Consider the following 144,179-nt stretch of genomic DNA (forward strand, 5'->3'; position numbering starts at 1 on the left):
AGGAGCCTGGTGGGCTGCAGTCTATGGGGTCGCTAGGAGTCGGACACGATTGAGCGACTTCACTTTCACTTTTCACTTTCATGCATTGGAGAAGGAAATGGCAACCCACTCCATTGTTCTTGCCTGGAGAATCCCAGGGACTTGGCAGCCTGGTGGGCTGCCGTCTATGGGGTTGCAGAGTCAGACACGACTGAAGCAACTTAGCAGCAGCAGCAGCAGCAGCTGGAATTGTCTACTCCCTCAGAGATAGTTTCAGAAAAACCATCAAATTAAATCAGCTCTACTGTGGTGATGGCCTTTTACACTTTCTTCTTCACAATAGAGTCATCTGTGTTTATTTCATCTCCCCAACCATTAGGTGGAACCACATGAACTGCTGTTTCTGGAGGTCAGGATGTCAAATATCAAGTTTCACGTGGTTTCACCTGGACTAGGGGCCAAACTGGTCCCATCCTGGCCTTTGTGAAATATTTTATTGGGATACAGCCCCACGCTCTGCATTCATTCACGTGCTGTCTCTGATGGTTCTCAGGTTGCAGTGGCAGAGTTGTGGAATTGTCACACAGGGCTTCTGGTCTGTAAAGGCAAACTTTTTACTATCTAGCCTTTTGCAGAAAAATTGCTGACCTCAGTGAGTGTGTGCTCAGTCACTTCAGTCGTGTCTGACTCTTTGTGACTCTGGGACTGTAGCCCGCCAGTCTCCTCTGTCCATAGGATTCTCCAGGCAAGCATACTGGAGTGAGTTGCCATGCCCTCCTCCAGGGGATCTTCCCAATCCAGGGATCAAACCCATGTCTCTTATGTCTCCTGCATTGGCAGGCAGGTTCTTTACTACTAGCACCAACCTGGGAAGCCCTCAGTATATCAGTGGTAACTCCTATAGAAGAGAACTCTTGACTCATTTTTGTAGTCTCTCAGCTCCCCACCCCCAGCACCACAACCTGTAAATAGTGGGTGATTAATAAATATTGGATATGGAAAATCGCCATGAGCCTTCTTCCTGGAGAAGGACTACACCTGGTCTTTAATCTGTTTTTCCAGACCTTTGGCTTCTGTGCTGTGAGTCACTCTCAGAACTTTGGCAAGCAAGCTCTTGCTGCCGCCAGCAAAGGAAGCTTCCTCTTTTTGAGGGAAAAAAAAAAAATTCTTCCAAAAGCCTCTGAGGGCTTTTGGACATCAATCAACTAGCTCTGAGAGTCGGGTGGACGAGGATATACAAATGAAGCAAACATATGGATTATATTTCCATCAAAATACACATAGGCTCTGAAATTAAGTGGGAAAGGGTTTTGCGGGGTTATTCCATTGCTTGGCCGTCTCTGAAACTGTTTAAGGAAAGTTTGATATGTTTGATAAACCTCGAACGCAGCGTGGAATTAACCTTTCTCTCCCCAGACTGTGTAGAGGGGGCTTGTTGAGGTCCACTGAATCGAACTACTCATTTGAAAGGCTGCTTGAGTCCAACATTGCAAATGATTGGCAGCTGCATATGCCCATTTGGGGTATTTTTTTCAGTCCCCCTTGGAGGGGGAGAATGGAGGCAAAAGTTTAATTTGCTAGGGTGGTATTTTCATTTCCTGTTTAATGTATGCCTGGTGTGGTGGTGGGGGGGGGGAAAACAACCTAACTGAAAAAAATGATTACACACCAACCACGTTCATTGTCAAGAAAATGAGAAGGGACAGATGGACACAAAGAAGAAAGTAAGAACTGGTATGGTGTCATTTTACTGTCAAGAGATGGCCACATGGTCCTATGCTCAGATATTTGAGCAGAGGTCAAAGTTGGAAGGGATATTTTGGAAGAAGAATGATGTTTCTTAACAATGCAAGATATATTTGGAGGTTTAAAAGACAGGAGCGTTCTGGGGGAGGGAGTGGAGAACTAGGAGGGTGGGATCCATATATGGATCCTGTTTTCAGTCTTTCAAATCGGCTTCTGCCCTTTAAGGGCTCTGGCCCTTCGTCCCAAACTTCTGTGCTGTGCGACTATGGGTGATCCTGGAATTTGACTCTGAGCACCAGGAAATCATGAATAGCTTTAACTTTCTTGTAGACCTATTAGACTTTCAAAATACTAGGTTTTTGGCAGCATAAATGAAGGAACAGGGTTGGTTCCTGAATAGGATCATTTGTTGTCCTGACCTGCAGAAGTCTCACTTGCTCCAGTAAACACAGGACGTGGGAGGTGGCAAAGGCTGACTCGACCCTGAGTTGTGTTGTTCATTCCTCGCTGTGTCTGTGTTATTCTTTAGTGCACCTGGTAGGCCCTGCTGAATAGTTACCCCCACTTGGTTTGCAGCTTCCTTTCCTTTGCTGCTTTCCTGTGTGGAGGGAAGCAACCTGGATAATTCTTTTCCCTGCTTCCCTTGCAGCTAGGGAAGTCCACTACAGTTCTAGCCTGTGAGAAAATGCTGGGCAGGACGGGCTGGGAAATCCTTCTCTTTCTTGTACAGAAATGAGTACTGCTATCCATTTTTCCTGTGGCCAGTTTACTTTTGACTTGAGCATGGATGAGATGTCTGGAGCTGAAGCAGCCATTGTTTGTCCATGACAGAAACGCCAAGAGAATAGCTGTGGTTGGTCCTGAGCTCATTAAAACCTGGATCAGCAACTACCAACCTCTAGGCCTTCTGGTATATGAGAAAATTATCCTCCTCTGTTTAAGTCAGTGTGGATCTGGTTTTCTGTTATTTGTAGCCAATGGTATTTTAGCAGATGCACCATATAACCTGCTCAGTTTGGCATTGAGACCTATTCACATCATAGTGACAGTATATAAGCATTGTTGTTGCTCAGTCACCCAGTCATGTCTGACTCTTTGTAACCCCATGGACTGCAGTATGCCAGGCCTCCCTGTCCCTCACCATCTCCCAAAGTTTGCCCAAGTTCATGTCCGTTGCATTGGTAATGCCATCCAGCCATCTCATCCTTTGATGCTCTCTTCTGCCCTTGGTCTTTCCCAGCATCAGGGACTTTTCCGAAGAGTCGGCTATTCACATCAGGTGACCAAAACACTGGAGCTTCAGCTTCAACATCAGTCCTTCCAATGAGTATTCATGCTTGATTTCTCTTAAGATTGACTGATTTGATCTCCTTGCTGTTCAAGGGATTCTCAGGAGTCTTCTCCTGTACCACATCTCAAAGGTATTAATGCTTTGGTGTTCTGACTTCTTTACGGTTCAGCTCTCACAACCGTACGTGACCAGTGGGAAGACCACAGCCTTGACTATATGGACCTTTGTCGGCAGAAGTAACGTCTCTGCTTTTCAGCACACTGTCTAGGTTTGTCATAGCTTTCCTGCCAAGAAGCAATCATCTTCTGATTTCATGGCTGTAGTCACCATCCGCAGTGATTTTAGAGCCCAAGAAGAGAAAATCCATCACTACTTCCACCTTTTCCTCTTCTATATGCCATGCAGTAATGGGGCCAGATGCCATGATCTTAATTCTTTTGCTTTTTAGTTTTAAGCCTGGTTCTTTCACATTCTTCTTTTACCCTCATCAAGAGGCTCTTTTGTTCCTCTCCACTTTCTGCCATTAGAGTGGTATCATCTGCATATCTGAGGCTGTTGATGTTTCTCCCGCATATCTTAATTCCAGCTTGTAACTCATCCAGCCCAGCATTTCTCAAGATGTGCTCAGTGCATAGGTTAAATAAACAGGGTGACAGCAGACAGCCCTGTCATACTCCTTTCTCAATCCTGAACCAATCAATTGCTCCATACAGGGTTCTAACTGTTGTTTCTTGACCCGCATACAGATTTCTCAGGAGGCAGGTAGGATGGTCTAGTATTCTCATCTCTTTAAGAGCTTTCCACAGTTTGTTATGATCCATAAGCATAGTTCTAGCAAATGCCAACTTTACAGGATGCTTTGAATTTGTTGGCTGTGTCTGAATCTCGGCAGGAAATTGATGATATACTCAAGCAGGGTAATTGAGAAGAGTTTATTAAAAGGATGATTCACAAAGGTGTCCAGAAGGTTTGGGGCTTCCCCGGTGGCTCAGTGGTAAAGAATCCACCTGTAGGGCAGTAGCTATAGGAGATGCAGGTTTGATCCCTGGGTCAGGAAGATCCCCTGGAGGAGGAAATGGCAACCCACTCCAATATTCTTTCCTGGAGAATCCTATAGACAGAGGAGCCTGGCAGGCTACAGTCCATAGGGTTGCCAAGAGTTGGACATGACTTAAGTGACTGAGCGTGCCAGAGGACTTAGAGAAACCATAAGAGGTTGGTCATGCCTCAGGACTACTAGCCTGGAGTTCTTACACCCTTAGGCTAAAAGGGGAAGGGAATAAGTGATGACCTGAAGCTGGGAGAGAGGGGCCAGATGAAAGAATCTTCTGACAGGGGTGTGACCTGGGGCAGAGGATGCTGCTAACTTGGGGAGACCCAGAATGGGTCTGTCTCTCCTTCCATCCTTCAGAGTCCTACCAGTGTTAAAAGGAGGCTAGAGGGCAAAGGAGACTGTGGATACATTCTGTATGGAGCCGCCTCTCAGGGCATGGAGCCAGGTGGACTAACATGGCTGGTAGATCTGGAGGTCTCCAGCCCACTGATCCACCAATTAAAGGTCCTAGGCGTTCCAGAGAACTGTGTTCCCCCAGTGGAGAGCTACAGCTCAGGGATCCAAAAGCTCCATTAAAGTTTGAGGGCTCTTTTATCAGTGTCTTTTCTCTAAGAAATGGTCTCTGGGTTTCTAGCCAGTGGCCCACAACTGTTCTTCCAGCTGTGACTGGCCCTCCCGGGCTTGGGAGGCCCTTTGTAGAAGCTGCTCATCTCTGGAGACCCCTGGGCTGGCTCAGGGCATTGGGAGTTGCACGAGGTGCTCTGGAATCAGACTGGTTTTTAAAATTTAAACTCTATTTAAACTCTGAGTCCCCGGGCTCAGAGCAACCTAGTTAAAAGCAAACCCTTAGACAACCAGAAAGGAAGGCATTTGGGCTGCCATCAAATGTCCCACCCCCCCTTCAGGATCTGATTTCATCCACACGACACAATATACCCAGACCTGACCCAGGTGGGAATGGAGGCACAAGAGGGCAAGAGACTTGCCCCAAGGCTCAGGGCTGGCAAGCGGCAGAGTGACTGGGGCTCCCCTGGCTGGCCCTGCCCCTCCCACACTGCTCTTCTCTTTCTCACAGGGATACAGGGTCTGGGGCAGCTACCTACTGGGCAGCCACTGCTCTGAATTTTCACCTCACCAGGTATTTGTTGTAGCCTCCCTTTCCCGAGGAGGCACAGGGATGTTGAAAGACTTGCTCAAGGCCATGGAACTAAGTGGCATCTCCAGAAGGGAGACCCAGGTCTCCTGATGCAAAGCCTTTCTTCTTAACCAGTTAGGCCTAGTTCAGCTGCTTCAGGGCACTGCAGATCCACAGCCTCTCAATGCGGGTGCCTCCTCTGGGCTTTCTCTGGCTTGAACTACAGTTTACTTGGCACCCAGAGAATTCAGCAAAGTCATAGAAATCACAGTAGAGAATAGTCATGAGTACTCTGAGTCAGGCAGAAGAAGGTGAATTCTTAAACCCTGTGGACCTCAGTTTTCTCACATGTAAAATGGTCCTATAACTTTCATAGGTTGGATTCCCCCCAGAAGCTGACCTTGGGACAAGGATTCTAGCACAAGCTGTTTCTTGGGAAGGTGATCCAAGGAAACACTAGGAAGGATCTGGGGAGTGGGTGAGACAGGAAAGGAAGGCAGCCCACACCAGGTATGATATCAAGCAAATGACCATCCTGGGTGACCAGAGTTTCATCCTATTAGGATTAAGCCCAACTGGGAGCCAGTGAAGACCACACAGACTTCTCTCATTCAAAGAGCAGAGGAGCTGGGGTATTGATCCGCCAACTCATTCCTTATTGGCCAAGGTTGCTCTGGGGGGTGGGATTATTTATTCTCTGGCACTCCCAGCCTGCTGATGAGTGGGCAGAGGCAGCTGGAGTAGGAGGAAGCCTTCAGCAAAGTGACACAGGGGTTGCAGATGATACCAACCAGAGCATCCTGTACCTAAGGGTGGAGATGGGGGCTCTGGTCTCTGATGCTGATGGCCTTGAATCATGAGGAGGCCATTAAAAAAAAAAAAAGCCTGTCACTTAGTAAGTGCTCATTTAATGGTGCCCATCATTATTCCTATCATCTTTATTGCCATGACCATTACTGTGACTGCTACCTACAGAGAGCAGATGGGGCAGCCCTGGAGAGCTTATTTGTCTCCCTCTGAGGATTTTTGCCATCAAAATGTTCTGCTTCAGCCAAGCATTTTATTTCTCCCAGGGACCATCCACTGGGAGAAAGCTCTGAGCTCCTGGCCCGGGCTTGAGAATTCGAGCCAGGTGTGTTTCCCAAGCACAGGAAAGAATTTGCCTTGTGGGAGGAAATTGGACCTGGCTAGGTTCACAGGGCTGGGCTCTGTTTTCTCCAACTCTTCAGAGAAAAGCAAAAAGTACCAGCCCTCTGCCTTCTGGAGCCAGGAGAGCCTGCTTCCCCTCCAGCTGGCAGCCGGTGCCATGCGTGCAGCCAGGACTGCGTGCAGCTGTCTCCTCCATGGGCCCCCTGCCCTCTTGGTTCCCTGAAGGCTCAGGGACAGAGAAGGGCCCTCTTTGAAGCTGTAAGAGGGTGGAGTTGCTTCCTCCAATTGCCCTCCTTCCTTCCTTTGTATTTTCTGTTGCTTCCTCTTCCGCCTCCACCCCCCTCCCACCACCCTGTCCCCAGCCCCCATTCTATATCCTTGTCACCCTTTCTCTCCTGGGCTCCTAGGGGAGGGGTGGTGTTTTGGTCAGGATTATTCCCACATATTCCCCTTAGAAGCCCTGGCTGGATGTGGAGTGTGTTGAGGGAGGCTTTTCGCTCCTTCTCCCTTCTGGGTCTGTTCCCTCCTGTGTTGCTTTGATCTCCAACTGATGCCGACAAGTGGACCGGCCCACCCACTGATCCCATTCAGTCTGGTTGAAAAGCAGTGTTTTCGTGTTCTTGCGGCTGGGCTGCTGTCCTTGCTGCCCGCAGCAGGAAGGGATGCTGGCTGGCATGGGAGCCTCCTGAGTCCTGCAAATTGAATGAGCTGGCAGTGCCGGCTGACTTGCTATTAGGGAGCTGACGGTTGATGTGTGGCTTTGCTGCTTACTGAGGGTTGGAGGCAGGGCAGGGTGTCAGATGGGGCAGCCGCAGGTGACGTAGGACAGGTCCTCAAGAAAATGCAGCAGTCTCTCTCACGAGGGATCTCTAAGGGCCATTGTCGAGAAGCAAAGTACCTGCTACTCTGGAGGAAACACAAATGAGAAACAGACCGGCAGAACACTTGGGGTCGACTTTTAAACACGTTACTACCTGGCAGTGGGGTCTGGGATGAAACACCCAGTCCCGTGCCAGCATTTTCTGACAAAATTGATACCCTTCTTTGTTTGGGAGCCCATGGGATCAGCCCTTACTGCCTGAAAAGAACCCCCCAGACACAGTGGCTCATAACACTCAGTGGTTTGGTTCAGCCAGGCAATTTTTCAGTTTTGCCTGGACACACTCATGTACCTTTTATTAGCTGCTGGGCCGTCTGGGGGCTGTCTGTTCTAGACTGGCCCAGCTGAGACAGTTGGTTTTCTCTCCACTGGTTTGCCATCCTCTGCTGGCTGGCTCTGGTGATGCCTGGAGTCGAAGAGAGAAAGGCAAAGTGCACATGGCCTCCTGATGCTGTGACCCACTCCAGTGACATTGTCGCTCTAGCTCTATTCATTCAGAGCCTGTCACAGGCTACCCAGATTCAAGGGGTGGAGAAACAAACTCCACCTCTCCGTGGGTGAGCCTGTAGAGTCATGTTGTAAAGAGGTGTGACTACAGGGAGGGAAATCATCTGCATCATTTTTGCCAACAATCTGCAGGACCCATGAAATAACAAATTCACAGTTGCTTTGGAGACCAGGAAGTCCGTCATAATGCAAAGAAAGAGGCAAAGGGATGAAACTCAGTTTAATCCTGCCCTGCAGCGGGATGTGTTATTGATATTTGTCTACACCATCTAGTCATTTTCTAGGCTCACGTGATGATGTTCGGCTTTCCTCATAGCTCAGTTGGTAAAGAATCTGCCTGCAATGCAGGAGACCCTGGTTCGATTCCTGGGTTGGGAAGATCCACTGGAGAAGGGATAGGCCACCCACTCCAGTATTCTTGGGTTTTCCTGGTGGCTCAGCTGGTAAAGAATCCACCTGCAATGCGGGAGACCTGGGTTCGATCTCTGGGTTAGAAAGATCCCCTGGAGAAAGGAAGGGCTACCCACTCCAGTATTCTGGCCTGGAGAATTCCTTGAACTATAGTCCATGGGGTCACAAAGAGTCGGACACAACTGAGTAACTTTCACTTTCATGACGGTGTTCTGGCTGAGCAGGAACCAGAATTTGAATGACCAGGCGAACAGACTTAGATGAGAACTCTTTTCCTGGGTGTCTGCTCACAGTCTCTGAGAGATATAGGCCTCCGGTCTCATCCATCTTTGAGTTTGAATGTCCGGTACAGATGGGACTGGAAGATTTAGATAGCTCGGATGGTGGTACAGTTTCAAGGACCTTTATCATAGGGAATGGAGTCTAGTATGGGACCCCAAATGTCTCACAGAGCGTAGCTTCAAAGGGAGGAGGCGATAAGGTTCCTTTATAATGAATACCAGCACCTATCCTAGCTTGTGGTGGCATGTGTGTTTTCTGGAATAAGGGAGCCTTAGCTGTCACCCAAAGAGGAGCTATTGCTTAACTCTAAGGATTTGGAGACATAAACCACCTTGCTGTGAGACCCTTCCAAGTGACTAGCACCAAAGGCATTCCATTCATCTTGCTCATATGGTGGTGGGAATTGCTGGCCACCAGGAGCTGGTGTCAGTAGAGATTTGGGGCTGTGAGGATGGTGGATTTTCAGCCTCACCAGCACCAGCAGTGAGAAACCCAGTTTCACTGCAAAGGGGACAAAATCCCGAGGCTGCAAAATCCAGAATTGCCAGCACCATGGTCCCTGAGTCTCTCTCAGGGACACATACAAACAGTCTTGGAGCCCGAACTGGCCTCCAGAATGTCAGCCACTTGTCATTCCCACCAGCAGTCTACTAGACTGCCTATTTCTCTTCTGCTTTTGCAGCCCTGAACATGCTCAATTAAAACAAACAAACAAAAATACCCTGCCTGGTTTTAAGTGGATCCTCTTGATGCATACATGCTTAGAAGCTGAAGTGTCCAGAAGCCATTCAGACTGGGAAACAGTTTGGAAGACGAATGATGGCAGCCCCATTGTGGGACACTGCCAAACCACTGCCATCCTGCTCAGGAGGGTCCTCCAGTCTGCACACGCTTTCCTGCTCTGCAGGCAAGTCCTTCTGCCTTCCTGTCCAATTACCTGGCCCGACTATGAGGTCCTGTTCCCTCACCAAGGCCCGTCCAACCCCCGATCGGCTGATGACTCCGTGCAGAGCCTTCACCAGCAGGAGACTGCCTTGGCAGCCCTGCGCCCGCCCGTGGCCAGCCCAGAGGGGTGGCACCTCCCCGCCCTCACCGGCTGCCGGGGTTTGCTTTGTTTTTGTTTCTGTCGGCTCTGTTTCAGTGGAGCCTACAGATGTGGTCAGACCAGAGAGGAGTAGGGGGCGGGGGCCGCCAGCTAAGGGGGAGAATAAAAGAGCCAATCATTTCTGATATAATCTGATCTGACTAGAAGGTTCAGAAGGGGGGCCAGTGAGACAAGCCAGACTCAGGCCGGGCCCCTTCTGGCCTGTCTTCAGGGTCTGTGTCTCCATCCCACCCAGAGAGTGGGATGCCCCGCGGCCCTGGGAGCCCTGGAGAGTCTCAGCTAAGGAGCCCCACGCAGCCCTGCACGGCTCAGTCACAGCAGCCGCAATTCCCAGGCCAGGGCAGGAGGGCCTGGCTCATTTGCCTGCTCTTCTTTGGGGCACTGGGGCCTGACTCAGCCCTGATGAGGGGAGACAGATAAGAGAGGGAGGAAGCCGGTTTGACAGAGAGCTGACTTCCCCTTGCCCAGACTTTTCACCTGTCGGGTAAAAAGGATCCCAATTAAGCACCTCAGCAAAGCGGACCCTGCAGCCCCACAGCCCGTCCTGTCTCCTGCCTGCCAGGGCGGTGGAGGCCGCAGCAGGAGCCTGGGGGAGTGGCAGGGGCATGGTTGGGGGAGTCAGTCCCCAGGAGAGGCTGCCCTTCTCTGGGGTTTCCTGGCCTGTGGTCGGACCACTCAGAAAGCAGAGAGCCTTGGGACCCTTCTAGAACATGCAGGTGGCTCCTGATCTCTGGCTCCAGCAGGCTTTGGAGGAGAGACTGTGAAAGAGTCCAGAGGTCCCCTCCCTCCCTCAGCGGCCGGCCTCCCCTTTCCTGCTCCTGCTGGCAGGCACCCACTCCTTCTGGGCTTCCCGTGGCTTTTCGGCAGGGAGGCACACAGGGCCCTGCCCCCGGCTGCATCTGCCAAATGCAAATAGTTGCTAAAGTTATTTAGTGTCCTCATGTCTCCTTTCTGTCACTGGTGTTCCCTAGGCAACCGCTGCTGGCATGCAGTCAGCTTCTAGGGGCTCTGTGCTCAGGAACATGAAATGGCTCGTGCTCGCTCATGCTCGCTTCTCATTTGGGGGCGTCTCCAAGTGGAGTCGGCATTAAGTGTCCCCATCTCTTATTTGACAAGAGGGCACTGAGAGAAATCGGGTCTATTGGCCCCCAGAAGTTGAGGCAGTGGAGACTCCAGCTCCTTGGCTGAATCTCCTTGGGTGGGCATGAGAAGGGCTATGGAGACTGACCGCTTCATTTCTCCGGGGTCCTCCCACCAAAACCTCCCTGTAAGTGTGGCTGCGGCAACAGAGAAAGACAGGATGCTCTCTTTTCTTCCTAAAGACTCTTTTCTTTGTTTTAATGCTTTATATATACATATAAGCATAGACTTCTGGCAAAACCTTAGGAAGCATGCTGCTGCTGCTGCTGCTAAGTTGCTTCAGTCGTGTCTGACTTTGTGCGACCCCACCATAGACGGCAGCCCACCAGGCTCCCCCGTCCCTGGGATTCTCCAGGCAAGAACACTGGAGTGGGTTGCCATTTCCTTCTCCAACGCATGAAAGTGAAAAGTGAAAGTGAAGTCCCTCAGTCGTGTCCGACTCTTAGTGACCCCATGGACTTCAGCCCACCAGGCTCCTCTGTCCGTGGGATTTTCCAGGCAAGAGTACTGGAGTGGGGTGCCATCACCTTCTCCATTAGGAAGCATAGATATGTATAAAAAAAAAAGCGGGAAAATTCTACCCCAATGACCCATCATCTCATCCTGCAGAGATAGTGACTGTTAACATTTTAGATAGACATAGAACTGTATAAAGGTTTTAAAACAAAAGCAAGATACAAAAACTGTACCTTGAAATTGTGTGAGAAAGGCACTATGGTACCAACCTCCTTCCTTGTCAGTCACATGTGCCCATCTTGTGTCAGGCACCTGCTGCTGTGTACCAACTAACCCCCAAGCTCTGTGGTTTTACACAGTGGTGCTCAAACTTTTTAGGTCCCAGGGCATTTTTAAATATTTGAAATCACTAAAGACCTCACAGAGCTTTTGTTTATGTCAGCTCTATCGATCAGTGTTTCCTATATTGGAAATTAAAACCAAGAACATTTTGAAAGCAAGCATACATAAGCATATATTGTGGTGCACAGACGCTCAGTCATGTCCACTCCAACTTTTTGCAACCCCATGGACTGTAGCCCACCAGGCTCCTCTGTCCATGGAATTTTCTAGGCAAGAATACTGGAGTGCGTTTCCATTTCCACCTCCAGGGGATCTTCCCAACCCAGGGATCGAACCCATGTTTCTTATGTCTCCTGCACTGGCAGGCAGACTCTTTACCACTAATACCACCTAGGAAGCCCCCAAGCATACATCCTACTCGCTATCAAAGTGATGATGTCATCACATGTCACGGGTCCTCTGGAAAAGTCCTCTGTACACTCATGAGAGGATGACATTGAAAGGGCAAAGAAGGTCTTTCTGGTATCAGAAAAAGAGTTCTGACCTTGTAGACTCTCTCATAGGATCTCAGAGTCACTCTTGAGGTACCCCTGCCCTGGACCTCACTTTAAGGAATGCTGGATTTAAAAATCAGTACTTACTGTTGCTTACAAGTCTGCAGGTCAACTGGATGGATCTTCAGGGCTTAAGTGGGCTTGCCCGATCTGTCTGCCATCAGCTGGGGCTGGCAGGGATGGGGGGTGGCCCTCTTGATCTTGGTCAGACTCTCTTGTGTTTGAGGGTCACCTGCTTTGAGGCTGGTTTGGGATGGCTTTAGCTGAGACAACTGGGCTCTCTGTCATGCAGTTGCTCATGCTCCAACAGGCTAGCCTGGGCATGTGCATACAGAGGGGGCAGGATCCTGAGAGCCAGAGATGCAGAGAGAGCGTCAAGCAGGAAGATGTGGCTACCAACCCCAGGGGAGGATTCCCACTGTATGGAGGATAGCAAAGATCATAACAACATCAAGTGCCAGAAGTCGGAGCCCACAGATGTGGTCCGCGGTGTGCTTTAGAGGTTAGGAGTTGCCAAGGAGGACTCCATACACAAGGTGCTGGTTGGAGCAATGCTTTACTCACAGATGGGCAAAGAAATGCAGCAAGCTCAGCATCTCCAGTGTCTCACGGCCATGAGTCCCTCCTGCTAGCCACAGCAGGGGGATGGGATGGGCTGCATGCACCTCTCTAGTGCTATAGGCAAAGACCCCTGATCCCTTCCCACCAGATATACTGGGTGCCTGGCCAGGTGCCAAATGCAGCACATGGTTTGGTAGTTCCCATTATGGCTGCTTGCCCAACAGCGAGGGAGGGGTAGAGAGGGAGAGAGGGAAGGAGGGAGGGAGAGAGGAGAGCTCAAGTTCTCATAAGACCTAAGCTCAGTGCAGAACAGATGCACGGTCACTTTGTACTCTGTCGACCGAAGTGAGTTGCATTGGTGGCCAGGAGGGTCCAGAAGAGACCCCTTCCCTTGGTGAGAGTTGCTGCAGAGTCACGTTGCCAAGGGCACGAACAGAGGAGCACAACTGTGGCTATTTTTGCCATCTCTCTACGCATACTTCCTTTCTGTTTAATGGCTGCATCATTTTCCATTGAGCAGACAATACTTATAATTTACTCCAGCCCCAACTGCTGGACGTTGAGGTTCATTTTCATTTTCTCCTAATATAAATGAGGCCGGAACAAGCATCCCTCTGTATTTGTCTGACTCTTTCCTTAGGACAAATTCCTAGAAAGGAAATTGCTGCAATAAAAGTTCTGAGCATTGTTAAATTTCTCATGCCTACCGCCAAATTTCTCTCTAGAGAGTTCCCACTGGTTTATGCTCCCACCAGCAAGGAAGATGGCGTCTGCCTATTGAGAGACTATTTCTGCTGGGGTGTCTGTGTAGGGGAGATGACTTGTTAAGCACGGTTCTCTGTACTTCATGTAGACAAGGTCTGAGGTTGTCAGCAACTGTCTTGGCTGAGTAGAGAGCTACTCGCAGCCTTTCTCCACAGAAGTGACCATGACTTGAAGATGATGCTGTGAGGGGCATGATACTCTGTTCAGTGACTGCTGATTCTGATTTTACCTAAGGGCGCTGCTTTCCTGTCTAGCTTATCACTGGCCTTGATTACTTACTCATTAGAGAATCAAGATGCGCTTCTTCCCAAGAGAAAAGGAACGAGTTCTTTTAGGCTGTCAAGAGCAGTGTCACGGGCTGTCTCTCAGGAATGGAGTCCTGAGCTCTCAGGGGAAACAAGCCAATCCTGGTTGCCAGTGGCTGAGGCTCTGAATATGGATCAGGTGACTCCTCCCCAGCGAGCCTCACCTCCTTTCTGCATTGTGCTCCCCCATGTCCTCCTTGTGTTCCTGGGTCAGTAATCAAGTTGCTGAGTCCACAGGCCCTGTATGCGTTTTTGTTTTATTTCTTACTAATTCCACAGGTGCCTCCTTGACTCTATGTTTCTGCCAAGCTGTGTTTCCTACGGTTTCCAGAAGAATCTGTAATGAATGACCCCAGCTTCTGGGTTTCTGCTTCTATTGTTCCCTCTGTCAGAATTTCTGTTCCCATCTCTGTCCATCCCATTTTTCATCCAGCCAATTCATAAGTATTCTTCCAAATTCAGCCTAAGAGAATTTGAATGGTCCGCCTTTGCATCTGGGTTGATGTTCCAGGCCTTGAACTGATGCCTCTAGTGAAGTAGCTCAGGCTGAGCTGGGGGAGCCCTGACTCTCACTGTTTCCTAGCTGTGTGAAATTTGGCAAGTTAACTGACCTCTCTGAGCTTCAGTTTTTCTCTTCTCTAAAATGAGGTTTCCTGTTTGGCTTGTATATGATTCTTGGTTGCTTTGAAGATCAAATGAATTCATAGAAGTCATCGTCATTTAAATTGCTACAAATGCAATGTACTATTGTTATTAAAAAAAAAACAACAAGTCCTACTTTGGGTTTCTCTAAAAAAGCAGAGGGCTTCCCAGGTGGCACTGGTGGTAAAGAATCCACCTGCCAATGCATGAGACCTAAGACACCTGGATTCAATCCCTGGGTTGAGAAGGTCCCCTGGAGGAGAGCACAGCAACCCACTTCAGTATCTTTGCCCGGGAAATCTCGTGGACAGAAGAGCCTGGTGGGCTATAGTCTGCAGGGTCACAAAGAGTTGGACAGGACTAAATCAACTGAGCTAAGAGCTTGTGTGCAGGTAGTGTATTTTGATGATGTGGTTCTTGGGAAAGGGTGTGGGTGGGGGGCTGTAGACTTCAGCAGGGAAGGCTGGTAGGCCAGAATGCCTGGAAGAGGCCCCTGCTGTGGGCACGTGATCTCCGGGGAGCAGATGAGAGCGCCTCAGTGTGGTCCACTCATGACAGAAGGGAGTATCTGTTACCACGTTGGCTAAGGTTGCTCCTGGGGGCAGCACTTAAACGTGCCTGGGGCCCCATGGCAGAGTTGCAGTGGAGGCTTCCAGTAAACAGCAGCCCCCCCGTGCACTGAAGTGAGGCACCCTTGCTTCAGGTGTTCAAGGTCCAAGTGTCTGACAGGACAGAAAGGTGGATGAAAAGAATCGGAGACACCAAGTAAAAAATGTCTCACCCAGCCCCAAAGGCTGTCTCTGTCATCTGTGAATCCCCACTTGTGAGCGTGGTGCCTGGCACAGAGCACACAGTAAACCAATGAGAAATGAGAAAATGTTCCTGCTGAACTTGTTCACGGCCATCAGCTTCTGATCAGAGTGGCCAGAGGCTCTTATCCATGGTGCTTTTATACCTCTCTGGAGCCTGGAGGGAGAAGATTCTCTGATCATTGAGCGAGGCTGGTGGAGCTAATGACAATAAAGGGCTGGGTTAGATGAGCCTTTTCCAAATTCATCCTCCAGGGACCTTGTGGGGAAAATTGCAGGGATGGATGGGGTGGCTTGTGCATATCAGGAAATAGTCTCACTACCTAATTCCTGAGAATCATCTGAAACAACAGCCATCAGCATTTGCAAAGCACAGACATTTGCCAGAGTGAATTCCCCCAAATTGGAGCTCCTCCTCACCTCTTCATCCAGGGCAGTTCCACTTTCACCTCTTTGCTATTTTGAGTTTGTCTCAGTTGGGATTTGGAGAAGGCAATGGCAACCGACTCCAGTACTCTCGCCTGGAAAATCCCATGGATGGAGGAGCCTGGAAGGTTGCAGTCCATGGGGTTGTGAAGAGTCGGACACGACTGAGCGACTTCACTTTGACTTTTCACTTTCATACACTGGAGAAGGAAATGGCAACCCACTCCAGTGTTCTTGCCTGGAGAATCCCAGGGATGGCGGAGCCTGGTGGGCTGCCATCTATGGGGTCGCACAGAGTTGGACACAACTGAAGCGACTTAGCAGCAGCAGCAGTTGGGATTTGGGTGCAAGCAACAGAAACCAACTTCTCTTAACTAAAGAGCAAAGAAATTTATTGGAGGCATATGCAAACCCTAGATCTGTGGGCAAAGTCATTTGGGAAATAGAATTGAGCAAAGTAAAATAGGGCTATGTATTGCAGAACTTTTCAAAATCTTTAGTGTGCCAATGCAATTCTCAGAGGGGATATACAGTTTGTAAAGCTTTCTGAACGTATTTCTTGGATTCCAAAATGTGCTGATTGTAAGATGGATCAGCAGTTTAATAACAGATTTCTAGGATTCAAAACCAAAAAGGCAAACTATCACATCGGGCATACAAATGGATTTGAAGAAGCAACCTGCTTTCAGAACCCTGTTTATTTGTTTGAAGGCAACACATAAGTTCTCACTGTACCAGGTACCACTTTAAGAGGTTTTATGTAAGTTAATCCTACCTTTTGAGGTTGGTATAGGGCTCAGAAGGGCTTGAGGATGTGCTGCTCTTACTGCTAGGGGTGGGATTGGCTGAGGGCCCCTGTCACTGAACTCTGAATCCATCTCTGTATTGGGCAGAGACCTCACTTTGTACGAGCTGTTGCCTCCAGTGACCCAGCGCATCAGGGGTATAGAGACAGGCCCTTTCCTGGGTGATGCGTGATTCCTCACAGTTGATGGGGACTTAGGAACTCCTTAAAACTTTGCCAAAACGTTCTTAGAATGGCCCTGCAATCTGAGGTCTTTTCTTTCTTTCCTCTCTCTCTTTTTTTTTTTTTGCAGGAATTCAGTCTGCTTGGAGGTTTCACAGCATTTCTAGCCTCCTACAGCCTCTTCCCACACTCTCACAGCTGTTTCCCTCATACACATCTCATCTTGGCATCTGCTTCTTGCAGAACCTCACTGAACACAGTTGGATCATTTGCTTCATTCTCCGTTTGTGGCTGGGAAAGCTGAGGCTCAGAGTGGTTAAGTTACTTGACTGAGGTCACACAGCTAGAAGGAGGAAGAACTGATCATCAAACCCAGCTTGTCAATTTTCAGAGTGCATGCTTGTAACCACTTCATCACACAACTTCTCATTTCATTCTTTTAAAAATCTTTATTCATTTATTTGGCTGTGCCAGGTCTTAGTTGCAGCATATGGGATCTTTAGTTCTAGTATATGAACTCTTAGTTGAAGCATGTAGAATCTAGTTCCCTGACCAGGGATTGAACCTTGCCCCCCTGCACTGGGAGTGCAGGGTCTTAGCTACCAGACCACCAGGAAAGTCCCCCTCACTTCATTATAATATGTGAAAAATAAGAAAGCGCATCAGAAGTATCTAGAAAGTGAGATATTGGATAACAAGTTTTTTTTTTTTTTTGTACAGCATCTTGTAGGACAAGGATTCAAGGAGCTGTGCCCTGGGAAAGGCTGGCACACTGCTTTGCAACACGCATCTGTTGGTAGGGACCAGTTCTCATCAACAGACAGGAAGGATGCAGGTGAGGAGGAGCCCTCCACGACTGTCCTGTGCGCCTGTCGACTGTGGCCTTAGAGAAGTGTAGGAAAGACCCTGTCACGCACTTGATCTTTGCGTGGGTCCTTAGCTTAATTTTGCCATCTACATGTCTTTTAGATTCTAGAGAGCCTGCCACTGTGCTGTGGTAGGAAGGCTGCTGCCTCGGGGGCCAGATGGCCTGAGTTTCCAGCCATCACCAAGCAGTGCCAGGGTCCTGGCAAATCAATGAGTTTCTCTCCCATTGCTTCCCTCATTTGTACAAAAGTGATGGGATGAGATGGAGGCTTTTCAAACAGTGCCCTTTCAGGCCTCAGAGGCCCTTTGGAGAAAACACAGAAGCCACTGTGAGCAAGCGCAGGAGGGAGGCGCCCTTGCCCAGCCTCCTCCATTTCAACAGCGAGTCTCCACTTTTATCCACTTTAAATATTGGGATGCGGTGAGGATCTGTAGGCATTAAGTATCAGAAAGCTGAGTCTCCTAGCCAAAGAGAAAGAAAAATGCATTAAGAGGATCTTAGAGCCAGGGATAGTTATTCAAAGACTCAGTAAGAGGCTGGAGGACCAGGCTTGGGATTGGGATGATAACTGAGAGAGTTTGAGAAGGCTTTCCACCATGATGAAGACTGCCTTCCCATCAATATGCCTGCCCTAGGTTTCTTGTTCAAGACTGACTCCAGAAAGAAGATGTCCAGTTGACTAGGCCAGCTTCTAAGACAGAAAGGAAAGACCTTGTCTCTCAGAATTCCAAACTGGGCAGGGGTCACTTAAGAGTCTTTCCAGCCAAGATGTCACAAATCGGCACAAAGTATTTCTCAAGAGGTAAAGAAAGTTCTTTAAGGAGCAGGACTGAATACCAAATACCCTCTGTATGCGTGAGGTTTTGCTTGCAGAAGAGTTCCACCATTAATCCATGTGAAAGGCACTGGCTAAGAGCCGTTCCTGCATGACACTCTGAGCTGTTCATCCCACCCAGCCGTCTGGGTTTCAGTTGGGAGAGGAGGGAGCAGAAACTCTCTTGTTTTTGGCCACAGAACTGCCACACATGCCCCTGAAAACCTCACCACTCCTGCCAGCTGGTGGGGAGAGGGCAGGAGAGCAACTGTCTGGGCTCAGGTTTCCCCAAGAAAGAAGAGCTAGAGACTGAAGGCTTGCATGCAGGTAGTTTAATTTGGGGATTGACCCCAAATCAGTCAGGGTCAGGGGATGAGGGAATGTAGGGGTACGTTACTGAGGCAGTCATCATTGCGGACCATCGACTGGCAAGGGTCCTCTGAGGAGTCATGTAGAACAGCACCCAGAAGTGTCGAGCTGCAGTACAGAAGAGGGAAGTGCTGCCAGCCTGACTTTGGTGCCTTTCATTCGAGGGTCAAATTGCCTCTGGTGCGTGGGCAGGTTTGTGCTTCCCAGTCTGGTGAACAGCCGAATGGCTGGGCGGGTTCCCACACAACGTGGCAGCTGGGACTCCCCAGGGGTGGAAAGTGGAGAAGAGGGGCTGCTGCTGAGGTCAGATGTGGTCAGGTCCACCTGGGCCCAGGTGATTGCTGTAGCATCAGCTGGAGGCACAGGTGGCCGGGAAGGATGTGGGGCAAATGCGGGGCAGGGCACAGGAGGTGTCCCATACCAAACTCCTTGGCACTTGCCTGAGCGGCATCTCCCTGAGGCCGATGTGCACACAAAGTACCTGATGTCAGGGTAGCCTGGGGCTCACCCAGCGGGGTCTGCACGCTGGCAGGTGGGGGCTCTGGCCCATGAGGAAGGTGCCACCTTTGGCTGCACAGCAGAGTGCTTCTCGCTGTTCAGTGGCAGATGTGTCCCTGGGGACCTCACACTGCTTTCCCAGCACCTTTACATTCTTCAAAAGGCAGCACGTTTGCAGAATGTACTCAGAGGATGAAATTTGCATCCTGCTCCCCGTTCAAGCAAACTCTGCCCCATGGGGGAAGGTCAACAGTCTCTGCCCCAGCGGGGAAGATCAGTGCTCTCCAGCAGGGGCCTGCCGTCCTCAGGGACAGTGTTGGGGGTAGGCGCCGGCCGGGCTGGGTTCCTGGTTTTGGCTCCAGCTGCTGAGAGCAGGGGAGGAGGTTGAGCTTGGCACCTGGTTTGGAGCCCCCAAACTGTCCAAAGCTCGCAGGAGAGGAGGGTCCCGGGAGCTTTGTTGCTTGAACTCAGTGGTGTTTAGAGACTCCAAATGGTTCACTGGAGGCCTGAGTTATTTTTATAGGTTTTTATTTTTAAAGTCCACTGGCCTCTGGCTCTCCTCCGAGTGGAGACAAGAAGGAGGTCAGCCTCTCTTCTGGCACAACCACTCCAGCTGAAGTCTGGCATTTTTACCCTCGATGGGAGAGATTGCTATCAGTACAATTCTGCTTTCAGTGATATTCATTAATAATCATTCCACTTACCAATATTTATCAGGTCCAACAACAGGCACTGTGCTAAGAGCTTAATGTCCCTTCTTTCATGTCACCCTATTTAACTCTGCATCCTTCAGATCTTCATTGTCCCTTCCGTGGGGACATCTGTTTCGACTCTCCTGTGCTCCCCACCCCTCCATCATAGGCTCTCATCACACCACACACTTTCCCTTTGAGGCCTTATCTCCATTGACATTTTGCTTTTACTTGTGTCATGCGTGTATGCTTGCTAAGTCATTTTAGTCCTGTCTAACTCTTTGTGACCCCATGGACTGTGGCCTGCCAGGCTCCTCTGTCCACGGGATTCTCCAGGCAAGAATACTGGAGTGGGTTGCCATGCCCTCCTCCAGGGGATCTTCCTGACACAGGAGTCAAACCTGCATCTCCTGCGGCTCCTACGTTGCAGGTAGATTCCTCACCACTGAACCACCAGGGAAGCCTTTTATTTGTGTAACTTTTCTGTAAATGTCTGTTTCCTATGCTGGAAAGAGACCTCGATGCAACCTGCTGCTCACTTCCATCCCCCCACTCTGAGCACAGTGCTCAGTCCATAGTGGACACTCAATAGGAGTGAATGAAGAACGATTGAGTAGCCTTACCAGAGCCCTGCAACATGGATTTTACCCTGAGGCTCAGAGAGGCTCAACGCTGGCTCAGGGTCACACAGCTAGTGAAGGGAGAGGCAGGATTCAAATGTGGGGCCGTCTGGCTTCAAGAACGGACCTTCAGCATCACGCCCTGCTGCCTTCGTGTCCAGGTGCATTTTTTCTCTTCCCCTGCCGTATCCCTCCTGTGAAGGGCAGACGGGTCCTGTCCCTCTCTTCGGCCCTCTTGTTTCACCTTCTGGCCCCTCTCCCCTAGGGGCCTGGCACTCAGCCCTGTGCCCCTCCAGCTGTGAGTCCTGCCCTCTGCAAATGCCTTCCATAACGCTCGGCGGGCTCTTGGCTGCCAGCATGGGTGCCCATCTGCTGAGATGGCGTGGTGCCCGCTCACAAGATGGCATGCTATTTTTACCCCACTTAGGTGCCAAGCCAGCCAGATGTTTTTCAGCAGCACAGGGAAGCTGAGCATTGCTGGGGTATGGAAGGAGGCTTCCAGATGTCAGCTCCTTGGGGGGCTCTGGGACCTGGCAGAGGAAAGGCTGTGCCTTGGGAGTGGACACTCCCAGGAAGTTTCCCATTCCTGGTACTGTCTGCAGCCCCGGCAGCACGTGACACCCTGGCTGCTGGCTACGGGCACGTGCCGGGGCTCAGATAGGTCTGCCCCAGGGAGGAAGTGCCCTGGGTCAGCATTCCCAGGCCTTATCTCAGGCTGGGGCCCAGCTTAGTGATGGCTGGAGTGCTTCCCTTCCACAGCTAACTGGCTGCCTGGAAAATTCCAGGTTTGGCTGGCTGCTTTGAGGGACTGGCCAGATCAGGCCAAGTCCAGACAGTTGTGAGCATCAGCTTTCCCTCGGCACAGATGGATCCAGTGGTCTGGCGATGTTAAGCCCTGCTCTCTCCTTCCTGTGAGGGGTTGGCCCTCAGTTGTGGTATAGCCCCCACACAACAGCCAATTAGAGACAGGGTGTGTGGGTCTGACCCCGCTAACTCGGCTCCCTGTTCTCCGAGCTTCTCCAGTCCTCACCTGTGACACCTTGAGCAGGTCCCAAACTCCCTGAGCCTCAGTGACCTCACCCGGGAAACCTCCAAGACCCCTCCCCTAGCTCTGGGGGCCAGTGGTGCCAACTGTCTGTAGTGACCTCTTCCCAGGACCAGCCATTCTCAGAGCTGCAGCCAAAGAGCAAACTGTAATTCCTCAGAGAGGCACGCAAGTCTCACACTCAGACACGAAGCCCATTTTCTCGCCCTTGGGGACTATTTCCGAACCTTTAGACCACCTATGAGAGGTTGCCCCCCGTTCATGTTTCTGGACAAAAGACCTCATGCTCCATGAAGGGCTGGGGTTCACCTGCAAGGAGATGCAATGTTTGCAATGGTGGCAACCGAGCTGAGAAAACCAGACCTCGGGAGGGGTCCTTGCACCTGATTGACTCGCCTGGCAGCCCTGAGCCTGAGACATGTCTGCCCTGTTGGGCCCCAGGTGGGGGCTGCTCACACTTGAATGTGCATTTCAGGCACCTGCAGATCTTCTTAAAAGGCAGATTCTGATGGTAAGTCTGGAGTGGGCCTCCAGAGTCTGTGAGGTAGGCAGAGGAATGGCCCCTCAAAGACGTCCACGTCCAAATCCCTGGAATCGGTGGATATTCAAGTGACCTGGCAGAGGTGAATCAGGGTGGTGGATGGAATTAAGGCTGCTCATCAGCTGACCTAGAGATAGGAGAATACTCTAGATCAGCAGTCCCCAACCTTTTTGGCCCCAGGGACTGGTTTCATGGAAGACAATTTTTCCATGGACCAGGGCGGGGGAGGAGGTACTTTTGGGATGATTCAAGGGCATTCAATTTATTTTGCACTTTATTTCTATTATTATTACATCAACTCCACCTCAGATCATCAGGCATTAGATTCCAGGGATCAGGGACCCCCTGTTCTGGAATATGTGAGTGGGCCCAATGACATGACATTCCTGTGTGTAAGCTCAGTCGCTTCAGTTGTGTCCAGCTCTTTAAGACCCTGTGGACTATAGCCCTCCAGGCTCCTCTGTCCATGGAATTCTCCAGGCAAGAGTACTGGAGTGGGTTGCCATTTCCTTCTCCAGAGGATCTTCTCAACCTAGGGATTGAATCTATGTCTCTGGTATTGCAGGCAGATTCTTTACCAGCTGAGCTGCCAGAGAAGCAATGATATCACAAGGGCCTTTAAATGTGAAGGGGCCGGGTAGAAGCAGAGGTGAGAGTGGGGAAACGTCAGAAGGAACCAATGTGCTGTTTCTGGCCTTGGAAACATTATGTGGGAAGCCATGGCCCAAGGACTGTGGGCAGCCCTGGAAGGTGGAGAATAAAAGCCTGGAGGCTCCAGAAGCAATACCGCCTCACCAGCAGCTTGGTTTTCACCCATGAGATCTTCAGACTCCTGACCTCCAGAACAGTAAGGCAATATCTTTGTCTTGCTTTGGGCTACTTAGTTCATGGTAATTTGTTACAGTAGCAAGAGGACTTGGATGTAGGAGAGAGCTGTTTGCTGGCTTCCATGGAAGCTTCTCATAACCTTGTTTGGTTTCTTTCCCGTGTTCCTCCCTAGACAGAGATTATTTGAGGTCCCTTGGGTGTCTCTTGACCTCTTGATGTGTTCCAAGTCAGGGGGTTTCCTGGTTTGTGGACTACAGCTCCCCCCAAGAGAGAGCTGGGGGCATTACTGTAAGGCCCCGATACCCTTGTGGGTGCTGTCTGGCACCCAAATACGTGAGGCCACATGCAAATTACATTTCTCAGATGTTATGCAGCTGCCATAAATAGGCCAGTATTGGAGGGAGGTTATTTGGAAAAGAGGCTTGGCCCTCTTGTTCAAATCTGAACTCTCTCGGGATCCATGTGTCTCTATATGATCTGGCCCCTCCCTCCTCCTCCAATCCTACCTTGCTCATTTCTCCGCATCACATGGTAAGTAATGGTAAGCTCCACATGGTAAGCTCCAGTCTTTGTTGCCTCAGTATCTCCCTGCTCATGTCAAAAGTTACCTTCTTGGGGGGCCCCTCCCTCATGCCCTGAGCATGCCCACCTGTTACCCTTTCTTATGGCTCCAGCGTGTTTTTCTTTTAGTGTTGTTAACAGTTTGTAGCTACATATTTATTAGAAGCATTGATTTATTTATTACCTATCTTTCCGTCTGCATTGAGTTCAGCATGGGCAGGGCCAGGGGAGTTTGGGTTCGCCTGTATCCTGTGCTCTCACACATGGTGTGCTTAATACACGTTTGACTAATAGATGCATGGATGTACCTGTAGCCCCCCATGACAATTGCACAGTGTGTCCACTTTCCTCAGTGCTCCGAGGCTCAAACTCAGGGTTACCCCCGTCTCCTGGAACACTGGTCCCCGAGCCCCACCTGTGAAACTGGAGCCCCATGACCAACTACCCTGGTCCCTGTTTTCCTTCATGTCTCCTTTTCCCTTTTCCATTTCTCCTCCCCATCCCCACGGTTCATCTCTGCCTCAAGGAGAATGAGCTTTGCTACTCTCCTCTGTGTGACTGGTTGTCTCCTAATGGAAAAAAAAAAAAAAAGCTGTAGGCTTGGTGCCTGGCATCCTTTCTTCCATTTTAATCTCAAGTCAGTAGGGCTTTTGTATGGCATGAAGCTGAATACTAGTATTTACTTTTGTTTTATCCCAGAGCTTGCCTGGCTTGTGTGAGTCCTGGCAGCTGCTAGAAATATTCTGCTTCTGGTCTTGCATCTCATCCTGGCGGGGGAGGCCTGGGCTGAGAACACAGGAGCTGACTTCCATTGTAACAGGCAGGAACCGCAAGGATCAGCCCCATGTGGACAGAGTGTTACGAGTGGGAGACGTGCCTCAAGCTACCAGGGAGCAGAGGTCCCTGGAGAAGTCTGGGGCAGAGATGGCCCTGTCCTTTGGGGCTGATGTGAGCACAGTGGGGTCTGGAGGTGGGAGATGGGCAAGATCCAGCCTCCGGGAACCAGGTTGACTGCTGGCTTGGGTTTGCTCTTTATACCCTGTTATCCACATTTCACACCATGAGTGGGAATAGCTGAACATCTCAAATCCTTATAGATGAAGAAACTGAAACTCAGGGAGGTTAAGTAACTCATTCAAGGTCATACATTCAGACCATGAATCCCAGTCTGACTGACTGTGGATCTTTCGTACTCCTATTGCCTGTGCTTCCTCCTGTGCACTTGAAGATGTCCTACTATGCTCTCCAGGTGTTTGTTCATGTCAGTTCCTTCAGAGGGATGCTTTGTCTGGCTTGGGGCTCCTGGAGGAGGCACCCTATATAGATGTGCGTGCAGAGGGCTGAATAGTGGACATTTGAGCACTGCCTTCTCAGTGTCCATTCCTCCTGCTTCCAGTAATAATGCCTGGTTTGGGAAGGAACGAGGGGCGGGAATGGGCTTCCCTGGTGGCTCAGAAGGTAAAGAATCTGCCTGCAATGCAGAAGACCTAGGTTTCATTCCTGGGTCAGGCAGATCGCCTGGAGAAGGGAATGACTATCCACTCCAGTATTCTTGCCTGAAGAATTTCATGGACAGAGGAGCCTGTTGGGTAGTCTGTTGGGTCACAAAGAATTGGACATGACTGAGTGACTAACACACACTCGGGGGCAGGGATAAGCCACTTATTACTAATTCTCAGTCCTTATTGTTTATAGATCCTAAACATAGCTCCAAGCATGGAATATTGGGCCCAAGCCTAAGCCGGTCCATGCATCCCATGCTTCTGATCACAGGTCAAGGTGGTCACATGTCCTAAGCAGATTTAATCACAATAGAACTAAAAATTTTTGAGAGGGTATCAGAAAAGTTTTGGGCTCTATCTAGCTGGATTTGGACCTTGTGGAGTTGAGGTTGGTACCATGGTAACCATATTGTCACCACGAGGGGAGAGTCTGGAGTGTAAGGCTAAAGTGGAGGATGGCTAGAAATTGAGTCTCCAAATCATGGTTTGATCATTGATCCAGCTGTACCTGAAGCTAATCCTACCTATATGAACCAGTAAATTCCCTTTTTGTTTGTTTAAGCCTGAGTCATTTTTTCCTGTCACTTGTAAGGTGACAGCCCTAGCCGATGTAACTAAGGTAGGGGGTGGCCACACAGTGCCAGCTGGGAAAAGAAGTGCAAAGAGAAACATGTCGTGAGCCTGAAAGTGTGGGAGCGAGAACGTCTCTGTATCTCAGTAAGTTCATGATATGTATCCAACTGGAAAAAGACTATACTGTGTTAGAGCTTGCCTATCCTGCCACACAGGAGGCTGAACAAGTTGAAACTTCTTGCTCAGAACAGTAGTGTCCTGGAGTATTAATAGGTGTTTCGCTAGGGAAGGGATTGTGTGGTCCAACAGTTTTGAGAAACATGGGAGCAAACAGAGAGATAAAGGATTCACTACCAGACCTCTTGAAGCCTTTAAAATGCTAACATGCATTGTCAGCTCCAAGGAGAAGAGAGAGAATGTGTGTGTGTTTCCAGAACTTATTTCTCTTGAAGCATCTCATGGGACTAATGTTGCGAAGAATGTTTTGGAAAACATTGGCTTAGAGAACAATTACTGCGCAGGCTTCAGGGAGGTCACTTTCCAGAATGAAAAAGTTCTGCAAAGGCCTGAGTGCTTATCTAGATGTGCTTAGGGCTGGGACCTAGCCCTGAGCACATGGGAAAGGGAGGTTATTTTTGATTCAAGGGCCCCAGAAAGACTTCGTAGTTTTACAACCAGCAACAGGATTGAAATTCTTATGAGTAAGGGCAAAGTTTGAGCTTGGAGGAAATCTTCAAGAAATTCCTCTTGAACTGTAAATGCAGAATTGCTTGGAGGCCATCTCTAGTTTACATTCATTCATTTATTCATTCAGCACTTATTTATTGAATACCTAGCATGTGCCAGGTACTGTTCAAGGTGCTTGGGATCCATCAGGCAGACAGAAATTCCTGCCTCTGTGGAGCTTAAATTCTAGCAGATGGAGGCAGACAATCAAGTAAATACATTCGTGGATTGTATGTTATGGGGTTAAAGAGGAACAGCAAGGAGCTAGTGTAGCTGGATGGGGTGAGCCAGGGAGAGAGGGTTGATGCTGGGGGAGGTGACTGTGGGGCCAGGTCATGTAGAGCCCTGGAGGACTTTAGCTTTTACCTTGACTGGAATGAGCAGCCTTTCATTTGTAAAGGAGGGTTCCGGCTGCTTTGTTACAACTTGAATGCGAGGGCCCAGGGTGAAAGCTGGGTGACCGTGGTGAGGCTTTGCATTTCGCAGGGGAGAGATGCTGGGTGGAATAGTCTAGCACTGTAAACAGGCGGAGGTGGGGAGCGGTCACTGGATATTGGCTGCGTTTTGGAGATGAAGCCAGCAGACAGACCGTCCTGAAAGATAGGAGGTGGGAAAGAGAAAGAGAGTTGAATCAAGGCTAACTTTTGGTCCATGGAAATGGAAGGATGAAGTTGTCATTAATGGAGATGGCTAGGTTTGCACTGTGTCTAGAAAAAAAATGAAGCCAGTGTTTAAAAATTGGGAGATTAAAAAAAAAAATCCGTATCTCCAATCTCTCTTGAAAAATGAAAAGATCTGGCAAAATGAGGCCCACTTTCTACCTGGCTTCCCTTGGGTTGGCGTTTGCTGGCTGACCCTCGATTAGGAGGATCTAGTTTTGTCATTTAGATCACCCACCTGGCCCCTTAGGGGTTTCAGTGGGAGAATCTAGGGATGGGTAATCAGTGGCACGGTGGCTCTTAAACTTGAGTGCATGTAAGAACCACCCACAGGGCTTGTTAAGATAGTTCTCTGGACTCACCTGCAGAACCTTGGATATGGGAGATCTGGAGTGGGGCCTGAGAACCTGCAATTCTTCTAACATCCCAGGTGATGCTGACGCCCCTGACCCATGGACCACTCTTTGAGAGGCATTGAAGGAGCACGTTTTCCCCATAGCATCCTTTCTCATATGCTGTGAATGAGGTTCTCAGATGTTCTGGGAATGGCCTGTAAGATATGTTTTCATGGGATTGGGAGGGTGGTGGCAGCTCTATTGGGGACAGTCTAATTAGCCAGGAGGTCTTTTGAGATTTGGGACCACTTCAGAGCTTGTCAGGGGTGCCAGAGGTGCATTTGACTTGCTTCTTTGTTTTTGGCAAAAGCTGGCTTTTCTGGGTGAGGTCAACAGCAATTGAGACGGAATGTTTAAGACCCAGAGGAAGATCAGAATCCAAGAGAAAGATGAATTCCCTGCAGCCTGCCCAAACTGCTTGCACAAGCCTTCTCCTTATTTATTTCAATTAAGCTCCAAGTTCATCATGTAGCCCCAGTGCCCACTCTTCTGCAGGGACAAGAGACATCACATTTCCATCTGCTCCTCCAGCTTTGAGAGCTCAAGAGAGAGGCCAGGGGCCACTTCGGCACTGGCCTCCCAGTTTCCCCCAAGCACATGAGGCTGGAGAAGATTCTGGAGTCCCTTGAAGCTCTTCCAGATAAAGGGTGGGAATCTGGCCTGCATTTGAGGGGCAGGAGTGTGAGAGCAGGACAAGCAACTTTTGCTTTTTCTCCTGACAAAGAAAATCTCTCTGTACATCTGGTTTGCGTTTTTCTCTCGGCTTCTGCCAGAAACAATCGTGCAAACAGAACACAGCCCGAGACCGAAAGAGTCTGTCCATTCCTCTGGAATTCTCCATCTGTCTGGTTGGGCCTCATATTAAGATTTGAGGAATTCCTTAATGTGAAGTCATCAAGCTTTAAAAATACTGCAGGCAGTCTTTGGTTTCCCAGTGGTTTCTCACCTTCAAATGTTGGCCTCAGACTCTCTGTTGCCCTAGAATGGCCTCCTCACCCATGCCTATCATGATCCAATATTGATCACACTCTTTTTTTGTTGTTGGGCTATACTATGTCTTGGTTAGAGTGAGCAGAATGAGTAGTTGCTACCATCTTGGTTTGGTTTTTTAAAATACTTAAAAAATTTTTTTTTTTAATTTATTGCTGCATCTAGTCTTAGTTTTGGGCTTCCCTGGTGGCTCAGATGGTAAAGAATCCACCTGCAATGCAGGAGACCTAGACTCAATCCCTGGGTTGGGAAGATCCCCTGGAGGAGGGCATGGCAACTTACTCCAGTGTTCTTGCCTGGAGCATTCCCACGGACAGAGGAGCCTGTTGGGCTATAGTCCACGGGATCATAAAGACTGGACACGACTGAGCATCTAAGCACATGCACAGTCTTAGCCACAGCATGTAGGCTCAGCAGTTGCAGTGTAGGCTTAGCTGCCCCCTTGTGTCTGGGATCTTAGTTCCCTGACTAGTGACCTAACCCATGTCCCGTGCATTACAAGGTAGATTCTTAACTACTGAACCACCAGGCAAGTCCCCAGTTGCCACCATCTTGAAATTGAGAATCTGTATGAAAGAAGAGTGATGAGTAGTGGAGAATATGAAGCAGTGCTTCTCTAATATTTGTAAAGGACCCGTCATTTTCTGTTTATCATCAATCATTGATCAATACATGGCCCTCCTGTGTGTACATGATTTGTGTGTACTTCCTACCATAAAAGTTGGGTCATACTTGAACCCATCCAAAGCCTGTTCAATGAGTTGAATCTACTGATCACTTACTTGCTTGTCACAGCCATGTCAATCTGCAATAGCAGTTTCTAAACACTTACATTCTATAGGTTGATATGGACACAAAACAATCTGTTCATGGCCCAGCACTGGTCTCTATTAAGGACAAGAGAGGGTATTAGGAGAGAGAATAACAGGGGCCTTATCCAGACTGGACTAGCAGTGGAAGTGAGACCTGAAAGATGAGTAGAGACACCTGAGGGGGGAAGTGGAGGGACAAATGTTTCTGGAAAGGAACAGCATGTGTCAGAGCCCAGAGGACGGAAAAAGTTATAGTTTGTCATGGAAAGGAAAGAGTCGTGTGTGTGTGTGGATGGTGTTGAGAACCGGGTGTTGTTCAGAAATGGAATGCAGAGTGACAGAAGGAGCAAAGCTGAGGGAATGATCTTTTCCCATGTTCATTTTAAGAAGGTCCTTCTGGTTGTAACTAGAGCATTTTTCACAGGTCAGGGTTTCAGGGTGAAGGCTGGCATGAGTGGAAGAGGGAAGAAGCTTTAGGAGCTACTAAGATTTGGCTGTGCATTCCTTTGCTGGGGTACTGTATCACAGACTGGATGACATAAAGCAATAGAAATCTACCTTATTGTTCTGGAGGCTAGAAATCCAAAATCAAGGTGTCCACAAGGTTGGTTCCTTCTGAGAGCTGTGAGGGAGCCTTTTCCATGCCTCTTGCCTATCTCCTGGGGATTTTCTGGCTGGTGACCTTTATTTACTTAGTTTTGGCAAAAAGTAAATAAATTTTTGCTGGGTCTTCATTGCTGCTCATGGGCTTTCTCTAGTTGTGGTGAGCAGGAGCTACTCTTCATTGCTGTGTGTGGGCTTCTCATTCCGGGGATTTCTGATATAGAGCACAGGCTCTAGGGCACGTGGGCTTCAGTAGTTGCGGCTCCCAGGCTCTAGAGCACAGGCTCAGTAGTTGTGGCCCAGGGGCTTAGTTGCTCCATGGCATATGGGATCTTCCCAGACCATGGATCAAACCCCTGACTCCTGCATTGGCAGGCAGATTCTTAACCGCTGAGCCACCAGAAAAGCCCTGGCTGGTGATCGCTGATGGCCCCTGGCTTTTGCTGCATCACTCTGATCCCTGCCTTCATCTTCACACAGTGTTCCTTGGAGCGTCTGTCTCTGTGTCCAGATACCCGCTTCCCCACCTAGTAACCACATCCTATCTTCATCATCTACAAAGACCCTGTTTCCAAAGAAGGTCTAAGTCACAGACCTTGGAGTTTTGGACTTCAACATTTTGCTGAGATACAGTTTAACCAAGAACAAAATAAGAGAGTGGCTGTTTATACCAGGGAGTTGGTAGAAGCCAGGGGGCAAGTAGAATGGATTTAGGAGATATTTTACAGTTAAACTCATCAGGCCTGGGTTATTGATGAAGTGTGTGGAGTGAGGGAGAGGAAAAAGATCAGAGCTATGCTTCTCAATTTTTCATGGGAGATCACATGCAGCTCTTAGACATAGATTCTCATTCAGGAGGTCCAGGCAGGGCTGGAGATTCTGCACATCTTATGAGTTCCAAGGTGATGCCAGCGCAGCTGGTCCATGCATATGCCCTGAGGGGTGAATACTTACAGCTTCATTCTCTAGCACCACAGTCACTAACCCCTGTGACCATTGGGGGCTTCAGTGAGCACTGAGATGTGCTGGAAGTATAAAGATTTGGTATGAAAGAAAGATGGCAAACATCAATTAGTATATTTTTATTATTGTTGAACTAATATTTTGAGTTATATAGGGCTCAAATAAGATAGAAGATTAAAATGCTTTCAGTTTGTTCCTTTTTACCCTTTTCTGTGTGGCTGCTAAAAAAATTAAGTTTAAAAAATTTAGAGACATGGCTCACATCACTGGCATCCCTTGGAGATACTGCAGGTTTGATTCCAGTCCACTGCAATACAGCGAGTATCGCAACATGGAAAGTCTCATAAATGTTTTGGTTTTCTGGTGCACATAATAGTTATATTTACACTACACCGTAGTTTATTAAGTGTACAAAACTGCTGCTGCTGCTGCTAAGTCGTTTCAGTCGTGTCTGACTCTGCACGACCCCACAGACGGCAGCTCACCTCCGTCCATGGGATTCTCCAGGCAAGAGAACTGGAGTGGGGTGCCACTGCCTTCTCCGAGTGTACAAAAGCGTTATGTCTAAAATGGTGATGTACATGCCTTAGTGTAAAAATATTTCATTGCTAAAAAATGCTAAACATCCTCTGACAATGCAGGGTTGCCCAAACTTTCAGTTTGTTAAAAAGAAAATGACAAAACACCCCAAACCTATCTGTGAAGCACAATAGAGGAAAGCACAAGAAAACAGGGTGTGTCTGTGTATTCCATGATATGTGTCTGTTGGCCAGCACTGGCTTAGAGGGCTTGTCCTTGAAGTCATATTTCCTCCTTCCCAAAGCCTCCTGACTGTTCCAACTGAGGGAGGTGTTTCTTACAGGCACTTCTTTAGAAACTATTTACATGTCACTTAGCATCTGTGGCTCAGCCCTGTAGTCACTTGGGTCTGTGTAAGTTCTTCACTTGGGTTCTCAAGCTCCTCAAGGGTTAGGGCTCAGCTCTGAGTCTCCTACACGACCTGTCACTCCCTTACTAAGATGATGACTGTTGACCGGGCACATGCTGGTGAGGCAGGTGTCTCTGGGGGCTGCACGGGTGCTCTCCGGGGATCTGACTGAATGCTGCAAGTAGAGGCCAGGGTGGAGCTAGGCTCCTGGACCCCAGTTTACGGGGTTTGGCAGAACCTTCAAGAGCCACTCACAGGCTGAAAGAACACCGTTCCCAGGACAGACAAAGACCAGGAACTGTGGCCTCTGAGGGAGGGATTTCCAGGTGCCTCCATCCTTTTTACTTAGCCTTAAGGCAAGTGCTGAGCCACCTTCTCCGAGGGGCTGGGGACGTTGCATGAAAAGGCCAGGGCCCCATGGGCAGGGTCCTCTCTTCCCTCCTTCTCCCTTCTCTGAGGCCAGAGAGTGCTGGGAGCGGAGCGCAGCCCTTGGGAAGAGGCCCAGCCATCTCTCTCTCCGTCCTCAATCCTAACTCTTCCCTGCCTCCCACCTGGCAGCTTGACTGGGTGTGTGGTCCAGGTCAGCCTTAGCGAGCACATGGGGAAGCAGCCCTGGGTTTGTGCTAGCTCTCTCCCCGCCTCCCCCTTCTCCCCTCCCCTACCCCTCCTGCCTTTCTCTTCCCTCTTCTCTCTCCTTTATCCCCCCTTCTCTCTCCTCCTGCTTGCCCTGGCTGCCATCTCTGCTTAGGGGGTTACATTAGCTGCTGATCTCCCCTCTCCCTCAGCCTGGGCTGACATCTGAAACACAGGTTTGCCTTTGGGGAGCCTCGTAGGTGGGGTTTCCCCCAAAGCAGATTCTGGGATGGAGCTCAGGGTGTCAGAAGTTGATTAGGGAGCAGGTCCTGTGAGAGGAAGGGGGAGGAAGCAGGACCTGGCAGAGGGAGGAGCAAGAGGTGATGCCAGCCTGACAGGCCTTGGGTTCAGCCCAGCTGGTGGGGAGCTTTGGAGCAGCGCTACTTGTCAGCGTGGCTGAAATGGCCAGAGCTGGGAGGGCCAGCTGTGCCGCCCACAAGCCTGCAAGCCCCTTCACAGAGGGCTGGGCTCTGTGTCCAGCATTTGGGTGTGAATGATTACTGGGGAGGTGATCCCAGGGGGCATGCTGAGAGAGTGGAGAAATGAGACAGAAGGGAGGAAATTGGATCAATATGGGGGAGTCCCTGAGCAGACTACTGCAGGGGACACCTGGGCTCCGTCCCCCTGGGACCTCTGGGGTCCTGTGCACGGCACACCATGGAGGGGCAAGGGAGGTTCACATCCACTCATGCCCACCCCCAGCTGGATACTACTCCCTGTGCCGGAGAAGGCCTGAGGCAGAGGCGGGGCACCTCCAGGTGGGGCCCTGGAGACAGGTAGCAGTTAGGAGCTCCCCACGTGGTACAGGCCAGTGTGTCAGCCTTCTCTGCTTTGAGGAGCCCTTGACTGCCTCAGCCAGCACTGCCCTCTTGCCGTGGGTCCTTGAGAATAACTGTCCCCTCCTCAGAGCCTCTGGGACAAGAGCCTGGGAGAGCCTGGGGGCCAGGCGAGGAGTCTTGCTTGGCCTGGAACCCCGGCTCTTGGTACCTGGCACGTAGTCAATCAGTGTTTGTGGCTGTTTCTGAAGAAGGGGCAAAGAGTTAGGGTGAAAGGGTTATATTGTAGGGAGGGACCAGGACCAATCCTTCAAGTCCCGCTGGTTACTTGAACTTCCTCCAGCTTCTTTGGTTAAGCTCCTAGTGCATCCAAGCCCACAGTCAAGGCAACACGACTCTGTCTCACTCTGTCCTGATGAAATAGTCTCAGTTTATCCTTGCTTACCTTGGATGTTGGCCATGCTTGTCACTCACTTAATCCAATCACCTTATGACATCGGTATTGTTAGCATCAGCATCCCCTTTCTAAAGATGGGGAAAGTCAGGCCCAGAGAGGATGATGCCGCTGCTGCAGGCCGGTCAGCTAGCAAGTGGCAGGGGTGGGATCTGAAGCCAGGGATCCAACCCCCAAACCCCAGGCTATATTTGGAGAAGAAGCAGTTCAGGCCTGGGGTGGGGGAGATGGAGGGTAGAGGCCGAAGAGTGTGTGTGTAGACACATCTTTGTTACTCCCTTCAAGAGGCTTAGGTTGCCACAGTGTAGTCCATCTTTCCCAGCCAACTTTGTCTCATCACGGATCAGAAGCCAAGGCCGGTGAGGGCCATGCCTGTCACTGGTCAGGACCAGTCCATTGTGAGTCAAAGGACTTAGGGTTGGTGAGATGGACACTGTCAGGAGCCTGGCAGAGTCACCAATGCCTCTGGCTTTTCAGCACCTTCCCTGAGAAGGTATGTAGCTTCTTCGCCCCTGGGGATGAGGTGAGGGTTCCCATGCTCTGTCCCAGGTCCTCCTTGGCTCCTGCCCCTCAGCCTGCCATCACCCCCATGGAGGACCAAACTCTTCCTAACTGTTCACAGCCGCAGCCTGAAAGTTGAGGCGGTGGTTTGTCAGGGCCCCTCTTCCTGCAGCTTCCAGTGGTGGAACCAGCCTCATTAGAAGAAGAGGAACTAAGCTAACATGAAATAAAGCCCTCTCTGTAAACGTTTCCTGTTCATGGGACCATTGGCATACTCACCTCCTATGGGTTCTGCCAGGTCCCCAGAGGCCCAGGGTTCTCAGCCAGATCCCAGGGAGGGGCCGAGATGGATCAAGGAAGAGGTCTTCCCCTCTGCTGCTGTCTACCCTTAGTGAGCAGCTGTGATTTGGGGAACCGAGAGACCATTGGGAGAGTCAAGGAGACGTGGTGACTGCCCCAGGCCGCGCTGCCCTACACAGGATGGGGGGAGAAGTCTCCAGGGATTGAAGGGCCACCAGGGGTCAGAGCTAGATGGGGAATGGGACACCCTCCCGAGTTTCGCTGGTCTTTGAGCACAGCTGCCAGATCTGGCCAGGGCTCAAGACCCTGCTCTGGGCAGATGGACAGGGACCCAGGAGAATGGTAGAGGACAACAAAGCAAATGTGTTGATTCTAAACATAATTAAGTGTTTCTGGTAATCCATTTTTAGAAGGTGTTAGGGGCACATTTTCTCTTTGATTACCTGACACTGACCACTGAGAAGGTCACTGAATTTGATAGGCACACCTATTCCAGGGACTCAGGAGGATAGGGTCTAAGTATTATAATTTGTCAACCATAAGATGCTGTCATCTATAAGATGTGCCAAAAGTTTTGTTGTACTGGGAAAGAAAAACACTGCAAATAAATGCTTTTCAAAGAGAATTTTATTTCATACTGATTGAAGAGATCTTTTGAACTTAAGAAATATGGTGTTTATTGAGCATTTACTATGGCCAGAACTTTCCCACCCATAGCTCATTAAATCCTCACAATAGTACAGTGAAGTATTAGTAGTGGTAGGAGTGGGAGTAGTAGAAGAAGTAACGGTAGTAATTAAAATAGCAGCTGTCAAACTTTCAAACTTCTGTAGTAACGATGAAACTGTCTTAAGTACTTCCTGTGTTGCCAACTCTGCTCTTGACCTTCACCTACATTATTTTGTTGAACCTTCACAAGGACCCCATGAGAGGATGCTCGGCTTTCTGAATAAGCCCAGAAGAACAAACCAACACGAGTGCACTCTAGTTTCTTGTGGCAGCTCCAATGTCACAGCCCTTGACAGAAGTAGAAACTGAGGCACTAGGAGGCTAAGGCACTTGCTCAGCGCTCCATGGTGGAACCCGGATTTAAACCCTGAAATGTGAGTGCTTGTAGAGTCCTGCTCATAGTCACTCTGCGGACTGCTCCTCATGTCACCATGTGCCAGCATGGGGACACCTGCTCGTGTGAACGACAATGACCCATGTGGGCTACATGGCATGGCCCCTCTCAGCTACTCCACCCTACCTACTACAGCAAAGGAACAGGCGAGGCTGTGTCCAATAAGACTTCATTTATGAAAGCATGTGGCAGCAGGTAGGGTTGCCAGATGAAGCATTTTATTTCCTAAACCTGGCAACCTTAGGTGACTGTGGGCCATAGTTCCCCACTTCTCATCTGTGAGTGCCTCAGAGCAGCTCTTGACAAGCATGCCCTCGATTCCCAGAAAACATCAGAAAGGAGGGTATTGTGATTCACATTTGACAGGTATGGAAACTGAGGCTCAGAGGATTGAGTAACTTGTCCAAATTAAGTACACTTTTGGGTTTGAAATCTTGGTCTATTTGACTCTTTAGCCTCCATGTACCCAAAAGACTTGAGGCTCTGGAACAAAAAGGCAACACTCCTGGCATCTTGATGAAATTTAGGCCAAAAGGAAAGATCTTCCTGCTTCCCTCCCACTCTTCCATCTCCCGTCTCTGAGGCTAGTCTGCTCTTTGGTTTGTACCTGATCTCACCGGGATTACTGGGGGAAGAGAAAAAGACGATGAACGTGGCAGAGAGGTTTGTTGGGGCGCTGTCTTTCCTGGTGACGACTCAGTGCTTGTCCTGGTTGTGGCTTCTTTTTTTAGAGCAGATGACAGTAACTGCTTATTCCTCATCTAAGCTGACTTCTCTTGGCCTCATCCAAGAAATGCGGCAGATGAATGGCTTTGGAGCCCAGGAACTCTGCCACTGAGTCTCAGTCCAGTTTCCAAATTGTGGGCAGAGTAGATCATTTGGCAGTGGGCAACATCTGGAGACCTTTTGGCTTGTCACAACTCAGGAGGGAATTTGTTACTGGCATCTGGTGGGTACAGAGCGGGGATGCTGCTCAACACTCTATAATGCATGGAATGTCCCGCACAACAAAGAACTGGCTAACCAAGGCTATCAGTAGAGCTAACCTTGAGAAGTGTTGATCTGCGGTAAAGTGACCCATGATTTGGTCTGCTTTGGACCCACTTACTGCTTTCCTTTAGTTCCAGCCCCCTTGTTATCATATCCCTTTCCCACTTTTTTTTTTTTTGCAGGTGGGAAGCAGGAGGTTGATCAGTGAAGGTTCTTCAGGGTGAAGGGCTCTAGTTGTCTCCCTCTTCTTACTTGTTTTCTGCAAAGTGTACCTTCCCCTCCCCGCTGTAAATCTCACCTGTATTTGCCAGACCTGCTGTGCTACTCAGGATCTAAGCTGAAAGACAGAAGCCCCCTCAATTATTTGCAGTGAAGGGCACTGAATGCAGGGAACTGGAGGAGCTGAGAAGACAAAGGGGGTGAGCCCCCTCCCCAGGAGGAGGTGGGGTTACAGGTGCAAAGGTCATCCAGAAAGTGGGCACTTGGGGGGTCTGTCCAATGGGAACTAGAGCATGCAGGAGATGTTGCTGTTGACTTGGACACAGTGCAGAGGGAGAGATACTCCCAGTACCTCCAGCTGGGCAAAATAGCTGAGCAAGAAGTCAGATGACTCAGGGACTTGAGAAGTGCAGCTACAAATGTTAGCGCCTTTGATACATGCAGCAGAGCTGGGGAAGGGTGGGAAACAACTCTGAAAGCAGTCCCTGGAATGGTCTGTCTCTTCTTTTGCTGGAAGGAAGATGTAGAGGTATTCTGGTTGTGCATAGGGATTTTGGGCTGCCGTCAGATTTTCCTGAGAGAGGGGCTTGAATTAACAACTAAAGCTAATTAAGAGTTCCTACAGGCATCTCAAGGGGGGCCCAATACATGAATCTTTTGCATATTTGGTTCAATCCTGGAAGTTGTTATAGATGTTTGAGTCAGCTCCCAGTGGATGAGTTGATTCTCACTGTAGCAAGATCACTTGCATCAGAATCCCCTAGGGACTGTTAGTAACGCCAGCTCCACAGACTGACCCAGAGATCCAGAATCAGAATTTCCAAAGGAAGAAGGGGAGAAGACCAGGAGTGAGCATTTTCAATTAAGTTCCCCACAGTTGAACTACTGCTGAAAGGACCTAGTCATGTTAGTACTGGTTTAGGGGACGTTTCCCCTTCTAATTTCCCACTCTGTTGATAAGCTATGAATATAATAACTCAAACATTGTTATTATCTACTTTGTAATTGTCCCTGGAGTACTGGAGGGTTTCCTATGAGCATATTATATAGATAAACTGGATTCCTAAAGAGAATAATTGATCAGCTGTTGTTTTTCTCTTTCTGTGAATCAACTGTACACTCTCTGTGTGTGTACATGTGAGAGAGACAGACAGACAGAGAGAGAGTAGGGGAGTGGGGGATCACATCATCAAGGGAAGGTTGATTTGTGATCAAAGAACATCAGGTATTCCTGACCCTGAGATCCTTGTCTTCCATGGGCCAATTTCTTCTCTGAGCTCACTCTCATAATGATAAAAACCAGTTCATTTTCCTAAAACCCATTTTGTGTTCAACACTTTGGACAGGTCATTTCAGTTTCTCACAGCATCCCTGTCATGTGGGGATCAACTTTTCTTATTACAACAGATGAGGAAACAAAGACACAAAGAGGTAAAATCATTTGCCTGAAATTTCTGAGCCAGTGGAAACAGGATATGCAATATACTTTCAAAGAAGTCTCAGAATACATCCCCTTGTCATTCTTCCAGGAAGATTATGAGTCAAATTAATATTTAAATACTCAACTGGGTTTGACTTCTGGTATAACTGCATAGGAGCCTCTGCTGACCCATCCCCAGTGAAACTTGTCAAAACTATAAAAGAAAAAAAATTGTGTCTCTGGAAATGACCCTAAGGACTCAGAGGAAATGAAGAAATATTTATTGAAGAAAATCTAATATTTAGTAAGAGCTTGAATTTGGTGAGAGTCTCTGATGTCTGAATCATGACCTGCTCTCTCTCAACTCAGTGAAACAGAAATCCCATTCCGGACTGATGAAGCCAAGAACACAGAGCTTCCCCTTGTCAGCATCTTGAAGCCTGCCTGCCAGTACCTGTTGCTGGGAAAACTTTTGGGCAAGTGAAGCTGAGAGGTGGTGTAAGCTGAGAGAGCAGGGAGTCCCCAGAGAAAGAGAATTAGATGTGAATTTCTTGACAGAAGAGAAGCCACTTCTAGCCTAAGCCATTTTGTGACCTAAGCGTGGCCACGGTGCTTGCCCTTGAACACATCTCAGTAATTAAGGATCTTAAGGGAGCAAAAGAATGCGGAAACAGGCAAGAGAAGGAAAAATAGCAATACGTTAAAGAAAAGATGTTATATCACTTGTAGAGACTCCCTGTTCTGTCATTGAAACAGAACCATTGAAGTAAACATTAGCCCGAAGTGCTAAATGACCAGATCAACTGGAACCTAAGAGATGATGATGTTGACCTTTTCTGACCATTATGTCTTTAGTCAACTAAAGCTTGAACTCTGTGGCACCCCTCCAGACCCTGTCATCAATACTCATGTACCCCCCAGGTGACCCTGTGGTAAAGAAGCCATGTTCTCATGCAGGAGACATAGGAGATGCAGGTTTGATTCCTGGGTCAGGAAGATCCCCTGGAGTAGGAAGTGGTAACCCACTGTAGTATTCTTGCCTGGAGAATCCCATGGACAGAGGAGCCTGGGAGGTTACAGACTCTTTACAGGTCACAGAGTCAGACATGACTGAAGCAACTTAGCACTTAGCTTAAAGGGCAGGTTTGGTGTTCAGGGAAACATTGCTTTGGGAATGATCCCTGGTAATTCCTTACTTGCTGCAAGTAGTAATTAATCCTTTTCTTGATCTTTGGCTTGGTTGTGTCTTTTGATTTGATACTCACCAAGAGGCAAACCAAGTGCTTTAGGTAATAGTGGGAGCTCAGTTTTTCTGCCCAGACAGCTATCATAGCATGGAGGTTCTCAATGGATGCAGCACGACTGAGGCTACTGGGGCCCTAGCCCTTAATCTGGCTTGTGAGATAATGGGCTCCATACTGACAGAGAAGATAGGGTGACTTGGAGTTGCTGGCCCTCCCTCCACAGAATTCTAGCTCAAAGAGATAGTCAGTGCCCAAGCACCAGAGCCTTAGCTAAAGAGACTTTGCCTGGTGGGGGGCGAGTTGCGGGGTGGTGGGCCTGAAAGCAAGACATAGAATAGAGAGCTCCAAACATCTTTCCAAAGGAACTGACTTCATTTGCAGCATAGTGTGGAAAAGTTCAAGTCAAAGAGCCCTCTCAAAAATAGTGAGAGGTGTGGTGAAAGATAAATTGATAGACTGATAGATTCATTACAGGTACAAGCTAAACTATACGAAACTACAATAATTTTCTGGCAAGAAATGGAATGAGCTGGCAGTTTTTTTCTGAAAAAAATCTCAAGCAATGACCCTGGCAGTTATCCTTTCAAAGGAAATGGAATGTGATTGAATCAATCCATGAAGTAACTTATGCCCCAGGGGCATTGTTGAAAATAATAGAGTGATCAGTTAGCAGTACTAATTGGTAAGCACCGCTAGGATGTGGCAGTGACACACAGCTGGCAGTGGTCAGGGAAAGAGAGACCTAAAAAGAATCTGCTAAAACTCCTCGCATCCCAGGGTGAAGGTGGGCAGCCCCCAAGCTGTGATCCCCGAGATTCTCCGAGGAGAAACGTTAGAGATTTTACAGTACAGGGTGAAATAGACTTAACTAGGATAATCCAGCCAGTCACTAAACAAGTAAACAAGCAACTAATAGTAACAAACCCTAGAGATGAGTGCTCGTAGCCAGAGTTGTTGCAATCAGTTCAGTTCAGTTCAGATCAGTCACTCAGTCATGTCCGACTCTTTTCGACCCCATGAATCGCAGCATGCCAGGCCTCCCTGTCCATCACCAACTCCTGGAGTTCACCCAGACTCACGTCCATCGAGTCAGTGATGCCATCCAGCCATCTCATCCTCTGTCGTCCCCTTCTCCTCCTGCCCCCAAACCCTCCCAACATCAGAGTCTTTTCCAGTGAGTCAGCTCTTCACATGAGGTGGCCAAAGTACTGGAGTTTCAGCTTCAGCATCATTCCCTCCAAAGAAATCCCACGGCTGATCTCCTTCAGAATGGACTGGCTGGATCTCCTTGCAGTCCAAGGGACTCTCAGGAGTCTTCTCCAACACTACAGTTCAAAAGCATCAATTCTCTGGTGCTCAGCCTTCTTCACAGTCCAACTCTCACATCCATACATGACCACAGGAAAAACCATAGCCTTGACTAGCCGGACCTTTGTTGGCAAAGTAATGTCTCTGCTTTTGAATATGCTATCTAGGTTGGACATAACTTTCCTTCCAAGGAGTAAGCGTCTTTTAATTTCATGGCTGCAGTCACCATTTGCAGTGATTTTGGAGCCCCCCAAAATAAAGTCTGACACTGTTTCCACTGTTTCCCCATCTATTTCCCATGAAGTGATGGGACTGGATGCCATGATTTTCGTTTTCTGAATGTTGAGCTTTAAGCCAACTTTTTCACTCTCCTCTTTCACTTTCATCAAGAGGCTCTTTAGTTCTTCTTTGCTGTCTGCGATAAGGGTGGTGTCATCTGCATATCTGAGGTTATTGATATTTCTCCTGGCAATCTTGATTCAAGCTTGTGTTTCTTCCAGTCCAGCGTTTCTCATGATGTACTCTGCATATAAGTTAAATAAGCAGGGTGACAATATACAAACTTGACTTAGTCCTTTTCCTATTTGGAACCAGTCTGTTGTTCCATGTCCAGTTCTAACTGTTGCTTCCTGACCTGCATACAGATTTCTCAAGAGGCAGGTCAGATGGTCTGGTATTCCCATCTCTTTCAGAATTGTCCACAGTTTATTGTGATCCACACAGTCAAAAGCTTTGGCATAGTCAATAAAGTAGAAATAGATGTTTTTTCTGAAACTTTCTTGCTTTTTCCATGATCCAGTGGATGCTGGCAATTTTATCTCTGGTTCCTCTGCCTTTTCTAAAACCAGCTTGAACATCAGCAAGTTCACAGTTCATGTATTGCTGAAGCCTGGTTTGGAGAATTTTGAGCATTACTTTACTAGCATGTGAGATGAGTGCAATTGTGCAGTAGTTTGTTGCAATAGATAATCTAAAATGTCCAGTTTCCAACTAAAAATTATAAGAAAGTGTGGCTCATATACTGGGGGAGAAATGGTAAAAACACTGCCTGTGAGAGTGACTGGATATTAGATTTAAAAAACTTTAAAGTAGCTATTAAAATTTGTTCAAAGAGCTAAAGGAAATCATGATGAAAGAAGTAATGAAAGATATGATGAAATATCACATCAAATAGACTGTCAATAAGGAGACAGAAATTATAAAGAAGAACTTTTATGGAAATTTTGAATCTGAGACATACAATAACTGAAATAAAAATTTTACTAGTAAGGACCATCTGTATATTTGAACTGACAGAAGAATTAGTGAATTCGAAGATAGATTAATAGAGATTATGCAAACCAAAGAATAGAAGGGGGAGAAAAGGGGATGAGAAAAATGACCAGAGTCTCCAGAAGTGTGAGGCACTATCAAATGCACAAACATGAGTAATGCGAGTATCAAAAGGAGGGAAGTGAAAGGAATAAACAAAATTTCTTTTCAAAGAAATAATTACTGAAATTTCCCAAATGTGAAGAAAACTTTATACATTCAAGAAACTCAAACTCTTAGGAGGATAAATTCAAAAGAATCCATAGATATATCATAATCAAAATGCTTAAAGCCAAAAATAAGGATAAACTCTTGAAAGTAGCAAGAGAAAAATGATATTACTTATAAGGAAACCCCAACAAGATTAATAGCTTAAGTTTTCATCAGAAGCAATGGCAACTACAGGCAGTGGGATAACATATTCAAAGTGTTCAAAGAAAAGACAGTCAGTCAAGAATTCTTTATCCAGCATAGCTGTTTTTCAAAAATAAAGGCAAAATATGAAGACATTTCCAGATAAACAAAATTTGAGAAATTAATTGCTAGTAGACTCACTTTACAAATATTAAAGGAAGTTCTTCAGATGGAAGCAGGTAACTCAGGATAGTAATTTGAATGCACACAAACAAAACAAAACAAACTACTAGTAAAGTTCATTTTAAGAAATGACCAGTTCAGTTCAGTTGCTCAGTCTTGCCTGACTCTTAGGGACTCCACCGACTGCAGCACTCCAGGCCTCCCTGTCCATCACCAACTCCCGGAGTTCACCCAAACTCATGTCCATTGAGTCAGTGATGCCATCCAACCATCTCATCCTCTGTTGTCCCCTTGTCCTCCCACCTTCAATCTTTCCCAGCACCAGGGTCTTTTCCAATGAATCCAATGAATTCTTCACATCAGGTGGCCAAAGTACTGGAGTTTCAGCTTCAGCATCAGTCCTTCCAATGAATATTCAGAACTGATTTCCTTTAGGATGGACTGGTTGGATCTCCTTGCAGTCCAAGGGACTCTCAAGAGTTTCTTCTCCAACACCACAGTTCAAAAGCATCAATTCTTTAGCACTCAGCTTTCTTTATGGTTCAACTCTCACATCCATACATGACTACTGGTAAAACCATAGCTTTGACTAGATGGACCTTTGTTGGCGAAGTAATGTTTCTGCTTTTTAATATGCTGGCTAGGTTGGTCATAACTTTAATACGCTGTCTAGGTTGGTCATTTTACGGAGAAGGCAATGGCACCCCACTCCAGTACTCTTGGCTGGAAAATCCCATGGATGGAGGAGCCTGGTAGGCTGCAGTCCATGGGGTCGCTAAGAGTTGGACACGACTGAGCAACTTCACTTTCACCTTTCACTTTCATGCATTGGAGATGGAAATGGCAACCCACTCCAGTATTCTTGCCTGGAGAATCCCAGGGATGGGGGAGCCTGGTGGGCTGCCGTCTATGGGGTCACACAGAGTTGGACACGACTGAAGCGACTTAGCAGCAGCAGCAGCAGGTTGATCATTTATAAGAAATAATACATAAATGCAAATTTTGTCTCCTTTCTAGTCTTAATTTAAAAAGACATTGTAAAAGACAAAGTGTGTATTATATATTGTTGGGCTTATAGAATGTAGAAATGTGATATATTTGCCAATAATAGCTCAAAAGAGACAGGTTTAGAGCAAAGCTGTATTGGACTAAGGAAATGATTCCAGATGGTGACCCAAATCCAGAGGAACTGAAAGGAACCAGAAATGATTAAAAAAAAAAAAGGAGGCTAATGTAACAAAACTATAAATATTTGTTTATTCTCCATTCTTTTCTTAGCTTCTTTAAAAGACTTCAAAGATATAAAATTATAAAAGTTATAGATTTATAAAAATTGTAACATTAATTAGAACAATGCATTATTACACATTTCTAACACATATTGACTTAATATATACAAAATAACCCAAAAAAGAGAAAGGAGAATGGAGCCACATGGGAATAACCTTTCTGTATCTCACTGGAATTAAGGTAATAGCAATCTGAAGCTGATTTTGAGAAATTAAGGTGTATGTAGCAAACTCCAGAGCAAACACAAAGAAAGTATTCCAAAAATTGAAAAAACTCATTAAAGAAAATGAAAATTCTTTCTATATATATTAAGAGATTGATTGGCAAGAACTGACTTATGTGATTGTGATGGCACGGACTAGGACTGTGGTGGGTTCACATTCCATAGGGCAGGAGGGTTTGACTGGGAACTGTTGGGCAGAATTTGGCACTGTAGTCACAGGTAGAATTTCTTCTTCCTTGGGGAAAATCTCAATTCTGCTCTTAGGTCTTTCAACTGATCAGGTGAAGCCCACCAGGTCATAGAGGACAATTTCTTTTATATAAGGTCAATTGATTGTAGATGTTAATCACTTCTACAAAATACCTTCACAGAAATTAGTGTTTAGTTGAATAAGCAGGGACAATTGCCTAGCCACACTGACACATAAGACTGACCATCGTGCATCCGATAAACTCTACGTGCCTAAACATTTGCTTTAGAGTCAGCTTTTGGAGGAAGCCAAAGTAATATACTCTACGTCACTTTCTTTTTCAACTCAGCAGTGGCACAAACATCACCTTCCCGAGGAAGTAAAGCTCATTTTGAATACAAGCAAGTGACAGCCCATGGTCTCAAAACCCTGTGGCTCCTTGAGTTTTTCTCGTCCAGGATGTTATACGTTGGGAGATTGTGTCAGCTCTCTCTTGGATGGTGTTCACTCATGCAAGGCCAAGTTTGACACATTATTTTGGCTGCCACAGCCCCCTGTATCCATAAGCCAGTGTTTTCTGTCATCACCTTTGCTAAGCGTCCCAGGATTCACATAAATACCACATCCCCTGAGTAGTATTTACAGCTGTCTGAAGAGGGTATTCATAGGAAGGTTTCTGATTTAAAAATTTTCCCCCATTTCCCCTGAGCCCAGCATTGAATATTTTCACTACAAAGCCTGACTCAGGACAGAGAAATAGCAGATAAATATTGCCATATGTTTTTAAAACCATGTAGGATTTTTTTTTGGAGTGAACTGATACTACTCTCAAAAGCTTTATAGGAGGGTCTCTTATCATTTGTAGTTATTAAAAACAGAAGGAAGCAGTTGGGTTGGAGGAGCCCCCATCTCTTTCTTTCAAGTCTTTTATAATTTGTACCGGAAAACTGCAGCTGGAGCCTAAAATCTTTGAGGAGAACGTACAGGGTGGGGGCTAAGAGCCAGCAAAATATTTGTTGTCTCTATTTATAATAACAAGAGCTAAGAATTATTATCAGCTTCTCCATGCTAAGTGCTTTGCATGCTCAATCTCATTTGATTTTCAAAACAACCCTATGAGATAGGTGCTGTTTTAATCCCCAGTTTCAAGATGAGAAAACTGAGGCCCAGACAAGCCATATTAAGTTGTGAACGGTCTCATAGGTGTAAGTGGCAAAGCTGGCCTTAAACCCTGTCCCTGTCTGATGACAGAGTGTATGTATGTAACCACTGTGCCTCTTGTTGCTTCTGATAAAATGCTAATGAAATCTGTGAAACAGATGTGGACCGTTGTTCGTAACTCCCTACAGTTCACAGAGATGTTCTCGTTGGGATGTTTGTGTCTCAGCGCTGGCATTAAAAGTCATCATTGCCTGTGGTAAGGCTCGCGTGGAAGAGAGGAAGATTTAAAGGGAATGGTAAAAATGAGAATCTATATTCCCATGAGAAAAAAGAGTCTATTTCTCTATCACTTGCAACATGTCATCAGAGGGAAATAACCTTTGTGACACGGAAACAATGCCACTGAAGACGTGGACTCGTCTTCCTCCATTCAGTTAAATGATTAATTTTCTTCGTATTAACTTAAAATGAGCCCATTTAAAAAAGTACTTTTTTTTCCTTGAAAGCGTTGCTCATTATGCTATCATTTTAAGTAATTAAATCAGAATAAATGGCTCTGTGAAGCTATTTTAACGTAACATCTAATTATATCTGACCTAGACTGTGAACTATAATCATTAAGTACATGAACTGTGTAATGTTCTGCACGTTCTTTAATAATTTATATGGCAGAATTCAGCTGCATCGGAGTCTTAAGTAGGAACAACATCTTCCACGACACCTGTTATCTGCCCGGATTGCCGAGGTGGCCTGTCTGTCAGATGCTGCTCCAGCTCTTCATCCTTCTCTCTCTGAGGATGCTCAACTCCAGTGCATGGAAACTGTCCCTGTATTTTGGATGCACATTAATTATTTTGACAGGGAGCTCAGAACAAATCAGTGAAATTGGTAGCATTTATATACTTTTGGCAATAGAAATGTTTTCTGGACCCAACTAAAGATTGGGGACACCTTCCCGGATGAACTAATTCTGTCATCCAGGAGGTGTCTGGACCGCCAGAGTCACGCTCTGGCTGTTACTGGAACGGCTGCTCCGTGTTTGCATTTGCATTCGCAATTTTAAGTCTTTCACTTGGCCATGGGAATGTGTTCTTGGCAGCGGCTCAAGAGAAGACCTCTCCAAAACCAGGAGGGATGTTTCAACCAAATTTGGGAAGACACGTCAGTGTGATAGTTTTTGTTTTTGAATTTGTAAGCAAGGACTTTTTTCCTTTTAATCCATTGCTGTTACTAAAATTAGTTTCCATTTGGGGCCATTTTCTTTTTCTCTTCCTCCTTTTGCATTTATCATTCTTATTGGGATACTGTCATCATTTCCCCACCCCCTCATACCCACTCCCCTCCTTTTAAAATAGTCAAGCCTGCCATGCTTTGGGAAATGAAGATGTTTGTTTCCATTGCCCCTTTCAGGGAAGAGAGTGAGAAACTAAAGATTCTGATCTCTGAGACAGAAGTACAAATTCATTATCCCTTCTCTGCAAGTCTGTAAATTCTGAAAACTGAAAGTGTTTTCATTGCTCATGTGGCATTGAAACCTGCCCTGACCTCTGGTCATTTGGCTAAACCTGACCTTTACCTACTAGCACTGTTGGTTAATCCACACGATTGATCACCCTTCTATGAATTTTCACAGATCCCACTGCAGAAGTATTGCTGTGTTTAATGATCATCTACTTCCCTAGACCCACTATGAATATCACAAAGTACACTGGATATGCCCCTTTATTGATTCCCTAAACAGTTCTGGGACCTAGGGTTTTAGAGAAGGAAACGTGAAACTTGGGATAAAGATGATATTCATAACTATCATTTGTTGAAACTCACAGTGTCCCAGGCATTTTTCATGTGTTGTCAGTTTTAATCTTCATGGTCATTCATTGTATAGATTGTTCTCATTTAACAGATAAGAACATCAAAGTTCAGAGAAGTGATTTGCCCAAGGACACAGAGATAGCATATTTACTAATCTTTATAAATATTCTTTTGAACAGATATTATTTTAGCATTTAGTTTTCCTGGCCAGATACCCAGAAAGTAGTGACTATTCAGAATGTCTAGCAAAAAGGAGACTGACTCATCCAAATGATGTGTGTGATTTGTGCTTTATCTTGTGTCCCATCTTGGGTGCTACAATTGTCTCATTCTGTGTTCATGGCTAATGGCTGAGGAATGCTTATTACATGTCAACATGTAGTTTTTGTTCATTTTACCATCACAACAATCCTGTAAGATGGTACTGTTATCTCCCCTCCCCCACCCCACTTTACAGATGGGAACACTGAGGCTTAGGGAGGTGACTTACATTGCTTTGAGGTCACACTGTTGTCAAATCCAAATTCCTGTGCCCGTCATACAGTGAGGCGACACAAACTGAAATGTCAGAGTTTGGAGCAGAGAAAGGCTTATTTCAAGGGCCATCTGTATGGGCAGCTCATGCTCAAAAGACTTGAACTCACCCATGATTTTAGGGAACAGTTTTTGAAGGCAAATTTTGGAGCAAGGGCTATCAGATGTGTAAGTTTCCTGACTGGTTGGTGGTGAGCTAAGAGGGTGGTGGTCTAGGAATCTCAGTCATCAACCTTCTGGTTCCAGCCAGTCTGAGGTCTAATGCTCCCGTGTTCAGTCTGAAGTTACCCTCCTCCACCTGGGTGGGGGCCTTGGTTCCTGTAGAAGAACTCAGAGATCTGGACCAGGTTGTTACTCACCCCTTGAAGACGAAGTACAACTCTGCTTTGTTACGGCATTGTTGTCTCTTGACAGCTTTTCCTTTGTTTCTGTTTTCCCTCTCTTTTCCAATAAGTAACTGCTTGAATCTGCCCTTTGGAACTTGGGCGGAAGGCCTACAAATAAGAAACGGGGGCTATAGAAACACTTTTGTACCTGGGAGGGCCCCGCAAAGCCCTGCATGACCAGGCTGATAGCAGAGCCTGTACTGTCTCATAAGCTGAGCAGCCATCACCTCGTCAACTCACTCTAAAGTTTAGAAGTGTTAAAATTCACTGAGACACAAGAGAAGAATTCAATCACAGCCAGTGTAACTCACAGCAAAAGAAAACTTTTCAACTGCAGGCCTCTAAATCTGAAAGCCTCTTAACCCAGTTTATGGAGCCAGTGTCCTAAGAGAGGCCTCATGCGTTTCTGGGTTGGCTACCAAAGGCCAGCCATGGCGTATCTGTCTATGTCGTCAGCTCAAGGTTCATGGTGGGTGAAATAAACCCATGACATAACATTTCTGGCCTTTTTGGGTTTTTTTTGACTCAATATCTCAAGTCAGTTTCTGGTCCCTATATTAAATCAAATTAAATATTTACTTGAGTTACTGGCACATATTGGGTTGGCCTAAAAGCTCATTTGGGTTTTCCTGTAAGATGTCATAGAAAAAACCCAAATGAACTTTTTGGCCAACATGATACCATGTATCCTTTTTTAAGGATTGAGCACAGACCAGTGACCAAATCAAAGTGTCTACTTTTAAGAGGTTTATGTTCTAGTGGCAAGGAGGATAGTCATTGAGAAAATAAAAATATGGTGTGTCAGTGACTGCTAATGAGTACAGGCTTCTTTCTGGGGTGATAAAAATGACCTGGAATTAGATGGTGGTGATGGTTGGACAACCCTGTGAATGTGTCAAAACCTTCTGAACTGCATACTTTAAATGGGTGAAGTTTATCGTATGTGATTTGTATCTTAGTGAAAATTAAGGAAATAAGAAAAAAATGAAGCAAGGTAGAGAGCCAGAAAATGACAAGAAGTGCCAGCTTAGACAAGATGGTCAGGGAAGGCACATAAGGGGCTGCTGGTGTTCTCCCACCTGCTCTCTGTCCCCGTGATTTACCACTGGGTGGATTTTGGTTCTGCCAGCAGCTGTCCCACCTCCAGTACCCACATCACTCTGATCCTAAGCCCAAGTTCTTTCTTGCCTGTCGTGGAATTTGCCCTGGGTGAATATGTACTATCAGGACAACCAAGCAATACAGCTGGGGCAGGGTGTTATGGGCTGAATTTTGTCTCCTCTCAAATTCATGTGTTGAAGTCCTAAATTCCAGTTCTTTAGAATGTGCTTATATTTGGAGTTTGGGCTTTTTGAGAGGTAATTAAGTTAAAAGGAGCCAATCCAATTGGTGATGTTATGTTGTTGTTTAGTCGCTAAGTCATGTCTGACTCTCTGCAACCCTGTGGACTGTAGTCCGCCAGTCTCCTCTGTCCATGGGATTTCCCAGGCAAAATACTGGAGTGGGTTGCCATTTCCTTCTCCAAGAGACCTTCCTGACCCAGGTATTGAACCTGGGTCTCCTGCATTGCAGGCAGATTCTTTACCATCTGAGCCACCAGGGAAGAAGATGAAATTTGTATATACAGAGAGACACTTAGGGTTGTGCACATCCAAAAGAAAGGCTGTGTGAGGACACAGGGAGAAGGTAGCCGTGTGTAAGCCAGAGAGAGGCCTCAGGAGAAACCACACCTCTGACACCTTGATCTTGGACTTTCAAGTCTGCACAGTTGTGAGAAAATGAATTTCTATTGTTAAAGTCACTCAGTCTGTGTAGGCATTGAAAATTCCATATATTTTAAGTGTGCAATGTGTGTTGCACACTTCAGAAAATAAACACACCTGTGTGCCCAACACTGCAAGGGAGAAACAGCACCCACCAGTGTCTGAGGAGGAGGAGTCCCTCTGCTCCCAGACTGACAGCGCCTGAGAGTTACCACTACCCCAGACCACGACAGCAGAGATTAGTTTTGCTTGTATTTGTACTTTACGTAAATGGAATCACAGAGTATCTACTCTTGTGTGTCTTATTTATTTCATAAAGCTTGTTTGTGAGACTGTTATTTTTATGTGTGTGCAGTTATGGAGGGGCATTCTCTCCTCTATAGTACATTTCAATATGAGAATACATGATAATTATTTTTCTACTGTGGATGGGCGTTTGGGTACTTTCCACAGTGGGACTCTTACCTGTAGTGTTACTGGCCATTGTTATCTTACCCCATATTTGAGTCCAGTTGAAGAATTCTCTGCCTTCTCCAAGATGTTCTTCTACTGTGTCTTCTAAAGCATCATTGTTTTCCTTTTCATATTTAGGTCTGTCATCCATTAGGAATTAAGGGAGGGGGAAGACACATTTTTTATTTCCTGGAAATAGCTAATTGACCTACCAGCATACATTGAAAAGACTATTCTTTCTGACTGCATTCCAGTGTTCTGGACTTCACTTTATAAAGTTAGGAATTAAAGTGTTTTATATCTGAAAGTGACCCCAAAAATCTAGACATCTGCATGGTAGATTGTCTAGGGGCACAGAAACAAACCTCTTCTCTCTCTCTCTTGCTAAAACGTGTGTATGAGATGTATATTTTTGTTTAGATATATGTGCATGTGTGTGTTAGGTGTGTATGTTTTAGGGGCGTATGTTGGGTACGTGTTTATGCATAGATGTGTGTATGATTGAGTGTGTGTATGTATGTTAGTTAAGTGTGTGTATGTACAGGTGTGTGTACTAGGTGTGTGTGGGGGGCCTAGTAGGTATTGTGTGTGTAAGCATGGGGTGTATTTATGTCTTAGGGTTGTGTATGTGTGTTAGATGTCTATATATTAGGAGTGTGTATGCATTAGAGGTGTGTATTAGGTATGTATATTTATGTATAGGTGTGTGTATATATTAGGCATGTGTTAGATTGTATACAGGTCTCTGTGTGTTAGGTACGTTTACGTATTCAGTGTGTGTATGGAGTCAAGGGCTCCTCTGTGGAGAGGGTTCCAGACCCAGGCAAAGGAAGGGGGTTATCCAACTATAGGATAATTGGGGCAATGGGCAGGGTGCTGCAGAACTTGGTGTTTAGAACAGGATTGTGAATTCAGCACCTAGTCGGCTGCATGAAAAAACTAATGGATTGGGTTCTCTCTCTGTCTTCCGCTCCAGGCAAGACTGTTTCTCAAAGTGGGGTCTACTCCGGGAGGGATTTGAGGTAGCTGAACCCATCCTGAACTGAGTGCTGGTGTGCCGGGGGTGTAGGCAGGACTGGTGAATCCTATGTTTCTAGGTGCTCCCCACTCCCACCCCCAGAAGCAAAGACCCACTGTGGACTCTCCCTGTTCAGTGAGCCAGGAAGCAGGCAACTCAGACTGGCTTCTCATCACTCGACTGGGAGCCTGCTTTTAGTCCCCCAAATAGATATTTGTTAGTTTCAGTGGGTGAATTTTCTTCACATCTACTTCAGCAATACAAATTCTGCCACCAAATTTTCCTAAACGTCTGTCTTCTGTGTAATTTGTATGTCATGCTAGAGAGACTGCTACTTGAGATACTTCAGTGGATAAATTATTCTCTCCTCCACTTCTGCAAAAAATTACACTCTTTGATGTGAAAATTATATGCACTTAGAGATATGCTAATCCGAAAATGATTTGAGAAGAGGAGAGGAAGGGAAGCAGCTGACTCGGAGGCTGCCATGGTCGCGTGCACCTGTGCTGGGCGATTCCTGAAGGCGAGTGATATCTTGGCAACTCTCCTCAACCCAAAGTGGTCTTTAGTTTCAAAAACCATTGATTTCTCAAAATGTGATGGAGGCAATTCTCATGCAAAATATGATGATTTTAAATATATTAAGTGGTTGGGAGGTACGAGTGGGGATTAGCATAACATTAGGGAAACTTTCATTCATTCATCAATACTCATATTCAATGACTATTAATGGAACACCCAGCGTTAGATACTCACGGAGAATAAACCAGATGGTGAGTCTGTGCTCTTGGAGTTGTCAGAACTTAAAATGGTAAAGGTCTGTTGGCAAAGAACACTAGGAATCTACTCTAGATGAGTCAATTGTTGCTCGAGGTATGTCCATACAGCATCCTCAGTGAGACTGTCAAAAAGGCAGATGTTTCAGCACCAGCTCCCCTAGACCTAGCGAAGCAGAATCTGCATTTTGGTGGCTCAGACAGTAAAGAATCTGCCTGCAAAGCAGGAGACCTGGATTCATCCCTGGGTTAGGAAGATTCCTTGGAGAAGGGAATGGGAAACTACTCCAGTATTCTTGCTTGGAGAATTCCATGGAAGAGGAACCTGGCAGGCTACAGTCCATGGGGCCGCAAGGAGTTGGACAGGACTGAGTGAGTGACTTAACACTTTCAGTTTCACTTTTTTTTTTGAGGTGACTCATATAAATGTTCATCCTTGGCTACCCATTAGAGTCATCTGGGGAACTGAAAAAGCACTGGAGTACACTCCAGGCCAATCAAATCAGAATCTCCGGGGGTGGAATTCAGGCATTGTGGAAAATTACTCCTCAGGATGTCCTGAGTCACAGTTTCTGGGCAGGACCCAGGAACCTATCTGTAGCAAACCACTCAGACAAAACAGATGAGGAAGGTCTTTGCATGGTGGAAGGGGAAGGGGATAAAGCAGAAAGGAGAACTCAGTCTAGAGGGTGGGGTAGGTGAGGACAGTCCTGAACCTCACAGCTTTCCTTAACTTTTAATATTGACATAGTTTCAGACTTACAGGAAAATTGTGAGAATAGTACAAAGAATTCCCTTATATACTTCATTCAGACTTCCTAGCCCAAACTTTAACATTTATCACAGTTGTGGCTCTTCCAGCTCTCCTGCTATGTATATGTGTGTATGTGTATTCAATTTGTTTGTCTGATGTCTTCTCATGAATGAACCCAGGTTATGCACCTTTGGCAGGGATACCCCTGAAATGATACCGTGTCCTCCTAGTATATCAGATCCAGATGCGCTTGCCCTTGCCTGTTACTGGTCATGTTAACCTCCATCACTTGGTTAAGAAGCTCTCTGCCAGGTTTCTCAACTGGAAAGTTCCATTTTACCTTCTGTCATTCATTATGTTGTGGTAAGAGACTTTGGGACTTTGTAAATACTGTTCCTCCTCCAACTTTTACCTGGAAAAGTTTTTATGCTGAAACAAATTTCAGCATCTGATGATTGTTGATGGAATCAGTTATTATTACCATGTTTGCCAAATAGTCATTTTCTAATTTCATCATTCCTTTGATGTCATTATTAGTTTTTTTTTTTTATTGTAAGGGAGATCTTCCCCTTCTCCTCACTTGTTCATTTACTTACACAAGTTCATGGATTCTTGATGAACTTGTGTTCATCATCTTAATCCTGCCTGTTACTCCAATTGACTGTTTAGCATTCAAATGATGCTGGATTTGGCCAGTGTTCTGGCTCCTGTGTTCTCTGGATGTGTCTCTATCAGTCTTTGATCACTTCCTTACTTTCTGGGGTAATAAGACATTCCAGGCTCAGATCTCTCATTAGACATGTTGAAATATGTTGGGGCTGACACTTCCTGGGAAGAAGTTTCACAGTTTAACACTGACGTGACTGAATGAAGAAAATTTTAGTGAATGGCATTGGTAAGACGATCCGCACTGGGTTTTTACAACCTATAAAAATGCTAAATTTGACTTTCAACAGTCAGTGTTTTCCTGAAACAGTACACAAATGTGGAGTTGGCAGGGGGATTAAATTCTGTTTAAAATAATGCAGCTATCTTGTCTACACCTAACTCCATAACATTTTTAAAGCAAATTTAATTTATGGACTCTTTTCATAAATTTCCATTTTTTTTCCAAATTATAAAAGTATGATAACACATTTACAGGAAACTTGGAGAATACAGAATAAAGTTACATATATATATTAAAATTTTTTTATGTAGATAAATTAAGTTTTTAGTTGGAGTTTCAATAGCAGACTCTCAAAAATTAATAGAATGAATATATAGAAAAGTAGAAGGATATAGTAGACCTGAATACCTCATGAACCAATGCAATATAATTAAGATTTATACAATTTTCACACAACAGTAGGATACAAATTTTATTCAAGTTCCCATAGACTATAAACTAGGAGACACTGGACTATATCCAGGGACATAATAAGGTGCAAAAATTTCATCATCTAAAGGTATTGAAATCATACACAGTTTATTCTCTTATCGTTGTACTTTCCATAACTTAGTTCTCATAGAAACAGCAACTTCTATTGCCATTTCAATTTTTGAAGTGAGTCCCCACCAGTAACACTGTCCCTTTTAACAAATAATAGTGTTAACGTGGTCCCCTGCAGAAGGGAATGGCAAGCCGCTTCAGTATTCTTGCCTTCAGAGTCCCACGAACAGTATGAAAAGTGTTGTTAAAACAGGCTGCAAAAATGGGCTAAGTGTTCATATTCTAAGAGAGACTGGTCACTTGAATAGTCACTATATTTTCTCAATTCCAGAACTTGTCCAGATGAAAAGTTCTGAAATCAAGTGCTTAAAGACTGATGGAGACACGTCCAAAGAACATAGGAGCCAGGTTTACAGGGTTCCCACTGGCCAAACCTGGGATCATTTGAATGTTGAATAGTAAACAAATATAACAACACAGAATAGCTTAAGAATCCATGAGTTTGTGTAAGTAAATTAATAAATGGGGAAGTTTTTATGCAAGGATAGTTTTGCCCCTGGGGATATTTGCTGAGGTCTGGGGACATTTTTAATTGTCACAACAGGATAGGGAAGGACTTGTTATGGGGTAGAGACTAGGGATGCTGCTAATCATCCTGCAATTCACAGAACAGCACCACAATTAAGAATTATCCCTCCCAAAATGTCGGTAGTGCCAATATGAAGAATTCTTTCCCATAGGAAAGTGTCCACAGTTTCCCAAAGTGTGATTTGTAGAACACTAATCCTCTAAACTAAGATTATGGCATCTGGTCTCATCACTTCATGGCAAATAGATGGGGAAACAGAGACAAACTTTATTTTTCTGGGCTCCAAAATCACTGCAGATGGTAACTGCAGCCATGAAATTAAAAGACTTTTACTTCTTGGAAGGAAAGTTATGACCAATCTAGACAGCATATTAAAAAGCAGAGACATTACTTTGCCAGCAAAGGTTCGTCTAGTCAAAGCCATGGTTTTTCCAGTAGTCATGTATGGATGTGACAGTTGGACTATAAAGAAAACTGAGCACTGAAGAATTGATGCTTTTAAACTGTGATGTTAGAGAAGACTCTTGAGAGTCCCTTGGACTGCAAGGAGATCCAACCAGTCCATCCTAAGGGAAATCAGTCCTGAATATTCATTGGAAGGACTGATGCTGAAGGTGGAACTCCAATACTTTGGCCACTGGATGCGAAGAACTGACACATTGGAAAAGACTCTGATGCTGGGAAAGATTGAAGGCGGGAAGAGAAGGGGACGACAGGGAATGAGATGGTTGGATGGCATCACCGACTCAATGGACATGAATTTGAATAAACTCCGGGAGCTGGTGATGGACAAAGAAGCCTTGCGTGCTGCAGTCCTTGGGGTCGCAGAGTCAGACATGACTGAATGACAGAACTGAACTGAACTGAATCCTCTAAAGTGTAACGGAACCTCAATTTTAGTTGAGGTGGTAATGGACCCAACAAAAAGACAGCATTCCAGTTTTACTTACAGTTAGGGAGTGTGAGTGACTATGGAAATGTTGTACAGGACTTTGGGGAAAAATCGTGAAAAAAGTTGATGCACTTGGGAGATGGACTCCTTTGTCCTTCCCTCCTTCATCCATTGCGGGCCTGGAATGCACATGTGGTAGCTGGGGCTCCAGCAGCCATCTTGGTCCATATGGTAACTCTAAGGATAGAAATGACTCCTTTTGAGTTTAGCAAAGCAGGAAGATAGGAGCATGCCTGTCTAATGTTAATAACACCATGAGTTTCCATAGTAACTCTAAAGTATCTGGCTTTGGATATCTCTTATTTATGTGTGAGAAAAAATTCTAAGTTATTGTTATTTTGAGTACCTAGGCCTTTTCAATTTTTAATAAATATAGTTAATGATTTTCCAACTTGGCATTTAATACATATATGTGTATGTACATAACAGACAGCCCTTGAATTAGAAAATCTATGGAGAACAACATTCTCCTTTAGAAAAGCATGCCCTTTCCCCCAAAGATAATTTATTTTGAATGAATACCTTCCCACAAGAGGTATTTTGCCCCTAGCAGAGGGAATGAGTTCTTTTGAAAAGGGTATATATTTTGTTTCATTTACTTCATACACATTCCAAAATAAATGAGTATTCTAATAATTTAGTGCATGCCACATAATTTCTACCATATGCCCATGTCAGGAATAAAGGGCTTCAGTGCATTTTCTTATCTGAGTGCTGAACTGAGCTCCTAAACTTCCTAGCCAGCTCGCACCATCAGGCGACCATCTGACTGGGACAGAGTGGTTTTTGGTGCAAAGTGGGTGCTCTGCTTCATCACGGCAGGACCTCACAAGCATCTGTACTCAGAGAAGGAGGTTTCTCCCTCTCAGGAGATTTCAGTTAAGAGTCTCTCAGGCACCAGAACTGATGGGTTATGGGAAAGGAAGGTGGCCTGTCTGCTAAGGAAGGTCTCCCTCCTGTACTCACTTAGGATGCAGCTCTGTGATTTCAGGGTCACAGTGAGTATTTGCAAGTTTTTAGTAATTTCCCTCCCTTCCTTCCCCCCATCTCTTCTAAGTAGTAACAATAGGCAACATTCATTGTGCATTTATTACGTGATACTCATTGGAAAAGATCCTGATGCTGGGAAAGATTGAAGGCAGAAGGAGAAGAGGGCGACAGAGGATGAGAGGCTTGGATGACATCACGGATCCAGTGGATGTGAACTTGGGCAAATTCCAGGAGAGAGTGGGGGACAGAGAGGCCTGTTATGCTGCAATCCATGGGATCGCAGAGACTGACACGACTTAGCGATTGAACAACAATAACAATAATATGTGTTCTACATCATCTACTCGTTTCATCTGGGCTCTGCTGTGCTTAGTCACTCAGTTGTGTCCGACTCTTTGTGACCCCATGAACTGTGGCCTGCCAGGCTCCTCTGTCCATGGAGATTCTCCAGGCAAGAATACTGGAATGGGTAGCCTATCCCTTCTCCAGGAGATCTTCCCTACCTAGAAATCAAACTGGGGACTCCTGCATTGCAGGTGGATTCTTTACTAGCTAAGTTACCAGGAAAGCCCCATTTCATCTGGAGGTACCATTAGCAGCCTCCATTTGGCAAACACTTTAAAATGTGTAAAATGACATCTGTAAAGACCCTAGTTTCAAGTAGAGTCATATTTTGAAGTCCTGGGTGGATATAAATTGGGGGCAGTAGTGCTTTTCAACCCACTGGAGTACCCAAGGTTTTAATTTCTGAGGAATACTCTTACGTAAAAGCCTTCCGCATGCAATGTTTATTTTGGATTATGTGTATGCATGTGTACATTTCCCGGGGGAGAAATTTTACATAGAATTCTTAATGCTTCTCCAAGTGCAAGTTCTATCCTAAGAGACTGAGATGTATTCTCTTTCTCAGGCATGAGTACAAGCCCAACCCATTTGGCTTTTACTGGGTGTCACCGCTCCATCCATCAGGATTGCCTGTGTCCAGAAGGCTGTTTTCATGCATTTTTATGGCTTCTGGAGACTCCATTAAAGGCACGTTCAATCAGCGCCCTGACAGTGACAGAGCCCAGTTGCTCACCAATTCTCTCTCTTGAAATTTATAGAGATCGTAAAAGACTCGTAGGAAATCCTTCGGCCTCCACATTTGGGTTGCAAAGTGTCTCCTTTAGAAGGCAAAATGCCACTGAAGACCATTTAGACATGTGGCTTTTGCATTTCCTGGGACTGGTTTCCTACACTTGCTTTTCCCACCCAGGCTCTGGGTCTCATGCTATAAAACCCAGGCTTGAGAATGAGGGAGCCTCATTAGAAGGGACAGCAATACTGCTTTTCTTGATTTTTTTTCTTTTCCTTTCCTAATTTCCCAGGAACTGGGAATATATCAGCAAGATCCTGACCTTGGCCATAGTTTGGCATCCTAGCAAACCTGCAGCTCTGCCGTGTGCAACTAACCCAAGTTGGGCCATTTGCAATTGTGCAGCCCCGGGTACCCATCCCCATGGAGCAGCACATGGTGGATACCTGGGTTTGCCAACCCCGCATCCATGTAGGCTGACAGCACCTTGCTTTTGCTTTCGGGGCTGTCCTGCTCCTCTTGGTGTCTGTGGGGCTGACTTCCACCCCCACCCCGCCTCTAGCACTAGAAGTGGGCCTGACACCCACACCTGAACAAATCAAGCACCTTTCTAAAGCTTCTGTTGGAGCTATTAGGTTGACCAGAAAGTTTGCTTGGGATTTTCTGTAAGATGGTATAGAAACATGGACACACTTTTTGGCCAGCCCAGTATCAGCAAGGTCAGTTTCCACAAGAATTATGCTGGGCCTTTTGCCCTCAGAGCTTGTCTCCTGCTTCCTTGCTTTTCCTCTATTCTTGTCTGTATTCCAGAGGCCCACCCCTTGCAGCTTACAACCCCTTGCTAGCTGACTTCTAGCTGGACTGGGCCAATGGAAGGCACTGGGCTTCTCAGATGGCACTAGCGCTAAAGAAGCTGCCTGCCAACGCAGGACATGTAAGAGATCTGGGTTTGGTCCCTAGGTCAGGAAGATCCCCTGGAAAAGGGAATGGCAACCCACTCCAGTATTCTTGCCTGGAGAATCCTATGGACAGAAAAGACTGGTGGACTACAGTCCATGGGGTCACAAAGAGTCGGACATGGCTGAAGCGATTTAGCATGCGTGTATGGGTAGACTGAGGGTGAAAGGAGGGAGAGACCAGGGTAGTTCTTCTCCCTCCTCGTGTTAATCATTGTCTCCAACAGCAACGGTAGCTCCTCTCTGGCTCCAGCCCCCAGCAGGCTGGTACCCAGCCTCTGGGTACATCATGTCCCCAGTTGGGTACATCAAGTCTCCAATTACATCATGCTGTTCTCTTTGTCTCTCTGATATGAAAGGCAGTGCCTTTCTAATGTGGCTCATCTCTGGATTAGTCAGTATCCCAGGTTGTCTTCTAAGCAATCCCCTCACCTGTGTAATCAGTTCCCTGCATTAATTTTTTCCCAATGCACATACCCAGGGTAGTTTGTTTTTATGAGTGATTCAAGAAAAAAAGTAAACTGGAACTGCAGCAGGCCAAACATGGCAGATTTAGACTGAAGCTAACAGGGAGGAAAACAGGACTGAGAAAGAAAAAGAAGGTATAGTATACTAACGCATATATATGGAATTTAGAAAGATGGTAATGATAACCCTGTATACGAGACAGCAAAAGAGACACTGATGTATAGAACAGGCTTATGGACTCTGTGGGAGAGGGAGAGGGTGGCAAGATTTGGGAGAATGGCATTGAAACATGTGAAATGTCATGTATGAAACGAGATGCCAGTCCAGGTTCAATGCACGATGCTGGATGCTTGGGACTGGTGCACTGGGACGACCCAGAGGGACGGTATGGGGAGGGAGGAGGGAGGAGGGTTCAGGATGGATTTTCTTTTAAAAATTTAGAATTAAAAAGAAAAAAAAAAGAAAAAAAAAAACAACACATATTATGAAGTGGTCCCACAGACATGGTTGGATTGAAATTCAGCAAAATTGTTTCAGCACCAGTTTTTTCCAATATTTCATTATGTTCTTCCCAAGCATGGTTGCATGTCTCTCTCCCTCATCTCTTTCAGGTCTTTACCTTTCTATACCTTCCATTAGTGCCCAATTTAAGATTATAAATCTACCAATACCAAGATCATGTTTTATTTCCTTTATCCATATCTGAAGGTCTTTAAGCTCTGACATATATAGTGTGTTTGTTTATATACTTCTTATCCAGGTTGGAAGTTCTTTGAGGGCAGGGAGTTTTGTTAATTTTGTTCACTGCTATATCCTGAATGCCTTAGATATAGTAGGAGCTCGATAAATATGTTGAAGAAATGAAACACATTTGAAGAACTATTTGAGAATCACTATAGTCCCAACATGGCTATCAACATTAATAGAACTAATTATGACCCTAAATCTAAGACAACACTGTCTTTTCTTTTTTCTGTGGCATCCCTCCTGCCTACCCAAGTATACTAAATTTTGGCATACATTGCTTTCAGACTCTTTCAGCACCTGCTTTATTAAAGTTAAAACTTTTCAGTAAAAAAAAAAAAAAGAAAAAGAAAAAGAAGGTAGACTGACTCCAGATGATGTCTGAACTGCTGGATGCAGCTGTGCCTGAAGTTTCTGGGCATTTCATTTATGTTAGCCAGCAAAGCTAACAAATCCCTTTCTGTCCCCACTCTATTTTTTGATATGGTTTGATTTGGGTTCATGTCACTACAGCTGAGATTTCTGTCATAGCAATATTGAATGTGGTGAGATGCCATTAAGTATTATTTTTGTTGGTTTTTTGTTTGTTTTGCTTTTAGCAAAAAGTCTGTTTTTAAAAGGTTATTCATCAGAGGCAGCAAATCACCTTAGAACAGATTTTTTTGTAAGTCAGCAAAGATTCTCTAGTTAACTAAACATGAGGCAAATTTTGGGCTTCCCTGGTAGCTCAGCAGTGAAGAGTCTGTCTGCAGTGTAGGAGACCTGGGTTCCATCCCTGGGTCAGGAGGATCCCCTGGAGGAGGGCATGGCAACCCACTCTAGTCCTCTTGTCTAGAGAATCCCATGGACAGAGAAGCCTGGCAGACTGCAGTCCATGGGGGTCACACAGAGTCCGAAACAACTGAAGCGACTAGGCAGTGGCAGCAGCAGCAGAGGCAAATATTCACCTAGGGTTCCCAGAGAAGACTCAAACAGAGGAATTATTTCACCATTCTGAGCTGCACTATGTTTTAAAAAATTCTTATTTGTAAAAAATCTAGGTGTGTATCATAGATATATGCATATGTTACAACTGATCGAATTGTATACTTTTGCTACAGTTTAGTCCATGTCAATTATTCTTTAATAAAGTTGGAAAATGCCAAAAAAATCATAGGAAAAAACCAAGTAGACAGGAATACTATTTAGCACTAAAAAACGATGAACTACTGTCAAGCTGGATACATTCAATTTGACTCTGCAGATGAAACTCAGACTTATTATGCTGAGTGAAAGAAACCAGACACAAAAGTAGACATATTATGTCATTCTAGATATATGAAACTCTACACAACACAAGTCTAATCTATAATGATGGAAAACAGATCAGCGGTTGCCCAGGGAAAAAAGTGTGGGAATTATTTGAGGTGAGACATGAGGGAACTTTTGGGGATAATGGAAAGTTTCTGTGTATTCATTGTGGTCATAGTTACACAGGGGTAAAATTTAGTCTAACTCATTGAATTGTACAATTAGAATGGGTGCATTTGAATGGATGTAGTATGTAAACCATACCTCAGTATGTTTGATATAAAAAAATCAATGTGTACATTTCATATAATAGAATTTTTCCCAATTGAAGAGTTATTATTAAATCTACAGTATGGTTTCCCATGAAATGGAAATGGAGGAAATAAGGCAACACAAATGAAGCCACTACATATTGGGGGTGAGTGTTGTATGCAATGAAAAGAAGGCTTGGCTTGGCTCCTCAAATAAGGGGGCTCTGAGAGTTCTTTTTTGGGGGTCTCTTAGCTGGCACTTCCACTCCCAGCAAAAGCCTTTTGGAGGACTTCTCTGGTGATGCAATGATTAAGATTCCACATTGCCAATGTAGGGAGCAGGGGTCAGGGAACTAAGATCCCACATGTCGTGGGGCAGGGCCAAAAGATGAAAAAAAAAACTCGTTGGAGGCCAGGCAGGAGCCTCTGATGATAACTTTAGGGTTCCTGAGTTTAAAGCAGAGCCTTGTAAAAGCTAGGCATGGATGAAGGTGGGAGCATGTAAATCCACGTTTCTAGCAGGTGGATGGTGTGGGGTCCTGAGAGCTTGGGTGAGGACAACTGGCAGAGTCAACTGACCATGTCTGTGTGATTTTTATGGGCCAGATGTCCTAACTGTCAAGAGTCTTGGAAATTCCTTGGAAGTTGAGTGAACATTAACAAAATGGGCTTGTGCAATTCACTGGATAAGCTTGGAAGCATTACAAGAACATTAAAAGAATGCTAACCAATTTTGGCCTCTGTCCTGATGAAGTGAGGCGTTTTGTTACAATAAAATTCTGGAATGAGTCACAGAGCATGATGTGACCATGACAGGAAAGTTCACATCGTTCCTATGGCAGGCACTGGCACAGACAAAGTCATGCTACAGTTACTGGTGTTGAGGGGAGCAAGGAGTCAAGAGTAAGGGGTTGTAATGTCAAAGAATGACCCCCAGATTATGGCCAAAGAGGAGACGGCAACAGAGAATTCTGCCCCCTTGCACTTTCTCTCCCTCCCACCTTTTCTCCTCTTTCTCCTTTATCCTAATAGACAACATATTGGTTTTTTATCCCTATGTATCAAACAAACTGCCCTTCTCCCACAAAAAAACATTTAGCAGTTTAAAAATGACACACATTTATTAAGTCACAGTTTCTTGGGCTTGGCTTGGCAGTCTGAGCATGACTTACCTGGAGACTCCAACTTGGTGTCTCTCACTGTAATAATGGTGTTGCCTCAGGATCTGTGGTCTCATTTGAAGGCTCACTGGGGCAGGATCCACCTCCAAGTCACCTAGTGGTTTTTGGTAGTATCCCCTGTGGGCTATTGGACTGAGAGCCTCCTTGCTGGCTGATGACCAGAGGCTTCCCTCCATTCCTTGCCAGGTGGTCCTGTCCATCAGGGCAAGAGCCGGAGTGTGCCATACAATAGCCACAGCCTTTTATAACGTCTCTGAAGTGACATCCATCAGCTTTGCCATTTTCTGTGTGTTAGAAGCAGGTCCCTGGGTGGGCATGAATAACACAAAGTGGGGTCCCTAGGAGACAGTGAAAGGCTGCCCCCCATCATAGGCAAAAAGCATTTATTAAGGCCCCTTCTGTGCCACATTCTAGATCGGGTGCTAAGATTCATTATTCATAGATGAACAAAGAGGGTTTATGGCCCCAGAGGTGTTCCATTCAAGGTTAAGAGCTGATCAAGTGAGCAAGCAGTTAAGACAGAGCGGTACGTTTAGTGATAGAAGCGTGCAGTGGAGCAGAGCAGAGAGAAGTCTGTCTTTGGAGCAAGAGCACATGCTTTATCACTCTGGGGTGTTGGCCAACAGATTTACTGATGAAGGAGCTACAGGCACTGCTGATAATGTTGTTGAATATTGCCTAGATTCAAAATGGAAGGCTATGCTAAACTTCAGGTAAATGGTAATGAAAAGGATGATGTAATTTTTATTCCCATTCAAGTTCATATACCTTCTGAATTCTGTCCACAGACCATATCCAGCAGCTGGATGGTATCTGTGGTCTCCATGGGTCTCCATTCTCCATGGGTAGCCTTTTTCACTTGATTGCTCTCTGAGCAACCCCCAGAGGCCTTTACAGAGAAAGGAAGAATAGGCTAGAGTCAAACAGGTGTGGATTGACTCTCGGTTCAACTACTGTGGCCGTGTGGCCTTTGGCAAGTCACTACTGAAGGCTCCTGGCCATGCCCCTGAGCAACCCTTAGCACCCAGCCATCGCTGCCTACTGTTACCCTGTGCCTGGTTACCAGGAAACCGTTACCGAAAGACCGTTAACGGTCATTCAGTGATTGGTCGGCACCTGCAGTGGGCTCATCCCCCAAGAGAGCAACTGTCAATGAACGTCCGTTAGCGGTCCCGCTCAGCCATTGGCCGGTGCTGCAGTGGGCTCCTCCCCCAAGTGAATAACTGTCAAACAGCGACCGTTAGTGGGCCAGTCTACAGTCTATCAACGGTCAGTGGAGTTGTAGTCCTGAGGAGGAGACGAAGGTAAGAGATGGATCCCGGCCTTCTCCCTGGCTCTCTGACTTACATGGCCTTGGACCAGTGGGTGAGCTGTGGCCCAGAGAACAGGCTCAGGGCTGTGCCCTGCAGGGCTTCCCGAGCCCTCGCCAAGTCCACCTACTGGCTGGGTCCAGGCCTTGAGGCCATGGCAAACTTCCCTGCCATCCCCGCCTCTGCAACCTGATGGCAGCAGCCTGCCTGGGACGTGGTCTGCGTGTGCGGCCTGAGGACCCCGGGGAGCCTGAGGGCCAGGTGGGTTGGGCACCCGGCTCCCTCAGTGATGACAGGTTGGCGGGGCCTGGGGACTGAACCCTGAGGGAGCTGCCAGCTGAGATCTGTGTCCTCTCAGCCAGGACCTGGGACTCAGAGGGTGAAAGCTGTGCCTTGAGAGCCTTGCCCTTTCTTGTCAGAACAGTAACATTTTTTTGGTGGAGATTTACGGGATCATTTGTGACCTGACCGTGATTGACCTCAAGAGCAAAGGCTCTCACTAAGAAGTTTGTAAAAACTCACCACACCCCTCCCGCACTTTTCCTAGAAGAGGGCTCTGCTGAAAGCTTTGGGGGTTTTTAAGACAGGAGCCACCCATCTCCTTGCTGTTCAGTTCAGTTCAGTTCAGGTGCTCAGTCGTGTCCGACTCTTTGCGACCCCATGTACTGCTGCACACCAGGCTTCCCTGTCCATCACCAGCTCTCGGAGCTGGCTCAACCTCATGTCCAGGGAGTCGGTGATGCCATCCAACCATCTCATCCTCTGTCATCCCCTTCTCCTCCTGCCCTCAATCTTTCCCAGCATCAGGGTCTTTTCCAATGAGTCAGATGCTACCCAGTTCTCCTTGCAGGGCCCTCAGTAAACCATTCTGTGTTCCCAACTCTGATGTTTTGGTGTCGTTTGGTCTCCCTGTGCATCAGGTACATGATCTGGAATTTTCAGTAACAATGTCACCTCTCTGAGCTTCGGTTTCTTCATATGTATTAAATGATAGGGTTGTAAGGATTACAGTGCCTCATGGCAGGATCCTAGTACCCAGGAATTCGTGAGTTACAAGTTTATAATTATTAATCATTATCTGAATTTTATGTATCCAGCTTTCAAGTATCAAGGTAATCCATATTTCAATTATGAGAACATCCAGACCATTCCACTTAACACCTCAGTCTCCTCCTTTAGAATTCCTCTTTGTAAATCTAGATTGGTACTTGGATATCAACATGTGAGTATAATTATATGTATATTTTAATGTGTTAGCAAAAATAAAGTTGCTTCCACTATTTTCTAAGAGCTTAAAAAACTCAGAGAATGTACAGCCATTGTACATACCTTACCCCATTTAAACTTGCGTTAGTAATCTTTCTTTTTAATCCTCATAGTAACCTCCTAAAGTGGGCACTAACATTATTCCATTCTTCAAATAGAGAAACTGAGGTCCAGAGAAGCCAAGTCATCTGTCCAAGTTTGCAAAGCTGGTTGGTAGCAAAGGCAGGAGTCTAACACAGGGCAGTCTGACTCTGGGGCTGCTGAGGACAGGAGCCACAACTTCTTTCAATTTGTTTTTGCTTTGTTGTTGTTTTTTTCTGTTAGCATATGGCATAGTTCCTGATGTATAGCAGGCCCACAGCCTGTGTCTAGTTGCTGTGGGAACAAATAGGGAGAGAGAATGGTGGAGAAACTTCTAGAATGAGAGAGCCCCAGTTCTTGCCCCAGCTCTGAGACCACCTACAGGTTTGTCCTGGAAGGATGTTACTTTGCCCCTTTGGAGAAAGGTCCTCAGCCTCTACAAGGAGAGGTTAAGTGCCTGGGCTATGGGATGGCAGCCTGCCTTCCAGTCCCCATCTTTACTTTTTATGTGACTTTGGACAGACCCAAGTGAAACCTCAGTTTCCTAGTGTGTAAAATGACTTACTTCCAGAGATGGGGAAAATAGAATGAGAACAGTCACATCGAATATATAGCCCTGTATTCTCTATTAAATAGCACTGTTTGCCTGACACATCCCATGTGTCATAGAGTGAGATATTGTGAGGCTGCCCGTGTGGTTTGTGATGGTGGGGTGGTGTCAGAGATGCTGTCCCAGTGGTGTTTGATAGAGAGCCAGACGTGAGGGACACAGGGGACATGAGCACCTAAGCAGGAGATGAGACTCTGCTGCCTGGCTCCACTGAGCTGGACAACACAGCCCCTGGCGCCCCTTCAAACCAGTGGGTCGCTGTCTCCACGGCTGAGATGACTTCCCCTGAAACCGCAAGAGTAGGCTGGAAAATAAGAGTTGCAGTCAATTAGCTTTTTGTTATGTCTACACGGTATTTGGCAGTCAGTTTGATTCTTTTTTCTTCATGGATTTGGCCACATAAAATATCTTGAGGGAGGAGGGCATCTTGAAGGCAGAGGCCACAAGGACAGCATAGCATAGCTGGAGAGGGACAAGCCTTGGAACTGGACTGATTTGTTTGTGAGTCCTGTTTTTTCTGTACCAGCTGGGGACCTTTGGAGATGTTTATTACCAATGTTGAGTTTCAATTTCTTCTTTTGGAAAATACGGGATAATTGATTTTTACCTTCCCAACTTGAGGCACTGTGCATATATTTGATCAAAATAAACTTTCAATAAACAGAAGCTATTACTATTGTAGTTAACAATTGTAGTAAACGATAGAGTTTCATCTTGGGTAGTTATTGCCCATACTGGAAACAAATTCAACCCTTGAATTTCCAATAACATTAACACGGTCCAACAGTAGAAACACAAGATGCTGTCCTGATGTAGACTATTTCATTGTAAAAGATACATTTTGGCTCTTCATCTGACCAGCCTTGTTATGAGAATTATAAAGTTGGTGATGCAAACCACATGATTAATCTCTTCCTCTGAAAAGGTTCAAATAATATAATCCATGCATGAAGATGTTTGAAATGATATCATTTTATCATCCAAATTAGCTTTGCATGAGTTCCTTGGAGAAACCCAAAGAAAAAAGATTCCTTTATTCATTCCAGAGAGACCAGCAGAAAACATTTAGAAATGTCTTTAAATGTCCAACAGAGCTCCATTGTGAGTGGAAAACTGTATGGGCGATAAATAAGCGTTATCCAAATCTCATAAAAACCATAAAGGTAACTGGCAGAAATACTGAACTGGTCATTCACTCGTAAATAAATATATGGCCTTCTTAAACATCCTGGCATATCCTGTTTAGTTGATTCATGGCTGTTCACCAAAGACAAGGATTCCTGCCTTGGAAGATTTAACGCCCTGAGCTATATGTCACTGTCTTGTTAACAGATCTGGAGGTGAGATGAGCTTTGGTTAACTGGTGTTGCTGACACCTGTGTTTAGTTAGCAGATTGGTTAACAATGCCTGGAAATGTGTGAAAATGACTCCCCTCTTTGCATGCTTTGCTCATTCTCTAGAGAAAACCACCTTACTCTAGGGAAATCAATGCCCAGTAAAGCAATACAGAGAAAGTGCAGACTATGCTTTGGAACGAGCCATTCGAACCTGGATTCCATGGCTGATTGCATGGTTTCATCCAGATTTTCTTAGCATTTGCAAATGGGTTCCTGTGAGCACTTGGCAGCTCAGTTTTGGTTTCCTCCTCACTGTCTCTCTCTGGCTCCTTGCTCACCTTTGTGGCTCAGCCACTCCAGAGGGTGAATGTTTATGGTTTGATGAATAGGTTCGTACTTGCATGATATTTCTGACTGATTGGTGGTATCTGCTGGATTACTCTGTGGGGAAGGATTCTGATGCTTTGTCTTGGATCAGTGGGAAAGAGTGCTGTGGTTGATTTGTGATGTCTGCCACAGGTAGAGGACTGGACAGTAGAAGGGTACATGCTATCTATATGTATCCTGGCTATGCATTTTAGATATGACAGGAAAATATATGGTTTGCTAGCCAGCCTCTGGTTTTCTCCTATTTCTATAGTGCAGTGTAGAGATTGGGGTGGTGTGAGGATTAGGTATTATACAAGGGCTCTTTTAAGCATTAAATGGGGGTGCTAACCCCTAAGGTTGGTCATAACTTTCCTTCCAAGGAGTAAGCATCTTTTAATTTCATGGCTGCATGCTCCTTGGAAGGAAAGTTATGACCAACCTAGATAGGATATTCAAAAGCAGAGACATTACTTTGCCAACGAAGGTTCGTCTAGTCAAGTCTATGGTTTTTCCTGTGGTCATGTATGGATGTGAGAGTTGGACTGTGAAGAAGGCTGAGCACCAAAGAATTGATGCTTTTGAACTATGGTGTTGGAGAAGACTCTTGAGAGTCCCTTGGACTGCAAGGAGATCCAACCAGTCCATTCTGAAGGAGATCAGCCCTGGGACTTCTTTGGAAGGAATGATGCTAAAGCTGAAACTCCAGTACTTTGGTCACCTCATGTGAAGAGTTGACTCATTGGAAAAGACTCTGATGCTGGGAGGGATTGGGGGCAGGAGGAGAAGGGGACGACAGAGGATGAGATGGCTGGATGGCATCACTGACTTGATGGATGTGAGTCTGGGTGAACTCCGGGAGTTGGTGATGGACTGGGAGGCCTGGCGTGCTGCGATTCATGGGGTCGCAAAGAGTCGGACACGACTGAGTGACTGATCTGATCTGATCTGAACCCCTAAGGTACTATGTGGCTCTAGTTACCAGGTCTGCAGTGGCTTTTACTCTGAAATCTCAAGCTTGTTTTCCTAGCTTCTTTCCACTGCAAATGTCATACAGCAGTCAGTGAGGAGCAACAAGATGGTGAGGTCAATTTCAAGGATTCAAAGAGAGTAGGGACTTTGAAGATCCCAAAAGGTGTGGTCCCAGTCCCATATATTGAAGAGGGGTCAGAAGCAAGGGCGACTAAATGCCAGACATTTTACTCACTATTTCATTTTCCATTCCTAAGGATGCTGTGAGTTAGGTTTCATCAGCCCTTATTTTCTTGGTGTAAAAAGAGGGACTCAGAGAAGTTGAGTTATATTGCTAAGCTGGTGAAAGTGAAAGTCACTCAGTCGTGTCCAACTCTTTGCAACCCATGGACTGTTTAGTCCATGGACTTCTCAGGCCAGAATACTGGAGTGGGTAGCTGTTCCCTTCTCCAGGGGATCTTCCCAACCCAGGGATCGAACCCAGGTCTCCCACATTGCAGGTGAATTCTTTACCAGCTGAGCCACAGGGAAGCCCAAGAATATTGGCATGGGTAGCCTGTCCCTTCTCCAGTGGATCTTCACAACCCAGGAATCGAACTGGGGTCTCCTGCATTGCAGGCAGATTCTTTACCAGCTGAGTTACCAGGGAAGCCCCCCGCTGCCCACCACCCCACACAGCTGGTAGTACATGCTAAAGCTGAGAGACAAACCTTGGTCTATGTGATCTCTAGATTTGAGCTCTCTGTTTTTCTAAGTCAACCACTACATTAACCTCTGGGATTTCAGTCTCCAAGAAATGGTGACCAAGGATATCCCAGTGCCCAAAGGTGAAGAAGGCAGTAGCAGATGCTAATTTCTTCCTCTACCAAAGCTTTTCATCTCACTTGGTCCTGCCCAGGTCCTGGTATATCCTACCCCTCTCAAAACCCTGCTATGTGCAGGATGGAGTGATTTCCAGGGTGTAGTCCCAAGGCTGTGTTATGCCAAAGGCACTATTTTCGAATACTAATAAATGGCTATTCAATTCAGCCCACCAAATTGTGGAAGAATCACTCCAAGAATATGTGTTCCCTGCTGAGCTGATCTGAGCGCAAGGGACTCTCTTGCTTCGTGGAAATCAGGCTAAGGAAAGGGAGGAGTTGCTGAGAAAGGAGACATTTCTCCTTCTAAAGAGGCCTCAGGGATTAAATTAGTCACCTGTGAGGTCTCCTGTCGGCTGAGTGATAGAATTTTGTCTCCTTGTCAGTGGAGCCAGCAGAACATGATGTGTTAGATATCTGCCTGCTGTTCCCCTGCAGAGAGAAAGAGAACAGAAGATTCTTGCTTCATACTCTTAGGAGACCAGGGAAGGCAGGGCCAGCCTTCTGAGTCTCTTTCCTTTCTTCTGGGAGTTATGACACAGTTTAACTTCTGTCTGTAAATTCTCTGACAAAGGTGCTCTGACTCTCCAGTTTGCTCTTCATGGAGACAGGAGAAGAGCACAACACTCTCTCCACCCCATACCTTTGTGTTAGATAACACATTCCTGTAACAAATACACCTCAGCCTCATGGTGCGACATACTAAAGGCTTATCTCTCTCCCAGGTCATAGTCCAGTACAGGTGGAGCTGAGAAGTGAACATCTGTTCCACTCAGTCATTCAGGGATCCAGGCTCTCTCCATCTTTGGGTTTTTCATCCCTTAGGGTCTCAGAGTTCTCCCCTTAATGTCTGGGGAAAAAAGCATGAAAGGTCACATAGCAAATCTACCAGGGGCCAGGCTGGGAAGGGGTGTCTGTCACTGTTGTCTATATTCCATGGACCAGATCTGTCACATGGTCCCATCTCTCTGTTAGGGGAAGCACACTGACTGAAACTGCCCAACCTGACCAGCTGCCATAGTAACCATTTGCCTGGATGGTTTTACGGCAGGAGGTCCTGGTAAGAAACAAAGAACTAATAAGCCACCACCAACTGGAAGAGTTTGGGAAAGGTCAAAAGGAGACACCACAGGTCCGACCACCTCCCAGAATCCTTCTTAATGGCATCCATCTTGGCTGAGCAATGCATGCATCACCAGGAAGGACTCTGAGTCAGAATGATTGGCCAAAGACAACCCGGAAACTAATCCTATCACCATAAAACCTGAGACCGCGAGCCACGAGGCAGAGCAGTTCTCCTGAGATCCCTTACCCTGCTGCTCTTCACCCGGGTGCTGTTTTCCAATAAAGTCTCTTGCTTTGTCAGCATGTATCTCCTTGGACAGTGCTTTTCTGAGTGTTAGACAAGAGCCCACTCTTGGGGCGCTGGAGGGGGCCCCCCTTCCCACAATATCTCTGCAGGGGACACTGAAAAATATACTCTAGCTTTAGTCCCAAGTGAAAAGGAGGTAGAATTTGGTGAACTCGTGGCATTGCTGTCTCAACCTCCATCTCAGATGGCCAGATCCTCACGTTAAGAGAACAGATTGACAGTAAAAGGAATAGTGCCAACCCAGACGTTATCTGCTTAGTTATTCTTGAATAGGGCAATTTTCCAACTCTCCACTCTAGAGCAGTACTTCTCCAAATGAGGTACACAGTCTCCTGAAGGTTCATGGTGGTTGCCAACGGGCATGTTTCCCCACCAGGTCAACACAGGTTATCGTGTCCATGTGGCAATTTTACCTGAAGTTTTAAGGGAATTTAAAATGTTGAATTTTTACTTCCTTCAAAGGTTTAGACATAAGCATACTTAAGGGAAGTCATGAGATTTCTGATATTCCTCAAGTTAGGAGTCTTACATGTTTAAAACTCCCTTTATGGACCTTAGAGATATTCCTCCTCTTTTCTTTACATTTAGGGGAAGTTGAGGAAACTCCCTGGGAAACATTTGATTCAAGATGTGTCTTTACCTCCTTTCCTCAGTTCGAAGTCACAGGGTTCCAAACTCAATGGGAAAGATGAATTGAGAGTTCACCACAATCTAACGATACTAGAATATTTTCTGAATCAACTATGAGTCAGATACAGTTCTATAGGCTTGTATGTGTTCTGGTTATATATTGCTGGATTGCAAACTACCCTAATACTTACTGGCTCAAACAACCATTTTATTGTCTGATGATTTTGTGGGCCAGGAATTTAGGCAGGGCTTAGCTGGGTGGGTCTTATGCTCTACATGGCTTCAAGATGGCTTTACTCAAATACCTGACACTCGAGCCAGGGAAAACAGGGTTCAGCTGGACACCTTTCCTCCTTATATGGCAGCTCAGGGCTCCAAGAACCAAGTGTTCTAAGAGGGCTGGGTAAAGTTGCAAGGCTTCTCATGACCTCAGAATGCCTGAAACTTCCTCCATATTCTGTGGGTCATGAAAATCAGCTGATTGAAGGTGAAGGCAATTAGACTGCACTTTCAATGGGAAAATTCACCAAGAATTTGCAGCCATCTTTCATGGACCACTGTATGGATTTTCTCATTTCATCTTCCTAGCATCCCTACAAGGTAGAGATGACTTCTATTCCCAATTTACAGTTGAATCAACTTTATTTACTTGCTCACATATTCATTGTACCTAATAGTCCACATACTCTCTAAATAGAGTTAGAACTTCCAAAGGCTTAATCTAAGTAATTACTGAATAGGAGAGCACCTTTTTAAAACTTTCTTGTTCTAAGTAACTTAGAACTTAAAATGGTGACCCTAATATTTATAATACCTAATTTTTCAAATACTTTGATGTGCCCCTAACCTTGGATCCCTATAAGAGTTGTGTTTGTTTGTTTAATAGATTGTATTATTATTCAAAACATTGGCCCCTCCTCCCCATGGGAGAATTCTTTTTTTTTTCTTTTTTAAAAAAAGATTTCCGCACCCCCACCCCCTGGTCCCAGCGGCGGAGGCGGCGGCGGCGGCCGCCGTGGCGCTACTCCCCCCGCCCCCGCGGCGCTGCTCCCCCCGCCCCCCGGAGCGGCCGGCTCACTCACCTCCATGGGAGAATTTAAATTTCTACCTTATTGTTTCAGTCTTGGCTATGTGTCAAGTTTGGGTTGTGTAGCATGATTTCTGGAGAAGGCAATGACAACCCACTCCAGTACTCTTGCCTGGAAAATCCCATGAACAGAGGAGCCTGGTAGGCTGCAGTCCGTGGGTACGCTAGGAGTCAGACACAACTGAGTGACTTCACTTTCACTTTTCACTTTCATGCATTGGAGAAGGAAATGGCAACCCACTCCAGTATTCTTGCCTGGAGAATCCCAGGGATGGGGGAGCCTGGTGGGCTGCCGTCTATGGGGTTGCACAGAGTCAGACACGACTGCAGTGACTTAGTAGCAGCAGCAGCAGCATGACTTCTAAGCAGAAGCTTTCACAGTCATGATGTGGTTCTGCTAGGGTCTCTTTTCCTCCACCACAAGATTGACAGTGTCCCAAATGCAGGCTGTAGCCTGCATCACAGAATAAAGATCCCATGAAGCCAAGCCATGTCTAGCCCAAATCAACATGTGAGTCTAGCAAGCCATAACCTTTTCTTGTTACAAGCCAGTGTGATTTGGAAGTTGTTTGTTACTGCATCATAATTTAGCCTAAGCTGACTGGTGCTATTAATTTTCCCATTTTATAGATATGAAATAAGTTGAGAAGAATTAAGTAACTTACCCAGGTCTAGGACTTAACCTAAGGTTTTTGATTCTAGATCCTTGATCTTAATTGTCTGTATTTGTTGTTATTGTTCAGTTGCCAAGTCATGTCCAGATGTGAAGAGCTGACTCATTGAAAAAGACCCTGATGCTGGGAAAGACTGAGAGCAAGAGGAGAAGGGGGTGACAGAGGATGAGATGGTTGGATGGCATCATCGACTCAATGGACATGAGTTTCAGCAAGCTCGGGGAGGTAGTGAAGGACAAGGAAATCTGGTGTGCTGCTGTCCATGGGGTCACAAAGATAAAAAAGAAAATCTTCTATATAACTGGTGGGACGGAGAAGGCAATGGCACCCCACTCCAGTACTCTTGCTTGGAAAATCCCATGGATGGAGGAGCCTGGTAGGCTGCAGTCCATGGGGTCGCTAAGAGTCAGACACGACAGAGCGACTTCACTTTCACCTTTCACTTTCATGCATTGGAGAAGGAAATGGCAACCCACTCCTGTGTTCTTGCCTGGAGAATCCCAGGGATGGCTGAGCCTGGCGGGCTGCTGTCTATGGGGTCACACAGAGTCAGACACGACTGAGGCAACTTAGTAGCAACTGGTGGAAAAAACATAACTATATGTGGTGATGAACTCAGACGGGAGAAACCACAGGCTTGAGTTGCGTGTTTGGCTATTGTCTTTGTCAGTTTGGGGCTGCTACAGCAAAAATATCACAGACGGTCTGGCTCAAACAAAACATTTATTTCTCATGGTTTCAGAGGCTGAAAAGTCCAGGATTAAGATGCTAACAGTTCTGATGTCTGGTAAGGCCCCACTTTCTACCTCATAGACAGTTGCCTTCTTGCTCATCCTCACATGAATATGAGATAGAGATAGAAGAGAGAGAGATTAAAGCAAGTTCTGTCAAGTCTTTTCCTTTAAGGGCACCAATCTTATTACAAGGGCTCCACCCTCATGATCTGATTACCTCCCAGAGACTCACTCTCCATAAACCATCACCTTGAGAATTTAAGCTTCACATATGCATTTGGGGGTGACACAAACATGCATTTCATGACAGCTACTTAGTGTGCAGGTTGTCTGATCTTTAGCTCAGAGACAACAACTCATGTGCCAAAGACACCTCTGACTTTCTAGAGAGTCACTAACATGTCTCACGGTTAGGGATGCAGCTGAGTAGTTTATTTTATCACAAGGGGGCAAAACTGTGTAAATATTTTTTGAGCTTCTCATAGTATTTCATAGTATTTACGAGGTAGACACCACTTGGGATGATTTAGCCTTTCCTGGTCTGACATGTTTCTCTGCTCCGTTTTTCTAAATAACAAGAAAAAGAAGGAAAGCAAAATAGAGGCTTAGTCGGTACGTGAATTATAAGGTGTCAAAGGACTGTCTGGAACTTTCTTCTTTTTCAGGAACGTGCACAGGAATTGTGTACAAACACCCTCTACTTCTTAGTCTATGGCTTTACTGGGCAACAGTGGCACAAAAAGAAGAGAAGTCACAGTGGGTTTAGGTGAGAGGACTTCATCTGAAGTGGAGGAATGTCCTGGCTGGTCACCTAAGTGCTGGATTTCTGGAACCCACTCTGTTTCTCAGCACCATTTCTTCTTTGTTTTGGAGTACTTCCCTTTGCATACTACTCCTAGGCTGTATATGATTTCAGATGATTTTGGCTGCAAGACCCAACTATAAGAGGCTTTATCAACAAGGAATATTCTATTACATTTTTAAAAATTGAGACATAATTGACATATAACACTGTGTTAATTTTAGGTGTGTAACACAATGATTTGATATTTGTGTATATTGTGAAATGATTACCAGAGTAAGTTCAGTTACCATCCATCACTACACAGTTATGTTTTTTCTTATGATAAAAATGTTTAAGCTCTACTTTCTTAGCATCTTTCAAATATACAGTACAGTATCGTTAACTGGATTGACAAGGAATATTTATTAGGTGGCATACCCAGAAGCCGAGATGTAGGGCAGTTGTTGAGTTGCTTAATTTAGTAGCTCTGAGACATTATTAAAGACGCAGGTTCTTACCATCTTTTTGCTCCCTCATCCTCAGATTGTTGATTTGTCTCTTACGTAGGTTCCTTTCCTGGTCACCTCGGGGCTCTGTAGTTCTATGTGCAGAAAGCAACATCTTCTAGTGAAAATGGAACTTGCTTCTCCTGTGTTGACTTACAGCAGTTCCTGAGATGGAAATTTGCATACACAGGTGATGCAAATATGAGTGATTGCTCTCAGGAGCAGGTCCTGATGGGCAGGAGTGATGGGCAGGACTGCCCAGTGAGAGAAACTGAGCAGCAGAGGCCTCAGCTAACCCCACAGGGCATCCTGGAGTTGGTTGGATCCTCAGAGTTCCCCAAGTTGAGGCAAGATGCTGCACCTCTATGTGGACTGGTCGCTGGAGGTTAAGGTTGCTGAACCTTGGCCATAGACCTCTTGGAAGGCGCAAGAGTGAGGGCTTCTGCCCTGAAGGGGGGCCTGGGTGACACACCCAGCATCTACTACACATGTCTCATTTCCTAAGCAAAGGTGTGTTTCCCACATGCCCTTTCCTGTTCCCCTGGATGACTTTGCCACTCATATCCATTCTAAACCATTAATTGGTAATGATAATGGAGATGCCACGGTTGCCTTTAACTGAAAATGAGCCACACTCTGGGGATGGCTTGGGTTTCTTCTGAAAGATGTAGCTGCTTTGAAGGTATGTTAGCAAGGAAGGGTGGAATGGCCGTTCAGTGACAATAGAATCTGGTCCACGTAATCCTGAATGTTTATCTGTCTGATTGATGCTGAAAGCAATGGAGGGAATCCCAGATAACAAGGTGTCTAGAAATTTCTGCATCTCTCAGTGCTATGGGCAGAGCATACAAAGATGGGATAAAGGGCTACTTCCCATGGGAAGCACCAAGTTGTGGTTGCACTGGTGATGTAGAAGGAAGGTTTCTCTCCTCTATGTGGTGATCCTGAACAACATGGTGGTGAGGGTTGCCAATCCTCTGCAAAGTGGAAAATCTGCCTATAGTTTATCGTGAGCCCTCCCTATGGGTGGTTTCTCTGTATCTGTGGTTCTGTGTCTTAGAATTCAACCGGTCTTGGATCTTGCAGTGCTGCAGTATTTATAGTTGAAAAGGATCTGCTTATAGGTAGACCCAGCCAGTTCAAACCTGGGTTGTTCAAGGGTCAACTAAGCTAGATTCAAATGGGTCTTGTAGAGGATGGCTGAACACCCCATTGTCCTGGCTCCCTAGGAGTCCAGATGGACCTTAAAACACTAGTAAAACCTCTGCTGTGGACCAGTGTGTTTTTCTTCTCATTATAGCAGCCTCCATCTTAGTTTGAGGTCCCCCAGCACAGACTCTGAGACCAAATGCAAGTGCAAGCCATGTGTGTGGCAACGCAAGCGGGGAAGGCGGCCTAAGACACTGGAAGGGGTGACAGAAGATTGTTGGATAAAGTACAGGACCCCAGTTAAATGTGAATTTCAGATAAACAAGTAATTTTTAAAGTATAAGCATGTCATATACAATATTTTTTAGACGTGAATTTTTTTTTTTAGGGTATGTCCCAAATGTTGCCTGGGGCATACTGATATGAAAAAAATCAGTTTTATCTGAAGTTCAAATTTAACTGGGGGTCCTATAATTTTTATTGAATCTGACAGCCTGAGGTGGCAGCCATTAAAAGATGCATGATCAAGTCAGCTGCTACTGGTGACTGGAGCTGTAGCCACTGAGGGCTCTGGTAACTAGAGCCCCAGAGTTACTGCACCTAGGAGGCATGGGAGCTGGGGTACACTCACTGCATTAGTGTTTGGTTGAGAGCTGGGTGGGGAGGGAAGCTGGCCCTGTGGTGGTTGTTTCCTGGCTTTGGTGAGCTTCTGTGAGCACAGACAGAGCAGCATCCCTTGTGTGGCTTCTGAGAAAAGCATTAGGCAAAGAGATGCAGGTCCTAATAGCTTGAAGTTAGCTGATGACCGTGACATGGTAAAGTCTAAGGGAATACGAGCAGGGCCCTAGGACCTCAGTTACAGAACTGACGTCCTAGTAATATAAATTATTAGAAGTCAATTGATCTGGGTTAGAATTTTGGTTCCATTAGTGAATATGTGACCTTGGACTTACAGAACTTCCTGCCCCCTTTCTCTTTATCAATAAAATGGGGCTAATGATACTTCATAGGGTTATTGTGGGGATTAAAACACAAAAGTAGATACAATGCCTGGCATCCAGTAGATTTTCAAAAAATATCTGGTCATGAATATATTAAAATGTGTGGGCTTTGAGATCAGACCTGAGTTTGAGTCCTAACCCTATCAGCTACCAGCTGGTCTTGGATAAGCCACATCCCCTCTCTATCTCTTCATCTGGAAAAATCAGGTGACACCCACCTCCTGAAACTCTTTTGAGGTTGGAAAGGTATGAGGTATGTTAAGTGCTGGCATAGAGCAGGCATTTGTGTCCATGAATGTTTGTGCTGTTTTTCCTTAGAAAAGTGTGAGGAGGGTATGAGGTCATCACTAAATGATCCAGGCCAAACTTAGGATGTAACTCTGCCAAAGTCTATTTAAATCCCTGATGGAATGATAGACAGGCACAGGGCTAGAATTTCCGAGGAGGATCTGGGTAGTCATTAGGAATTGTTGTCCTTCTGGGCATAGATCCCCTCCGTCTTTAAGTTATGCATAGACATGTGGCTTGTGTTGGCCAATAAAATGTGAGCAAAGTGAAAGGCACTTCTGTGGGGTGTGGACTGCTTCCATGCTTCAAATGCCTAGTTGAGTAGTTACACTTGAATAGTTCCAGCTGAGATTGGCTGGCTCTCAAAACCTGCGATATTTGCTATCTGCCTCTTTACAGAGTTTGCTGACCCTCACACTAGCCTATCCTCAAATGAGACACATCCCAAGGGATGTCGATGCTGCTGGTCCGTGGACAGCCCTTTGTGTAGCAAGACTCTAGGGCAGGGTTTCTCAACCTCAGCACTACAGATATTTGGGGCCAGATTACTCTGGTTTTGGAGGAACTGTCCTGTGCATTATGGGATGTTTAGCATCATCCCTGGCCTACATTAACCAGATGCCAATATTTCCCCCTAAAAATTTGACATCTGAAAATATCTCCCGACATCTCCTGGGTTACAAGTCACCCCAAACTGAGAATCTCTGCCCTGGGGTGTCTGGGGTATGGTCAGCAGGCTCATAGTCCTCCGAGGTCTTGGTACCAGATCTTGGGCAGTAGGGTTGGTCTGTTTCCTGCTGTCTGGACCCAAGAATGATGGAAATGGTACAGAAGCTCGAGCACTGGTCTAGGGCAGGTTATGTCAGGTACTAGGGAAGTGCAGAGGATGCCAAGCAGGAAGAGAGTGAAGTTATGCTTTTCTGCTCAGCTTGGAATTATCTTCTGTTCTGCTTGGATTTTAAAAAATGTTTCTCTGAAAAAGCTGGATAAGATGGGTGGATATATTTGACTAGCAAGAAAGTTTAGAGTCTGGAAAAAAAGGAGTCTAATTGGTGGACTTCTTCACTAACAGCTAAAAGCTTGTCCAGGTGTACCAACTGGCCAGACATTCTAAATTTCCTGATTTTGGCCTGTTCTGCCTGTTCTTTCTCTGACCTTCCATACAGAGCAGGACTGAGTGTCATTTTTATCCAACCCTGTTTTAGGGGCGAGAAAGGGAAAACCAGCACCCAGCCCCTTGCTGTATGTCCTAGGGGAATGCTGACTTAAATGTGCTGCAAAGCAAACCTTACACTGGATGAATCAGAGGTGGGTGGCCATGCTGTGTTCACTCTCAGAGAGAAACAGCCTGAGTGAGGGTGCTTTGAAATCAGGGTAAAGAATCCTCCACACGTGTCTCAATTTTCACCATTTGCATTTGACCACAAGAAGAAACCCGTGACAATCTGTTTTCTTTTAATATTTTTTTTGCAGGCCGTTGACATGTAATATGATTTATTATTCTATTTATTTTCCTGGTTTGTCTAAAATTACTAAAGCCCTAGAAGACTGTTATTTTGAAACTTCAAACTGCAGAAATGGGTTAAGTTAGGAGGGAAGGTCTTCTTACCTCCCTCCAATCCCACTCTTGGGAACTAACCTCATGACTGTTTTGTCACAACCAGTCCAGATCCCAACAAGATATTCATATATATTTAATGTGCATGTAGAGTGTTTACATGTAAGATCGTAATGCAGTGTGTGGGATAATCCTGCTTTATTTGTTTTCATTGAACGTCGGGGCTAGGATGAGAGGGAACTGAGTAAGGCAGCTAGGGTGCAAAATTTGAGGCACTCACTCCTAGGTGCACACTGGTACAGGGTCTGCACTTGTACAACCCTGAAGGTGAGTACTTCCTTAAGTTTTGTGCCCCAGGTATTTCACTCTTAAACACTCTCAGTGTCTTGCAGATCGTCCCTAGACTGGCCTCACCCTAGCCTTCTCCCTGCTAGTTCTGTCTTTTTCTGTTGTTCAGTCACTCAGTCACATCTAACTCTTTGTAAACTCCATGGACTGCAGCATGCCAGGCTTCCCTGTCCTTCACTGTCTCCTGGAGTTTGCTCAAACTCACGTCCATTGAATTGGTGATGCCGTCCAACCATCTCATCGTCTGTTGCCCTTTTCTTGTTCTGTCCTCAATCTTTCCCAGCATCAGGGTCAACTGCTAACTTTCTCTAGCAGTCAAATAGATCTGCCTCACTTTTTTTTTTTAAGTTTTAAAGGAACTAGTTATTCAATTTAATTTCTAGCTACCCAATAAGTGTACAAAAGGAACAGAGTTACTTATTTATACTTTCCTTCACTACCTTTTACAAACTTCTGTGCTGTGCTTCTCAGCACCTTCTTCTTCTTCTTTTAAAAAATCTTTTGACCATACTACTTGACATGTGGGATCTTGGTTCACTGACGAGGAATCAAACCTGTGGCCCCTGCAGTGAAAGCATTGAGTCTTACCAACTGGACCGCCACTTAAGTCCTGAAACTTCCCTTCCTTATAGGTATTGATCTAAAGCAAATAGGCAGGTATTTCTCCAGCAAAGATGGATTTCTTTGGGATCAGCAGAGAATTGCAATTTGGAGTCTGAACCTCTTCACCCCCTTCTTGAGCTGCCCTGTTAATAAGTTGAGAGGATAATGGTAAACAGTTAGAGAGGCCAAGTAGATTTACATCTGAAAAGTCTCCAAGTTACTTGGGAATAAGGGGTAGAAAAAGTGAGACAAGTGGGTAAGAGAGAGCTTTAGGAAGAGGCAGGAAAAGGAGCCTTGGAGTGGGGGAGCAGCTGCTTCTGAGTGAGAATTTGGGAAAAGAAATGTCTAGAGAGGAAAGTTAGCACATGTGATGTAGTGTGATTCATTCTCTGTTGCCCCTTCATGTCCTCTTGGAAGAGCCTTATATTACTCCTCCAGGTTTTCTGGAGTTGAGCTTATGTTGTTTGGGGTGAATCATGGTGCAGATGGTGACTGCAGCCATGAAATTAAAAGACGCTTACTCCTTGGAAGAAAAGTTATGACCAAGCTAGACAGCATATTAAAAAGCAGAGACATTACTTTGCCAACAAAAGTCCATCTACTCAAGTCTATCGTTTTTCCAGTAGTCATGTATGGATGTGAGAGTTGGACTATAAAAAAAGCTAAGCACTGAAGAATGATGCTTTTGAACTGTGGTGTTGGAGAACGCTCTTGAGAGTCCCTTGGACTGCAAGGAGATCCAACCAGTCCATCTTAAAGGAAATCAGTCCTGGGTGTTCAGTGGAAGGACTGATGTTGAAGCTGAAACTACAATACTTTGGCCACATGATGCAAAGAGCTGACCCATTTGAAAAGAGCCTGATGCTGGGAAAGGCAGACCCTGATGCTGAAGGCAGGAAGAGAAGGGGATGACAAAGGATAAGATGGTAGGATGGCACCACCAACTCAATGGACATGAGTTTGGGTAAACTCCGGGAGTTGGTGATGGACAGGGAGGCCTGGTGTGCTGTGGTCCATGGGGTCATAAAGAGTCAGACACGACTGAGTGACTGAACTGAACTGAACTGATGATGTAGAACCCAGCCATAAGGTCAATTGGACATAATTGGGTTACAGGTATCTTCTGTGTAGAGCTGGTCTAGAAACACTGGAAGCCAGAAAAAATACTAATTTTTTTGCCTAATCAACTCTCCTTCCAACAGGGAGTAATGAACATACAGGGTCCTAGGCCACTTTGAGAAGTTTTGGGAAGCTATGAACCTACTGAGAATAATGCAGGTGAACAAATACATAGGCAGTTTTGCCAGCAGTATTCAGGGATCCTTGACGCCCAACCTCAGACCCCCTATCAAGAATGCAGAGGAGGGTTCTGCCTAATGCTGTACCCCTAGCAAACCACAACCTTTTTTGCACCAGGGACCATTTTCGTGAAAGACAATCTTTCCATGGACTGAGTGGGGGGCAGGGAGGGGAATGGTTTGGGGATGACTCAAGTGTATTACATTTACTGTGCACTTTATTTCTAACCTAATGCTGCTGATTTGACAGGAGGTACTGGTCCATGTCCTGGAGGCTGGGGACCCCTGCTGTAGCCCCAGCCACCTGCAAATCAAATCATGTTGAAATTGTGCCAAATCAGTGAACCTCACTGTTTCCAAGAGGACCTGGTAGAGGCAGATATGAACTTGAAACCTGAGTATTTAGAATCATGGTCTCTCCCGCTTTACAACAGGAGGGATATTTGGGAGTTTGGCAGAATTTTCTGACCCAGAAATCTTACAATGGAAGTCTGTCTCTGAAATCCCAGTGGAGACCATTAGTGGAGCGATTTGTAGGCCCTTGCTTTGCTAGGGGTGCCAAGAATTGTTCTGTTTTCAGGAGGCAGCCAGCCATCCAGGACTGGGAAGGGGAAGCAAGGATATTCTAAGCTCCACTGAGTGGTCCCTGGTGGAAGATGAAGAAAAATGAGAATGTGAATCCTTGGTGGCTTAGAGAAGCCTAAAAGACTGGACATTAGGACCAGCCTAGGAAAGAAGTAACAAAAGACTGTAAGTGGGGGAAGCTCACTTTTTTCCCCTCTTCCTCCTTCTCCTTCTTTAAAAGCTATTCCATCCTCACTAGGAAGACTTCCGGACCTTTCTTTCCCATTCTGAAGCCAAGCAAGGGGGATTGCAGGAGAATCCTGGGTCGTCTTAGCTTGAGTTTGCCTTGAAGCAGCAAACTACCACCCTGCCTTGAAAACAATACTGTTATTGCAAGTAGTTTATTTGTAGGGAACTCCAGGAAACCCTGGATCGGGGGTGGAACAGGGAGGAGGGGAAGGGAAGGCAGCCCCTTAAAGGGTGTCTGTATAGTGAAATATCAGTAGAAAACATGCCCTCAGAGATTCCAGATAAGAGGCTGGGTATTTATTCCCCAGCTCTGGACAGCCATTGATTAAGGAGCTGATCCTGGAGTGTTATTCCTTGTCAATTTCAGCCTACTGCAGGCTTGGGCAAGTGGGCTCCAGTAGTCACGGAAAACCTGCAGGCAAAGGGATTCGGGTGCCAGCAACTGGCAATTGTGTGTACTAAAATAGTAACAGTGAGAGCTTCTCCTCTTCTCCCATTTGTGATCATTAGCAAAGCCTCCAAGGAGCAGAGCTTGTTTGCCGAACTGTGAAAGCTAATAGGCACCCCTGATGGAGCCACTGGACAGAAGAGTGCTGAGAAATTTTGGAGTGAACTTGAGCCAGGAGCCTTGTGCCTGCTTCCAGTCTAGAGATTGCCCATGACAGCAGGGCTTGAAGGGGCCATGGTGTACAGTGGTTGGACAAAGATGGGGCAACTCCAGGACAAGCTCTGGCTTCACTGCAGTTGGAAGGTGAAGACACCACCTCTTCTTGCAGCTCTGCATGAAAAAGCATGGAGGTCAGAGTCTGAGAAGGAGCTGTAGGACTTGTCCAGGAGGCCACTGGCTCACACAACTGGATGTCCAACATGGAAAAGTCACTGTCACTATGAATCGCTGTTGGTGCCAGAAAGAGACATAGCTACCCTTCTGGGAGAAGTCACTCTTATTGGAGGGGAACAGGGGAAAGCTCAACACAGTCACCTTTGTGGTGGTCACTGTGGGAACAGAGGTGATCGGCATCACTGGAGCCACTGGGAACCAGCAATGCCAGGGATACTTCGCCAGCAATAACATGTAGACATTCAGGTAAGGAGACCACTGCCTCCTCCCTCCCTCTCTCAGGCTTCAACCCTGAAGAAGCCTCTAACAGGGTGGGGATGAGGTCGTCTCTTGCTATTCTTTCCAGTGTTATTGAGATACAATTGACGTAAAACATAAGTCAAATATACAATACAAGGATTTTTTGTGCTTGTACTGTGAAAATGATCAGCACAATAAGCTGTTAACATCCACCCTTTCACATAGTTACATATTTTTTTTTTTTTGGCTTGTGTTGGGAACTTTTAAGATGGACTCTTTCAGCAATTTTCAAATATACAAAATTTTATATATTTTAGCTATAGCACTGTTAGCTATAGACATGATGTATATTATATCCCCAGGACTTATTTATCTTATAACTGTAAGTTTGACTACTTTCACTCAGTTCTTCCAGCCCGATTCCCCACCTCCTGATGTTAGAAACCATAAATTTGATCTCTGTTTCTTATAAGTATTTTTTCATATTGAAGTTTTTGTTTTTGTTCTTCTGTGTGTTTTTGTTTTTTAAAGTATTGTGTTAGTTGTACAGCAAAGTGATTCAATTATATATATATAGATTTCACATGTAAATGAGATCACAGTGTATTCGTCTCTCTCTGTCTGACTTATTTCTCAGTGCCCTCAAGGTTCATCTATATTTCCATTTTTAAGTTGGATTACTTATATTTTTTGCTGTTAAGTTGTTAGAGTTCTTTATCTATTTTGTGTAATAACCATTTGTTTCATCTGTGATTAGCAAGTATTTTCTCCCATTGTATAGACTGCCACTTCATTTTGTTGGTGGTTTCTTTTGCTGTGCAGCAGTGTTTAGTTCGATGTGCCCCCTACTTGTTTATCTACTTATGTAATTAATTTTATTTATTTTGTTTTGCCTGCTCTGGGTCTTCAGTGCTGCACGTGGGCTTTTCTCTAGTTGCGGCGGGGGCTACTCTAGTTGTGGTGCCCAGGGTTCTCATTGTGGTGGCTTCTCTTGTTGCAGAGTGCACGCTCTAGGGTGCCTGGGCTTCAGTAGTTGCTGCTCCCAGGCTCTAGGGCACAGGTTCAGTACTTGTGGCACATGGGTTTAGTTGCTCCATGGCATGTGGGATCCTCCCACATCAGAATCCCACCCATGTCTCCTGCATTAGCAGAAGGATTCTTTACCACTGAGCCACCAGGGAAGCCCCTCACTTGTTTATTTTTTGTTGCTTGTGCTTTAGGTGTCATATCCAAAAAAATCATTGACAAGACCCATGTCAGGAAGCTTTTCCCTATGCTTTATTTTAGGAGTTTTACAGTTTGGGGTTTTACTTTTAAATCTTTAATTCATTTTAAGATAATTTTTGTGAGTGCTTTAAGGGATTTAGTGTCACTCTTTTGCATGTGAATATTTGATTTTCCCTGAATTTATGTTAGGAATGAAGAGACTGCTTTTTCTCCACGTTTTTTTCTTGGTTTCCTTGTCAAATGCTAATTGTCCATAAATACACAAGATTATGTTTGGGCTCTTGATTCTGTTCCATTGATCTACATGTCTATTTTTATGCCCATACCATACTCTTTTGATTATAATAGCTTTGCAGTATAGTTAAAAACCAGGACATGTAATGACTCTAGCTTTGTTCTTCTTAGGATTTCTTTGGCTATTCCTAGTCTGTTGTGGTTCCATACAAACTTCAAGATTGTTTTTTCTATTTGGTGAAAGAAATCATTGGAATCTCATAAGGATTGTATTAAATCTACAGATGGCTTGGGGTAGTATGGATATTTTAGAAATACTAATTCTTCCATTCCTTGAACAGAGATATCATTCTATTTATTTGAGTCACCTTCAATTGCTTTCTTAAGTTTTTTATAACTTGTAGTGTAGAGATCTTTCACCTCCTTGATGAAATTTATTCCTGAGTATCTTTTAATGCTATTGTAAATGGGATTGAGATGGTTTTAAAAGAAGACCCCATGCATTCCCAACTTTAGGCAGCTGGGGGCCACAGTACTGGCCTGCGTTTAATCTCTGAATTGTGCTTAAGGGTAAATTTTTTAAATGAAGAATGAGAAGAGTAGAAAAATTAAACGTGGTAGAACCTTCAGTGGAATACTATATGGTAATGAGAGTGAACTATAACAACACAGCAATAAAACAAAATGTTGAGTGGGTAAAGCGAGATGCATGAGTATATACACACTATTGGATTCCATTCACGTGAAATTCCAAAAGCAGCAAAATAAAGCTGTGGTTCCGGAAGGTAAGATAGTGGCTATCGGGTGTAGAATACTGAATTATAGCAAAGGGGCACAGAAAGGGTTCTAAGATTTTGGTCTTGTTTCATCTCTTGGTCTGAATAGAGTTAACACAGATGTGTTCATTGTATGCAAATTCATTGAGCTGTACAGTTGTGATCTGTGTACTTTTCTGTATGTCTTTTATACTTCAATACACTTACTCAGTTTTTAAAATGTTGAACAAAAATACTAAATATTATATCTTGGAATGAACTGTTCTGGTAACCAGACATAACTGAAAAGTTCCGGAATTGGACCATGTTGTCATCAAGGGAGCTATAAACCTAAAGGAAAATGGGAACTCAGCCGAGCAGAGACGGGGGCAGTAAACTCCATACTGTGGATCCAGGGATGACAAATAACCTTTTGCTTCAACAAAAACTTCAGGGATCAAAAGCAAAGAAAGGAGAGGGATATAAAGAAGTCTGTTTTGTAATGACACTTCCCCAAAAGCTGTGATTTTTTTGATAAATTAATGAAGGATCGCAAGTGTTTGGCAACAGCATTTCCAAGACTGTTCTCAAGAGAAAAAGTTGCAGAATAAAAGGATTTTTTTTCCAGCAAACTCCAGCTTTGGGAGGCCTGACAGGCACTGGCAGCCATGCTGCCCAACACATAGAAGGGACTCATTGGCTTCTTCAAGCTTGCCATAAAATTTTGTGATGAACCACTGTGGCTGCAATTAGATCAAATAAAAGCAATGTGTTAAAAGCACAGCAATGGGACGTCATGCCCATAGCATTAATAAGCATGTTCCAAATCTCACTCTTGCAGTAAGCTTAATAGAGGTGGCATAGAACTGACATGTACTGGTTTGTGGGGTCATCCTGAGTTTGCCAAGGATTGAGGGAGGGGTACTAGAATGACACAGCTCATTTTTTTCAGGTCTTCCTCTATGTCAGACTCTGTGCTAACTGCTTGGCAGCAATACTAAAGAAGTGGATTGTATGAGTCCCATTTTAAGCTGAAGAAACTGAGGTCTTAAGAAGTTAGGAGAATTGATAAAAGGTTAATAAACAATTAACTAGGGCCTGTGTCTACCGGAATCCATGGTTCACCTGCTTTTTAACTTTTAATTTTTCTAAGTTTTTTTACATACAGGAAGTTACATACATTTTAAGTGAGCATGATGAGTTGTTATGTCCCTGTACATCTATGCAACCACCACCCAGATCAAGATAGGGAAAATCTCCATCATTCCAGAAAGTTCTCTAATGCCTCTTTTTAGTCATCACCCCCAAAGAAAGTACCGTTCTAATGTCTATTGCCATATATTAGTTATACCTATTCTTGAACTTCATAAATGGCATTGTATTACATGTACTATTTTGTGAATCTGGGACAAGGGTACAGGCTGCAGGATTGAAGACAAGCTCTGTTATTATTTAAATACATCTTTTCGGTCTTTTCCTTTTAACTTGAGCCTCAGTTTTACCTGTTGTGAAAGGGGTTCATTCATATAGCTTACCCCATAAGGTTTTTGGGAGAAGCAAAGGTGGGACATCATGTGGGTGGGGCTTAAAGACAGATATTTTGTTAGCTCCACCCACTCCCCCAAGAATTCTAAGCAGGTGTTCCTAATCAAATTGACTTGATACAAAGAAGGGAGGGTTCTAAAGTTGTGCCTAAAAGAAAAATTGCTAATAGTTAAAATTGTCTTAGGAAATTCTTTGGGAAGGGACTTCAATGGAGAGGACAGCTTTGTCTCTATGAATGGGATGGCTTGCTATGTCCTCACCAAGACAGGGATGAAGGAGGTGGACATCAGGTCTACCTCAGTACAGGGAGAGAGTCACTGAAGGGAACACAGGGGAATTGGGACTGGCTGAGGGGTACCCATCCGATGTCACAGGCAGGATCTGACCCCAGGCCATCTGGCCCTGGAGCCTGGGTCCTTAACTACACTACTACATGGTTCGATGGGGAAGAGGGCCTCCAGCATCCTCAACTGACAAGGCAGTGCCTGGGGTAAAGCAGTGTTAGGAGTGTCAGTCTGGATTTAGCCTACTCACTGGTTGAAGACAGCAGAAGATAGAGCACAACCATCCCCCCCCCAGCCCAGCTTCCAATCATCACTGGCCCCTAGGGCAGGACCAGAGCAGGTCACTTATTGGTAAATCAATTCAGCCACCAGCCTTGGTCTGAGCTGCTCATGAGTCAGAGAGGCTGGATGCTTTGAGTTTTCTTTGTTTCTTTTCTTTCTTGGTTGTAGGTGAAGAGGTGATAGAACAGCCCCAAACAACACCCTAGGATGAATAAAAGGTCTGGATTATCCTCAACCTGGAATTCAACAGGGGGCTACCTGGGGCAGAAGGGACTTGCTCAGACATGTCTGCACATCTTCAAGGGCTTGGGAAAAAGGATGCAGGATTCCTGGCTCCTCTCCAGACTTTACAGCCACTTCCTCTTCTCCTGTTCTCCCACTGTTAAATGTGGATCTCTTTCCAGAATGCTCTAAGCCTTTTTTAAAGGCAGCAAAGCTCTGTTTCTGCTTTGGCTATTACCTTTGAGAAACGACTAGCACATTGCCAAACAACTACTTACTGGCCTTGAACCTGTACTCTAGACTGACCTCTGGCTAAATGATGGCTATCAGGAAGGACCTTCCTTCCTAAGACTTGCAAGCTGCTTCAGACTTGGCCATGAAAGTGCATATTGGCATTTGTTCTGTCTTTTTCTCCTTTCCCTCACCATCCCTCTCCTGGACTCTGTCAGCACCCCAACCTGGATTTCAGTTCATTCATCCAGTGAGTCTGTCACAGACCTTGATGGTGCCCTGCTTACATCTGTCTCAGGTGACCAAGTGGTTTCCTTCAGTCATCATCACCTGAGGGCTTTCTCTGGCTGCTCAGGCTAGCTTAGCCCCTAGGATAGGACATTCCAGAAGTTACAGGATATCATTGCTACTCCCCTCCCCAAGTCCCCAGTAGGCAATGCCTGGTGGAAGGTGGTGGATAAATGCCCCAGCTCCCTTGCCCAACTGTTGGAGTAACCCCAAAGTGTGTTCTACACCATGTGCCCTGGAGCATACATGTGAATGTAACAATGGAATGACTTAAAAAATTGTCAGTTGTAAGTGTTCTGCTGCATGTAATGAGCTACTTTAAATTGGTGCTCAGTGAGGTTTAGGCTGGGCTGTGAATTGCAAGACAAGCCAGATGGATAAAGATAAGGCAGGGGGAGATCACAGGCAGAGGGAAGAAAGTAAGACCAAAAACATGGGGATGGGGAACTATGTCAGAGTGTTAGTAATGCAGTGGTTTTGATAGGAACAGTGACTAAGGGTAGTGCCTGATACAGAAGGCAGACTTGACTAGGGATACCAACCTGGCCCCAGGGATTAGTGCAGGTTTCTCTGAGGAAGTAAGAAGGAAACCTAAATCTGGAGAATCATAAGGATTAGTAGAGGATTGGGAAGGAAAAAGAACCTTCCAGGCAGAAGAACATCATGTGCAAAGGCCCTGAAGTTGGAGATATCATGATACATGCTGACTGAAGGAAATCAGGGGTAGAGAGCTCAAGATGAGGCTGGAGGGGTAGTGTGCTAGATTGTGTTACAGTTGAACAAATATTCGCTCAGCAGCTCTCTGTCCCGTTAGGTACGAGGATACTTTCTATTGACTTGAGACCGGGCCTTGTGACTTGCTTTAGTCAATGGAATGTGAGCAACCAGGACTTAAGAAGAGACCTTAAGTGTGTTTGAGCAGTTGGACTTGGCTTCTAGCATTTCTAGATGCAGGAGGCCATCAAAGTGTTATATAGGAAGTTCTTCTATCATCTACTGTCCCGCTTAGGTTGGTCTATTTTGTGCCTACTACTTCTATAGAGTTGTCTTACAAGGTGACGTAGGGAAGATGTGTAGATGATTGATGGGAAGCTCAAAAGATGCCTTTTAGGTAACAGAGAGGAGCTAGGCTGCTGGGAATGAGACTTCATGTGACATAAGTCTTGTCCTTCTTCATCAGCCCCTGGGGATTCCAGGTGAAAGGGCTATTCTTTGTGCATGGTCTATGATGGTGGTTTAGTAGGAGGCCAGGTCAGACTCTTCTTTCCAGGGTGGAGTCCTTGTAGGCAAAGATTTAAGGGTAGACAGATGTGACAGTAAACATCCTGACAAATGAAGAGAAAAGCAACCAAGTTGAGCATACAAAACTTTCAACAGGACAACGGAAGGCTGACCACCATCTTGGCTCCTCCCAAAGGACCTGCTGGCTCTTGGGATGCAAGCTCCCAGGAGGGCTGGAGATCCTGGAGTAGGAGAGCCTATTCTCCATGGTATAACAGGAATCTTCAGTGTGGGGAAGAACAAAGGAAAGAGAGTGAATGTCTTAGGAGGGATCAAATGGGTTATTATGTGGGCAGTCACTCAAGGCCAATGTCAAAATTTCAACCTCTGTTGGGATTATAGTCTGGGTAGGGATGGGGGAAAGGGATTATGTGTTCATAAGCCAGGAGTCGCATTTTAGGTCTCCAGAACAGCTCCCAGTTCACCTTGCTAACTTTAGGATTATACTGTTCTCTGTCTTCACTATAGAGTTAGAGAATCTTGAGGCACAGATGCTCAGTGTCTCAGGAAAGTTTTATAGTCTCTTATACTCAGCTTGAGAAGGCAGTGGCAACCCACTCCAGTACTCTTGCCTGGAGAATCCCATGGATGGAGGAGCCTGGTGGGCTGCAGTCCATGGGGTCGTGAAGAGTCGGATATGACTGAGCGACTTCACTTTCACTTTTCACTTTCATGCATTGGAGAAGGAAATGGCAACCCACTCCAGTGTTCTTGCCTGGAGAATCCCAGGGATGGGGGAGCCTGGCGGGCTGCCATCTATGGGGTTGCACAGAGTTGGACACGACTGAAGCGACTTAGCAGCAGCAGCAGCATACTAACAGCTTGGCAGAGATTCAAAGCACTAATCAATTACTCTTTCCTTTATTCATGCAACAAATATTTATTGATAATCTACTATGTGCCATTCACTGGAATTACAGAAGTTAATGCACAGTCTGGTAGGCAAGCACAGTGTATCTCAACATTTTTGATGCCACAGCACATAGTGAAAATAACTTTATATGACATCACTCTGAGATACTATCATGCTAATTGAGCCTCTTCATTCTCTACCTTACCAAAAGCCTACTTCTTTTATCCTTGTTTAGTTTTGATCCTGGGCCCCAAAAAGAGCATATTAATGTGCTAGAACCTATAAAGGTGACGAATATGTAAATAGTGAAATATTGGAAATAATCTGAATGTCCATTTTTGCAGAAGCAGATTCACAGACAAAGATTTGAGCATAATTATTTTTGAGATCTGTATGTGTGTGTAGGGTGTGTATAACCCTGGAAGGGGATGGAGAAGTGGTACAGACGAGCAGACGGCCAATAGAGAAAATGTGTACCAATGGTACTCAATAAGCTAAGTACCAATGGAGCTTATTTCCACAGGGAAAGCTCTGAAATCCAGGGTGGCTTGCACTCCTTAGAGTTGCCCCATCTACTGGGTGAAGGAGCTGGGGGATTGTAACACCCACTTTCCCAGTCATTGGCAGATGTTAATTCTCTGACACTTGCACCTGCATCATTCATAGGCCATGTAGCATTCTGCAGTTCTGGAACCAGGCTTCCAACCCAGTGATGTATGTGTCAGTCAGTAGTGGCATTTGGCTGGAGCCCATGGAAATGTTAGGGACATGGGTGAAGCCCTGGCAGAGGCTGCTAGACCTACAAAAAAGTGATAAAAATTTATAATGTATGATTTCATGCAAAGGACAAGGTAGAACTATGATCATTGACTTAGAAACGCTCAGCTACATATTGTCGAGTAAACAAAAACAGTTTACTGTTTTTGAACATCAAGAACATCAAGTAGGGTTAGACTCAGTGGCTCAATTATTCCATGTATGTGAATATGTCACACATAGGGGAGGGAAGGCAAGGCTGGAACTAGGCTAAGGCAAAGACACTTGCTTTGTGCACAGATTCTATAGGAGCAACAAAAACTTAGTAATCAAAATAAATATTTACATGCAATATTTTTAAAGTATCAAAATTAATGCAAACAGTTCTTAATGAACAAAGTATCAAAATTTTCAATAAAATGGAGAGCTGACCTTGCATTTGCACAACTTGGCCTCATTCCCCTCATCTTAATCTGGGCCCTGTTGGATTCTGGCCATTGGAGGTAGAAAGCTGGGGAGATGCCCTGGGGTCTCTCAGCACTTCAACCTCTTGTTCCTGCCTTCCTTGGCCCATCCCAGCCACTAACACTGATGTTGGAGCCCCAGAAACTGAACATGCAGGGGGAAGTCTCACCCGCTCTGTCTTCCCCTGTTTCTCCTGCTTACTTACCCCTAAGCAGAAAAGCTAACAGGGGAGGAATGTATATGAAGACTCCAAGGCCTGGGACCAGTGCAGTTTCCTGAGGAACCCCAATAACTTGGAGGCCAGAAGAACTGGTTCCAAAGCAGACCCACAAAAAAAGCCCTAGCAACCAAGACTTCTGTCTTCCATGCCTGGTCCTCAGTGGGTAGTTAACTGCACATGCTCTTTCACAGTCCTCTGGGGTGACAATCTGGGGTTGGGCTGATCTGGCTGGGCTCTGCTTGGTGGACTGAGAGCCCAGAGCTGAAAGCTAAGTCATCAAAGCCAGCTTGTTGAATCCAAGCCATCTCGATGCCTCTCTTCCTGACACCTGGGCCAGTGCCAAGAGCTCTCGGATCCCAGCTCTTCCAGGAGTCTGTATGTTGAGAGCCTGTGCAACCAGCGCCTTTGCAAGTGGACTTCTTAATTCATCAGGCATAAAGGACTCAGTTTACGTAGGTCAGTGTGCTAACCGCTGATACCCATGGAAGACACAGCAGGGCAAGTTCTGAGAGGTATTTTCAGGGCAGTGGCAGGGAGACTGAAGTCACTTGGGAAAGTGTATGAACTAGCGGACTGAATGAACTTTGTTTTCATTTGAAAACTCCATGGATCCTAAGCAGTATTTTCTTTGGGAGATGTTGGCCCACAGCGGTGAGAACAAAATAATGTTTCCGTCTTGACTGAGACATTTGGCCAAAGAATTAATTTCACAGCCAATGTTCAGACTGACTCTTGCACACGACCTTTAGTTTTCTTCCATGGAAAATAAAAGTGCAATGACTTGTTTTTTGGGTCCCTGGCAACTAGCAGAGGAGAGTTTTCAGTGTCTTGTTCGTAGTGGGTTCCATTTCCCCCTGTCTATACCTGTAATGAATGTGTAAAAGTGAAAGTTGCTCAGTTGTGTCCAACTCTTTGTGACCACATGGACTTATACTGTAATTACCCCATGTAATTCTCCAGGCCAGAATACTGGAGTGGGTAGCTTATCCCTCCTCCAGGGCATTGTCCCAACCCAGGAATCGAACCAGAATCTCCTGCATTGCAGTTGGATTCTTTACCAGCTGGGCTGCCAGGGAAGTATGAATGAGTGCATGGACGTGCCTCAAAAGCAAAAGCTTAGAGAAAGGAGGAGACAGAGTTTTAATATTCCACAATGAGTATCAGCACCTTCTTGAACACAACGAATCAGAGAAATGCTCTTCCTCAGAATAACTGATGATGACTCTATGGTCCATGGAGGGTAGGAGTGGGTGACTTTGATCTATAGATCTTCGTCTTTCTTCACTGCCTGGCATGTTGTTAGCCATGGGTTAGGAATGGAGGCTCTGAGTTCCAGTCCTTGCCTGCACCACGTTCCGGTGCTGTTTGTCTTTAGACGGATGACTTAACCCCTCTGAGCTTCAGTTTCCTCATCCATAAAATGAAATATGAGAGTACTTACCACATAGTGTTGTTGTGGCCACTGAATGTGACGCTGCCTTTTCTCACAGTATCTAATGAAGAGGAAGAGCTTAATCAATGACTGTCTTTTATTCTCCCTCTGGCCCCAGCTGCAGGTGGCAGGGGTAGGCAGCCATCAGGTATGGGAAAGCTGGTTCCAAAGAGACACAGGCAGGGCACTGCCAGCTCCAGCTGCACTATCCTGGGATTGCTGGAGTTTTATATAACCCTTTGCATTTGACTCAGGATATGTATTGCATGTTTAAATAACTGCCAGATCTGATGGGATGATTTTGTGTTACCTTAATGCACCCGGTGCATGGGTCTTGGTCTCAGGGACAATGTGATTTCTGCTATCTGGGCACGTACGCATGCATGCAGGCTCAGTCATGTCTAACTCTTTGGGATCCCATGGACTGTAGGCTGCCAGATTCCTCTGTCCATGGAATTTTCCAAGCAAGAATACGGAGTAGGTTGCCATTTCCTACTCCAGGAGATCTTCCTGACCCAGGGATTTAACCCATATATGGTATTACCTGCATTGACAGACAGATTCTTTACCAATGTGCTAGCTGGGAAGCTCTATCTGGGTACAGCTCCCCACTAACAAATCTGCCTTGAATGGTTGTCTTTTCTTGAAGAGAGCCACAGAAGCCAACTGTCAGGGCTCATTCCCTCTTTGGGCTCTCTGTGGAAGAAGCCAACATCTGGCACCAGGTTTTTATGTAAGACACATGAAACTGAGACCAGTGATCAATCTTGAGTTTACTAAGAGCCACAGCTTTGGGTCAAGGTGACCTGACAGAGCCCAGCTGACACCCAAAGAATAATCCACTGAAGTGCAGTTTGCTGGCATGTTGATACCATGATGGTAGGCTGAAAGACCACATTCTAACACTTCCTATATTTCTTGGTCCTTCTAACTTAACATTAGCTATCTTCATTGAGTTATTTCTATATGTCAGAAACTGAGCTAAGTACTTATGTCAAGAGACAAATCGATAACACCATTTGTTTTAGAGATATGGAAATACAGACATAGAAATTAACTTGGCCTACATCATAGACTCAGTAAGTGTCAGTACAGTTGCACCCAGATTGCTCTGACTTTAGAACCCTTATTTTTAACCACTTCACTACTACTATATATATATATATACTTTTTTTTTTTTTTTGCTATACAGGTCTTTTTTGGACCTTGAAATGTTTTTTTCCCAGTACTGTGGTGGGAAACTGTTTCTACAGGATGGAGTTTAGGGAGTGGGATGAGGAGGGATGGAGGCAGGGAAACTAGCCTTGATTTGTAGCATGTGCCAATTTTTGTGCTGTAAATACTCTCACCATGGTCAATTTGAAGTTACCAAGAGTTTAACAATCAGTGTACAAAATTCCTGGATGTTTAACAATTGGCTCATACAAGCTGGTTTGAACCAACTCCAGCACATCTTCAGAGGTCTCAGTCATCAAGACTTCTAGAGAACATTGTTGGAATAGCTTCTTTCCTAACCATTGCACTCCTTAAATCTTGGCCCTGAGCTCTAAGGTTGTAAATGAGGCACTGGTCTTTATTCATTCAACAAATCTGAAGTGTTGAAGAGGCAGGAGTTGTGTAGAGGTGATTGAGGCACAGTCCAGCCATTGAGTTCTCCGGAAACAGACCCAGAGGTGAGGAGTTGAGCGATTTATGAGGCAGTGTTGCAAGGGAAGCAGGGAGGATGGCAGGAAGTATGACGGGAAGGAAAGGGGCAGGGCTAGGGTGTGCTGTTACGCCAAATCTCATTCAGGGTGTGTTTGGCTCAGTCCTGTTAAGGGAGCTCTGAAAAGAGAGTAGAATACACTCAAAGTATCTTCATGGGAATGGGGAGGGCTAGAGTATTTAAACTTGCCACCTTCACCCTTTTGTTATGGGTTAAGGGCTGTCTCCAAGAAGACATACATGTTCAGACACTTCTGGCTTCCCACCGGTACAGGCAAAACTGGCCCCAACAAAGAGGCACAGGTATGGTTTGGCCAGGATCAGAGGACACTTGTATATGAAAACAGTGAGGGGATCTGAGGACCTGGGTACAGAGCTCTCACTATCTCCTGAGTAGCTCCTGTGTGCCAGGCACTGTCCCAGGTTCAGAGGAGAGAGGACATGTGCAAATAGACAGTGTCCCTGTGCTCATGGAGCACATGGTCTGGGCACGGGACGGGGTGTCTGAGCAATCAGACTAGGTATACATCATGACAGATTGGGATGAATGGCGTAAGGGCAAGTCCAGAGTCATGGGAGAGCCTATACCAAGACAGAAGCTAGTTTGGGGCATAGGGGTTGGGCTAGGAAGGGCACTGCACGGTGTGCTACTGTCCATGGGGTCGCAGAGTCGGACATGACTGAGCAACTGAACTGAACTGAACTGAGAAAAGGCATCACTCAGTTTGACAGGATAATCCCTGGCTTTCACCAACGGTCTTAAAATAGTTGTAAGGCCAGAGGCTAGTCTTATCTTGTCTTTGAGTTTCATCCAGTACCAGAAAGTCCCTTGCAAAAATGAAACCAGCACATTAGAGCCACAGGTTACCTATGGTGATTAATGATTCATGGTACATAAATCACCTACCCCAAATTATATTGTAATTCAGTTCAGTTCAGTTTAGTCGCTCACTCGTGTCCAACTTTTTGTGACCCCATGAATTGCAGCACGCCAGGCCTCCCTGTCCATCACCAACTCCCAGAGTTCACTCAAACTCAGAGTTGGTGATGCCATCCAGCCATCTCATCCTCTGTCATCCCCTTCTCCTCCTGCCCCCAATCCCTCCCAGCATCAGAGTCTTTTCCAATGAGTCAACTCTTCACATGAGGTGACCAAAGTACTGGAGTTTCAGCTTTAGCATCGTTCCTTCCAAAGAGCACCCAGGACTGATCTCCTTTAGAATGGACTGGTTGGATCTCCTTGCAGTCCAAGGGACTCTCAAGCGTCTTCTCCAACACCACAGTTCAAAAGCATCAATTCTTCGGTGCTCAGCTTTCTTCACAGTCCAACTCTCACATCCATACATGACCACAGGAAAAACCATAGCCTTGACTAGACGGACCTTTCTCCTAACCAAAGCCCTGTAGATTACTCTGGTCATTTATAACTCCTCATTGTGCATTTATTCTCAGAAATCTTAGAACTTTCAAAAAAAAAAAAAGAACTTTCATACCGTTGACTTACTATGAGACTCAGTGAGTGAGAGTGCCTAGGTTCAAAATTTGCTGCATCTCCTAATGAGTATCCTTAGGCAAGTAGCTCAACCTCTCTGCACTGGTTTCTTCATGTGTAGAATAGGGGAACTAGTACCTCACATAAGTTCTTTTGTGAAAAGTAAAATAAGTTGATATATGCAAACTACTTAGCGTTATCTCTAAGCACACTCTAAGCACTTTATAAAAGCTATTTGACATGAAAGGATTTTCTTTAGTACTTTTAAAGTAAAAAAGTGGGTTTATGCATCAAATAGTTTGAATAGATTTTCTCAAACTTTGACATCAGAACTCTTTATACCCTTGAAACTACAGAACTCAAAGATGTTTTTCCAAATGTGGGTTTAAAATATATTTATTTGTATATTAAATAATAACAAACTCCTTACATGTTAATATATTGTCTTAGTTTGAGCTGCTATAACAAATAACCATGGACTAGGTGGCCTATAAACCACAGAAATTTATTTCTCACAGTTTTGGAGGCTGGTATTGCATGAAGAATGTGGCTAGTTCAGCTGACAACTCAAGTATCCCGCATGTGGTTCTCCTTCAGACGACCATCAGACATCAATATGCAGAAGAGGTGCTCTGTGCATACTCTCCATTCCATCACAAAGAATATTGGGAGGAAAGTACCCTCAAGGGTACAGATATTTAATAAGGTTGATCATTTGCAGTGCTTCATCAAGGACAATCTTTAGAAAAGGCAGTTTCACTTGACTGCAACTGTGTGAAGGCGATACCAGTACCAATGACTACTGGCACAGATGGGTGCTCATTTTAGTTCCTTTCACTTTGCAGCATCAACACAAATAGCACAGTGGAAAAGGCAAATCATGTACTAGTACTATTATGAAAATAGCTGTGACATGAGGACTCTCTGAACAGGTTTCAGGACCATCAGGGTCTGCAAATCACAGTCGAAGACTGCACACTGGACTATTGAAGCATTTATTTTGAGGAAGAGGCTATGATTGATACAAGGGCCTTTGGAAGGTGTGATAGGTTTTTACTTCTGTATTTGTTGAAGTTTTTAACATCCATCCTCTACTGTCAGAAATAAAACAGAAGATATTTCCATTTTACAAAAATTAGTAAAGAGACTTCCATTCTGGTCTCAGGTCTTGTTTATCCATCTGAGAAATTGCCGTATCTCCCCTCTTCCTTCAGGGGGCTGTGAAACCCTAGGTTCCCCAGAGTTGGAAATGGTGTTAGACTTGATTATCTCTTCTATGAAAGAATGGCGGGAAAGGTCAATGGAGAATTAAGACTGAGGGCTGATGAACAATTTCAGGTCCTTGGATTACCCTCTAGGGTAGACTTCTTGAGTTCATAATCCCAGTTCCCGCCTTTCCTAGCCATGACCTTGGGAAAGTTACCTAACAGTTTCACCCGTCAGTCCTTCCTTGGCAAATGAGAAATAATTTTAACCTGTATCTCAAAATGTTCTCAAGAGGATAACTGAGTACCTGAGATGTGTCTGATACGTAGTTCATGCTAGGTAATATCAACTTTTAAGAGAATGATTGCTTTACCTGCCAAGGTGGTTTTTCTTGCTGGAAGTTTCCAATATGATCAACAGGTCCATGCTTTCCTCCCTGCTGGTCATAAGCTAATGGAAAATGTCTTTCTAGGGATAAGTCATAGATCATGACCTCCCTAGTAGAAGCATCTCCCCTGGGCCTATAGGGCCTGGAGGAGTTGAGCAGAAGTGTGGTCTGTGTTGCCCTTGCCTCCAGAAGCAGCCCTGACTTGGCTGCCTTTGACTGTTCAGGTCTGACAATGGAAAGAGAAGGCCATGGAATTTCCATGCAGCCTTAATATCATACCAGCTTAAAGCTTCCAGTGACTCCTCTCTGCCCCATGGTCCTTTCCCATAAGCCATAGGTCAGTGTTACCAATAGGGTTCAGCAGGGCCCTTTTCCAAGTGAGGCAACACTGTGTTAACTTTAGTGAGTCACTGATTTTTAAATTTTTACCTTTTTTTTTTTTTTTTTCATATAGTCTAGATATGGCCTGTCTGCATCCAACCCCTTCTAGTTTGCAGTGACTTCTCCTCTTCCCTGTGGAAGGATGGATGTGTTTCCAGGAACAGTTAAAGGCAAGACAGAGAACAGTATGCGGCCACCTTCTAAATAACCCTCAAATCAGTGGCTTCTCTCCCCGTGATCTCCCACCACTTAGACAGAAGTCACTTTCTTTTTGCTGGGACTTCTTCGGCAACAGCTGCCATCTGGTCTGCAGGCATTATCCACTCTCCTCACTGCAGCCAAGGAGCAAGTCTGAAACATTCCTGCCCCTGATACTGCTGGTGACTGGGAGAGAGTATCCAGGGAGGCCCAGACCTGCCATGTTCCCATCACTAGCTCCATAGAGCATGGACCCCCACTAGTGTTCTGCTGCAGGGCTGTGGACAAACGCCATAGCAGCCTCGCCGGTGGAGGAAGAGAGACCAGAGATGAGGCTTGCACAGGCCCTAAAGGTGGGCTTGGGGTCTTGGGAGCAGGAAATTTCGAGTCCCAGGTAGCTAAAATCTAGAGGGGTACAGGTGCCAATATGGTATATTCTTTGGCACCACAGATCTCTTGACCTTTCCGGATGGGTCAGGGGAGGCCCAGCATGGGACACGGTGAAGGGCACCCTGAGCAAGGACTTTGGGTGCCTTTGTCTGAGGGCAGGGCAGTCTAGAAATGTAACACACTTGCCTTCAGTGCATAACACCCTGCAATGGCTCTCTTCCGGCTATGGGATTGAGTCCCCACTGCTTGGTCTACCAGGCTCTTGGCAGTCTGGCTCCTACCCACGTTTCTGTCTTGCCCTTGACTATCTCTGGTGCTAGCCTTCCCCTTTTGTTGGCTGTCCCTGCATCCCATGCTCTTTCACTGCAGGGATACTGCCAGATGCCTTCTCCGGGCTTTCCCCTGCATGATAATTCTTCCCCTATACCCCATTCCTCTAACCCCCCAAGTCTAGGCTGGGTCCTGTTCTTCAGCCTTCATAGCTGTCATCTCTTTGCTTCCTCCCTCCTGTCTCCAAGAATCAGAGCATGACAATAGTCATTAGGGAGGGCTTGCTGCTTTTATGCCCATTTTCCCAATGAGAGAACTGAGGCCAAGAATGGAAATTAATTTATTCGCACAATCAGCTAAGAACAGAGCCAGGCTCTGAGTTTAGTCACCTAGCTTTTAACCACAGCTCCTATTGATGGTTGATTCTTAAGCTCTGGGGTACATCAGTGTCACTGGTGGCAATGGTGACTGGGTGAGGAGGCTTGTTGAAAAGGTAGACTCCTGGGTCCCACTGCTACAGCCGTTCTCATTCTGTGGGTCAGGGGTAGGGCCCAGGAGTCTGCATCTTCATTAGCTCTCCAGGGGTGTCTATTGCAGCTGTACTACACCTGCAGTTATAGTGACTCACAAGATTTACTTCCAAACTGCAGGCCCTAAATGGCAACCTGCTGAATATAATAAGCCCAGTGGGGTCCAGAAGGGGAGGAAGAAGACAGAAGTTCCTGCTTGCAACCAGCCATCTGTGTGCTGTCTCTGATGGTGGTGGAAAGGAGTAGGGGAGATGCCCTCCTCTGGGTAGAAGATGCAAGCCCTATTTGTACCGTAAAGACACTGCACAGGACCCATAACCTAGGGTGGCCAGAAGCCATCAGACCCTCCTTTAATGTTCTGTCTCCCCAGGAGGAGGGGAAGAACCACATTTCAGTGACAGTGTTCAGCTCTGACTTCACCTTAACTACCTGGAATCTGATCTGTTTGGTTGACCTGCCTGTACTCCATCCCATCAGCTGCTGGAAGCCAGTGGCCAGAAGTAAGCAGAGGTTGAGAATACAACTCCAGAGACTTTGTCTATGGCTATTGGAACCCAGTTGCATCCTGTCTGCACCTACATATCTTCCCTGAGATTTGAAGGCGCTTAGATACTTGACCTGCAGCCCTACTAATTGCCATCAAGTGTGGGGATGGAGAGGCAGAGGCAGTGCAAGCAGGGGTGGTGGCCTCTGAGTGGGCCTCACTCAGGCATGGCAGCTCTGTCAACAAGAAGAGGGACAAGGCCATTCTTTGGAGAGGAAATGTGTCCCCAACCTAGGAGACCCTAAGGACAATCTGAGAGACACCAGGCCTTTCTTCTGCCTGATCATTCCTTCTCCACAAATGTCCCTGCCCTTCGATTCCTTTGTCAGTTGTTTGTTTCCTCTTTCTAGCCCACTTCCTCCTGTTCTTGGTACTCCTGCTGAGGGATTCATGGTCCTTGAATTCTGCCTCCTCATCCATAGCCTATTGGCCATGGTTACCTGGTATTAGGCTCTGACTTGACTCCTTTGGACTTTGACTGCCATGTTGGAGCAGCTGACAAGTTCCCCCCAAATTCATATGCTGAAACCTACTACTCCACGTGATGAAAGTAGGAAGTGGGATCTTGGGGGAGATTATATCATGTGTGTAGAACTGTCACGAATGGGGTTCGTGCTCTTCTACAAGAGGCCCCAGAGAGCTTCCGTGCCCTGTCTACTGTGTGAGGACACAGTGAGGATCTGGCAGTCTGCATCCCATAAAGAGAGCCTTTCCCAGAACCCAAGCCTCCTGGCACCTTGGCCTTGGACTCCCCACTTCCAGAACTATGAGAAATAAATTTCTTTCTGCCATCCAATCTGTCATATTTTGTTATAGCAGCCCAAGGGAACTGAATCAGTCATGCTGGGTGGCCGCTTTCAGGCCGTGAGTTCTGGAAGTGCAAGCAAAAAGAGCTGGAGAGCTGGTCTGCCGCAAAACCCAGGAGAATGAAGCAGAGAAAGAGACAAGTGTTCCCCCAGGACGCGAAGAGAGAGAGGATCAAGAGCAGATTTGATCCCTGCCAGCTTCCCAATTCCCAGTACCAATCTTTTGTGAAGAATTTCTAGTTTTAAATGAGCGAGTACCCGAATGATTTCTTGCCCTTGGGGCCTGCCAGATAACCTAACTCCTCATAATTGCTTTCCCTTTATTTAAGTTAGCTCAAGTGGGTTTGTTTTTGCCGAGTAAATGATCCCTGATTAAGACAGCCCTTCCGGGAGAGGTGAAGCCTGGCCTGACTCTTGTAAGTTAAGAAACAGTGGTTGAGCCCAGGTACACGGCAGGCACTGGGATAGGATGGAGCCCCTGCTCTCCTGAAGCCTTTGGGCAGAGCTCAGCAGTGCGGAGAAGCAGGGAGGGTGCTTAATCCCCAGGGAGGGGTAATGGGGGAAGCACAATCCAGGGAGTGAGTGCTGACGAGCCAAGCAGCGTACATTAGAGAAGCAGGCATTTGTATTCTGTGCTCTGCACAACACAAAGCAGAAGGCTTCGGGATGGGCAGAATGCCAGGACTCAAGTCAGAGATATGCCAGGTGCTTACTGAGTACCTGGGCAGGTTTCTTAGACTCTTGAAATCTCAGCTTTTCTAAGATGTGGCCAGAATGGGAATGCACTGAAAGGGCTTGACCTTAAACAGTGCCTGACACATAGGAAGTGCCCAGTGTGCTTGGATGCTGTGATTGGGATTGGGGAGGGGACTGGCTAGAGTCAAATTTTCCACAGGGCCAAAACACTGAAGGTTTGATGGACCCAGCTTTTGGATGGATCCACTTTTTCTGGATTTCATTCAGAAAAAGTATGGGAAACTTGAGACGTTTTAAAGCAAGCAAGTGGTCTGATCTGATGATTACAGGGGTTTTCAACCAGGACACATTTGTACCTTTACCCTCTCCCCCAAAGTATATACACACCAAGGAGACATGTAGCAAAGCCTGAAGATGCTGTTGGTTGTTAAAACTGGGGATGGAGGTATACCACTGGCATCTGGTGGGTAGAGCCCAGGGATGCTGCTAAACATCCTGCAATGCACTGAACAGCCCCTGCCACAGCAGAGGATTATCTACCCAAAATGTCAGCAGGGCCAAAATTGAAGAAGCCTGGATTAAAGTATTATAAAGAAATTAATTACTTCCCATCTTGGGTCCTCAGTTTTCCTATCTGTCAAAGGATGGGCTGGGAGGACTTAGAAGAGGTGTATGATTTTTTCCTTCAGTAGGAGTCTGTATCTCCTGCCACTGCAGCTGACCCTGTGGTCTGGACACTTCCTAACCAGCCATGTGGCTCTGGGCTGGGGCCCTCTGAGCCTCTTATTTCAGATAATCCTGATGGAGGCAGGGAGCTTATGTAGAACGTAAGGCTTTGGCAATGGCACCCACTCCAGTACTCTTGCCTGGAAAATCCCATGGATGGAGGAGCCTGGTGGGCTGCAGTCCATGGGGTTGCTAAGAGTTGGACACGACTGAGCGACTTCACTTTCACTTTTTCACTTTCATGCATTGGAGAAGGAAATGGCAACCCACTCCAGTATTCTTGTCTGGAGAATCCCAGGGACGGTGGAGCCTGGTGGGCTGCCATCTATGGGGTCGCACAGAGTTGGACACGACTGAAGTGACTTAGCAGTAGCAAGGCTTTGGATCCAGACCATCCATGGGATCAGATCCTGGCACCACTCCTTGCCAGGTCTGAGAATTAGTGCCATTTTCTTTGCCTCTCTGACCCTCTGTCTCTCTGTCTGTAGAATGAGGCTGATGAGGATGCCTCCCCTGTGGCACAGTGGTGAGGGTCTGCAGAATCTTTAGCCTAGCATGTGACCCATCACAGGAGCCCCATCAACATCAGCTACGGGGAAGGCGCTGACTGCCCCCCACCAGAGGTGTGAGGTTGATAAACACAAAGGACCTTGTGAGAAATGCACCCAGTAGATATTCAGACAGGCTGTCTCCGGATGCCTTTGACAGCGCCCATCAGTCAGAGGGAACTCCAGGAACACACACTCCTTAGAATATTTGCTGAACAATCAGGAAAGGAGAGCAGGAAAGAAAGCAGAAATCCTTGTTGTGGAGTGGGTCTCACAAACTCAGTGTCTTAGGGATAGGGGCAGTAACCGGACTACAGCGTTAATCAGTAAATTAGTAAATGTCTTGACTAAACGGCACTAGTCATTTAGTGCTCTCCAAAACGGCACTAGAGCCATGAATGCAAGAGATGCTTTTTTTCAGAGAAGCAGGAGGGCAGACCCAGGAGCCTGGGTGCTGGGTTCAAATTCCTGTCTGGCCGCAAACCAATTGTGGGAACTTAGGCAAGTTGTTTGACCCCTCATTACCCCAATTTCCCCAGCTATAGAAATATAAATAGTGCCTACTTCACTTGCTGGCCCTGAAAATATTGAGTTGGCCAAAGAGATCATTCATGGTTATCTATAAGTTGCTATGGGAATACCCAAGTGAACTTTTTGGCCAATGCAATACATATTATATATAGAGGAACCTAGTGAGCTATTGGAGAAGGCAATGGCACTCCACTCCAGTACTTTTGCCTAGAAAATCCCATGGACAGAGGAGCCTGGTGGACTGCAGTCCATGGGGTCACTAAGAGTCGGACACGACTGAGCGACTTCACTTTCACTTTTCACTTTCATGCGTTGGAGAAGGAAATGGCAACCCACTCCAGTGTTCTTGCCTGGAGAATCCCAGGGACGGGGAAGCCTGGTGGGCTGCCGTCTCTGGGGTCACATGGAGTCGGACACGACTGAAGCGACTTAGCAGCAGCAACAGCAACAGGCTATACTTCATGGGGTTGCAAAGAGTTGTACACCACTGAGCAACTAAGCACACACACACACTCACACAAGCTCTAAATCAGTGCCTGGTACAGAATTGGGGCTCAGATGTCATCACCCATTCCCATTCCGCTTCTGTTTCCCTTCTTAGAGCGTAAGTGAGCCATCTCCATCATCCTTGGTGTCAAGTGGGTTTGGTGCCCACAGACCTACAGCATCAGCATCACCCAGGAGTTTGTTAGAAATACCAGCTATTCAAATTTCACCCCAGTTCAGTTCAGTTCAGTCGCTCATACGTGTTGGACTCTTTGCGACTCCATGAATCACAGCACGCCAGGCCTCCCTGTCCATCACCAACTCCCGGAGTTCACTCAGGCTCACATCCATCGAGTCAGTGATACCATCCAGCCATCTCATCCTCTGTCGTCCCCTTCTCCTCCTGCCCCCAATCCCTCCCAGCAACAGAGTCTTTTCTAATGAGTCAACTCTTCGCATGAGGTGGCCAAGTACTGGAGTTTCAGCTTTAGCATCATTCCTTCCAAAGAAATCCCAGGGCTGATCTCCTTCAGAAGGGACTGGTTGGATCTCCTTGCAGTCCAAGGGACTCTCAAGAGTCTTCTCCAACACCACAGCTCAAAAGCATCAATTCTTCGGTACTCAGCTTTCTTCACAGTCCAACTCTCACATCCATACATGACCACTGGAAAAACCATAGCCTTGACTAGACGAACCTTTGTTGGCAAAGTAATATCTCTGCTTTTCAATAGGCTATCTAGGTTGGTCATAACTTTTCTTCCAAGGAGTAAGCGTCCTTTAATTTCATGGCTGCAGTCACCATCTGCAGTGATTTTGGAGCCCAAAAAAATAAATTCTGACACTGTTTCCACTGTTTCCCCATCTATTTCCCATGAAGTGATGGGACTGGATGCCATGATCTTCGTTTTCTGAATGTTGAGTTTTAAGCCAACTTTTTCACTCTCCTCTTTCACTTTCATCAAGAGGCTTTTGAGTTCCTCTTCACTTTCTGCCATAAGGGTGGTGTCATCTGCATATCTGAGGTTATTGATGTTTCTCCCGGCAATCTTGATTCCAGCTTGTGCTTCTTCCAGCCCAGCATTTCTCATGATGTACTCTGCATATAATTTAAATAATCAGGGTGACAATATGCAGCCTTGACATACTCCTTTTCCTATTTGGAACCAATCTGTTGTTCCATGTCCAGTTCTAACTGTTGCTTTCTGACCTGCCGCCACCAATTAGGAACTCTGTATTTACTGGCTGTGTGACCTTATTTGGAAAGATTAGCCTTCTAAGCTCAGAATTCCTTGTATGTAGGGGATTATACTACAGCCTACCCCCTCCTTTGCTCTCAGCTCTCTAGGGTGACACTGGCCTTCTGTCAGTTTCTAGACTGTACCAAGCTCTTTTCTGCCCCAGGGCCTTTGCACATACTGTGTCTTCTGCTTGGAACATCTATTCCTTGGCTCTGCCCATGGCTGACCCTTGTTATCTTTCAGGCTTCAGCTTAATGTCACCTCCTCAGAACGGCCTTCCCTCATCACCTTCATTTTTATCCCTCATTACTCCATGTTTCTGCACATTGTATATTTCTTTCCTGGTGTTAATCTCAATCTATAGTTACTTTATTTCTGAGTCTGCTTATTTGCTTCTTATCTTCCTTATCACTATATAATCACCAAGAGGGCAGGAATTGGGTTTTTCTCTCTGCCCAATGCCTGGCTCAGGATTGGTATTCCATGAACATCTGTAGAAGAAATGAATGAGTATGTCGTAATTAATATGGAATACTTGTTTCAGAGCTAGGCACTTGATGAAGGCTGCATCATAAAAATAGGATTATGATATTATTATGGTAAAATAGGCCACCATGCAGCCCCAGGCTTCATGTGACTTTGGACCTTGGCCTTTGCAAATATCTACTCAAGCAATCAATACTGAGGCTCACAGAGGCCTTTCTATCCACAGCTCCAGAGCTCAGCTGCTGCCTGAGTGACCCTCCTGACCAATCATGTAGCCATCCTGAAGATGCTGCCTCATTAAAATATGGAAATAGCTGTCATGTCACTATCACAGCCCAAGCCATCAAGTGCTCCAAATTGGTTTTTGCTGTTTTATACAGTACAACATACATTTGTTCACTTTTCAAACAGTAAACACCACCTGCAAAATGCCTTTAATATTTAATGTGACTGTAAATTGTTTTGAAAATAAATCCAGCCATGTGGAAAAGTAGCAGAAGGGATAGGAAACAAATCTAGGAACCTGTACCATAGAGGGTGGGGGGAGTGGGGGACAGGGTGGCCACGGTGGCTGGGACTCAGGTGGCAATTCTGATAACCTGATTATCTAAGTACTTCAGTGCCCTAATGTTTCAGCTTTGTTGACAAGGGCTCTTGCCCTCCCAGCCTACTGATTTTGAACTCATGACCGAGCTTACTTGGTTCTACAGGGGAGGTGGCTGAAAGTTTATGATGTTCACCTTGACCAGGACTATCCCAGGGGAGAGGACATCCACCATCCACCACTCCGATGAGGAAAAGGATGATTAGCAATGAGCTCTTTTGGCCAAACTGTTGCAGGAAGGGGGACCCCTTCCAGGGCCTGAAACTGGTCTCTTGTCTAATACTCAGAAATGAACTGTCTGAGGAGACACATGTGCTGACAAAGCAAGAGATTTTATTGGGAAAGGGCACCCGGGTGGAGAGCAGTAGGGTAAGGGAACCCAGAACTGCTCTGGGTTTTATGGTGATGGAATTAGTTTCTGGGTTGTCTTTAGCCAGTCATTCTGACTCAGCCAAGATGGATGCCAGCAAGAAGGATTCATGGAGGTGGTTGGATATGTGTTGTCTCCTTCTGACCTTTCTCAACCTCTTCCAGTTGGTGGTGGCTTATTAGTTCCGTGTTCCTTACCAGGACCTCCTGTCACAAAACAACTCATGCAAATGGTTATTATGGTGTCTGGCCAGGGTGGGCGGTTCTGGGCATTGTGCTTTGCCTAACAAAACCTTTACTAGCCACCCTGCCCAGCATCATAGTGGGGATGGGGTTGAGGGTAGTAATATAGGGCCTCAGTTTATTGTCTTACTTCCCTCATAAGTAAAATTAAGATGTGGTTAATATTTACCTTGTTGGTTGCTATAGATTTGAACAGGTGAGTGTACATGAAGCAGTGCCTGGCGTGCAGAACAATACACGAATGCAAGTTTGTTGCTGTGACTGACCTCATGGTCCTTGTCCCTTGTCCCACTCCTCCAGTGGCACCAACCTCTCCATGCCTGGGTGTTTTGCGTGCTCCCTCCCTACACCAGGCCTTTGCACTATCTCTGTCCTCCACTTACCTTGCCTTTCCTTTCTCTTTTTGCCTGGTTAACGCCTGTTTTTCTCTCAGCCACCAGGTTGAATGACTGAAATGTTGAACTTTTGGGCAAATTGCAATCTCTCTCCTTTTGATGTCACAGGTACTGACTAAGACTCTGGGTCAGGGTGGGGGAATTCTTTGATTAGCCTACACCAGGTCATTTGTCCACTTGTGACTGTAGTCCAAGGACCAAGAGCAGCCACATCACAAGCTATATATGGGGGGCAGAGCATTGGCCCCAGAGAAAGGAGCCGTTGGTCTTGGTAGACTAAACTATCATTGTCTATTACAATGAGATGTGTGTCCAAAGACAGTCACCCAGAAGCCACATGAGGACCACCTGTAGTTGGTGACCAGTCAAGCAGCCATTGCTTTAGTCAAGGCTAGAAGGATAAGGGCTAATGATTTGGGAGACATCAAAGAACTGAGACAGAGACATAAAGGAAGCAAATTTTGGGGCTTCTAACTTGCATAAGAGAATGTATGGTGTTATCTGGAAGTTTGAATGACAGTGTTCTTAACGAGGGACCTCATGACATCAGCTAAAGAAGTGGGTGATCATGTGAGGGTCTGAGACAACAGTATTCAGCTCAGAGAGGAAGACTGCCTTGGGGGTTTAAAGAAAGAGCCCAAAGTCTCAACTTGCACCTTTGAAGTAAGTACATAAATTTAACGCTGGCACAAACCCTAATAATTATCAAATGGGTAGTAACACCACCTAACTCATTGCTTGGCTTTTCTGGACAAATTCAAAGCTAACATTCGTTCTGTCTCCCCGCCATCTTGATCATTCTGAGAATATCACGGGCTCTGTGTAAGTACCACTGAATAGCTGTCCTTCTGGTTCTTGATGCTCCCAGTGATCATGCTCCTCTATATGACAAGCTTAGGTCCCTAATGGAGCATTTGCATAAGAGCCACAGAATTCTCTGAATGGCACAAGAATCCAAATGGACTCCTTTGCAGGAAGATATTCTCTGCTCTTCTCGTCAGGGTACCATTAGGATCCTAAAATAGCATGCCCAGAAGACTTCTGGATGTTTTCCTCCTAAACTTGGTCTTCTCATCTCAGTAAATGGCACCACTGTCCACCAAGATCCTCAAGCTAAATGTCTAGAACTTGAATCCCATCTTTCCCTCCCCACCAGAGCCAATCTACCAATCAATCCCATTGGCTCTAATTCTAAAATATACCCACTCTTTACTCATCCAAGATTTATCCCCATCTCCCATCTAGTCTAGGAGTTGGCAAACTTTTCCTGTATTGGGCCAGAGTGTAAACATTTTCAGTTTCGTTATCTATGCCAACTTGTTACAATGAAATCAACTTGCCTTGGGTTCAAAAGTAGCCGTAGACAATATGTAAACATGTTGCTGCTGCTGCTAAGTCACTTCAGTTGTGTCTGACTCTGTGCAACCCCACAGACAGCAGCCCACCAGGCTCCACCATCCCTGGGATTCTCCAGGCAAGAACACTTGAGTGGGTTGCCATTTCCTTCTCCAATGCATGAAAGTGAAAAATGAAAGTGAAGTCGCTCAGTCATGTCCAACTCTTTGCGACCCCATGGACTTCAGTCTACCAGGCCCCTCTGTCCATGGGCTTTTCCAGGCAAGAGTACTGGAGTGGGGTGCCATCGCCTTCTCTGATGTAAACATGACAGTGTCTGTATTCCAATAAAACTTTATTTGCAAAATCAGCAGCCCACAAGCCATAGTTTGCTGACCCCTGTTGGGCTTTCCTGGTGGCTCAGATGGTAAAGAATTTGCCTGCAATGCAAGAGACCTAGATTTGATACCTGGGTTGGGAAGATCCCTTGGAGAAGGGAATGGCTACCCACTCCAGTATTCTTGCCTGGAGAATTCCATGGACAGAGGAGCCTGGTGGGCTACAGTCCATGCAGTTGCAAACAGTCAGACATGAGTGAGCGACTAACACACACTTTCACCACATTCACCACTGTTTCTTATCTGGACCAGTGCAAAACCTCCAAACTGGCCTTCCTGCTTCCACTCTGGCCACCTCGACCATGCATGATCAACCCAGTGGCCAGTTACCTTTAAAAAAGTAGTCAGATGATGTGTCTCCCTGGCTTAATGGTCTGGTAGTTTCCCATGGCCCTACTCTCTCTTCACCCAGCATGACCCAGCTCCTACCTTCTCTCTGATCTCGCCTCCTGTCCCTCTCCTTGTCTGCAGTGCTCCACATTCATTGGTTCCCTTTATCCTCTGCTGCCTTCACTCTTTGGCTGGAACATTCTTCCTCTAACTTGTATCTGCATCCTTTTCATTATTCAGCTCCTGATTCAACACCTCCTCCATAAAAAGACTCCTTCTGATATCTGTCTAATGCTGCCTGCCCCTTTCTCATGACCCTGTTTGAAATTGTCTTATGTGTTGACTTGTTGACTCTTGGTCTTCCCAATATATGGAAGCTCCATGAGCAGGGACCTTGTTTATATGGTTAGCACTAATATCAGCTCCAATGTGAGTGAATGAATGGAGGCTACTCATATGTATTTCCAAGTAATGCCTGTTCTGATATCTGTTCACTTCTGATTTCCTCAGCTTTTACCAAGCCCTTCTTATGCTAGCCCAGGAAAGCCTTGACCAATAGCTCCCCTAGTGCATTTGGGAAAGCCAGAAAAAAAAAATAAACAAACAAAAACACTGCTTGTCTGAGTCCTTGGGCTTGTCCAGGGATGACTGTACAAACTTATGTGTCATGCAAAGACCAAGCCCGGAGCAGGGCTGCTATTCAACAGCTGGCCTCCACACGGGGCCTCTTTAGACAGCTGTGATGTTGTTGAGGGGCAGTAGGGATGCTTTCTGGAAGCTCTGATCCAGGAATCCTGTCTTCTGTTCCTGGTGCTCCCTGACACATGATAAAGATTTACTCAAGCTTCATTTCCTTGTTTCTCACATTTTCTCTCTTAAGGCCTCTCCTTGCCTCCCTGTCATCCTCCCATCCCCTTCGCTTACTCCCCTTTTTACTATAATGCTGGGGCAAGAGATTTCTTGTTGCCACCAAATATCCTTTCTTCCTTGGTCATGGGACCCCAATTTTCCTGATTTTATTTGAGGTGACAGTGAAGGCAGCAGAAAGCCTACATTTGCCAGTCTCTCTTGCAGTTAGGGGTGGCCATGTGACTGTGTCCTGGCTAATGACATGGCTAATGACAGATAAGCAGAAGCACTGAGGGAACTTCCGGGAAGGGTAATGAAAGGGTGCTGACTCAGCTAGTGTCTTAGTCTGTTCAGGCTGCTGTAGCAAAATAACATAGACTGGATGGCTTAAACCACAGACATTTATGTCCTTCAGTTCTAGAGACTGGAAGTCAAAGTGCAGGGAGCCAGTCGATTGCATATTCTGGTGACAACTCTTTTCGTGGCTTGCAATCAGCTACCTTCTCACTGTGTTTTCACATGGTAGAGAAAGATGGCTGTCATCCTCAGATTAGGACCTCTACCTTTATTCACTCATTTAACCTTAATTACCTCCTAAAAACCCTATATCCAAATACAGTCACACTGGAGATGAACACATCAAGATAAGATTTTTAAAATTTTTTAATTGAAGGATAATTGCTTTACAGAATTTTGTTGTTTTCTGTCAAATGTCAACATGAATCAGCCATAGGTATACATATGTCCCTTCCCTCCATAAAATTTTTTTAATGGTGTTTAACATAAACAGTTTTTTTTTGTTTTTGTTTTTTTTTTAGTTGTTCAACTTTACCTGTCCAAGTAAAATTTGAAGCTACTGTATTACTTGCTTTTTACTATTTATCCTATCTGTTCGCATGTCTTTGTTTTATTTAGTTATTTATTTGCTTCTTTCCTTCTTCTTGGATTATTTTCTATTACTTTATCATCTCTCTCCATTAGCTTGGAAGTTATATGTGTTTTTTTTTTTTTCCCCCAAATCTTCCCACCCTCTCCCTCTCCCACAGAGTCCATAAGACTGTTCTATACATCAGTGTCTCTTTTGCTTTCTCGTATACAGGGTTATTGTTACCATCTTTCTAAATTCCATATATATGCGTTAGTATACTGTATTGGTGTTTTTCCTTCTGGCTTACTTCACTCTGTATAATAGGCTCCAGTTTCATCCACCTCATTAGAACTGATTCAAATGTATTCTTTTTAATGGCTGAGTAATACTCCATTGTGTATATGTACTACAGCTTTCTTATCCATTCATCTGCTGATGGACATCTAGGTTGCTTCCATGTCCTGGCTATTATAAACAGTGCTGCGATGAACATTGGGGTACACGTGTCTCTTTCTCTTCTGGTTTCCTCAGTGTGTATGCCCAGCAGTGGGATTGCTGGATCATAAGGCAGTTCTATTTCCAGTTTTTTAAGGAGTCTCCACACTGTTCTCCATAGTGGCTGTACTAGTTTGCATTCCCACCAACAGTGTAAGAGGGTTCCCTTTTCTCCACACCCTCTCCAGCATTTATTACTTGTAGACTTTTGGATCGCAGCCATTCTGACTGGTGTGAAATGGTACCTCATAGTGGTTTTGATTTGCATTTCTCTGATAATGAGTGATGTTGAGCATCTTTTCATGTGTTTGTTAGCCATCTGTATGTCTTCTTTGGAGAAATGTCTATTTAGATCTTTGGCCCATTTTTTGATTGGGTCATTTATTTTTCTGGAGTTGAGCTGTAGGAGTTGCTTGTATATTTTTGAGATTAGTTGTTTGTCAGTTGCTTCATTTGCTATTATTTTCTCCCATTCTGAAGGCTGTCTTTTCACCTTGCTAATAGTTTCCTTTGATTTGCAGAAGCTTTTAAGTTTAATTAGGTCCCATTTGTTTATTTTTGCTTTTATTTCCAATATTCTGGGAGGTGGGTCATAGAGGATCCTGCTGTGATGTATGTCAGAGAGTGTTTTGCCTATGTTCTCCTCTAGGAGTTTTATAGTTTCTGGTCTTAGGTTGAGATCTTTAATCCATTTTGAGTTTATTTTTGTATATGGTGTTAGAAAGTGTTCTAGTTTCATTCTTTTACAAGTGGTTGACCAGATTTCCCAGCACCACTTGTTAAAGAGATTGTCTTTAATCCATTGTATATTCTTGCCTCCTTTGTCAAAGATAAGGTGTCCATATGTGCGTGGATTTATCTCTGGGCTTTCTATTTTGTTCCATTGATCTATATTTCTGTCTTTGTGCCAGTACCATACTGTCTTGATAACTGTGGCTTTGTAGTAGAGCCTGAAGTCAGGTAGGTTGATTCCTCCAGTTCCATTTTTCTTTCTCAAGATTGCTTTGGCTATTCGAGGTTTTTTGTATTTCCATACAAATTGTGAAATTATTTGTTCTAGCTCTGTGAAGAATACCGTTGGTAGCTTGATAGGGATTGCATTGAATCTATAAATTGCTTTGGGTGGTATACTCATTTTCACTATATTGATTCTTCCAATCCATGAACATGGTATATTTCTCCATCTATTAGTGTCCTCTTTGATTTCTTTCACCAGTGTTTTATAGTTTTCTATATATAGGTCTTTAGTTTCTTTAGGTAGATATATTCCTAAGTATTTTATTCTTTTCGTTGCAATGGTGAATGGAATTGTTTCCTTAATTTCTCTTTCTGTTTTCTCATTATTAGTGTATAGGAATGCAAGGGATTTCTGTGTGTTGATTTTATATCCTGCAACTTTACTATAATAATTGATTAGTTCTAGTAATTTTCTGGTGGAGTCTTTAGGGTTTTCTATGTAGAGGATCATGTCATCTGCAAATAGTGAGAGTTTTAATTCTTCTTTTCCAATTTGGATTCCTTTTATTTCTTTTTCTGCTCTGATTGCTGTGGCCAAAACTTCCAAAACTATGTTGAATAGTAATGGTGAAAGTGGGCACCCTTGTCTTGTTCCTGACTTTAGAGGAAATGCTTTCAATTTTTCACCATTGAGGATAATGTTTGCTGTGGGTTTGTCATATATAGCTTTTATTATGTTGAGGTATGTTCCTTCTATTCCTGCTTTCTGGAGAGTTTTTATCATAAATGGGTGTTGAATTTTGTCAAAGGCTTTCTCTGCATCTATTGAAATAATCATATGGTTTTTGTTTTTCAATTTGTTAATGTGGTGTATTACATTGATTGATTTGCGGATATTGAAGAATCCTTGCATCCCTGGGATAAAGCCCACTTGGTCATGGTGTATGATCTTTTTAATGTGTTGTTGGATTCTGATTGCTAGAATTTTGTTTAGGATTTTTGCATCTATGTTCATCAGTGATATTGGCCTGTAGTTTTCTTTTTTTGTGGCATCTTTGTCAGGTTTTGGTATTAGGGTGATGGTGGCCTCATAGAATGAGTTTGGAAGTTTACCTTCCTCTGCAATTTTCTGGAAGAGTTTGAGCAGGATAGGTGTTAGCTCTTCTCTAAATTTTTGGTAGAATTCAGCTGTGAAGCCGTCTGGACCTGGGCTTTTGTTTGCTGGAAGATTTTTGATTACAGTTTCAATTTCCGTGCTTGTGATGGGTCTGTTAAGGTTTTCTATTTCTTCCTGGTTGAGTTTTGGAAAGTTGTACTTTTCTAAGAATTTGTCCATTTCTTCCTCGTTGTCCATTTTATTGGCATATAATTGTTGATAATAGTCTCTTATGATCCTTTGTATTTCTGTGTTGTCTGTTGTGATCTCTCCATTTTCGTTTCTAATTTTATTGATTTGATTTTTCTCCCTTTGTTTCTTGATGAGTCTGGCTAATGGTTTGTCAATTTTATTTATCCTTTCAAAGAACCAGCTTTTGGCTTTGTTGATTTTTGCTATGGTCTCTTTTGTTTCTTTTGCATTTATTTCTGCTCTAATTTTTAAGATTTCTTTCCTTCTACTAACCCTGGGGTTCTTCATTTCTTCCTTTTCTAGTTGCTTTAGGTGTAGAGTTAGGTTATTTATTTGACTTTTTCCTTGTTTCTTGAGGTGTGCCTGTATTGCTATGAACTTTCCCCTTAGGACTGCTTTTACTGTGTCCCACAGGTTTTGGGTTGTTGTGTTTTCATTTTCATTCATTTCTATGCAAATTTCGATTTCTTTTTTGATTTCTTCTGTGATTTGTTGGTTATTCAGCAGCGTGTTGTTCAGCCTCCATATGTTGGAATTTTTAATAGTTTTTCTCCTGTAATTGAGATCTAATCTTACTGCATTGTGGTCAGAAAAGATGCTTGGAATGATTTCTATTTTTTTGAATTTACCAAGGCTAGCTTTATGGCCCAGGATGTGATCTATCCTGGAGAAGGTTCCATGTGCGCTTGAGAAAAAGGTGAAATTCATTGTTTTGGGATGAAATGTCCTATAGATATCAATTAGGTCTAACTGGTCTATTGTATCATTTAAAGTTTGTGTTTCCTTGTTAATTTTCTGTTTAGTTGATCTATCCATAGGTGTGAGTGGGGTATTAAAGTCTCCCACTATTATTGTGTTATTGTTAATTTCTCCTTTCATACTTGTTAGCATTTGTCTTACATACTGCAGTGCTCCCGTGGTGGGTGCATATGTATTTATAATTGTTATATCTTCTTCTTGGATTTATCCTTTGATCATTATGTAGTGACCTTCTTTGTCTCTTTTCACAGCCTTTGTTTTAAAGTCTATTTTATCTGATATGAGTATTGCTACTCCTGCTTTCTTTTGGTCCCTATTTGCATGGAAAATCTTTTTCCAGCCCTTCACTTTCAGTCTGTATGTGTCCCCTGTTTTGAGGTGGGTCTCCTGTAGACAACATATGTAGGGGTCTTGTTTTTGTATCCATTCAGCCAGTCTTTGTCTTTTGGTTGGGGCATTCAACCCATTTACGTTTAAGGTAATTACTGATAAGTATGATCCCGTTGCCATTTACTTTATTGTTTGGGGTTCGAATTTATACACCATTTTTGTGTTTCCTGTCTAGAGAATATCCTTTAGTATTTGTTGGAGAGCTGGTTTGGTGGTGCAGAATTCTCTCAGCTTTTGCTTGTCTGAGAAGCTTTTGATTTCTCCTTCATACTTGAATGAAATCCTTGCTGGGTACAATAATCTGGGCTGTAGGTTATTTTCTTTCATCATTTTAAGTATGTCTTGCCATTCCCTCCTGGCTTGAAGAGTTTCTATTGAAAGATCAGCTGTTATCCTTATGGGAATTCCCTTGTGTGTTATTTGTTGTTTTTCCCTTGCTGCTTTTAATATTTGTTCTTTGTGTTTGATCTTTGTTAATTTGATTAATATGTGTCTTGGGGTGTTTCGCCTTGGGTTTATCCTGTTTGGGATTCTCTGGGTTTCTTGGACTTGGGTGATTATTTCCTTCCCCATTTTGGGGAAGTTTTCAACTATTATCTCCTCAAGTATTTTCTCATGGTCTTTCTTTTTGTCTTCTTCTTCTGGAACCCCTATGATTCAAATGTTGTAGCGTTTAATATTGTCCTGGAGGTCTCTGAGATTGTCCTCATTTCTTTTAATTTGTTTTTCTTTTATTCTCTCTGATTCATTTATTTCTACCATTCTATCTTCTAATTCACTAATCCTATCTTCTGCCTCTGTTATTCTACTATTTGTTGCCTCCAGAGTGTTTTTAATTTCATTTATTGCATTATTCATTATATATTGACTCTTTTTTATTTCTTCTAGGTCCTTGTTAAACCTTTCTTGCATCTTCTCAATCCTTGTCTCCAAGCTATTTATCTGTGATTCCATTTTAATTTCAAGATTTTGGATCAATTTCACTATCATTATTCGGAATTCTTTATCAGGTAGATTCCCTATCTCTTCCTCTTTTGTTTGGTTTGGTGGGCATTTATCCTGTTCCTTTATCTGCTGGCTATTCCTCTGTCTCTTCATCTTGTTTAAATTGCTGAGTTTGGGGTGTCCTTTCTGTATTCTGGCAGTTTGTGGAGTTCTCTTTATTGTGGCTTTTCCTCACTGTGTGTGGGTTTGTACAGGTGGCTTGTCAAGGTTTCCTGGTTAGGGAAGCTTGTGTTGGTGTTCTGATGGGTGGAGCTGTATTTCTTCTCTTTGTTCAGTCGCGCTGTGGGGAGGGAGGGAGGGATGCTGCAAACAAATAACACTGGCGTGCGCTCGTAGTGCCTCAGCCACACTGGGTCTGCCCCCGCTCACGGCGCGTGTAGCCTCCCTGCCCACACTGCTCGGGCTCTAGGTTGTTCCGCCGGGAACAATCCGAGGCTGGCCCTGGGTTGCATGTACCTCCCAGGTCCAAGCCACTCAGGTTCAGGCACTCGGGTAGTCCTCAGAGGCGCAGACTCAGTTGGGCCTGAGTTTTGTGCTCTTCCCAGGTCCGAGCAGCTCAAGTGATGAGGTGTTTGGCGAGCGCCAATGCTGCGACTTATCGCCTCCCCGCCACTTGGTTATCTGGGTGTAAAACCAGCGCACCTTCTCAGGCAGATGTTAACCGTCCAGACCCCCAAGAAGTTTTAGTTAGCAAAGAAGCCTGCTTACAGTTTTATAGATAATGTCTCTCTGGGGCTGCGATTGCCCCCTTCCGGCTCTGGCTGCCTGTCACTGGAGGGGGAAGGTCTGCAGCCGACTATCTCTGTTCAATTCTTTGTTCCGTGCGTGGGCCTGGCGGTGTCTTAGGTTGGGGCTGGCTTTTCGCGTGGTAGATATCCCACAGTCTGGTTTGCTAGCCCAAATTATTTCGCTCAGATAGTGCTCAGGGTATTCAGGCCAGATTCTTACTCTAAGCGATGCAGCCCGCGCTGCGCCTCCCTGCCCAGCCCCCGCTTGCTAATGGCGCGTGCAGGCGTCTGCGCTGCTTCTCCGCTGGGGGAGTTACCGTAGGACTCGCTATCTTCCGAGTTTTAATCGTTTATTTATTTTTTCTTCCTGTTATGTTGCCCTCTGTGCTTCCAAAGCTCGGCACAGATTCGGCAGTGAGAAGGTTTCCTGGTGTTTGGAAACTTTTCTCTTTTTAAGACTCCCTTCCCAGGACGGAACTCCGCCCCTCCCTCTTTTGTCTCTTTTTTTGTCTTTTATATTTTTTCCTACCTCCTTTCGAAGAGTTGGATTGCTTTTCTGGGTGCCTGATGTCCTCTGCCGGCATTCAGAAGTTGTTTTGTGGAATTTACTCGACGTTTAAATGCTCTTTTGATGAATTTGTGGGGGAGAAAGTGTTCTCCCCGTCCTATTCCTCCGCCATCTTGTCTCCTCCCTTATAAACAGTTTTTTTAACAGATGAATTTTGAGGGGAAATAATTCAGTCCATAGCAGCTAGATTTGACATAATTTTGTCCTTCCCTTCTTTCTACCTTCCTCCCAACTAGAATGCAGATACGATGTCTGGAGCTTCAGCAGCTATATTGGACCATGTGGTATACTTGAGGATAAGTGCCCAATGGCTTAGGAATAGAAGTGTAGAATGAGGGGAAGGGCCAGGGTTGACTTTGTAGAGCCTCTCTCTCATCACTGGAATAATGTTAGAATTTGCTTCATGTTGGAGCACTGGATCCTAATTGCAGCCCATTGAAATAATCTGGGTAGCTTTGAAAAATACTGGTACTTGGATGGCGTCCCCAGAGATGCTGATGTAATTGGTCTTTTAGGGTGCAGTCTAGGCATCAGGAGGTCTTCTAAAGCTCCTCTGGTGATTCTGATGTGTTAAAGGTTGAGAACACTGTGTTGAAGAATAAACACTTGCATAAGAAGATCAACTATATTTTAAACTATGGTATTTTAGTTTTGTTATATGAGACTAACACAACTCGTAACAATCAGAAATCTAATTTCAGAAGATGAATCACTTCCATCTTCTAAGATTTTCAGAGCAAGAAATAAGCAAAGCCAGCACATCCTACCATGTTCAAGAGCATATGTAGGTACAGCTCAGTTCAGGCTGAATGGTGACGAGATGTGAAATATTAACCACAATTTTCTGTCTCTTTGTCCACATGAACAAAACAGTGAGTACAACTAAAAATAAATTGTAGGATTAAAATAGGTATTCAAATTTAAAAAATAGTCAAATGTGGTATTTTTGTCAATACATTTTTTTTTTCCTGAAAGTGAAATGATCACCAGTGATCACTGGAAGCCAATGAACTCTTGCTTCCTGTGCTCCAAATGCTTTTCCTTGTCCCCATCCCATGTGAGACAAGATCAAGGTAGGAGCTCTGCCAGCTTCTAAGAGAATGGGTTGAAAATAAGCGGGTGCATGAGTTCAAATCCCAGCTCAACTGCTTAGAAGCTGAATGCTCTTACGTAGGCAGCTAACCGCTCTGTGCTTCACATGACTCCTGTGCAAAATGGGGCGCAGGACTGCACCCAGGGTTGTGGTAAGGATTAAACAATAGCATGTGAAAAAGCACTTGGCATTCTGCCTGACATGTAGCAACTGCTCTGTAAGTGTCAGCTGTCACTCTTAGGCACAGCCAGCTGCTCCTTCTGAACTGAGTATCCTTCCTGTTGAGTAGGGAGACTCTGCCCCTCCCTTTCTGGAAAACATTGCTGAAATCAGGCTGCTTTTATGAATAGAGAGCTAAATGAGCAAACACATGTCTGGAAATAAAGGTAATTTATCCCTGGGGAGATACCATCTCCCAGGTTCAGGGGTTAATGGGCTCGGAGGATTCATAACAAACGGTGCTCCAGACAAATTGGCTGAGCAGCTATTGTTGCCCAGACAGCTCTTCAGCCGTGTCTCATTTATTAGCATGGCAGCCTGAGAAACAAATGAAAAGGCGAGCCCCCTCCAAGATAACAGAAATCTAGCGCAAGGGGCAAAACGCCTGGAAGTTGGAGCCGGTGACAGAGGCCGTGCTTCTTCCTGGGCTGCCAGCATTGAACTCTGGAGGAAGCTGGGAGGGAGCCAGAGCTGACGGCGAGCGCTCTCCTCGGTAAATAAGGGAGCTGCCAAGAGCCGAGCCATGGAAAAACACTTACAGATGAGAGGGAAACACATGGCAAGCATGACCCTCCGCAATCGTAAAATGCGTGGTGGAGGAAGATGGGAGGAAACAAATCATTCTCCTTGGGACTGTCCATCTGGAAGTGTGTGGCCAGGAGCATTATTACAAATAAATACGTCCAGCCCAGCAACGTCTGGGAGTAACTGGATGTTTTCATCCTTCTGGAACCTGTGGAAGAGCTCCTCGTACAAACACAGGTCCTGAAAGCCACAACAGACTCTCCCCTGCTGCAGGCACACCGAGTCTGCAGTTCCCTGCCCGTGGATTGGTTCAGCCCATTTTCTAGGGAAGGCCTGGGAGTGGCGGGGGCTTAAGATTCTAGAAGCTTTTGAGGGGGAGCTTGAGCCTGGGAGAGAAGACAGGAGTCTTTGCAGACCTGTGGGAAATATGACCATATGGAGTGCAGACCTCTGTGGCTAACCAGCTCCTATAGGGTTTCTCAAAGTTGAATCCTGGAGCCATTTTTATCCTAGAGTCCTGGCAAATCATGTGGGTTGCTGGGTCCTGAACTCCAGACCTCCAGGATTCAATTTTTGGAGAGAGAGTGTTGGACTCTTACATTTTAATACAGATTCTTGAGAGATTCCTATGCAAACCAAGCCAAAGCAGTGGTTCCCAACCTTGAAATTGCACCAGGGTCACCCAGAGAGCTTGATAAACACAGACAGCAGGGCCCCACCTCAGCAACCACCCCAGATCAGTAGGTCTGTGGCAGTGGCAGCTACAGACTTGGTTTCTAACAAGTTTCCCAGATGCTGCTGCTGCTGGTGGTATAGGGACCATACTTTGAATAGCAGTGCATTGAAGATTGCAAACCACTGAACTATAGTTTGTGCTCAGGCTGAGCAAAGTCCCATCTATCAACAAACATATGTGGAGCTTCAGCTGAGTGCTGAACCTCTGTGTCTTTGGGCATCGTGGGGTCTAAGGGCCAAACCTTCACTCCTAGGCCCCCATAGGAACCTGAAGAAGTGATGAGCAAGTTAATAATTGCTCCAGGAGGAGCTATTATTGTTCTGGGACTTTGCTTGCAGAAATCCAGGGCCTAGTCAGTGTTCTCAGCCAAGTGACATTTATCAAACACCCCACAGCCTGACACAAATGCTTAACCAATTACTTTAGGCTCTCTGGGGTGAAATTTGGGCACCATCAGTGTTTTCAAAGCTCCCCTGGAAAGTCCAGTATGTAGGTGGGGCAGAAAGCCACATACAAACTTTGTCAACCCTGAATACTATTACAATTACCCAGGCAGTGGGGAAAAGACACCACCGCTGGGCCCCACCCCTCCCTGAAGATTCTGACTTCCTGATTTAGAGTGATGTAAAGGACGCGACTGAGTGACTGAACTGAACTGAACTGAAAAGCCTGCTGGTGATTCTCAGGGCCACTGGGGTGCAGACCTGCTGGCCAAGTGGAAAGAGACCTGGGAGGGCAGATCTTGGGAAAGATTAAGGGGTGAGAGGAGCCAAGATCAGGCCAGATCCATTCAGGTCCCCAGAATCAATGACAACGTAAAGCATGTCACGACAGTGGAAAGTGGTTTTGTGAAGTGTGGTCAAGACAAATTTCTCGTTCTTACACCAGAAACAACTGTAAACTCAGATTGTCTTTTCCACTGACCTGAGCAGGCATTTGCTGGAGGAGGATCTCTGTTTGCAGTCTTCAGACCTGCCTCCCCTAGGGTGCACAGAGAGGAGGGTGTCCCCACCAGATGCCAAACCCCAGACACCTGGATTTCTACTGCTTTTCAGGGACTAAGGAGAAGATCTGCTAGAATTATTGCCTCCTCTGTGTAATTTTTATTCAAACAAGGATTCCTTGGGTGCTATTTCAGCATTCTGAACCTGTAGGTAGGACCCTAGAATCTGCACTTTAAGCAGACATTCTGCCTGATTCTAATCTGCATGATAATCAGGGAACCACCTGCTTGAAGGGTCTAGCTTCAAGGCAGGAGTTTAGAGATGGCAAGGAAGAGAAGAAAAGGCATAGTTCTTCATCATTTTTGGTTTGGTTGAGTCCCTGCTGGGTACAGGATCTCTGAGAGAAACCTTCCCCACGAGATAAGAGCATGACCTTTGAACAAGATTTCCATCTGAGTCTAATACATGAAGCTGACTTTACCCGGGAGAGCTTTGGTGTCATACTCAGCTGCCTTTGTTTTGATGTGTTTTTAAGTCCTCTCTAATAGGATGGGCTAGATTGCTGGCCAAGAAATGGATTTCTCTTCTCTCTGGAGAATTCTAAATCTCCTCACTGGAGATTTAGGCTGGCTGTCCCAGCAATGACGAATGTTTAATGGCCCAGCTTTGGCCACTGGTCCTGGCCTTCGGTGTCTGCCCATGACAAATGTTCCCTTGTAATCTGCTCACTCTGGGGTTTCCAAGGATTTCAAATTGGGTGGAGGGTGTGGAGATGGAAGGAGACAGAAAGAGAGAGTAAAAAAGAAAGAAAGGGAGGGAGGAAGGAAGGGAGACAGAGAGAAAGGACTGTTTACTATACCTTGGCATTCGCATATTAACTCTGTAGGACCCAAAGTTCTGTGACAACCCCCTACCACCACCTGCCAACCTCCAGTCATTAGTCATTTTGATGAAGCACAAATTTGAACAGTGCATGTCGCAAGGCTGTGAAGGTGAAGGGGTCTCATAGCTGGGAAGGGGCGGAGATGACCACCAGCATCCTAGCTTCGTGGAACTCAGGACTCAGTGGAAGTTTCATTTCCTGGTGAAAGTGGCCATGTGGTTGGAGAGAGAATGTCAGGGAATGTGGAAGTCTGTCAACTGGCGGGAAGAGAATGGGAAAGGGTGCTCAAGACTGGGAGACATGTGACTCGGGGCAGAGCCAGGAATCGGTGTCATCATTTCCAGTGCTCACAATCCAGGCTTCCTGGAGGTCTCGGAATCAACCCTCCCAAATATCTGTGGTCTGCGGCATGTTAAGTCATAGAGGAAAGGACAGTAACAAAAGTTCTGATTTGAGAGCTTATTAGGTGCCAGGCAAAGTGCCAAATGTTTAATACACATCATCTCATGGAACCCTGACAGCAACCACAGAGGTGCATATTTGCACAATCACCATTTGCTAGACAAAGTGCAGAGAGGTTCTCCAGTTTCAGTAAGGCCACGCGGCTGGACAGTGGTAGTGGTAGGGCTGGGATATGAACTAACAGCCTCTCCCCTTGACCAGACTTCATGAGTCTGTCCAGCCCAGTCTTGGCAAAGAATCTGGCTGAGTCCATTTAGAGAGAACCACTCCCCTCCACCACATTGATAACTGATCACCCTTAATATGCGATCAAGTTCCATGTTCATTAAGTCCTTGATCTGCCTTTAGCAGGAATCCTGTGATGTCTATTGACGAAGACTCTCCCCTATCCTTAGTGTCTCGTCCTAATAATTTTCTACTCACAAACTCACTCACTTTGTTCATTGGCTGCAAATCCAAGCTAGTGCTAGGTGTATCCCGTGTAAGCCCAATCCCTCTTCCTGTTGCTATCCCCTTTGCAATCATCTTGAATAAACCCTTCCTTACCAATTTTAGCAAGTGTCAGAATAACTTTTTCTTTAGCAGAAAATAGGCAGTTGTCTCCTAGTAGCTGCTTTTTGCTTCTCTCCCCTGTTCTGCCAGACCAGCGGTATCCACTGTAATGCAAGTCACATAAATCACTTCAAATTTGCCAGTAGCTCCATTAAAAAGGAAAACGAAATGGGTGACATGAATTTTTAAAAATATTTTTCTTACAGAATATATCTGAAATATCATTGCAACAGGTAGCAGACAGTAGAAAAGGATCAGTGGGATATTTCATGGTCTCTTTTGCCCACTAGGTCTTCGATACCTAGTGTATATTTCACGTGTCGAGCACATCAAGCACATCTCAGTTTGGATGAGCTTATTCCAAAGGCTCAGTCACCACTGAGTGGCTACAGTAGAGGGCCAGGACACTTGAGTTGGAAGATCTCTTCGTGGGAGAGCCTGGGACAGTGGGAACACTGAGTGGGGAGGAAAGAGGAGAAGCAAAAGGCAGGGCACCTGGCTGAGCAAAAGCACTGCAGACATCTCTGTGGGCAGAATCCACATGTGGGGACCACATGTCAGGGATCTGCTGGCTATGGGGGTATGGGGTGTGGGCCTGTGGCTGGGGACTGTGCCTAGAATGAACGTTGAAAAAAATGATTTGGATTAAAAGTGAGAACTGGCTCTGAGGCTGGGACAGCGCAGGCTTTGGGTGGATGGGCAGGGCAGACTGGCGATTAATGAGGACAGTGGCTCTTTGGCTATAATTTGCACTGGTAGCACCTGGGATCCTGTTCAAACACAGATTCTGACTTGGTGGTTTTGGGATGAAGCCTGAGAGTTGGCATTTCCTTTTTTTTTTTTATCTTTTTGGTTTACAATGTTGTATTAGTTTCAGGTGTACAGCAAAGTGATTCAGTTTTTCAGATTCTTTTTTCCTTACAGGTTATTACAAAATATTGAGTATATTTCACTGTTCTATACAGTAGGTCCTTGTTGGTTATCTATATTATATATAATAGTGTGTATCTTTAATCCCAGACTCCAAATTTATCTCTAATTTTTTAAACTTTGGTAGCCATAAGTTTGTTTTCTGTGTCTGTGAGTCTATTTCTGTTTTGAAAATAATTTCATTTTTTTCCATATTCCACATATAAGCAATATTATATGACATTTGTCTTCCTCTGTCTGGCTTACTTCACCTAGTATGATCACCTAGGAATATCCATCCATGTTCCTGCAAATTACATTGTTCCAGTCTTTTTTTATGGCTGAGTAGTATTTCTTTATGTTATGTACCACATCTTCTTTATCCCTTCTTCTGTTGATGGATATTTAGGTTGCTTCCATGTCTGACTATTAAAAACAATACTGCTGTGAATATTGAGGTACATGTGTCTTTTCAAATTAGAGCTTTCTTCAGATATATGTCCAGGAGTGAAATTCCTAGATCATATGATAATTCCACTTTCAGTTTTTTCAGGAGCTTCCATACTGTTCTCCATAATTGAGAGTTTGCATTTCTAAAGAATGCCATGTATAATATCATATATGAAACGAGTTGCCAGTCCAGGTTCGATGCACGATACTGGATGCTTGGGGCTGGTGCACTGGGACGACCCAGAGGGATGGTACGGGGAGGGAGGAGGGAGGAGGGTTCAGGATGGGGAACACGTGTATACCTGTGGTGGATTCATGTTGATATATGGCAAAACCAATACAATATTGTAAAGTTAAAAAATAAAATAAAATAAATTAAAAAAAAAATAAAGAATGCCAAGGCATGATGGTGTTGCTGGTGTGTGGACAACACTGAGTAGCAAGGATCCATGCTTTGAATGGCTGACAAGCAAAAAGGAAGGCGATGAAGTTGAAGTTTGCCTAAGCCATGGAGAGCTGTTGGCTTCAGTTCCCTGTAAACTGTGATAATAATTGTAGCTCACTCCTATTGAGACTTAATACATGCCAGGCATTGAGTTCTGTACTTTTTATCAGGGATTGGCAAACTGTGGCAGCTGGCCAAATTTGGCTACTTCCTGTTTTGGTAAATAAAGTATTATTGGAATCCAGCCACACCCATTTGTTTATATATTGTCACAGCTGCCTTCATGGTGTGATGACAGAGCTTAATAGTTGCAACAGAGACCAGAAGGTGTGCAGAGCTTAAAATATTTAACATCTGGCCCTTTATAGAAACATTTTGCCAGTTCTCCACACATTATCTTATTTAATTCTCATCAAATTGCCCCATGAGGTGTGAGTCCTGTTATTATCCCCTTTTCAGTTCAATTAGTTCAGTCGCTCAGTCGTGTCCGACTCTTTGCGACCCCATGAATCGCAGCACGCCAGGCCTCCTGTCCATCACCAACTCCCGGAGTTTACCCAATCTCATGTCCATCGAGTCGGTGATGCCATCCAGCCATCTCATCCTCTGTTGTCCCCTTGGCCTCCTGCCCCCAATCCCTCCCAGCATCAGGGTCTTTTCCAATGAGTCAGATCTTCACATGAGGTGGCCAAAGTACTGGAGTTTCAGCTTTAGCATCATTCCTTCCAATGAACACCCAGGACTGATCTCCTTTAAGATGGACTGGTTGGATCTCCTTGCAGCCCAAGGGACTCTCAAGAGTCTTCTCCAACACCACAGTTCAAAAGCATCAATTCTTTGGCACTCAGCCTTCTTCACAGTCCAACTTTCACATCCATACATGACCACAGGAAAAACTATAGCCTTGACTAGACAGACCTTTGTTGGCAAAGTAATGTCTTTGCTTTTGAATATGCTATCTAGGTTGGTCATAACTTTCCTTGCAAGGAGTAAGCGTCCTTTAATTTCATGGCTGCAGTCACCATCTGCAGTGATTTTGGAGCCCCCCAGAATAAAGTCTGCCACTGTTTCCACTGTTTCCCCATCTATTTCCCATGAAGTGATGGGACCAGATGCCATGATCTTCGTTTTCTGAATGTTGAGCTTTAAGCTAACTTTTTCCCTCTCCTCTTTCACTTTCATCAAGAGGCTTTTTAGTTCCTCTTCACTTTCTGCCATAAGGGTGGTGTCATCTGCATATCTGAGGTTATTGATATTTCTCCCAGCAATCTTGATTCCAGCTTGTGCTTCATCCAGCCCAGCGTTTCTCATGATGTACTCTGCATAGAAGTTAAATAAGCAGGGTGACAATATACAGCCTTGACATACTCCTTTTCCTATTTGGAACCAGTCTGTTGTTCCATGTCCAGTTCTAACTGTTGCTTTCTGACCTGCATAGAGGTTTCTCAAGAGGCAGGTCAGGTGGTCTGGTATTCCCATCTCTTTCAGAATTGTCCACAGTTTCTTGTGATCCACACAGTCAAAGGCTTTGGCATAGTCAATAAAGCAGAAGTAGATGTTTTTCTGGAGCTCTCTTGCTTTTTCGATGATCCAATGGATGTTGGCAATTTGATCCCCTTTTGCAGATGAGCAAACAAAAGCTTAGAGGCCACAGCACTTGCTCAAGGCCTCACAGCTTATAAAAGAGGCAGAGCTGGTCCTCATACTCAGATAGACTGAGGCCAGGGAGACCAATACCGAGATTCTCTGTTCTATGCTAGTCTCGTGGAAATAGAAAAGGTACTAGAAAGTAAAAGTGTCTGCATGAGCAGAAGTCAGAGTGGGAACAGATCATTGTTTCATGGGAAGGGCCAGACACACACATTCCTTGAGCACCTACTATGTGCCAGCACAGGCTGACGGCTTTCTTTGGTAGCTCTTGTTTCGTTCACAATCCCCTCTTGCCCACCTCTGGGTTCACCTGTGCCTCCCACCTGAAACCAGCATCTCTGCCTCAGACATCTCCCTATAGTGGGTTGGCAGCTGTTAGGTAAATATTGCAACTTGCCCGTCCTAGCGTGGGATGATTCAGAGGGACAGTCTCTACGCTTCTCCCAGGTACCTTGGCAGTTACCTACTTGCTATTGGCTTCCCCATTCTGTGCCCCTGTCACTTTCTCAGTCCCCGACTTGTACTTCCAGGATCACCTTCTAAATAAACTCCCTGCATCCAGATCCTCTGTCAGACTCTGCTTTTGGGGAAACCAAGCTGAAACACATATTCAGTGGTTCAGATACTGCAACAACTATGAAAGCAGTGAGGGTTCACATTTCACAGGTGAGAAAACAGTGACCCAGAGAAGACAGAGTCCAGTGATAGGGGTTCCAAGCCGGATCTGTCTGATACGTTCCTTCTTGGGTCTCACTGCCCATTCTGCAGTGGAGGGTAATTAGGATGATGCTGGTGATGACGACGACCGAATGCTTGCTGTGAACAGCTGAGGAGTCCATGGCTCAGGGCAGTGACTTTTCTGAGTTTTGTCCATGTGAGATTTGTTTGAAGGAAGCCTGGAGTAGAGAGGTGGAGACCCACACGTGCAAGACAAGCGTGGGCCTGGAATCATCTCCCTGGGGGGACGCCCTGGTGTGACCTGGCATCTCTCAGCTCTGCCCACTGGGTGGGATAAACATCTTCAATGACTGATCCCAGGCAGTTGCCATGGTTACCACTGGGTAACCATCTAAATAATGGAGGACTCCGATGGTAACTGCTGCTACTGTCACCCATCTGTTTGACGTTCTCCCCACCCCTCAATTCGTCCAGTTTCATTGGAGCTGGGAAGGGGGTTGGTTTCGTTGCCATGAGAACGAAGGGAAACAGCTCTCATGACCTCGTCTTTAGAAATCCAGTGAACTTTGCCCCAGTGCCTGGGAGTTCTTATTGCTCTGCTCTCTTCCCTTCTCCTCAAATTTTTCCCCAACCAGCATGTGAGCAAGAGCCTGCCTGCCAAGTGTGCCTGTCACTGCTCACACCCTTGCTGCTCTTTTATGTGATTTTTCTCCAACCCCAGCACCTTGCCTACATCTCTCCCTTCGTCTTCCTATTCCTTTCACCCTCCCAGAAATGCAGTCTTATAAAGGCTGCAAACTCCACAGGAGAAAGTCATTAGGGTTGGAGAGAGGCTTACAGAGTCCTGGCTGCCTCTCCTGAGGCTCTGAGTGGTTAAGTGATGGTACTCTCTCCTCATCTGTAAAACGGGGACAACAGCTCTGCTGCTGCTGCTAAGTCACTTCAGCCGTGTCCGACTCTGTGTGACCCCATAGACAGCAGCCCACCAGGCTCCCCCGTCCCTGGGACTCTCCAGGCAAGAACACTGGAGTGGGTTGCCATTGCCTTCTCCGGTGCATGAAAGTGAAAAGTGAAAGTGAAGTCACTCAGTCATGCCCGACCCTCAGCGACCCCATGGACTGCAGCCTACCAGGCTCCTCCATCCATGGGATTTTCCAGGCAAGAACCCTGGAGTGGGGTGCCATTGCCTTCTCCGGACAACAGCTCTGGAGAGGATTAAACATCAGGACCATGGCAGAAAAGTGAAGAGCCTGATTCTGAAGTCAAAGAGTTATGCCTTTGCATCCTGGCTCTACTGCTGTGAGTGCTACCAGAGGCTGGTCAATTATCTGAACCTCTGGTTCCTCTTCTACGTGAAGAGGGTGACGGCTGCATCCATCTTACCCAGATGTAGCATGCTAATAGTTCTAAAGCATGGAGCATCGTTACCTGTTTTCTTCTCATAGTTCCTGTGCCTCTATGTACCTGTGACACTCTAAGGCTTCAAGTCTGCTGAGGGCGGTTACTTGGTCTCTCTTGTTGCCCATGCAGTGACATGAGGCTGTGCCCTCCGCCCTCAGAGAGAGAACAGCTCGCCTTCCTGCCGGATGCAAGGACTGGAGATAAGACACCTCTGTTTCCTCTCCTGACTTGCTGTGGCTGTCACCGGTGGCTGATAAGATAGTACCAGCCGGGTGGGCCCCAGTATCTCCAGAGGGAGATTAAGAGCTTGAAGTTGACAGGGACACAGAGCTTCTTGAAGCCTGTCGAGGTGGTTCCCTTTGTCACTTTGAGACATGAGGCAAGGGTGACCGAAACTGAAGATGGGAAAAGGGACAGAGCTGTGAAATTCCTTTTCCCAAGCAACATTGGTCCTACGCTCCCTCCTCTCACCGGCCCGCAAGATGCTCAGAGCACAGGAGGAATCAGGGTTGAGGAACAAGGATCTCCCTAAAATCCGTGCTAGGCTTTGGGATGTCTACAAGAATTTGGGGGGTGGGGTGGAATTTGCAAGTGTACATGTTTTGTTAGGAAAAGTGGGACCAGAATGTTCTGCAGGTGAAGTTCTTCAGTTCTTGCAGGTGGGGCTCTTCAACTCTGGTCCCTGTATCACTGTGCTGGATTGGCTTGTCCCTACTTAAAGGAATCAATTGGTAAATTTTCAGAGACTTTGTGAGCTGGTTGTTAAACACAGACATTCAATATTAAATGATGTAAACTTATGACAAAATGAGTTATGTTAAAAACCAAGGTGATAGATACTCAGTACTCATTGCTTCCTAATTAGTTTACTTCTCGTGGCCCTTCTTGTTTGTGGGGCTGTACTGCTCTCGTATCTGCAGTATTATGTAGTAGTGTGTTCCTGAACATCTTTCCTCAGCTCTGAGTTCAGCTGCATCACATGGAGGCTGACACTGGCCACGGTGGGAGTGTTTGCAGCATACACTACAAACCAGCCTTCCCCCATGCCCCAAGCTCTTCTTACACAGTGATCAGCACACGGCAGTTCCTGTGCCACCCACAACAGAAGATCTGAGGTGGTGGGATACAGATACAGATCCCAGAGCCCATCTCTAGACCCAGTGAATTTCTAGGTTGGGGTCAGGATCTGTGTTTTCAGAGCACTCCAAAGGATTTATAAACTTAACGGTAAACAGGGGTAGATTGGAAGGGAATAAGAGAGGGAAGGAGATGAGGAAGGAAAGCAAACAGGGAAAATAAAGGGTTCCCGGGAGAATTTTTCCCAGCACCCATTGCAGGACAATCGTAAAGTAGATAAAGGCTGAATTCCAGTATCTGCTGACTTTTATTATTATTATTGTACAGGGGGAGACATCTGTGGAGCACTTACTATGGCTCAGGTACAGAACTACATGCCTTAAGTGCGTTTCATCTATAATTCACCTTAATGAAAAAAACTGTTTATTGTACCCATTTTACAGGTCCGGTGTCTGAGGCTCAGGCTGAACTGCCTTGCCCCAGGTCCACACCCAGTAAGAGTTAGAGGCAGAAATCAAACTGCAGCCGTGAGCTGACAACAGAAGTGCTGGTCTCACTCCAGCCTTGTGGCCGGCATAAAGGAGGGCCTCAGTGAATGTAATGTAGGGATTTATCCAGAAGTTACTCCCTTCCAGAGCAGCATTTCCTCTGGGTGGGTTTAAGACTCAGGGTTATTTCTTTTCTTTTTTAAGAGAAATTTAAATTTTATTTTTTATATTCCATCTCTTTATAAAAAAAGTGTATTTTTTTTTTTCAAAATCCATGGGTGAGTAATTGGCAGTTGAAAACAAGGAAAATATAGATGACAAACCTGCTAAAAGATTGAATATTTGTAAAGTTACTGTTTTAGACTGTACATTTATTTATCTCTGAGCCTCCTGGCCCCAACATGTTTAGAGTAAGGAAGAAATGAATTTACTACAACTCCAAGAAAGAAATCCAAGATTTTAAGTTAACCTAGACCTTCATTTGGTCTTCTAGTGGTCACATTTGATAAAGGAGAATCTCTGAAGTACCCAGGGAAGTAGATATTTACTTCTGCTTCTGAGACAAATTTCCAGTATTTCATTTCATAGGATCTTGGAGATCTGGCCCTTTGAAGTTATTTCCTTGATAAGAAGACTCAGGGTTATTTCCTGAATGCCATTTGGCATCTTGCATAAGCAAGGAGGTATATGGCTCATCCCTAGATAAAAAGAAGACAGAGTGCCCCCATCCAGGGGCAGGCATGGGGGGATGGCCAGGGTTATAGTTCATAACGCAAAGGGCTGTTCGTCTCTGGGTCCTCATGGTCCCTCTCCCCAGCTCCTTTGCTGGGTCTCCAAGAATGGGAAGAAGTTGAAAGTGCTGTCCTTGGAAGGCCCTCAGGAGGCCCTGGAGGAGACTGACTCTGTAGGCCTGACATTTCTGTTGACACCTGGCACTCAGCATCCACGGTAGGACTGAGAGGTCGAGGTGGCTGGGGGATGCTCCCTTGGTTTTCCAAAGACTGTAAGACAGTGTTCAGTTGAGGCCAAGAGAAACCCTTTCCTGCCTTCCTTTCTGTACTGTATAAGTCCCAAAGAGTAGTATTTCCCTCAGCTGAGACATACAGGAATTCCAGGGAAAAAAAAAGTCTCATAGTCAGATGGGTTCAGGAATTGAATTGTTGTTGTTTAGTTGCTAAGTCAGGTCTGACTCTTTTGGGATCCCGTGGACTATAGCCCACCAGGCTCCTCTGTTCATGGGATTTCTCAGGCAAGCATACTGGAGTGGGTTGTCATTTCTTTCTCCAGGGGATCTTACCAACCCAGGAATTGAACCCGTGTCTTCTGCATTGAAGGTGGATTCTTTACCACTGAGCCACCAGGGAAGCTCACATGCATGTGTGTGTGTGTGTGTGTGTGTGTGTGTGTGTATTCTTTTCCACAGAGATGATAGTGAGCACATTAAAGCATTGAAAAGCTCTGCAGAGAAGAAACATTTTTCACTCTGTAAACCATTTGACATTGCAAGTAGCAGATGATGGCAGGCTTGACCTAGATCCCCCAAGAGCCCTAGTTCCTGTTTCTGACCCAGCCTTGGTTTCTAATGGCACCTGTGGCTCTTCTACAGAGGACTCCAGTCCAGCTACAGGACCTAATGTGTCCACAAACAGAGCAGAAAGGGCCTTGCACTTTATTTTTCCCAGGGCAGCCCTGGACCAGTGATCTGTATGTGGCCCTAGTTAGGAGAGCTGAAGGCTATTTTAGAGCTTAGAACTTCCCTGCAGGACTGCCCGAAGCTGCCACCAGGAGCCTGTGCCCCAACTTGCAGGCTCATGCACTTCCCTGATTCTCCTCCTGCCAAGCCCCTTAAACATGGCATTCCTGGAGCAAGCACACCCCTGATTAGTCCCTTCACTCAGGGTCCACCTCTGGGAAAATGTACCTAAGACAACTCATTTCTCTAACATTCAGGTTGTTTGTTCCTGAAACACTTATCAGCCTGGTTTAGATCTTGAATTGTCCTTTGGTCCTGACTTTGACAAACTCCTCCCTGGAGAATAGCTTCCAAACACTGCATTGATCTTCTGGAGAGGAAGAGCTCTGATTTGACTAGGGAAAAAAAGCATCCTTTGGAGCCTGTCTCCAACTTAGCACCTCTCTCCAAAGACTTTCCTTGCTGTCCAGTAGGGCTTATGCAAGGGGTCTGAGAAGTGATTTCCTCTCTTGGTATAACCTGGGGCATAAAGCAGATTGGGCAATGGTGACTGCATTAATCTCTATCTCTATCACAGTGCACATTTATTTTTGGAGACTGAGATCCCCATAAATAACCCCTTTCTTTCCATTTTGAATCCACATCTCTTTGTGGCATAAGACTTGCCTGGCTTAGATAACCACAAACTCAAATGTCTGCCTCAGTTGGGCAGATAATATAAATGAGTTCATCTGACCTGGTGTGAGGCAATTGGGAGTAATGGCGAGTGGGACAAAATGGGGAGCAAGCGTCCTATCTAAGAGGACAGCTATCAGTGGCTCTAAGCTAGTTACCACTGTGCAGGAGTCAGATCCAGCCAGAATTTTGAGAAGCCAGAAACCCAGATTTATTTGAAATCTCTTGACTTTCCAGTCATCAAAATAGTTCCAACATTGGAAAACTGTCACGGAGTAGTACAGATAGATAGACTAGTGAGATATACTAGGTTACAATATTGATATTTAAAAAAATATGTATTTATTTACTTGCCTGTGCCAGGTCTTAGTCGTGGCATTCGGGATCTTGAGTTGTGGCATGTAAACTCTTCAATGCGACATGAGGAACCTAGTTCCCCAACCAAGGGGTCCTGCATTGGGAGCACAGAGTCTTAGCCACTGAACCACCAGGGAAGTCCCACAGTATTCGCCTTGATTGTCTTTAGAAGGTCAAAGACTAGAGAGAGACCTCATCATTGATAAGTTGCTCAGTCATGTCTGATTCTTTGTGACCCCATGGACTACAGCATGCCAGGCTGTCCTTTACTTTCTCCTGGAATTTGTGCAAACTCATGTGCATTGAGTCAGTGATGCTATCCAAGCATCTCATCTTCTGTTGTCCCCTTCTTCTGTCTTCAATCTTTCCCAGCATCAGGGTCTTTTCCAATGAGTCAGCTCTTCAAATTAGGTGGCCGAAGTATTGGGACTTCAGCTTCAGCATCAGTTCTTCCAATGAATATTCAGGGTTGAATTCCTTTAGGATTGACTGGTTTGATCTTCTTGCTGTCCAAGGCACTCTCAAGAGTCTTTTCTAACACCACAGTTCGAAAGCATTGATTCTGCAGTGTTCAGCCTTCTTTATGGTTCAACTCTCACATTCATATGTGACTACTGGGAAAGTCATAGAGAGAAACATAGCCATGGATTAAAGGCGCTACGGGCTGTCTCACCCTCACTCATGCCGTCCACAGCATGAAGGTTGGTCCCTCTGCCTGCAACATTTGTCCCCCAGCTCTGCCTGACTAATTCCTCATCCTTTAGACCCCAGTTTCCTGCTGATGCATCAGATGGCCTTGCCTCTGCCCTGAGCAAGGTCCCATTGTTCTGAGCTTCCCTGTTTGTCAGACTTGTCCCACTTATAATGACTTGTTCAAAGTCTGTCTTCCCCACAGTTCTGCAAGTTCCATAAAAACCAGGGCTGTGTCTGCCTGTTTTCTGTTACATTCTAAGCCCCCGGCACAATGCCTGACGCACAATGGGTGTACAAAAGGCTTCTTTTCAATGAAATAAAAAGGAAGTGCCCAAGAAGTTTCCCTAAAGAGAAGATTCCGGACTCATCACAGACAATTCTCCTGCCTCCTTGAATACCACTCCACCAGGATGGTTTTAAGTCCTTGTTGGAATTGTTCCTGTTATCCTAAAATTGTGACAGAATGATCTCAGGTCATTTCTAAGGCAAACCAGTCAACATCACAGTAATCCAAGTCTATGCCACAACCACTGATGCTGAAGAAGCTGGCAGTGACCAAAACCAACACAAAGAAAAAGAAATTCAAGAAGGCAAAGCGATTGTCTGAGTAGGCTTTACAAATAGCTGGGAAGATGTACCCAACTGAATGCAGAGTTCCAGAGACTAGCAAGGAGAGATAAGAAGAAGTTCTTCAATAAACAAGGCAAAGAAGTAGAGGAAAACAATAGAATGGGAGAGACTAGCAATCTCTTCAAGAAAATTGGAGCTATCAAGGGAACATTTCATGCAAGGATGGGCACAATAAAAGGCAGAAATGGTAAGAATGTAACATAAGCAGAAGGGATTAAGAAGAGGTGGCAAGAATACACAGAAGAACTACACAAAAAAGGTCTTAATGACTCAGATAACTGCAATGATGTGGTCACTTACCTAGAACCAGACATTACAGAGTGTGAAGTCAAATGGGCCTTAGGAAGCCTTACTACAAACAAAGCTAGTGGAGGTGATGGAATTCCAGTTGAGCTATTTCAAATCGTAAAAGATGATGCTATTAAAGTGCGGCACTCAATATGCCAGCAAATTTGGAAAACTCAGCAGTGGTCACAGGACTGAGAAAGGTCAGTTTTCATTCTAATCCCAAAGAAGGGCAATGGCAAAGAATGTTCAAACTACTGTACAATTGCACTCATTTTATATGCTAGCAAGATTATGCTCAAAATCATTCAAGCTAGGATTCAGCAGTATGTGAACTGAGAATTTCCAGATGTATTAATACAAGCTGGGTTTTGAAGAGGCAGAACTAGACATCAAATTGCCAGCATTTGTTGGATCATGGAGAAAGCAAAGGAGTTACAGAGAAACATCTGCTTCATTGACTATGCTAAAGTCTTTGACTGTGTGGATCACAACAAACTGGAAAATTCTTAAAGAAATGGGAGCACCAGACCACCTTACCTGTCTCCTGAAAAACCTGTGCTTAGGTCAAGAAGCAACAGTTAGAACTGGATATGGAACAACAGACTGGTTCCAAATTGGGAAAGAGTACCTCAAGGTTGTACATTGTCACCTTGCTTATTTAACTTATATGCAAAGTACATCATGCAAAATGCCAGGCTGGATGATGCATAAGCTGGAATCGAAATTGTTGGGAGAAATATCAACAACCTTAGATATTCATGATAATACTCTAATGGCAGCAAGTGAAGAGAAATTAGCCTCCTGATGAGGGTGAAAGAGTAGAGTGGAAAAGCTGGCTTGGTGAGGACTATGTATGTTAAATTTTATGAATTGAATCTTCTAGAGGGAAGAAGGCAAACTGTGGCCTTGGGCCAAATCTGCTCATTATCTCTTTTAATAAATAGAATTTTATTGAAACATAGCTATACCCATTCATTTATGTATTTTTTGTAGCTAGTTTTGTACTACAACAGCAGTCTTGTGTATCTGAGACTGTCTATGTGGTCTGCACAACCTAAAATATTTATTATTTAGCTCAAGTGAGTGAAATTTTATAGACTCTTTATAGACTCTGCTGTAGAGTTGTGCTCAACCTGCATAGTCATACATGACAGCCATGGTGTTAAGTGTACCTCAGTCCAGATTCTAAAACCATCAGCTGCTGGGACCAGCCACTTCCCTGCAGAGCTTATAGACAGTGACATTTTGTCAGAATCCCCATTATCATCAGTACTCTCTCTCCATTCCTACCATGGATAGAAAAGAAAAGGAAATAGAAAGCCGTGGGAACCAAAGCAGAGTGGGTGACAGCAACCACATTCTGTTTTGCTCCCTCCACCTCTTACAAGATTAACAGGATGGAAATGCTGGGGACTGCTGATGGTCTCTTTGGCCAGGAATTGTCACTTTCCATCCCAGGAGCTTCTGGACATGAAGAAAGGGGCAGGAAGAAGATGGAAGAGGAGACACAGTGACTGTTAGGAGAATGAAGGAGTCCATGCTGGCTCCACCTTGGGGCTTTAGCAAGGAAATGTCAGTCTCTTGTGGTGCTATGGCCAGAATGTTTGTATCTCTCCCAAATTTATACATTGAAATTCTGTCCCTCAAGATGATAATGATATTAGGAGGTGGTGGCCTCTGGAGTGATTAGATCACGAGGGTGGAGCCTTCTTGAATGAGATGTCCTTGTGGAAGAGACTCCAAGATCTTCCTCGTCCCTTCTGCTATGTGAGGGTACCATAAGATGTTTGTGACCTGGAGGAGGGTCTTCACTGGACCATGCTGACGTTCTAATCTTGGGACTTCCAGCCCCCAGAACTGTGAGAAATAAATTTCTATTGTTTTTAAGTTATCAAGTCTATGGGAGTTTGTTAAAGCAGCTCATACCTTCTTAGACCCATGGACCAATGATATCAGTGACAGTAGCTGACCTGGTCCCACCAGGAGGCTCACCCTCTGGGCATAGGGATCTCTCAGCAAGAAGCTATGAAGCAAATATGCTAAGGAGGAAATTGAGCCCGAACCAGATTGCCTGTGCCGGACGTCTGCAGAACAGAGAGATCTCCACTGGGCATTCCAAAGATTATTGCTGTGGTTTTCTAGTGTTGTATAAACAGCACTGGAGACCTTAACAAAACAACAGAATTTATTTTGCTCACGAATCTATGGTTTGTGCAGTTTTCAGCAAGGATAACTCATCTCTGATCCACTCATTCTTAACAAAGAGGACTCCGAGGCTGGGGCAGGCATCCCCGGGGGGGTCCCAGCTTACTGGCCCTGACTGTGGGCACTGGCTGCTGGTGAGGGCCTTCACAGGGGCTGTCATCTGGTCCACCTGCACGTGGCTTTTCCAGCAGCTACAGGCCTTCCTCTAGCATAGTGATGAGTTCCTAGGCCAGTGCCCCCGAGACAGAGCCAGAGGGAATTTAGATCCCTTTTCTACCCTAGCCCAGAAGTTACTTGGCACTATTTCTGCCACATTCTGTTCAAGAGAAACAAGTCACTCACACTGCTGCTGCTGTTGCAAAGTCGCTTCAGTCGTATCCAACTCTGTGTGACCCCATAGACAGCAGTCCACCAGGCTCCCCCATCCCTGGGATTCTCCAGGCAAGAACACTGGAGTGGGTTGCCATTTCCTTCTCCAATGCATGAAAGTGAAAAGTGAAAGTGAAGACGCTCAGTCGTGTCCGACTCTTAGTGACCCCATGGACTGCAGCCCACCAGGCTCCTCTGTCCATGGGATTTTCCAGGCAAGAGTACTGGAGTGGGGTGCCATTGCCCTCTCCACTCACACTGGCCCATGTTTAAAAATATAGACTAAAGAATAAGCTAACAAGGGCTTCCCTGGTGGCTTAGATGGTAAAGAATTTGCCTGCAATGCAGGAACTCATGTTTCATCCCTGGGTCAGGAAGATTCCCCTGGAAAAGGGAATGGCTACCCACTCCAGTATTCTTGCCTGGAGAATTCCATGGACAAAGGAGCCTGGCAGGCTACAGTCCATAGGGTGGCACACAGTCAGACACGACCCAATGACTAACACACACACATAAGCTAACAAAAGTAAAATGAAAGTATAAGCTGTCAAACCTGTGGGCATGTTTTAAAACCTCCACCAAGACACTTCCCCAAGACTGAGCTTTCAGAATCGCCCTACAGAAAACCCAGAAACAGCAGTGAAGTAAAGGACCACAACCTCTGCCAGGCTGGGAAGGCAAAGGAAATCTATTTCCTCCTCCCTCCTCATCACCCATGGACTGTGGGAAAGCGGAAAAAACCTCCCTGGCCATGCACAAAGACTCCTTCCTCCTGCTGGACCGCTCTCTGTGCCCTCTGGGAAAGAGCAGGCAAGTCTCTAAGTCAAACGCCAGATCAAGCTTGACAGTGAGTAGGAAAAACCTTAGGATGCAAAGTGAGACTGATGTAGTGATCAGAAGTGATGGCAAAGTTACAGAATGAGATTAAAAGTTATTTAAGGAATCTTTAACCACTTGGGGCAGTAGGGTCAGTTGGGAGCAGGGGTGTTGATGGAGCACTGGCGGGAGCAGCAATTGCAAAAGTAAAAATGGTCTGTATTTATTCTCCAAGATGTGTAGGCTGAGATTCCTCTTGTAATGAATGATTTCCTTTCAAAGGCTTTCCTCAGTCGTCTGATTGTCCTTAAGTTTGCTTTTTAGGCCCTTTATTTGGGAAAAATTGGGGGAATTGAAGAAATTAATCTCTAAGGGTCCTTCCAGAACCAACACTCCCTGCTTCTCTTGCTAACAGAGGCTGGGTACTGACAGTTTACTTAGGAAATGGTCACTAAGAATGTGTTTATCTTATGAAAGCACCTCTCAGTAGAGAAACCATAATAGTAGCAGGAGAAATTAGCTCTGTTCCCTGAATTTGCTAAAGGAAAAATAGTTACATGCAGTCTCTCTCCCTCTCTTTCTCTCTCTCCAACCCCTCCCTCTCTTACACACCTTGAGTGGCAATTTGACAACTTTAACAAGCTTCCAGCAGGGGAACCAAACTTCCACCAGCTTCAGCATCTTGACTACAGGGAGTCAGTTATACAGTCTTTTGTCTTGAACGTGTTACTACTCAAAGTGCAGTCAGACAGCCATCTGTATCACCTCAGGAGCTGCTTAGGAATGCAGACTCCCAGGCCCTGTTCCAGCCCCCTTGGATCAGAACCTGCATTCTTAAAGATTCCCTATGGTATTCAAATCTACACAAAAGTGTGAAAAGTACTGTTGTAAGGGTCCTAGGCCCTTGGCTTTCTACAGATTTTCCCTCCATCTGTTTCATGACATCTGAAAGTAGGAGGTTCTCAGATGTGAAGCCCCTTGGTCTCTGACCCCTTGAGTCCCTGGCAGCCCCTTTTCAAGCTGGCTCTTCACTGATGGCTTGAGAGCCTAGGCAGATGTCACCATTCAATAGCTAAGAGAAATCAAGCCTCGGTTCAAGTGCTTGAACTTAAAACACTCTTGACTCTCCATCTGGAGACACACTGGATGGAAGTACTTATGGTAACTGGTTGATATTCAAATTGCCTTTTGTGGAAAACCATCCTTTGAATTCTGTCTGATTTCAGAGCTACAGTAGCAAGATTTCCGAACACCCTGGAGTCATTTCCAACTCGTGTGTTTCAATCTTTAGTTAATGTCAAAAGGCTTGTCTCATTGCAAATTTCAGGAACGTTTTCTGTTTTAAGGTTGCTTGCCTATAGCTATTTGTATAAAAAGCTAAATGGGCATTGGAAAGGTGCAGTAAAAATCCTTCTGTCCACTGGAAGTAGCACACTCTTGTGTCCAGCTGTTATATAGACTATTTTTTTCCTTCACTCAGCCTCACACTGAGGATGTAAAAACCAATGGGGCAGTTTTGTAATTTTACATGCTTACAACTCTGTACAGTTGGAAGGGAAGACGTTTCTCATCTGACCTGATAAAATACCTCAAGCTCTACCAGGTATTTCCATTTTGAACACATTTTGTCTTACTGGAGTGACAACAGTCTATGGGAGCACTCAGTCTGTATTTAAGCCTGTCACTGGAAGAATACCTAACCCTGTGGAAAACAACCAGGCCCCTGAGAGAGCCCACCTTCAAAGCAAGATTGCTCAGCACTCATCAACTCTAGACCTCAGATGAATAATAATATCCATGAGTGTTTTAAAAGGCCTACTTGCATTTGCTAAGCCTTCTAGTGATTTTTCATCATTCTAAGTTTGGGGTCCCTTGAAAGCAGAACCTAAGGCAAGGATTTGGGTGCAGGGGAATTTTTTTTTTTTTTTAGAGGTGATCTCCAACAGCGTGAGTAAGGGTAGGGTGTGCGGAGAGTAACTTGGAGGAGACCAGGCCCGGACAAAGGGGTTTCTCAAGTGTGTTGCTCTAAGCCCCAGGGCCAAATTACAATGGGGCCTCTGAAAAGCACAGAAATACTTCCAGAACATAGCCCCTGAGAGGCAGGGGGCCTGGAGCACTCATTCACTGCTTTTGAACCTAGTTGGTGGAAGGTTGCACCCAGGGACTTTGAGCCCTCTGCCGTTCTGGCCTGTGCGTCCATCCTGGCTAAGTAGGTTGCTGCAGCATGCAAAGCCTGGGGTCTAAAGCAGAAGGATGCTTGGCTTTGGATGAAAGGGGTGCAGGCCCTTAAGGTGGGCACAAGCTCAGACAGACCTGTTGACCATGGGCACAGCCAGAGGCTACTGCCTTGTCTCTGACTACCTGTATTAGGCAACTGTCACCGTCTCCGCCTTACAGCTAAGGAAAACGGAGGCTCAGATACGTTGGAGAGTTTGCTCTGCTGTGAAACAAGGCCTTGGGGTCCCAACACTGGCCAACTGACTCCAGAGCCTCTTCCCAGAGCTGCCACACTGTCCTACAAAGAACTGGGAGGCAACTAACCCTCCCCTTTGCCCATGACAGGCCGGGTTTTAGCATCGAAAGTGCCACTTCCGGGAAAACCCTTATCCCGAGCAAACTGGAGTGGCTGGTGGCCTTTGTGGGCTTTCTCGGCCTCTGCAAATTCTGGCCTTCTGCCTGGGCTCCCTCCTGGGCAGCTGCAGACAAATGGGTTCCAGACGATCTTTCTTTCTTTCGTGCTCTACTGCTTCATTCCGGCGAGAATGTTTCCAAGTAAAACCCAGATAAAATTGGATTTCATATGGTGGTTTCCCCCGAGTGAACCTTTTATGTAGAAGCTGGGAGACTAGAAAGTTTTTGTTTTACTTTTTACTTCCTTTAAATGGGGCCCATTTATTCTAATGATGCTGGGGGAGAGTATGATGACGATAAATGAAATCTGATTTATTTGTTAAGTGTCCATTATTGTTTCATTATTTCACTAGGGGCTTTTTCTTTTAAATGAAAAAAGAGTGTGTGTGTGTGTTTAGGCATACATGTCATCAGTCTATGTATATAGTTTCCTAGGTCACTTTGCCATAACAAAGTACCACAGATTGGTGCCTTAAATGATAGAAATTTATTGTCTGGAGGCTGGAAGTTCAAGATGAAGGTATCTACAGGGTTGGCTTTGAGGGATAATCTGCCCCAGGCCTCTTCTTGACTTACAGATGGCCATCTTCTCCCTATGTCTCTTTCTTTCTTTCCATCCCACCGGTGGCATGTAGGGTCTTAGTTCCCGACCAGAGATCCAACCTGTGCCTCCTGCATTGGAAAGTGGAATCTTGACCAGTGGACCACCAGGGAAATCCCTCCCTATGCCACTTTACATCTTCTTCCCTCTAAAGACATCTCTGTGTCTACATTTTCACTTTCTATAAGAACACTGGTCACATGGATTAGTCCCACCCACATGACCTCAGTTTAACTGGACTGTCTCTATAAATACGGCTACATTCTGAGGTACCTGGGGCTAGGATTTCAACCTATGAATAAGGGGAGTCTGCCTCAATCCTTACCATTATGTTCCTCCAAATAAGTGAGATAGTCTCAGCGAAATCGAGACATAGCCTTTACACCCTCTTCATTGCCCATCGCTTGTCACTCTCTAAGTTGGTCTTGGGGGGTGGGGGTTTCACCAAGTTACCTCCAACTCCTTTCTGAACATCCCAGGAGAGAAGCATCATGTCTCCCCGAGGAGTGACAGCCCTTTATTTTCTAACATTTACTGTATCCTGCTGGGTGCCTCCCATGGGCTCAATGCTGAAGGAGGTACAGGGTGACTAAGACTCAGTCAACCCCTGCCCTCACCACGCTTATCCAGGGAAGCAGAGAGACTCTAGTCTTTATTGTCAAATAGTCTTTGGTTCAAATTCTACCTTTAATTTACCCCAGCCTTGTGTCACATGGTGTCTCTGAGTCTCACTTCCTCCAGCTGTGGAGCTGGGGTGATGAGAGCTCTCAGCCTCCAGGGCAGTTGTGAGGAAAGGAGTCTGATAACATGCCCAGCACAGCGTTGGGCACACAGTAGGCATTTGGTAAATATCTGTTCAGTGAGAGGAAAGGTATGTGTTCAAATAATAGAATCAAAGAGGTAATTAGTAATAGCTAATGGTATCAACAGATAAAGGAAAAACAGCGAGAGGGAGTGCCACCCCAGGCTGTGGAGGGCTGTGGCAAGTGTCAGGTTGGGCTGTTGAGCTTGGTTCTTTGGGGATCTCCTCCCCTATGCTGTGGGTCCTCCTGAAGCTGACCTGAAGTGCCCTGCCTCCTCAATGCTGGGTCAGGTCCCTGACCCAGGGTGTCTGGCAAAGGACAGAGAACTTTATCCTCCCCGGTGATGGGCAGGGGAGAAGCAGGGACAGTAATGCCTTCCTGGGAGTGACATTTGTGTGTTGAGAGACAAGGTCCTATTTCCCACTGGGATTATGTATAGATGGCAGTCGTTGTCCAAGGTATATAGAAGAGGCAGTACAGAAAATGACAGAACTAAGACATGGGGAGATGTAGAAAGAAGGATGGAGGTACCTAATGAAACTGACAGTGTTAGTCTGGATCCAGCCATGCTTGAAGCTCATCCCACTCCTAAATGTCAGATACATGAGTCAGTAAGTTCCCCAAATCTCCCTAAATTAAGTTGAGCTTAGACATTTGCAGCTGAAGGATACATGCCTATAAAAGGTTATAAACACACTTTTAGGGAACCCAGAGGACAGTTCCATTAATCCTGATGAGAAGAATCAATTTAGGTTTCCAGAAGGATGTGATACATGGGCTATCTTCAAAGATAAGTCAGTTCTCATCCAGCCAAGAAGCCTGGGGGCATTTAAGGGATGGGTATGTGTGCAATGGCAGTGAGGTGTGAAAGGGCAGGGCCTGTGAGGAGCTGGCAGGGTCATTTTATTAGGGATGAAGGAGGTGGTGGTTAAAAAATCAGAGTTATACCACAAAGGGCCTTGGATGCCATGACAAAATCAGGCTCCTCTGCTTTCTTCCTCCCCTTGCCCTCCTCAGGAAGAAGGAATGGAATGGAATAAGGGAGTTGTTTAAATATGAGACCAATCCAGTCTCCAGATTGTACAATGAAGGAGCCCCCATTCTCCCACATTTCTCCTGTGTTTCAGTGCCCACCCTGAGGAAGGGAAATGAATGGGAGGGACCAGTTCATGGAAAGGCAGAGGAACCCATTTTCCTCAAGGACCAGGTTTCCTATGTCTAAATAATAACAGATCCAAGTAAGCAAAGGCCCAGAAAGGGAACCTGTCACTAGGCAAAGACCTCAAAATGCTTCATCACAGTTTCCTCTAAAAATGGGAGGATGTGACCATGAAAGTGTAGTTAGATAGTGGGATCAACAGAATAAGGACCTCCAAACATGTCCTTGTTGATCTCTGGAACCCAAGGATGTGTTACCGTACATGATGACTGCAGTAGTCAAGAACCCACCTGCCAGTGCATGAGATGCAGGGGACACAGGTTCAATCCCTGGGTTGGGAAGATCTCCTGGAAATTGCAACCCACCCCAGTATTGTCTGGGAAATCCCATTGGCAGAGGAGCATGGTGGGCTACAGTCCAAGTGGTCACAAAGAGTTAGACATGACTGAGCAACCGAGCACACACAGATGACAAAGGGATTTTGCAGGTATGATTAAACTAAGGATTTTGAGATGGATCGGGAAGATTCCCTGGAGAAGGAAATGGCAACCCACTCCAGTATTCTTGTCTGGAAAATCCCATGGATGGAGGAGCTTGGTCAGCTACAGTCCATGGGGTCGCAAAGAGTTGGACATGATTGAGAGACTTCTCTTCTCTTTCTTCTTGAGATGGAGAGATAATTCTGGATTATCCTAGTGGGTACAATGTAATCATAAGCATCACTGTAAGAGTGAGGCAGGAGTGTCAGAGTCAGGGAAAGAGATGTGATGATGGAAGCAGAGGCCAAAGTAATTTAATGACTGGACAGGACCATGAGCCAAGGAATGTGGGCAGATTCTAGAAGCAGGGAAAGCCAGAGGATGGATTCTCTCCTACAGCCTCCAGAAAGAATGCAGCCTTGCTGACACTTTAATTTTAGCCCATAAGACCCATTTTTTGACCTCTGAACCTATAAAGTGAAAGTCACTGAGTCAAGTCCGACTCTTTGCATCCCCATGGACTATATAGTCCTTGGAATTCTCCAGGCCAGAATACTGGAATGGGTAGCATTTCCCACTGAGTTTTCCAAGATCTCTAGGGGATCT

The 144,179-nt window shown here is 45.5% G+C and overlaps 2 long non-coding RNA genes across 3 annotated transcripts; one reads left to right on the plus strand and one right to left on the minus strand.

The window, feature by feature from the left end:
* Positions 1-43,543: 43,543 nt before the first annotated feature.
* LOC132343535 (uncharacterized) lies at positions 43,544-63,652 on the minus strand. 2 transcript variants are annotated; one of them, XR_009492427.1, is made up of 6 exons: positions 62,589-63,652; positions 55,641-55,819; positions 51,896-52,040; positions 50,164-50,261; positions 47,879-48,013; positions 43,544-46,000 (listed from the first exon to the last, which is right to left on the minus strand). It is a non-coding gene; the product is annotated as an uncharacterized lncRNA (long non-coding RNA). The 2 variants fall into 2 exon arrangements; XR_009492428.1 differs by lacking the exon at positions 51,896-52,040 and having other exon boundaries at positions 62,589-63,650.
* A 126-nt stretch (positions 63,653-63,778) lies between these two features.
* LOC112443494 (uncharacterized) lies at positions 63,779-98,614 on the plus strand. The gene is made up of 4 exons (XR_003031885.2): positions 63,779-63,901; positions 82,013-82,182; positions 82,756-83,332; positions 97,116-98,614. It is a non-coding gene; the product is annotated as an uncharacterized lncRNA (long non-coding RNA).
* The last annotated feature ends 45,565 nt before the right edge of the window (positions 98,615-144,179 follow it).

This window comes from Bos taurus, chromosome 22, assembly GCF_002263795.3.
Source record: "Bos taurus isolate L1 Dominette 01449 registration number 42190680 breed Hereford chromosome 22, ARS-UCD2.0, whole genome shotgun sequence".
In the NCBI taxonomy this organism is placed as follows: domain Eukaryota; kingdom Metazoa; phylum Chordata; class Mammalia; order Artiodactyla; family Bovidae; genus Bos; species Bos taurus.